This window comes from Ochotona princeps, chromosome X (assembly GCF_030435755.1).
Source record: "Ochotona princeps isolate mOchPri1 chromosome X, mOchPri1.hap1, whole genome shotgun sequence".
NCBI classification, from domain to species: domain Eukaryota; kingdom Metazoa; phylum Chordata; class Mammalia; order Lagomorpha; family Ochotonidae; genus Ochotona; species Ochotona princeps.
In genome coordinates, this window is record NC_080865.1 from 46,303,916 (window position 1) to 46,418,437 (window position 114,522).

The 114,522-nt window shown below is 41.5% G+C and overlaps 2 protein-coding genes and 1 pseudogene across 3 annotated transcripts; 1 reads left to right on the forward strand and 2 right to left on the reverse strand.

Moving 5' to 3' along the window:
- Positions 1–9,754: 9,754 nt before the first annotated feature.
- On the forward strand, positions 9,755–16,018 carry LOC131478577 (fibronectin type III domain containing protein 3C1-like). The gene is made up of 5 exons (XM_058658887.1): positions 9,755–10,023; positions 10,732–10,944; positions 12,342–12,508; positions 14,531–14,652; positions 15,620–16,018. The coding sequence occupies exons 1-5, from the start codon at positions 9,830–9,832 to the stop codon at positions 15,959–15,961; spliced, it is 1,038 nt and encodes a 345-aa protein (XP_058514870.1). The 5' UTR covers positions 9,755–9,829; the 3' UTR covers positions 15,962–16,018.
- Positions 16,019–27,961: 11,943 nt separating this feature from the next.
- LOC101524192 (fibronectin type III domain containing protein 3C1-like) lies at positions 27,962–79,155 on the reverse strand. 2 transcript variants are annotated; one of them, XM_058659021.1, is made up of 25 exons: positions 79,098–79,155; positions 67,616–67,644; positions 66,574–66,693; positions 66,086–66,161; positions 64,649–64,725; positions 58,459–58,714; positions 57,015–57,848; positions 55,348–55,400; positions 54,904–55,046; positions 51,767–51,826; positions 50,757–50,895; positions 49,796–49,849; positions 49,570–49,691; positions 49,307–49,481; positions 48,679–48,765; positions 48,325–48,463; positions 47,031–47,099; positions 46,492–46,610; positions 46,261–46,366; positions 45,776–45,879; positions 33,957–34,231; positions 33,036–33,248; positions 31,472–31,638; positions 29,328–29,449; positions 27,962–28,360 (listed from the first exon to the last, which is right to left on the reverse strand). In XM_058659021.1, exons 3-25 carry the CDS (start codon positions 66,691–66,693, stop codon positions 28,019–28,021), a joined length of 3,852 nt encoding a protein of 1,283 aa, XP_058515004.1. In that variant the 5' UTR covers positions 67,616–67,644; positions 79,098–79,155; the 3' UTR covers positions 27,962–28,018. The 2 variants fall into 2 exon arrangements, with proteins under 2 accessions (XP_058515004.1, XP_058515005.1); XM_058659022.1 differs by lacking the exon at positions 67,616–67,644 and having other exon boundaries at positions 79,098–79,150.
- Positions 79,156–85,712: 6,557 nt separating this feature from the next.
- Positions 85,713–95,375, reverse strand: LOC101524426 (breast cancer metastasis-suppressor 1-like protein; annotated as a pseudogene).
- Positions 95,376–114,522: the final 19,147 nt, after the last annotated feature.

Consider the following 114,522-nt stretch of genomic DNA (forward strand, 5'->3'; position numbering starts at 1 on the left):
AGAGGGTAGAAGAAGCAGGAAAGTCACAGCTAGTTTTGCCCACTCTGTAAATGTTCTTTACCCTGTACATCGTTGCCTTTGTTCTGGAGAAGCACTTCAGGTTGACGAAATCCCAATTGTCTGTTTTGCTTTTTTTGCTTGGCCTGGAGGGTCTGAGTCAAATACTCCTTGTCCAGTTCAGGGTACTGAAGCATCTCCTTGTGTATTCGTAGAGAAGCTTCATAGTTGCAGATATCACATTTAAGTCTTTATTTTGAGTGGATTGTGGTACACAGTAACTGACAAGGGTCTCATCGCATTCTTTTATGAATATCTTTGGCTAGTCAGTCACTTATGTTTCCTTTTGAATTTTAGGATTGTTTTTCCTAATTCTGGTTTTCTTCTTATAGGCTAAATGTGGAATATTTGTATCTGACCAATAATTGAATTAGAAAAGCTATAAAGACTCACAAAACAGTTTTCTTGTATGTACTCCTTGCCCTTTTTCATGTATTTGCTGTCAGTGTTGCAGTATGTAGTCACACACGTTAGCTTAAACATTGGGCACTGAGGCGTAGGAATCCTTCCCTACAACAGACAGTAAGGCTGACGCCTGCCGTTCCCCAAGAGGAAGCTGTTCATTTCCACGTACTTAGGAGGCTTTCACTGTTATTGATGCTTTATCACATTGTGATTTCATTGTTTCTATTTCTTCCAAGTTGTTGATGTTTCTTTTTGGACCTACCATTTGGTCAATCCTGAACATCCCGTATGTTGTTGGGAAGACTGTACATCACAGTTGTTGGACAGGATGTTCTAGAGATGTCTGTTAAGTTCAGTTGTTCTAGAGATGTGTGCTAGGTTCAATTGATCTAAGTGCAATTTAACTTTGCTGTTTGTTGATTTTCTGTCTGGATGAGCTGTTCATTTCTGAAAGTGGTATTTTAAACTCATGAATATTTTATTTTGGTGTTCCAATATTGGGTGCATTTATGATTGCTACTCCCACTCACTGAAGGGATGCTTTATTAACATATAATAACCTTCCGACAAACCAATTATTGATAAGTTCAAACTATGATATTTTAATGTGATTGATGATTTTCTGTAGCAGTTAGCCTTGACTACTTTTTACTTTCAGTGATTTGATTAGAGACTTTTGCTCAATTTTTACAAATACTGCTTTCGATGGTAACAAGCTATTTGGAAAAGATAGCAGTTTAACATGGATTATTAAGGTAGAAAAAACAAGAGTTCACACTGACACTCCATTTCTCGTGACAGTTTGAATTTGTACTGTCCCATTCTACCTCTTTATTGCCTATCTCATCATTTTTATAGCTGTTAGTTTTGTTTTGTTTTTTTTGTTTCGTCTTCATAACAAGAATGATTTGCATGTCATGTATGATATTAGAGCCTCCTGGACTTGTCCGTATAGTTACTCTTACCCGTGACTTTTCTACTTCATGCTATTCCTACTCATTAGTCTCCCTTTCTGGTGCAAGAATTCCCTCTAACATTCTGTAGATGACTGATTTGGTGGTTGTAAATGCTCTTCGCTTTACTTTGGGAAGACCTTTGTCCCTTGCATCTCAAGAACAGTTTTGATGTGCACTGTTCTCTCAGCTGGCATTTTTGTTTCCTCTTCAACACCATGACAGTCTCACCCCATGCCTTCAGGCCTGCAAGATTGTTGCAGTGAGGTCTGGAGTCCGGCAAATTGAGATTCCCTCCCCTTTATGTGTTACTTGTTCCTTTCGTCTTGGAGCTTGCAGGATTCTCTCCCTAGCCTTAGCCCTAGGTAGCTTCAGCAAGTATGTCTTGGAGTAGACTTGGCGGAATCATATCTGACTGGTGATCTCTGAATTCCTTGCAGCTGGAGAGTTGGAATTTCCTCTGGGTTTGGGAAAATTTGAAGGTGCTTTCTCCCTTTTGGCATTCTCACATCCCTCTAGAATCCGCACTGTCCCAAAGATTCCATCAGCATTCTTCATTCCACGTGGTTCTTTTCTCTCTCAACGGAATACTTTCAAACGCCCTGTTTGAAAACTCAGTCTTCAACTTGATCTACCTGCTGCTGACACTTTCTGTCACGTTAATTTGGCTTAGTGTACTTTTCAGTTGAAGATTGTCTGTTAGACTTGTTTTTAAATGCTTCCATATTTCAGTCAAGCCTCTCTGTTCGAGGGTAAGTAATTTCTTGTATTCTTTTAAGATTTGATGAGCTTCCTTAAAACATTTTGTTTGAAATTTTCATCTGAACATTTGAAATGTTCAATTCCTAGACAGTTTCTGCTGCTTTGTTCTGTTAATTAGGTGAGGTCATGATTCCCTGGAAATTCTTGTCACTTTTTGGTATATAACATCTTCTGCCATTGAAGGATCAATTACAGTAATGTGGTTTTGTTCAGGGATGTTCTTCCAAAAATCCACAGCAGTCCATTTTCTCTAAGTTTATGAGCACGTCTGACATTTAAGCACTAGATGGCGCCCTAGGTAGAGGTTTCAGATCTGCTGCTACTATTTTTTTCCTCCTTGCAATATTTCTCCAGATTAGACTTCCCAAATCTGCGGTTGTTATATTCTTCAGAACAAACTAGGGAAGTACCAAAGCAGCAGTCAGTCCCTACAAGCCTTTTCCTGGAACCGAGATAGGCCCAGATGCCTAGCCCCATGGCCACGAATACCACAATGTTAGATCACACCTAGAATACAGCCCAACGATTCTTATGCAGCCTGCAGATAGGACCAGAGCCTACAATGCTGTGGTTTGCTGTTGAGCTGGACTAACTGCCAGTGACACTTCGGCCACCCACTAGTCCTGCGGGCTGGTCTGTGACTGATCAGCTGGGGTCATGAAACTCTGTTTTGTACTATACTGGGTCCAGAGAGTGCACCTGCAAGCACTGTTCTGGGGCCAGGCTCTATTACAATCTCCTGGAGTTGGATTAGCATCTTACCACTGAATCCCAATCATGTGGCTTCTTACTGTCTGCCCCAGATTGCAGGAGTGCCAGAGGCAGCCGCTCAGCTGACTGTGTAGTCACCAGGCCCAGTGAAATCATGAGAGTCCCTCTTGGCAGTTTTCCACCTGGTACTGGGGCAAGACTAGAGTCTCCATCCTTTGCCCTTGGCCTGGAAGCCAGCACCATTAGGATCATTCCAGTGCTGGGCTTTACCAAGTTAGCACTGGATCCAGAGGCATAATCCAGTGGTTTTTACTGTATGCCCAAGGTTGGAGGCAAGTGATAAAGGCAGCCCCTTTATCCTTGCCCCTGGTCCCAAGGACCAGGCTGTGCCACCCATGCTTTTTACAGACCCTATGCCCTGTGGAGTGTCAGGGGCATAGGCCAAGCTTGCTTGAGGCTGAGTATGATATCAGAGAAAGGCGTCTAGCTAAACGAAGCACAGATCCCACCTGATACCAACGCCAGTCGGCCGTTTGCAGACACATGCCTGGTAGGAGAGGACTTAGGGCTTTATCAGGAACTCAGTCTCATGGCAGGATCTCCAGCCCTGAACTCCAAGGCAAACTTCTAAGCTCCCTCTGCTGCCCTATTCTGCATTGGCTTGAGTATGGTTCTGCTTGTTGTTGTTGTTTCCAGAGACAACCTGGCTACTGAAAGTCCAAATACTCAGTCCCAAGGCACAGGACTTGGAGTAGGGGCTATGCAGCACCGTCTGACTTTGACAAGCCTGGTGTTTACATTTAAGACTCAGGAGTGAACTTTCCCATCCTCCAAGCCAAAGGCACCTGTTTCCCGCCATCCTGATATGTTATTAGCGCATCCCAATTAGGATCTTAATCACTGTGCAAATGTCTGTCCCTGTCCGAGTGACTTTTGACAAAGGTTATAACAAATTTACAGTAGCATTTTCAACAAATCATGCTAGAGAAACTGAATTATCCATTTTTATAAGATTCCTACATTTTTTATTGGAAAGGCAGATATACAGAGACGAGGGGAGACAGACAGGAATCTTCCATCCGATGATTCACTCTCCAAACTGCAGCAATGGCCATTGCTGAACCGATCCGAAGCTAGGAGTCCAGAGCCTCTTCCAGTACTCCCGCACAGGTTCAGGGTCTCAAGGCTCTGGGCTATCCTTGACTACTTTCCCAGGCCACAATCAGGGAGCTGGATGGGAAGTGGGGCTGCCGGGATTAGAACCGGAGCCTATATGGGATCTCAGCGCACGTAAGGTGGGTCATTAGCCATTAGGCTACCATGCCAGGCCTAGTTTTTTGTTTGTTTCCTTTTTTATGATTTTAATTTTTTTTTTCATTTTGAATTTTATGGTACAATTACGTAGGGTCAGAGATTCTCCTGCCAAAATCCCACTCCCTGACTCATTTTCCCCGTATTGTTACAATAGTATAGTCCTTCTAATAAGTTATAATTCCGTCAGTCTGTTATTTAAGCGGGCCTCAACATTGCTGGTACAGACAATGTCAGACAGTCCAGCATCTCATCGTCTAGATATGCCCAACAGTTTCATTGGGAATCCATGTTTGATTTGGAAGTAGGGATGCTTATTGCACTGTATTGTCTTTTTAATCTTTATTTGTTTGTTTGTTTATTATCATTTATGATACAGTTCCATAGGCCCCTTAGATTTCTCTTATCCCCTCCCTAGGTCCCCCCTTCACTGAGTTCCCCTATATCATTGTTACACCATAGTTCTTCATACATGGTCATATGTCCATTATTGCGTGTATGGACAATGGCAGAGAGTCCAGCATCCTACTGTCAAGATATAGTAAACAGTTTCATTGGGAATCCATCTTCAGTCTGGAGGTAGAGATGCATACTGCATTGTATCCTCACATCTGGATATGTTAGTCTCTGTTTCCTCTTAAATGAAAAGCCACAATACAAAATCAACAACAACAACAACAACTGTCGGCCCAGGATAACATATCCAGCAAAGCTTCCTTTCGTCTTTGAAAATGAAATCAAATTCTTCCACAGTAAGGACAAGTTAAAAGAATTTGCCTCTTTCAAACCTGCCCTACCAATGATACGTAAAGATGTTGTCTTGACAGAGAAGAGGAATAGCACCCACCAAAACCAAAGGCAAACGGGAAGAAGATCCCAGTAAAATGACAACAGATGACTAAACCAATGAACAACCCATTCCTAAAATGACAGGACCAAAGTACCACCTATTTGTATTAACCCTGAATGGAAACGGTTTAAATTAATCAATCAAACATCATAGATTAGTAGACCGGATTAAAAAGCAAAACCCATCTGTTGCCTACAGGAGACACATTTCACCAACAAAAATCAGTGGAAAGTATATCTCATGGATTTTGATTTTTTTTGTTTCATCTCTTCAAAACACTTTCTTCTGATTCAACTCTTCAATGACTCATAGAATTATCCATTCTTAACTGACGTTTAAAAATTAACATCAATCTGCTACCTCGTGTCTACCCCAAAATTAAAATGATTGTAGAGCACTAAAAGGACTAAAAAAATGTTTAGATGAAAAATTACAGGAGAATAAGATCAAAATCTGCAAGTAGCAAAACAATTCTTAGACTTGATATCGAAAGCATAAGCCAGGGGTCATGGTGGCTCAGCAAGTTAAGCCACCACCTGCGAGGCCAGTATCCCATGAGTGCCAGTTTGAGTCCTGGCTGATCCACTTCCAACACAGCTCCCTGTCAACATACATGGCAAAGTAGAAGATAGTCCAAGTGCTTGGACTACACACAAGAGACATTGCAGGGAATCCCCTGGATTCAGTCTGGCCCAACCCTTGTCATTGCAAGCCTTTGAAGAGTGAACCAGGGGATGGAAGAAGCTCTCTTTCTCTCTTTATCTCTCACTCTTTCTCTGCACCTCTGTCTTTCAAATAAATAAATCTTTTTTTAAAAAGGAGTATTAGCCATGAAATTTAAAAATGGGTAATTTAATCCCTCTAAAGTTCAAAGTGTTTACTGTGAAAAATGTCTTTTGAAAAGGATAAAACACCAAGCAGCTTGGCCCCGGGCCGCCATGCGGCCCGGGTGTGAGGGTCCCTGCCACGATTCCAGCCTAACACAGCCAAGCTTTCCACCACCTGCGCAGGTACATGGGGTGCGAGGCTCTCGGGCGGCCAGTGCGCCATTTGGCGCCAGGCTTCGCCTGCTGGCCGCCCGGCCAGGAATTTCTGGAATTTGCTTTCTGATATGCTGCATGAGACGCTCCGTGCTGAACCCACAGTACTCTGAGAATATGTATTAGTCCTTAAGCTTTTCAAAGGCATTTAATCTTCCTCTGAAGAACCTGTAGTCACTTTATAGTGCCGATCGCCAACATCAGCTCACTTAAAAGGCAAAATTCCGGGCTTGTCCAGCAGGATGCCCCATTACCTGATAGGATGAGGGATCAGCAGATTGGACACAGAAGGCATTACTATGACACTGACTGGCATTCAAGAACCATACTCAGGGCTATAATGTGTGAGACATGCGTGGACCAATCCCCTGACACTCTGACCCCATTGGACGGTTTAGAAGGGCCGGTGGAGTCTATGCAGGAGGCATGACAGTCTATAGGACGCTCTGGGCTGACCAGAGCAACCTCTGGCATAGTTAACAGTGGCTGGCAACAGGCCTGGCTGGAGAGCGTGGTGGAGGCCTTGGCTGCGTGGAGCCTACCACTAAGGGGCACAGGAACTGGAGGGAGGCTGAGTTCTGGTCGGGTCACAGTTGTAATCCCTTGGCACAAATATCAATTCGGCTTTGACGCACCATGCCGGATTAGACCACAGCACAGTTTGGTGCTCCGGAGGACGGGCTCGGCTAGGCCTCAACCCCATCTGAGCCATATATGAGATACGCGTGGGTATGGACGAGCCGTGGCTGGGCTGAAACTCTCAACAGCAGGAACCAGAATGGATTGAAGAGCGGAGCTGGCCGAAGGACCTGCTGGAATGCGTGAAGCCCGACACCATGAAGGAGTCGGAGGGAGGAACCTGAACAGTTCCTCTGACAGGACACTGACTCTACAAATAAACGCAGGAAGCATGGAGGTAAACAACCCAGAAGAGGCTTTGGAATGTGACCCACTGGAATACACTTGGCTCGGGTTGGGGCGGACCAGGCTGAGTCAGTTCACGTCATCCACTGGCAAGCCCAAGTGCTGAAACTGTGTGGGGGCCTGGCCGGGTTTGGTTGCGATTAAAAAAAAAAAAAAAAAAAAAAAAAAAAAACTACAAAACACAAAATGCCAAGGTGAAATGGCCTGTGCTAGTAGGGAATGCAACACCCGACCAGCACTCCTCCCACTGGTTTACGTGAGGGACGAGAGTGTGATGGGCAGAGCCGGGGAGAGATGCGATACTCATTGGTTCCAATAGAGGTCGGGGCTCAGAAGAGAACCAATCCAGGGGTGAAAACCAGCAGCTGATCGGAGTGATGGACGGTGGCGGGCACTGTGCTTACTAGTAGTACATGTAGGAGCCTGGACTGGGAATGCCTCAAAGTTTTTTTTAGGGGGATTCCCCTGAACAAAATGGAGGAATCAAAGCATTAATCAAAAAAAGATGGAAAATGGAGTAGATGAATCAACCACCTCAGCTTTATGCTTGCAGCGAAAAACTGGACAAGGGGAAACCCTAAGACGGACTATGTCAATCAGTGAACTCTGCACCAGCCTCATCATACCTGGACTGTTGCTGATGATATGTTGGAGCTTCTAATTGATTGAGGTGACGCTCTGCTGGCTCTGCCTACAAACCTGAGAGGGCCTCCCTAAGAGGCCGTTGAACTTGAACTGGACAAGTGGGATGCTGGACTCTGTATGGTGTAAACTTTTAATTAGGGAATCTCAACGGAACTTGAGCTGTGGTTATGCATCAAGGTGAAGGAATTCATGATGGGGGAAGGGTTTGGGGTGAAGGGGGGGAATCCCAGTACCTATGAAATTGTGTCATGTAATGCAATGTAATTAATGAATAAATGAATATTAAAGAAAAAAAAAAAGAAAAGGATAAAACAAGCTGCAGACAAGGAGAGGATATTTCTAAATACAGTTTCTGATACAAGACTAGTATCTCCAACATACAAAGAACTCCAGAAACTAGGCAGTTAAAAGTTCAAAGAAGGCCCGGCTTGTGGTGTAGCAGCTTGTGGCCTCGCCTTGAACGCGTAGGGATCCCATATCATAGCCGGTTCTAATCCCGGCAGCTCCACTTCCCATCCAGCTCCCTGCTTGTGGCCTGTGAAACCAGTTAAGGACAGCCCAAAGCCTTGGGACCCTGCACTTGCATGGGAGACCCGCAAGAGCTCCTGCTCCTGGCTTCAGATCGGCGTAGCACTGGCCATTGCACTCACTTGGGGTGTGAATCATCGGACAGAAGGTCTTCCTCTCTGTCTCTCCTCTCTGTATATCTTATTTTCCGGAAAAAAAAAAAAAGTTGAAAGAACCTGGTTAGAAAATAGACAAAACTTGAACAGATCATTCACTAAAGATGATATGTAGGTGCCAAACAAGCATATGAAAAGGTGTTCAGCACTATTAACTTATTAGGGAATATACAGTGAGACATCATAAAGCACCTGTCGTAATGGCTAAATTACAAAACACTAATAGCATCAGGGCCCTGTGTAGTGGCCCAGCCCCTAAAGTCCTTGCCTTAAACACACCAGGATCCTATATGGGCACAAATTCTAATGCCGGCAGCTCCACTTCCCATCCAGTTTCCTGCTTGTGGCTTGGAATAGCAGTTGAGGACAGCCCAAAAGCCTTGGGACCCTGCACCTGTGCATTGAGACCTGGATGAAGTTCCTGGCTCCTGGCTTTGGATTGGCTCAGCCCCAAGCGTTGTGGCCACTTGGGAAGTGAATCAGCAGATCTTCCTCTCTGTCTCTCCTCCTCTCTCTATACATGACTGTGCAATAAAAATAAATAAATCTTTAAAAAAAGCAAAATATGCACTTTCTATATACTTAGAAATCTTGGGTACTAATCCTAGAGTAATGAAAACATGTCCACATACAAAGCTGTACATGAATGCTCACAGCATTTTTATTTGTAAAAGCCAAAATCCAGAAACAACCCAAATGTGCTTCGACAGATCCATGTCACACCATGGTGCACTACTCAACAGGAGAAAGAAACAGTCTGCTGAAAAACACCCTAACTTTGAGGGAGGTCAAGGGAATTATATTGACTAAAAGAAACATGTAATTTTTGCATACTAAATTATTCCATTTATATGACATGCCTGAAATGACAAAAGCAAAATGATGGAGAACAAGTTAGTAGCTGCTGGGAGTCAGGGAGAGGAGGAAGGGAAGGTGCTGTGGTTATTACAGAGTAACACAAGGGATTGTTCTGACAACATTTCTGCCTTAACTTTAGGGAAAGTCACATGAGCTAAACGTGTGGTACAGTTGTAGAGAAGTAAAAATATACGATGCAACCTCGGGTTCTTCTATACCGGTTTTCTGATTGTGAGAGCTTACTAGAGTTGTACAAACTAGTACTTGGAGAGGCAGGTTGGCAAAGGGGATGTATGGCGGGGCAGCTGAGGAGTTTGGCTTGGGTGTGTTTGTCCCAAAACATCCACACGAGTGCTCTTTGTTCTGTTCTCATATACACGCTCCTCATCTTCCTACACATGCAGTCCAGAAGTCTCAGCATATATTTCAGTATCTTTAAACAAAACATAGTGTTGGCGTAGGAGTTTATGAACATTCACTTTGCTAGACAACAAAACGGTCTATTCACACACATGAAGGAAAATGTCTAAGAAATCATACCTTTTCCAGGCTCTAAATACAGATGGAGTTGGCCTGTTTGGAGTAGCTGGCATAGGAACCACACCAGCAACTGCACCAGCAGTGGTCCCGATGTTACATGAAGTTGAAAAGAAAGTCTCTGCCAAATTGGCATCATCTTGCATTGCCATTCAGTGGGAAGAACCAGACGACCATGGTTCTCCAATCAGCGGATATAACATTGACTACGGAGACAGAAACATTTTGACTGTCGGTAGAGTAACACAGTATGTTCTGACAAACTTACAGCCTGACACCACATACAAGTAAGTCACTTACATATTTCTTTGAGTGGATGGAAACGTCTTTTTACGAACTTTGAGTGGAGTTCCATTTGCATTTTTACATCCTCTGCATAATATTTCCTTTGAAAGACAATTCTACAATATCAGAGAAATGGGGATATTACCAAGAACCAATTTATGTTTCTCATCCATAATAGTGAATACATAATGAAAATCATGTTTTGTTTTGAATGCTTGTCTTTGATAATTAGTATACTACTGTGGCTAATGTCCCCCACTAGGGTACGAGGAGTTTGGCTTACATGTCAAAAATGGCTTTCTTTAATAAATATAAGTTAATATATCTTAGGGTCAACACTGTGGTGTACTAGGGTGAGCCTCCAACTGTGGGGCCAGCATCGCACATGGATGCATGTTTCTGTCCTGGCTGCTCCGCTTAAGATCCAGCTCCCTGCTTAGGATCTGGAAAAGCAGCAAAGAACAGCTCAAATCCTTCCTGCCCCCATGTGGGAGACCTGGAGGAAGCTCCTGGTTCCTGGTTTCAGATCGGCTCAGCTCCAAACATTAAAGCCATTTACAGAGTAAATCAGTAGATGCAAGATCTCTCTCTCTCTCTCTATCGCTATCACTCTCTCTGTGCGTCTTTCCTTCTCTTTGTCAATCTGTCTTTCAAATAAATATAAAATTTTCAAAAATTAATACATCTTAATTTTTTCTTCTTACCGCTAGAATCAGAATTCAAGCCATCAATCAATATGGATTAAGCCCTTTTAGTCGAGCAGTAAGAGTCAGAACGAAGCCACTCCCACCTGAACCGCCACAACTTGATTGTGTAGTCTATGGACACCAGAGCCTCAGACTCAAGTGGGGCTACCCTTCAGCCAAAGGTTTACTTTCCAACCTTATAAACTACAACTTGTTCATGTGTAATCCATCTGGCAGGTGAGCTTTTTTTTTTTTTTTACTATTCAATGCATGTTATAATAAACTGGTTTAAAGCTGTATTGCTCATAACAAAATTCATTTCAGTGACTTAACATGAAAGCAAGCTGTTGACACGTTAGATATGCTGCCTTATATTCTTATTTATAATTTAACTCTATGCGTTCAGCTTGCAAAATACTTCTTCCTTTTCCTTTAGTATGTATTAAGCACCAGGGTGCAGAAACTACAAAAAAAAAGACATGAAAGTCAACATTTTGCCATCACATTATGTATTATTTTTCTCCTTGTGTTTTGATTTACTGAGGTGACATTTAGGAGGTTTTTTTAAGGTTGACTATTTTTATTTGAAAGGCAGAGTTACAGAGAGACTAGCCACTGGTTGCAATCCAAATGGCCGCATCAGCCAGAGCTAGGTGTTGCAAAGCCAGGAGCCAAGAGATCTTTTGGATCTCCCACATGGATGTAGGGTCCCAAGGACTTGAGCCACCCTCTACTGCTGCTTTCACAGGCCATCAACAGGGAGCTGGGTCAGGAGTGGGGCAACTGTCACATGAACTAATGTCCACATGTAATACTAGCTCTACAGGCAGAGGCTTAGCTGGCTATGCCACAGGGCCAGGCTCCTCCTCCGCCTTCTCCCACACACTGAGGTTTTAAATTCAGTTTTGAATCAGTTACATAAAGAGCTCTTTGGGGTTGAGTGTTGGACCAACTGGTTATGATGCCCCACATTCCGTGTGAGAGTACCCCGATTCCACACCCAGCTCTGTTTCTGCCTGCTGATTTCTGCTAATGCAGACTTGAGAATACAGCAGTATAGGGCCCAGCGCACTAGCCTGGCAACTAAAGTCCTTGTTGTGCACGCTCTGGAATTCCACATGGGTGACAGGTCGTTTCCTGGTAGCCCTGCTTCCCATCCAGCTCCCTGCTTGTGGCTTGGGAAAGCAGTCGAGGACGGCCCAAAATCTTGGGACCCTGCACCCACATGAGAGACCCGGAAGAGGACCCTGTCTTCAGACTGGCACAGCTCTGGCCATTGTAGCCACTTGGGGAGTGAATCATCAGACGGTAGATCTTCCTCTCTGTCTCTCCTCCTCTCAGTATCTCTGACTTTGCAATAAAGAATACCTCCTTTAAAATAATGAAACGGATAGGGCAGCATGCCAAAAGAGACGATGCACCCACACACACATGTGCAAGACCACCAGTACACTCCTGGCTCCCCTGGCTTCAGAGCCTGTCAGGAGCCACTGTGAGCAACTGGGGAGTGAGTGAGTACATGAGACCTTTCTCTCACCCTCTGTCTCTAGCTCTGTTTCCTTTTCAAAAAATAACATTTGTACCGGTATTACTAAAATAGATATTTACTTCCTCATCTCTCTTTCCACCCCCAGGTTCTCTGTCATTTACCATGGGCCTTCTCAGACTCACAAAGTGCAGAGATTGGTTGAATATACTCAATATAAGTTTAAAATCCAAGCATGTAATGAAGCCGGTGAGGGACCACTGTCCAGCGTCTATATTTTCAAGACAACCAAAACCCCACCAGGCACACTTAAAGGTAAAAAGTGTTCTAAGCCACGATACGAAGGTTTACAATCCTTTGGATTCCAATAGGTTCTATGGAAAAACTCAGCAGTAAGGTTCAGCTTAAATAGTCAGTTGCGTAGTATCCAGAGACTAGTCTTCATTATGGCCTCAAAGGGCAGTGCAGGAGTTCATGAGACTCTAACTCAGCCAACGACTCTACCCCAACTACCATTTTGAACATCAAGAAGTTAAGCTCCCAAAAGGCTAAGCAACTCAGCTAGTGGACACCTTGAGTCAGTGGCAGAGTTAAGGTCGGAATCAGACCTTTGCTTCCCATCACAGTGCTCCTTTGACTCTCGCGACATCCATTCCTTGCTAGACCTTTTATTTTCTGAAATGGATTATTACATAAAACATCGGTTCATAGGTGTGATTCTCATGACTAAGTAGTGTTTTTAAAAGGACCATGGAAACGTAATAAATTTAACTTCTGAGACTTGGAATTTACTCTCCTTACTCAAACAGTAAAATAAACTGCTATCTGACATAACATTGAGACCATTTATAGTCTTTGGAGCCACAGCGTCAGGGGACTTTTCCTCCCCAGTTGTGATACTTAGCTGCGTAGTCAGTCCACACACGAGGCCCATCCCTGTTATTAGACAATTTGTCATCAGTTTAAAGCAAATGAACGTATTAGAATTAAATACGACATAGGCCACAAGAACGCATTTTCTCTCTTGCTGACTAACGTCTTACATATTTGAGCCTATTTTTCTTGAGGCGTAGACAGACTGATAACATGAAACAATAAACCCTAACCTTCCTACAGTTGCTACCACTGCAAAGGAAGATTAATACATGTGAAAATGCTCCCAAATGCATCACCTACCTCTATCACCTATATAGAGATAGAGATAGCTATATAGAGAGATGACATAGATATAGGTATAGAGATATACATATAAACATAATACAAATATAGATTAGCTATGGATATGGGTATAGATATAGATATAAATGTAGATGATATAGTATACATATAGATGTACAATGTAAGAGGTTATTCCGGTAGTGATTAGGTAACAGTGATAAAAGCTGTAATAAGGGTTTGTTAGAAAATCTAAACATGTATTATTATAAGTTGATATTTTTACATTTCTTACAGTTTTCTTTTAAAAGATGTATTTATTGGTGTTGATGTGATGACATCTGATGCTAATCCTCCACCTGCTGCCCTAGCATCCCATATGGGTACTGGTTAATGTTCTGGGTGCTCCATTTCCCATCCAGCTCCCTGCCTGCATGGTGGAGAAGCAGCACATAATGAGCCAAGGCCATGGGCTCCTGTACACACATGGGGGACCCAGAGGAAACTCCTGGCTCCTGGCTTTGTGATCAACTCAACTCTGGCCATTGTGACGTTTTGGGGAGAGAAGCAGCAGATGGAAGACCTCTCTGTCCCTCCTTCTCTCTCTATAAAATTTGCCTTTCAAATAAAAATAAATCAGTCTTTAAAAGATTGATCTCTTCCTTTGAAAGTCAAAGTTATTCGGGGCAGGGGGTGTGGGGAGAAGGAGGGAGCAGGTGGGAGAGGGAGGGAAAGAGGAAAAGATCTCCCATCTGCTGGTTCACTCCCAAAATGGACATGATGGCCAAAATGGTTGGACCAGACCAAAGCCAGAAGCTGGCAGCTTCTTCTGGGTCTCCCAAATGGGTGGCAGGAACCCAAATCCTTGGGCCATCTTTCACTGCCTTTCCCAGGCCGTGAGCAGTGTGAACTCAAAACAGCCCCCGCACTGGATGCTGGCAGCACAGGTGGTGGTTTATTTTGCTACACTACACTGCCCTCCTCTTTCACAGTCTTATTACAGTCATCAAAATGCCTGGCAGTACAAGAGACCTTCCAATAAGCCCTGTAACTATATGTGTCTTAGATTAAGCCGCTACACTGCTGATATTTAATGACCATGGAATTGTATGGGGAATTTCAAGGTTCACCTAAGCGTCACTTAGGACAAAGAGTTCTCTGAACTGCAATTCTCTTTCCTAGCACCTAAATTGTATCTGCTGAATAACAATACTTGCAAGATCAAATGGGAAACTCTGAAGCCGATCAAAGGAGATCCTGTAATTTACAGTCTTCAACTTATCAACGAAAAGGGAACTGATTTGGTAAATTCTTGCAACTTTATTCTTTTAAAAATATTTATTTAACAGGAAATTCAGAATTACGGAGAAGGGGGGAGATCCAGAGAGGAAGACACTCCATCCACTGGTTCACTTCCCAAATGGTCACAATGGCCAAAGCTGAGCAGGTCCAAAACTGAGAGCCAGGAGCTTCTTCTGAGTCTCCACCTGGGTGCAGGGGCCCAAACACTTGACCCATCTTCCGGTGCTTTCCCAGGCCATAAGCAGGCAGCTGGATTGGAAATGAAGCCGCCAGGACTAGAACTGGCACCCATATAGGATGTGGTACCACAGATGGATGATTAGTATGTTACACCACCGCTCTGGCCCGACAGATTTGTTTTTTCAATGTATCTTGCTTCATACCCTGATAGACACTTAATTCCTGTCAAGGAGTATATTTTTACAGAATGCTTAACGTAACTAAATCGTATCCAAAAGTCTCATCTGGTTGCGAAAATTTATATGCATAACACATGATAGGGACAATTAAGCTTATTAAGTCAATTAGCTTGCTACTATTGCACCATGGGCATGTCTTGGTTCCTCTATTCACGGTCAACACCTTAATTCTAAATCAAATGCAATTCAACTTTAAGCCAAGTCAGAGCCAGGCCAAAGCCAGGAGCCAAGAACCTCTTCCAGGGCTCCCACTAGGGCCCCAAGTTTTCAGGCCATCTTGCACTGCCTTCCTAAACCATTTGTAGGGAGCTAGATTGGAAGTGGAGCAGGTGGATCTCCTACTGGTGCCCATATGGATCCAGTGTTGCAGGCAGTGGATTAACCAGCTACATCACAACTGACCAGCTCGTGGAGAATTTCTCAGAAAAACTTTGTTGTGAAGATGTTCATGTAATTCGTTTATTTCTGTTTTTCCTATTGCTAAAAACCACACATTATCGTTCTATGTGGTAGGGAAATATAATGTTTCTCTTCATTCCTTTTCCCTCAGATTTACAAAGGGCCGAACACGTCATTCAGGTTTTCCAACTTACTCTCAAGTTCCAATTATCGCTTCAAGGTTTGTGCTGGCCGCCAATATAAAATCTCCACTGGAATTCGAGAGATCTGGGGGCCGTACAGTCCCTGTGCGCTTCTTCCAACTCAGAAGGCTCATCCCAGGGCCGGCAAAGGTGGCAGAGGAAACAGAGGCAGTGGTCCTGGGCAAGGGAAAGGCCTCAAGGCCAAAATAGAAATAAGCGACAACACATTTGTTTTAATCCTGGTGACAGGATTTGCACTTGTTGCCATTCTGTGTGCTGTTATGATCCAGTGCCTGTTAATAAGCAGTTAGTCTATATTTCTACTTTTGCACCATACTAATTACATCAAATACAGACCTTGCTATATACCTCTCAACTGTGTAGAGTTCATTTTGTATAAATCTACGTTAATACTCAATGCACATCTTTTATATAAAAAAGAAATTCATTGTAACAGCAGTTTTTGCAGGAAATAAGTTAATTTTAATAATATTTTTAAAATTAATTAATTTATTTTTTATTAATTACATTGCATTATGTGACTCAGTTTCATAGACTCTGGGATTCCCCCACCCCTCTCCCTGTCCTCCCCCCATGGTGGATTCCTCCACCTTGTTGCAGTATTTCAGATCAAATCCAGTCAATATTCGTTGCAAACATATATCAAGCATGGAGTCCAGCATCTTATTTTCCAGATACATTAAACGGTTTCTTGGGGAGACCATCTGTGGTCTGAACGTAGAGCTGGCAGAGTATCATCCCAATCAATTGGAAGCCCCAGCACAACAACCACAACAATTTACAACATTGGAATTAATTGAAATGGTATTGAGTAACCAATCTGTTAAAAATGCAACTTTTTAACTACATCCTGTGCCTACTTCATTTACGTTTCAATTTAGTTTCTATACAACTGGCTTTTATCCACTTTAAAATGGCTATTGGGTACTATTCAGCTGTCTCATGTCTATTTTCATTTTTGTATTTAGCAGTTTATGGTGTTGAAGCATAATTTTGCTGAACTTGGTAGATTTTAGGGTAGTCTAACCTGCCTTATAACTCTAACAAGGCATATGTCAACAGTTTAGGTGCAGAACAGTTTTAGGAGGGGTGTGCAGAGAAATCTTCAATACCCTAGTGAGGAGTAACTAATCTTTGTGTCCTACCTAGTAAGGTATGTGTGAGTCCACGCTGACTGTTATCTGTCTGGTTCTAAGCTTCCCTTGTTGTTCTCTGTTGATCTATTCTAATTTTTGTTTGTTTGTTTTTTGGGGGGGAAGGGGACCTTAGGAGCGGCCCTGATGGTCATTGCAAGAGAGGGTGGGGATCCAAAGTTGGAACTAAGTAAGGACCAGAGAAAGCTCCTCTCCCTAGTCCCAAAGGGAGTGTACTGTTCTTCTGTTTCTGTAGAGCGCTTAGGGCTCCTGGCTGTTGTTCCGATGACCTTGGATCCTGCAAGGAAGGATTTGGGCTCCTTCCATCCCATGTGGGAGATCCACATGGGGATGGATGACCTCAGAGTTCTCGGCCTCTGAAGGCACTCCAATTCCCTGTGGTCTCCTTGGCAGTTGGGATGTAGTCCTTGGTGCCCGTACTGATAGTCCTTGGTGAGGAGCCGGGAGTCTCCAGGGTTGGGATACAAGCTTCCTCCTGTCCACCTGTTCTACTCTGGGGTTCCCCCTGCTCTGTGCATATGACCTCCTCTTAAGAGGTTGTCAGGATCACTCTTGATTCCCCCTGAATGTCTTTGTAGTTTTACTATTGTCTAACGCTGATTCGAGTCTGTTGTCTGTAAGTTAACATAGATTATACTACACGTCTTCCTCACACATTCTAAGGAGATGGAAGATTTCTCTGCTCTCCCGCCCCATTAATTTTATTGTGTTGTTGTTGACAATCTTTACATAGTTAATTGTGGTTAAAAAAGAAAGGTTCAGGGGGATAGGGAAGTGGGTAATACTATTATGTCCATATTGTTTCCATCGTGTATCTGAGGTAAAGGGGGATATTGAGGGAGAAGCCCCACCCGGTTTCCCGCCCACCCCAAGTCCCGGATGTGGGGCATGCTCTGAGATATTTGCTCAAGTGGTTTTAATAGTTCTCCAGTTATGAATCGCTGCCAGTTTCGCTCGATGAGGTCGTCCACTGATTGATATGGTCCATCATAAAGTCTCTGTTTGCCCCATATTTCGCTGCCAACATATAGCTGAGATGAATGATTGACCTGTTCTGTCTTCTGTCTTTTCTTGGTTAGCGTTCTGAGTCCAGCAGTTCGATTGGGGAGATCTCCAAAGAAAGCTTGAGGTATTCCCAGACCAGATTCTTGTATGTTCTAGCAAGCACAGGGCCCGGCACAGTCCATCACCCCGATCAGCTGGTGGTTGCAATTGCTGTGTTGTTTCTGTTTTCAGTCCCGAGTTGCACTGGAACCAATGGGTGTTGCAGTCCAGTCTGGTTCTGCCCAGCACATACTCGGCCCTTACATCAACCAGTGGGAGCTGCAGCCTAGTGGGGGCGACCCACAATAACCCCCAGCAGGCCCACCCCCTACGCTGGTTTGCCAGTATGTGTAGCAGTAGACCAGTCTGTCCCCCATCCCATTTGGCTCTTGTATTTGTCAATGGGTATTAAAGCTTAGTTCCATCTAACCCACTCAACCATCCAGCCCTCTCGGATGGTGTTGAGTGCCTCTCTGTCTAGCCACCCCAGCCCCTGTCCTAGTTTTCATGCCCTCCCGTGGGACTAATGACCCAGGAAGGGGGAACCCAATTTTTCCCTCCCAGGTCTCTCTCAGTCCCGGTTTATGCGCTCTTTAGGTGGTTCTGTGATTTGACTTGACAGAATTAGTCCCCAGTGCCAGCTTCTGCCAGCTGATGCTGCGGCCATGCCCAAACATCCCTCACCCGCTCTAATTTATGCTTGCACCCACAGGAATAGTCAGCCCAGCCTGGCTTTTCCCTGATCTAGTCCACATGCAGCGCACAGGTGTTGCAGCCTTGCTTAGTCTGGTCTGTCTCCATCCCAGCCCACGCTCTCCAGTGGGAGTAGCTGTCTGCCGAGGGGACCAGCCCCTTAATCCCCCTGCCAGCTCTGTCCCTCCCTTCCTGGATCTCGCTCGTGCTGGTTGGGTGCTGCAGTCAAATCCAGTACAGGCACCCTCACCCTGGCATTCTATAATGTGTACTGGTTTTGTCGCAACCAAACCCGGCTCACTCACACTCTGTTCTGGTGATCGGATTTGCCAGTGGATGACATGAACTGATTCAGCCTGGTCTGCCCCTGACCCATGCCGAATGTATGCCAGTGGGAGACTTTCCATGGCCTATTCTGGCCTGTTTCCTATCATGCTTCTTGTGTTTACCTGCAGGGACTGTGTCCTGCCAGAGGAGTTGCCCAGGCTCCTCCATCAGAACCCCTCCCAGTGCCAGATTTTGCGCATACCAGGGGGTCCTTGAGCCAGCCCTACTCAGTTCACCTCCTGTCCTAGCAGGAACAGTGGCTTTTCTTGGCTGACTTTCACCCCATTCTGGTTCTTGTTGTTGGATGTTTCAGCCCAGCCATGGCTCGTCCATACCCACATATAGCTCACACATGGTTCAGTAGGGGGTTGAGACCCAGCCTAGTCAGTCCCACATCTACCCTGGTTCTCCATGACACCAGATGGTGTTGGGGTCATATGCATCCAATCCCAGCCCACACTAGTGCCTCAGGTGACTACAACTGTTTCCTAGATAGAATACAGCCCCCATTCGAGCACACGCGCCCCTTGGTGGGAACCTCAACCCTGTTAGGGTGTCCAACCAGGGGAACTTGTATGTCCACAGGGTTGGGCCCACACAACCCCATAGAGTTTACCCCCAGACCAAGTTCTCTCGCGTGCTGGATACAGTCTTGACCCTGCCAAATGTGACCACTCCACCACTCCACCAAACAGTTGGGTAATGGTACCCATCACTGCCAAAGAGGTCCCCATCCATAGTATTGGTGTGTGCTGGTGTGTGACGATCAGTGATGTTCTAGGCAAACAGGCCATTTCTGTATTCCGAATTGGGTTGGTGTATCTGACCAACCGTAATTGTCTCCTGGGTACTTCCCTCCAAACCACCAGGTCTCAGTCCCCACACATGCCTAAAACTTCCATGACCCTGTCACTGGGAATCACCCAAGATTCACTACTCACCTGCACTAAAATTGGACTTAGTCATGGGTGTCCCCAGGCAGCAAACATATCTTAAAAAACACCAGAGCAGGCCGGCCTGGGTGAGGCCAAGGAATCGTTCACTGCCTTGTGGCAGTGTCTTTGGCCTGAGCCCCCAGCATTGGGTCCGACCCGGCAGGGGCACCCCCCACAGCCGCCACACTGTGAGGAGCGTCACTTGCCCCCAAACCCAAGGCCCGAACCCCTCCCAAATTCACCTAGCCCCAAGACATTAGCAGCTGGGCGGAGCTAGGAATTTTAACCCAGTTCCCAAGTTCCCTCGTGGCGCACTTGCCCTGAGGAAAGAGCTCTCTTGGGTCCTGGGTGAGGCCGAGGACTCGTTCACTGCCTTGCGACAGTGTCTTTGGCATGAGCTCCCAGCATTGGGTCCGACCCGGTAGGGGCACCCCCCACAGCCGCCACACTGTGAGGAGCGGCACTTGCCCCCAAACCCAAGGCCCGAACCGGGTCTTAAAAGTAGATTAGGTTTTACAATTCTTTGATGTAGAGCATAAGCAGTGTGACTCCCATTGATTGTTGGTTCATTGATTACATCACAATATCTTATTGCATGTGATACAGGCTATTTGAGGCTGAAATACAATACTACAATTTATAGAGACTATTTATCAGATTGACATAATTTCATCTTAAATTAAGGCAAACATGTGATATCTAACCTTTTGGATTGGCTCATTTCCCTTAGCATTATGGTTTCCAGTTTGGCCCATTTGGCCACAAAGAACTACATTTCCCTTTTTTTTTAATAGCTGAGTAGTATTCCATGGAGTAGATGAACCATAGCTTTCTTATCCAGTCTTCTGTTGATGAGCATTTCGGTTGCTTCCAAGTTTTTGCAATTATTGATTGTGCTGCTATGAACATAGGGGTACATGTTGGTTTCTCATGAAACAGGTGTTTGCTGCTCTCTTACTGATCTGTGTGTGTAGTGTCCTGTCTTTTGCAGGTCCCTAGCAACCATCTATAGTCCTCAGTGGCCTACTTCTGGCCTGTCTTTATTTGGTGGGAAGGCTTGGTGATGCCCCATACCTGACTGTCATGTACCATATTTCTGTATTTTCTTGAAATATTTTTCTTTATTTTTTAATGATTCATTTTATTTTTGAAGATGCTTACATAGTTGAGAGCGATGAATGCCCTTGTGGACCCCCAATTAGGGCTGAGGGGGTGTTGAGGAATGTTAGAAAGTGGATTAAACAACTGTATTCAATCTCCTTTTTTCTTCTGGTATCTGGGGAAGTGGAGAGTAGGGGAGAAGGCCACTCCCCACAACCCAACTGCCTCAGTACACAGGCTTGGGTGAAGGCCACCCAGTGTCCTCCCAGGGTCCCCAATGTGGAGCTTGTTCTGAGGACACTGCTTAAGTGGTTTTGATGGTTCTACAATGTTGTTGATTTCATAGGTCCAAGGTTGAGGAAATCCTTCCAGGGCCCATTGGCTGACATAGTCCACCTTAGCATCTCGATTTGCCCAGATACTTGTCCAGGAGAGCTGTCCAATTTGTTCTGCTTTCCATGGTGCTAGATGTCCTCGGCAGGCCTCAATAAACTGGTTGTCATGTCCCCCATGATGCCATCCACCACGCAGGCCTTAACAACCATGGCGACCCAGTTCTGACACATGTGCTCCAAGGTCAGACCAAAGATCCTGTGATTTTCACTGTGGTTGGAGTTCTGAGTCCAATGATCTAGTTGGGGGGGGGGGGACTCCTAAAGAAATCTTGTCAGAGGTGATCCAACCTGAGTCCTGTGTGTTTTAGCCCCTGTGGCTAGCACTGGCTCAGTCTGTCACCCACATCAGTCTACACACACACTGGTGGTTGCAGTCACCTGGATAGTTCTGTCTCCAGCCCCACCTCATATGCAAACCAATGGATGATGTGGTCCAGCCTAACCCTGTCCTCTGCCCACTCTGTCCTCACATACAGCAGTAGCAACTGCTGTTTAGTTGTCATAATAACCCCCATTAGGCCTACCTCCAGCCCTGGTTCCTGTGCCTGCTGGTATGTGCATCAGACTGGTCCAATCTGTCCTACATCCCATTCAGCTCTCATATACATCAATGGGCACTTGGAGTCAACCAATCCTGCTATCCAGCCCACACTCATGTCAAAACGTTTGACTACTTGTGTAGCCATACCTGCCCCCAGCCCTGGTTCTCATGCTCACCAGTGGGAGATGTAGCCCATTAGAGAGATGCTAAGTTTCCCTATTGGGCCAACTCCCAGCTCCAGATTTTGCACTTTCCAAGTGTTTCTATGTTCTAGTCTGATAGGACTTTTCCCCAATCCCAGCACATACCAGCTAATGATGCAGCAAAGCCCAACCAACCTGTATCAACTCTGGCTCATGCATGTACAGTGGAGATGGTTGCTTAGTCCAACCTGGTTCTCCTCCTGACCCAGTTCACATGCAGGTCAACAGATGTTGTAGCCCCGCCTAGCATGGTCTACTCCCAGTCCACATTCTCCTGTTCACCAGTTTGCTGCCCATCCTGGGTCTAACATGTGCTGTGGGATCTGTGGCCCAGAACGGCATGGTTCACCTCACCTTGGCATTCACCAGCAGGAGCTGTAGCCTGGCTCAGCCCAGGCTGCTCCCAGTTCCAGCTCATGCTGGCAGGTGCCGCAACCTGGCCCAGCCCAGCCAGCCATCAGTCCTGGCCCTAATATGAACTGGCTGGTGGCGTGGCCCAACCTGGCCTATCCTGCACCCCATCCTGGTTCTTGGATCTGCCAGTTGGTGCTATGAACTGGCCCAGCCTGGCCTGTCCCAGACCTTACACACACATATGCCAATGGAAACTGCAACCTTGCTTGGTCTGGGCTCCTCCCAGCCTTGGTTCTTGAGCTCACCTGCAGGGACTGTGTCCTGACAGATGACTTCCCCAATGTCCTATATCAGGTCACCTTCCAGAGCTCACACACACTGGTGGGTCCTTGGCCCAACCTGACTGGTCCATATCCATTCAGGTTGTTACTGTTGGGTACTACAGTCCAGCCTTGCCTGGTCCACCCCCAGACCCAGTTCTCCCATGCTTCAGTGGGTACAGATACCTAGCCTAGCTTGTCCTACACCTATGCCGGCTTTGTGATTACCAGTAGGTGCTGCAGTCTGTCTCAGACTGGCACATCTCTGACCCGGTCCATACTGATGCCAAGTGATGCTACAGTCATGTCCAGTCCAGTTCACCACCCCCATTCTAGTGCTCGTGTTCACTAGTGGGAACTACAGTCTAGCTGGGTGTTCCCTTAGCTCTCTGACCAAGCTCATTCCCAGCCACAGATCTTACACATGCTGGATGTTGCCACGACCTAGCATGGCATAACCCATCACCTCTCTTTGCCTTTGCCATCAGATACTACCGTGTGGCCTGGCCTGGCCCAACCCCAGTCCCAACTCCTACTGGTAGGTGCTGAAACCTAGCCCTGCCCAGCCTGCCCCATCCCTGGCTTTCATGAAAACTGGTAGATGTAATAGCCTAGCCTAGCCTAGCCTAGCATGGAGCACACCCCATTCTGTCTCCTACACATGCCAGGCTCCCACATATTCTGTCTCCCACATATGCAAGTGTGCCAGTGGCCTGGCTCTGCCAGCTACACCCCTTACAGAGACAACCCACACACCTGCCAACAAGTGAAGTAGTTCTGCCCAGTCTGACCAACACCCAGCCCTCACTCATGTGCTCACCAGCGGGAGCTAAGGCCCACCAGGGAAGTTCTCCTAACTCCCCCACCAGGTCCACTCTCAGACCCAGATCTCATGCATCAAAGCGGGTCCTAAGCCCCCAGTGTTGGCCTTTATGTGTGCTGGTGGATGTTGTGGCCCAACCTAGTCACACCCAATTCTTGGGTATGCCTGTGAGGTGCTACAGTCTGGACCAGCTTGGTCTGCTCCCAACTCCAGAATCTGTGAGTATTGTTGAGTTCCATGGTCATGCCTAGCTCAGCCCATCACCACCCCAGCCCTTGAGCAAACCAGCTGGTATGGCAGTCCCCTAGGGGTGAGCCCACGATTCCCTACAGAATCTGCTCCCAGACACAGTTCTCTCATGAGCTGGTTAGTGTCATGGCCCAGCTTATCATGGTCCACACCCTGCCCCCAACACTCCCTGGCAGCTACTGTGGTCGAGTCCTGCCAGACAGGCCCCTAAGACATGGCTTTTGTGTGCACTGGCAGGTGGTGGTTGATACCAACAATCCCAGCTCAGGTCTCCCATGCGGGAGGTTGTATTGGTGTGTCTCCGGAAGGTCCTCCAGCTTCCCTCCTTTAAACCACCCAAAGGTTAGCACCCTTGTTAACCTACAAGTGTAGTAGCCAGGTTGGTGGAAGTCCTCCAGAAGTCACGCCTCACCTGTCATGTTCTCCCTTAGCAGTCCTCCCTCCCATACATCTCCAGACCCACTTCCCTGAGCAATCCACAGCCCCCCATGCCCTGTCCTCTGCTGTCTGCCTACCCAGGACTTGGCGCAGGTTCCCAGATCCTGTCTGTTGATGTGCAGGTGTCTGCTAGCCACATATTAAAAAAATAGATGACTATACTGGCACACTGGTATAGTTAACACAAATTTGGCATTAATGAAGCCCAGGATGCCCACGAGCTATCAGCTCTTTTTCTCCCAGGAGTGTAACAGATGCCGAGGCAGAAGTCTAACTAGGCTGTTGCCTACAGCTGGGGTTCCGGAAAGTCTTGCTGAGCTTCCTAAAAATAGCAGTTTTGAATATTTTGTCAGAATCTTCATGCATATCCATTTTTTAGAAGATTTATTCATTTTATTACAGCCAGATATACACAGAGGAGGAGAGACAGAGAGGAATATCTTTCGTCCGATGATTCACTCCCCAAGTGAGCCGCAACGGGCAGGTGCGCGCCGATCTGAAGCCGGGAACCAGGAACCTCTTCCAGGTCTCCCACGCGGGTGCAGTGTCCCAGTACATTGGGCTGTCCTCAACTGCTTTCCCAGGCCACAAGCAGGGAGCTGGATGGGAAGTGGAGCTGCCGGAACTAGAACAGGCGCCCATATGGGATCCTGGTGCGTTCAAGGTGAGGAATTTAGCCGCTAGGCCATGCCGCCGAGCCCATGCATATTCATTTTTAAGGTCAGTGACTGAGACTTTATTTGTCTGTTAAGTGACCTCTGTTTCCTTGAGTAGCTTCTTAGAGAGATTATTTATCTAAAAGACAAACTGATAGAGGAGAGACAGACGAGAGAGGGAGAAGCAGATAGGTCTTCTACTGTTGGTTCACTGCTACATGTCCACAATGACTGAAGGCAAAAGACTGCATCTCCATCTCAGTCTCCCACATGGGTGGTAGGGGCCCAAGTGCTTGAGACATCTTCTGCTGTTTCCCCAGGAATAGTAGTAGCAAGCTGGATTAGAATATATAATCAGGCTGACATACAACACATACACTGCAGTGGGTTAAGCAACTAACAATAATGTGGGCAATGTCATATGAACACTAGTTCAAGTACCAGCTGGTCAACTTCTTATCCAGCTCCCTGCTAATGCACCTATGGAAACAGTGAAAGATGGGCTCCTACACCCATGTGGGAGGCCTGGAAAAAGCTCCTGCCTATGCACCACCCAATTCCAGCTGTTGTGGCTATTTGAGGAGTGATCTGCTGGATGGAAGACATATCTCTCTGGCTCTTCCTCTTCCTGTAGCTCTGATTTTTTTTAAAGAAATAGAATATCTGAGACTTACAGCATGCCTCTGATACGTCAACAATGCAAGTAGTGGCTTGTACTAATGTACCGCAGCACCAGCTCCTGCCTACTTCTTGAGTCTTACAGTTACGCCTTGATTTCTGCATATTGACAAGGTGTTTATTCTAGCCTTTGCATCTGTCTTTGTCTGGGGGATACCCTTAACAATAAGTGTCTCCAGAAAGTACTGGAAGATTTCTATTGTAATTTAAACCCAGTGCAGTGCTAGGGAGTACCCTAAACCCAAGATTGCCATGGCCAGAAAAGAGTGCCAGGCTGGAATCCTGTGATTGCCAATGCTGATGCCAAGCCTGGCTTGAATCTAAGCCTCCTGGCCATTGCAGTCAGCCCGCCATTGTGTGTGATTTTGGGCCCAAGGCCCTGAAGTCATCTTGTGGCGATGTGGATGGGAATGTGAGGAAGATGCAGAGACTCAGTCCACGAGTATCAGCCTGGATTTAAAGGCGTTGAGAGACTGTCTGGCATTGGGATATACCGTGATAGGCTCCATCAAACTACAGTGTCTTACCTCACACTCTGCTGCCTAGGATTGGAAGAGGGGTGATTTGGCTAAAGTAAATCTGTCCTCCTTGCCCTCTTTACTCTTCTGGTTCTCTCAGCTGATTTTCTTGTCCAGATAGTGGCTCAACTCAGTATTTCTGCAGAAGGATGATTATGGGAGAGTACTATTCTGCTATCTTGTGTTTCCTTTAGTTTCTAAAAAATCATTTTTTTTTATCTCAGTGTTTAGTTTCTATGGTTATGCTTTTATATTTAATAGCATTTCCCTTTGCGACATCCAATGTCATGCAAGGTTATCAAACCAGTCTGGCAAGTCCCTGTGTGGGATGCAAGTGGACAAGATCTGTTGTGTTTGGATAGAGGACTGCATAGATGCAGACCAGCTCTTGTGCTGGCAGAAACAAAGTGCCACCTGTCACATGGTGCCATTCAGGCTGTTCACAGTGGAGGAATGCTGGGCCAATGCCTATGAACATTTACCAGTACTTTTTGCCGTATTCTACATTTTATATTATGTCAGTGATGGTATAATATTCAATGAAAGGTATAATATTCAATGATGGTATAATATTCAATAATATTCAGTATTCAATATGTAAAATTATTTCTATAAGAATCAGATACTTTCATTTTGAGTTAGGGATTTTCGGTTTTAAAGTGCAAAGAGAAAATTAAAGAGTAGGAGATACTCTTCAAACATTTTCAACAAAGGTAGTAGATAGTTTCTGGCAAGGTTGCCAAAAGAGTTCCTGGAAGATAGATTTTGGGAATAGAAAATAGGTACTTCATTGTCACTAGAGATGGATGTAAGTCCAATTACGGGAAAGCAACTGATTTTAATAAGAATGAAAAAGTGTGAGCCATCATATATAGAACATTTCATTATTCTTATTAGAAGAGAACCAATACAGGATGCATTTAAAGAGTTTAGAATGCTATAAAATGGCTCCCACTCTCCTATTTCGACTTTCTCTATTTCTGTTATAGCAAGTTGCTGTAAATCAGTATTTCCTTACTATTCAAAGTGGGTAGCAGGGTACAAGTCAATGACTGAATATGTTACTTTGAAAAAGCTACAGGACAAGCACTGTAATTAACAAAGCTGCTGCCTGTGTCTCTGGCATGCCATGTGGGCACTGGTTCATGTTCCAGTTGTTCCACTTCTGATCCTGCTCCCCGGAAAAAGCCTTGGAGAAGCAGCAGTAGGTGGTCCAAGTGTTGGGGCCCCTGCCAACCACACGGGAGACTTAGAGGAAGCTCCTGGCTCCTGGCTATAGTATACCATAGTCCTGGTGATTGCATCCATTTGGGGAGGGAACCAGCGGAAGGATAATCACTCTCTGCTCTCTGTAACTCTGACTTTCAATCAATCAATCAATCAATCAATCAATATTACAGTATAGAAATTTTGTAGATACTTTTAAAAAGATTATTTAAAAGGCAGAGTGACAAAGAAACAGAGAAATATGGAGAGTTCATTCAGTCACTGGTTCAGTCTAAATATACATACAAGATTTAGGGCTGGACCAGACGGAAATAAGAGGCACACTCGCATGGTAGACCCAGAACAAGTGCCTGGCTCCTGGCTTTAGATGGGTGCAGTCTGGCCAAGGTGGCCTTTTGGGGATTGAACCAGTGCATTGAAGATCTTTCTGTCTCTGCTTCTCCCCATAAACTGATTTGCCTTTCCAATAAAAATACATCTTAAAAAAACGCTTTGTAAGAGTCCTTTGAAAAATTAAAATTAACTTATTTCCTGCAAAAAAACTGCTGTTACAATGAATTTCTTTTTTATATAAAAGATGTACATTGAATATTAACGTAGATTTATACAAAATGAACTCTACACAGTTGAGAGGTATATAGCAAGGTCTGTATTTGATGTAATTAGTATGGTGCAAAAGTAGAAATATAGACTAACTGCTTATTAACAGGCACTGGATCATAACAGCACACAGAATGGCAACAAGTGCAAATCCTGTCACCAGGATTAAAACAAATGTGTTGTCGCTTATTTCTATTTTGGCCTTGAGGCCTTTCCCTTGCCCAGGACCACTGCCTCTGTTTCCTCTGCCACCTTTGCCGGCCCTGGGATGAGCCTTCTGAGTTGGAAGAAGCGCACAGGGACTGTACGGCCCCCAGATCTCTCGAATTCCAGTGGAGATTTTATATTGGCGGCCAGCACAAACCTTGAAGCGATAATTGGAACTTGAGAGTAAGTTGGAAAACCTGAATGACGTGTTCGGCCCTTTGTAAATCTGAGGGAAAAGGAATGAAGAGAAACATTATATTTCCCTACCACATAGAACGATAATGTGTGGTTTTTAGCAATAGGAAAAACAGAAATAAACGAATTACATGAACATCTTCACAACAAAGTTTTTCTGAGAAATTCTCCACGAGCTGGTCAGTTGTGATGTAGCTGGTTAATCCACTGCCTGCAACACTGGATCCATATGGGCACCAGTAGGAGATCCACCTGCTCCACTTCCAATCTAGCTCCCTACAAATGGTTTAGGAAGGCAGTGCAAGATGGCCTGAAAACTTGGGGCCCTAGTGGGAGCCCTGGAAGAGGTTCTTGGCTCCTGGCTTTGGCCTGGCTCTGACTTGGCTTAAAGTTGAATTGCATTTGATTTAGAATTAAGGTGTTGACCGTGAATAGAGGAACCAAGACATGCCCATGGTGCAATAGTAGCAAGCTAATTGACTTAATAAGCTTAATTGTCCCTATCATGTGTTATGCATATAAATTTTCGCAACCAGATGAGACTTTTGGATACGATTTAGTTACGTTAAGCATTCTGTAAAAATATACTCCTTGACAGGAATTAAGTGTCTATCAGGGTATGAAGCAAGATACATTGAAAAAACAAATCTGTCGGGCCAGAGCGGTGGTGTAACATACTAATCATCCATCTGTGGTACCACATCCTATATGGGTGCCAGTTCTAGTCCTGGCGGCTTCATTTCCAATCCAGCTGCCTGCTTATGGCCTGGGAAAGCACCGGAAGATGGGTCAAGTGTTTGGGCCCCTGCACCCAGGTGGAGACTCAGAAGAAGCTCCTGGCTCTCAGTTTTGGACCTGCTCAGCTTTGGCCATTGTGACCATTTGGGAAGTGAACCAGTGGATGGAGTGTCTTCCTCTCTGGATCTCCCCCCTTCTCCGTAATTCTGAATTTCCTGTTAAATAAATATTTTTAAAAGAATAAAGTTGCAAGAATTTACCAAATCAGTTCCCTTTTCGTTGATAAGTTGAAGACTGTAAATTACAGGATCTCCTTTGATCGGCTTCAGAGTTTCCCATTTGATCTTGCAAGTATTGTTATTCAGCAGATACAATTTAGGTGCTAGGAAAGAGAATTGCAGTTCAGAGAACTCTTTGTCCTAAGTGACGCTTAGGTGAACCTTGAAATTCCCCATACAATTCCATGGTCATTAAATATCAGCAGTGTAGCGGCTTAATCTAAGACACATATAGTTACAGGGCTTATTGGAAGGTCTCTTGTACTGCCAGGCATTTTGATGACTGTAATAAGACTGTGAAAGAGGAGGGCAGTGTAGTGTAGCAAAATAAACCACCACCTGTGCTGCCAGCATCCAGTGCGGGGGCTGTTTTGAGTTCACACTGCTCACGGCCTGGGAAAGGCAGTGAAAGATGGCCCAAGGATTTGGGTTCCTGCCACCCATTTGGGAGACCCAGAAGAAGCTGCCAGCTTCTGGCTTTGGTCTGGTCCAACCATTTTGGCCATCATGTCCATTTTGGGAGTGAACCAGCAGATGGGAGATCTTTTCCTCTTTCCTTCCCTCTCCCATCTGCTCCCTCCTTCTCCCCACTACCCCTGCCCCGAATAACTTTGACTTTCAAAGGAAGAGATCAATCTTTTAAAGACTGATTTATTTTTATTTGAAAGGCAAATTTTATAGAGAGAGAAGGAGGGACAGAGAGGTCTTCCATCTGCTGCTTCTCTCCCCAAAACGTCACAATGGCCAGAGTTGAGTTGATCACAAAGCCAGGAGCCAGGAGTTTCCTCTGGGTCCCCCATGTGTGTACAGGGGCCCATGGCCTTGGCTCATTATGTGCTGCTTCTCCACCATGCAGGCAGGGAGCTGGATGGGAAATGGAGCACCCAGAACATTAACCAGTACCCATATGGGATGCTAGGGCAGCAGGTGGAGGATTAGCATCAGATGTCATCACATCAACACCAATAAATACATCTTTTAAAAGAAAACTGTAAGAAATGTAAAAATATCAACTTATAATAATACATGTTTAGATTTTCTAACAAACCCTTATTACAGCTTTTATCACTGTTACCTAATCACTACCGGAATAACCTCTTACATTGTACATCTATATGTATACTATATCATCTACATTTATATCTATATCTATACCCATATCCATAGCTAATCTATATTTGTATTATGTTTATATGTATATCTCTATACCTATATCTATGTCATCTCTCTATATAGCTATCTCTATCTCTATATAGGTGATAGAGGTAGGTGATGCATTTGGGAGCATTTTCACATGTATTAATCTTCTTTTGCAGTGGTAGCAACTGTAGGAAGGTTAGGGTTTATTGTTTCATGTTATCAGTCTGTCTACGCCTCAAGAAAAATAGGCTCAAATATGTAAGACGTTAGTCAGCAAGAGAGAAAATGCGTTCTTGTGGCCTATGTCGTATTTAATTCTAATACGTTCATTTGCTTTAAACTGATGACAAATTGTCTAATAACAGGGATGGGCCTCGTGTGTGGACTGACTACGCAGCTAAGTATCACAACTGGGGAGGAAAAGTCCCCTGACGCTGTGGCTCCAAAGACTATAAATGGTCTCAATGTTATGTCAGATAGCAGTTTATTTTACTGTTTGAGTAAGGAGAGTAAATTCCAAGTCTCAGAAGTTAAATTTATTACGTTTCCATGGTCCTTTTAAAAACACTACTTAGTCATGAGAATCACACCTATGAACCGATGTTTTATGTAATAATCCATTTCAGAAAATAAAAGGTCTAGCAAGGAATGGATGTCGCGAGAGTCAAAGGAGCACTGTGATGGGAAGCAAAGGTCTGATTCCGACCTTAACTCTGCCACTGACTCAAGGTGTCCACTAGCTGAGTTGCTTAGCCTTTTGGGAGCTTAACTTCTTGATGTTCAAAATGGTAGTTGGGGTAGAGTCGTTGGCTGAGTTAGAGTCTCATGAACTCCTGCACTGCCCTTTGAGGCCATAATGAAGACTAGTCTCTGGATACTACGCAACTGACTATTTAAGCTGAACCTTACTGCTGAGTTTTTCCATAGAACCTATTGGAATCCAAAGGATTGTAAACCTTCGTATCGTGGCTTAGAACACTTTTTACCTTTAAGTGTGCCTGGTGGGGTTTTGGTTGTCTTGAAAATATAGACGCTGGACAGTGGTCCCTCACCGGCTTCATTACATGCTTGGATTTTAAACTTATATTGAGTATATTCAACCAATCTCTGCACTTTGTGAGTCTGAGAAGGCCCATGGTAAATGACAGAGAACCTGGGGGTGGAAAGAGAGATGAGGAAGTAAATATCTATTTTAGTAATACCGGTACAAATGTTATTTTTTGAAAAGGAAACAGAGCTAGAGACAGAGGGTGAGAGAAAGGTCTCATGTACTCACTCACTCCCCAGTTGCTCACAGTGGCTCCTGACAGGCTCTGAAGCCAGGGGAGCCAGGAGTGTACTGGTGGTCTTGCACATGTGTGTGTGGGTGCATCGTCTCTTTTGGCATGCTGCCCTATTCGTTTCATTATTTTAAAGGAGGTATTCTTTATTGCAAAGTCAGAGATACTGAGAGGAGGAGAGACAGAGAGGAAGATCTACCGTCTGATGATTCACTCCCCAAGTGGCTACAATGGCCAGAGCTGTGCCAGTCTGAAGACAGGGTCCTCTTCCGGGTCTCTCATGTGGGTGCAGGGTCCCAAGATTTTGGGCCGTCCTCGACTGCTTTCCCAAGCCACAAGCAGGGAGCTGGATGGGAAGCAGGGCTACCAGGAAACGACCTGTCACCCATGTGGAATTCCAGAGCGTGCACAACAAGGACTTTAGTTGCCAGGCTAGTGCGCTGGGCCCTATACTGCTGTATTCTCAAGTCTGCATTAGCAGAAATCAGCAGGCAGAAACAGAGCTGGGTGTGGAATCGGGGTACTCTCACACGGAATGTGGGGCATCATAACCAGTTGGTCCAACACTCAACCCCAAAGAGCTCTTTATGTAACTGATTCAAAACTGAATTTAAAACCTCAGTGTGTGGGAGAAGGCGGAGGAGGAGCCTGGCCCTGTGGCATAGCCAGCTAAGCCTCTGCCTGTAGAGCTAGTATTACATGTGGACATTAGTTCATGTGACAGTTGCCCCACTCCTGACCCAGCTCCCTGTTGATGGCCTGTGAAAGCAGCAGTAGAGGGTGGCTCAAGTCCTTGGGACCCTACATCCATGTGGGAGATCCAAAAGATCTCTTGGCTCCTGGCTTTGCAACACCTAGCTCTGGCTGATGCGGCCATTTGGATTGCAACCAGTGGCTAGTCTCTCTGTAACTCTGCCTTTCAAATAAAAATAGTCAACCTTAAAAAAACCTCCTAAATGTCACCTCAGTAAATCAAAACACAAGGAGAAAAATAATACATAATGTGATGGCAAAATGTTGACTTTCATGTCTTTTTTTTTGTAGTTTCTGCACCCTGGTGCTTAATACATACTAAAGGAAAAGGAAGAAGTATTTTGCAAGCTGAACGCATAGAGTTAAATTATAAATAAGAATATAAGGCAGCATATCTAACGTGTCAACAGCTTGCTTTCATGTTAAGTCACTGAAATGAATTTTGTTATGAGCAATACAGCTTTAAACCAGTTTATTATAACATGCATTGAATAGTAAAAAAAAAAAAAAAGCTCACCTGCCAGATGGATTACACATGAACAAGTTGTAGTTTATAAGGTTGGAAAGTAAACCTTTGGCTGAAGGGTAGCCCCACTTGAGTCTGAGGCTCTGGTGTCCATAGACTACACAATCAAGTTGTGGCGGTTCAGGTGGGAGTGGCTTCGTTCTGACTCTTACTGCTCGACTAAAAGGGCTTAATCCATATTGATTGATGGCTTGAATTCTGATTCTAGCGGTAAGAAGAAAAAATTAAGATGTATTAATTTTTGAAAATTTTATATTTATTTGAAAGACAGATTGACAAAGAGAAGGAAAGACGCACAGAGAGAGTGATAGCGATAGAGAGAGAGAGAGAGATCTTGCATCTACTGATTTACTCTGTAAATGGCTTTAATGTTTGGAGCTGAGCCGATCTGAAACCAGGAACCAGGAGCTTCCTCCAGGTCTCCCACATGGGGGCAGGAAGGATTTGAGCTGTTCTTTGCTGCTTTTCCAGATCCTAAGCAGGGAGCTGGATCTTAAGCGGAGCAGCCAGGACAGAAACATGCATCCATGTGCGATGCTGGCCCCACAGTTGGAGGCTCACCCTAGTACACCACAGTGTTGACCCTAAGATATATTAACTTATATTTATTAAAGAAAGCCATTTTTGACATGTAAGCCAAACTCCTCGTACCCTAGTGGGGGACATTAGCCACAGTAGTATACTAATTATCAAAGACAAGCATTCAAAACAAAACATGATTTTCATTATGTATTCACTATTATGGATGAGAAACATAAATTGGTTCTTGGTAATATCCCCATTTCTCTGATATTGTAGAATTGTCTTTCAAAGGAAATATTATGCAGAGGATGTAAAAATGCAAATGGAACTCCACTCAAAGTTCGTAAAAAGACGTTTCCATCCACTCAAAGAAATATGTAAGTGACTTACTTGTATGTGGTGTCAGGCTGTAAGTTTGTCAGAACATACTGTGTTTCTCTACCGACAGTCAAAATGTTTCTGTCTCCGTAGTCAATGTTATATCCGCTGATTGGAGAACCATGGTCGTCTGGTTCTTCCCACTGAATGGCAATGCAAGATGATGCCAATTTGGCAGAGACTTTCTTTTCAACTTCATGTAACATCGGGACCACTGCTGGTGCAGTTGCTGGTGTGGTTCCTATGCCAGCTACTCCAAACAGGCCAACTCCATCTGTATTTAGAGCCTGGAAAAGGTATGATTTCTTAGACATTTTCCTTCATGTGTGTGAATAGACCTTTTTGTTGTCTAGCAAAGTGAATGTTCATAAACTCCTACGCCAACACTATGTTTTGTTTAAAGATACTGAAATATATGCTGAAACTTCTGGACTGCATGTGTAGGAAGATGAGGAGCGTGTATATGAGAACAGAACAAAGAGCACTCGTGTGGATGTTTTGGGACAAATACACCCAAGCCAAACTCCTCAGCTGCCCCGCCATACATCCCCTTTGCCAACCTGCCTCTCCAAGTACTAGTTTGTACAACTCTAGTAAGCTCTCACAATCAGAAAACCGGTATAGAAGAACCCGAGGTTGCATCGTATATTTTTACTTCTCTACAACTGTACCACACGTTTAGCTCATGTGACTTTCCCTAAAGTTAAGGCAGAAATGTTGTCAGAACAATCCCTTGTGTTACTCTGTAATAACCACAGCACCTTCCCTTCCTCCTCTCCCTGACTCCCAGCAGCTACTAACTTGTTCTCCATCATTTTGCTTTTGTCATTTCAGGCATGTCATATAAATGGAATAATTTAGTATGCAAAAATTACATGTTTCTTTTAGTCAATATAATTCCCTTGACCTCCCCCAAAGTTAGGGTGTTTTTCAGCAGATTGTTTCTTTCTCCTGTTGAGTAGTGCACCATGGTGTGACATGGATCTGTCGAAGCACATTTGGGTTGTTTCTGGATTTTGGCTTTTACAAATAAAAATGCTGTGAGCATTCATGTACAGCTTTTGTATGTGGACATGTTTTCATTACTCTAGGATTAGTACCCAAGATTTCTAAGTATATAGAAAGTGCATATTTTGCTTTTTTTAAAGATTTATTTATTTTTATTGCACAGTCATGTATAGAGAGAGGAGGAGAGACAGAGAGGAAGATCTTCCATCTGCTGATTCACTTCCCAAGTGGCCACAACGCTTGGGGCTGAGCCAATCCAAAGCCAGGAGCCAGGAACTTCATCCAGGTCTCAATGCACAGGTGCAGGGTCCCAAGGCTTTTGGGCTGTCCTCAACTGCTATTCCAAGCCACAAGCAGGAAACTGGATGGGAAGTGGAGCTGCTGGCATTAGAATTTGTGCCCATATAGGATCCTGGTGTGTTTAAGGCAAGGACTTTAGGGGCTGGGCCACTACACAGGGCCCTGATGCTATTAGTGTTTTGTAATTTAGCCATTACGACAGGTGCTTTATGATGTCTCACTGTATATTCCCTAATAAGTTAATAGTGCTGAACACCTTTTCATATGCTTGTTTGGCACCTACATATCATCTTTAGTGAATGATCTATTCAAGTTTTGTCTATTTTCTAACCAGGTTCTTTCAACTTTTTTTTTTTTCTGGAAAATAAGATATACAGAGAGGAGAGACAGAGAGGAAGACCTTCTGTCCGATGATTCACACCCCAAGTGAGTGCAATGGCCAGTGCTACGCCGATCTGAAGCCAGGAGCAGGAGCTCTTGCGGGTCTCCCATGCAAGTGCAGGGTCCCAAGGCTTTGGGCTGTCCTTAACTGGTTTCACAGGCCACAAGCAGGGAGCTGGATGGGAAGTGGAGCTGCCGGGATTAGAACCGGATATGATATGGGATCCCTGCGCATTCAAGGCGAGGCCACAAGCTGCTACACCACAAGCCGGGCCTTCTTTGAACTTTTAACTGCCTAGTTTCTGGAGTTCTTTGTATGTTGGAGATACTAGTCTTGTATCAGAAACTGTATTTAGAAATATCCTCTCCTTGTCTGCAGCTTGTTTTATCCTTTTCAAAAGACATTTTTCACAGTAAACACTTTGAACTTTAGAGGGATTAAATTACCCATTTTTAAATTTCATGGCTAATACTCCTTTTAAAAAAAAAGATTTATTTATTTGAAAGACAGAGGTGCAGAGAAAGAGTGAGAGATAAAGAGAGAAAGAGAGCTTCTTCCATCCCCTGGTTCACTCTTCAAAGGCTTGCAATGACAAGGGTTGGGCCAGACTGAATCCAGGGGATTCCCTGCAATGTCTCTTGTGTGTAGTCCAAGCACTTGGACTATCTTCTACTTTGCCATGTATGTTGACAGGGAGCTGTGTTGGAAGTGGATGAGCCAGGACTCAAACTTTCACTCATGGGATACTGGCCTCGCAGGTGGTGGCTTAACTTGCTGAGCCACCATGACCCCTGGCTTATGCTTTCGATATCAAGTCTAAGAATTGTTTTGCTACTTGCAGATTTTGATCTTATTCTCCTGTAATTTTTCATCTAAACATTTTTTTAGTCCTTTTAGTGCTCTACAATCATTTTAATTTTGGGGTAGACACGAGGTAGCAGATTGATGTTAATTTTTAAACGTCAGTTAAGAATGGATAATTCTATGAGTCATTGAAGAGTTGAATCAGAAGAAAGTGTTTTGAAGAGATGAAACAAAAAAAATCAAAATCCATGAGATATACTTTCCACTGATTTTTGTTGGTGAAATGTGTCTCCTGTAGGCAACAGATGGGTTTTGCTTTTTAATCCGGTCTACTAATCTATGATGTTTGATTGATTAATTTAAGCCGTTTCCATTCAGGGTTAATACAAATAGGTGGTACTTTGGTCCTGTCATTTTAGGAATGGGTTGTTCATTGGTTTAGTCATCTGTTGTCATTTTACTGGGATCTTCTTCCCATTTGCCTTTGGTTTTGGTGGGTGCTATTCCTCTTCTCTGTCAAGACAACATCTTTACGTATCATTGGTAGGGCAGGTTTGAAAGAGGCAAATTCTTTTAACTTGTCCTTACTGTGGAAGAATTTGATTTCATTTTCAAAGACGAAAGGAAGCTTTGCTGGATATGTTATCCTGGGCCGACAGTTGTTGTTGTTGTTGTTGATTTTGTATTGTGGCTTTTCATTTAAGAGGAAACAGAGACTAACATATCCAGATGTGAGGATACAATGCAGTATGCATCTCTACTTCCAGACTAAAGATGGATTCCCAATGAAACTGTTTACTATATCTTGACAGTAGGATGCTGGACTCTCTGCCATTGTCCATACACGCAATAATGGACATATGACCGTGTATGAAGAACTATGGTGTAACAATGATATAGGGGAACTCAGTGAAGGGGGGACCTAGGGAGGGGATAAGAGAAATCTAAGGGGCCTATGGAACTGTATCATAAATGATAATAAACAAACAAACAAATAAAGATTAAAAAAACAATACAGTGCAATAAGCATCCCTACTTCCAAATCAAACATGGATTCCCAATGAAACTGTTGGGCATATCTAGACGATGAGATGCTGGACTGTCTGACATTGTCTGTACCAGCAATGTTGAGGCCCGCTTAAATAACAGACTGATGGAATTATAACTTATTAGAAGGACTATACTATTGTAACAATATGGGGAAAATGAGTCGGGGAGTGGGATTTTGGCAGGAGAATCTCTGACCCTACGTAATTGTACCATAAAATTCAAAATGAAAAAAAAATTAAAATCATAAAAAAGGAAACAAACAAAAAACTAGGCCTGGTTTAGGAGAGCAGAGGGAGGAAGAGGGCCTGTGCAAATAGGTCACCAGAGGTGTGTGAGGGGGGAACGTTACACCAAGATAGCAGAGGAAGAGGAGGAAGAAGATGGTGGAGGGTCTGTTTAGGCCCCAGGGAAGATGGGGGTGGTTGGAGCTAGGCACCCAAAGGAAGTGGGGAGTGTTGGGCTGGAGCCCAGGAGTGGGGTGCGCTCTGAGGCAGGATGATCACGAGGCTCCCCTTCCTACTTGCCCTCCTCTGGCCCCTGACTTTCCTCCTCCTCATCACCTGGACCCCTGTGGACAGGCTGCTTGCAGATGGGGCACGTCTTCGGAGTCTGGGTGAGCCAGGGGTCCACGGAACGGCTATGATAGGCCTGGCATGGTAGCCTAATGGCTAATGACCCACCTTACATGCGCTGAGATCCCATATAGGTTCCGGTTCTAATCCCGGCAGCCCCACTTCCCATCCAGCTCCCTGATTGTGGCCTGGGAAAGTAGTCAAGGATAGCCCAAAGCCTTGAGACTCTGAACCTGTGCGGGAGTACGGGAAGAGGCTCTGGACTCCTGGCTTCGGATCGGTTCAGCAATGGCCATTGCTGCAGTTTGGAGAGTGAATCATCGGATGGAAGATTCCTGTCTGTCTCCCCTCGTCTCTGTATATCTGCCTTTCCAATAAAAAATGTAGGAATCTTATAAAAATGGATAATTCAGTTTCTCTAGCATGATTTGTTGAAAATGCTACTGTAAATTTGTTATAACCTTTGTCAAAAGTCACTCGGACAGGGACAGACATTTGCACAGTGATTAAGATCCTAATTGGGATGCGCTAATAACATATCAGGATGGCGGGAAACAGGTGCCTTTGGCTTGGAGGATGGGAAAGTTCACTCCTGAGTCTTAAATGTAAACACCAGGCTTGTCAAAGTCAGACGGTGCTGCATAGCCCCTACTCCAAGTCCTGTGCCTTGGGACTGAGTATTTGGACTTTCAGTAGCCAGGTTGTCTCTGGAAACAACAACAACAAGCAGAACCATACTCAAGCCAATGCAGAATAGGGCAGCAGAGGGAGCTTAGAAGTTTGCCTTGGAGTTCAGGGCTGGAGATCCTGCCATGAGACCGAGTTCCTGATAAAGCCCTAAGTCCTCTCCTACCAGGCATGTGTCTGCAAACGGCCGACTGGCGTTGGTATCAGGTGGGATCTGTGCTTCGTTTAGCTAGACGCCTTTCTCTGATATCATACTCAGCCTCAAGCAAGCTTGGCCTATGCCCCTGACACTCCACAGGGCATAGGGTCTGTAAAAAGCATGGGTGGCACAGCCTGGTCCTTGGGACCAGGGGCAAGGATAAAGGGGCTGCCTTTATCACTTGCCTCCAACCTTGGGCATACAGTAAAAACCACTGGATTATGCCTCTGGATCCAGTGCTAACTTGGTAAAGCCCAGCACTGGAATGATCCTAATGGTGCTGGCTTCCAGGCCAAGGGCAAAGGATGGAGACTCTAGTCTTGCCCCAGTACCAGGTGGAAAACTGCCAAGAGGGACTCTCATGATTTCACTGGGCCTGGTGACTACACAGTCAGCTGAGCGGCTGCCTCTGGCACTCCTGCAATCTGGGGCAGACAGTAAGAAGCCACATGATTGGGATTCAGTGGTAAGATGCTAATCCAACTCCAGGAGATTGTAATAGAGCCTGGCCCCAGAACAGTGCTTGCAGGTGCACTCTCTGGACCCAGTATAGTGCAAAACAGAGTTTCATGACCCCAGCTGATCAGTCACAGACCAGCCCGCAGGACTAGTGGGTGGCCGAAGTGTCACTGGCAGTTAGTCCAGCTCAACAGCAAACCACAGCATTGTAGGCTCTGGTCCTATCTGCAGGCTGCATAAGAATCGTTGGGCTGTATTCTAGGTGTGATCTAACATTGTGGTATTCGTGGCCATGGGGCTAGGCATCTGGGCCTATCTCGGTTCCAGGAAAAGGCTTGTAGGGACTGACTGCTGCTTTGGTACTTCCCTAGTTTATTCTGAAGAATATAACAACCGCAGATTTGGGAAGTCTAATCTGGAGAAATATTGCAAGGAGGAAAAAAATAGTAGCAGCAGATCTGAAACCTCTACCTAGGGCGCCATCTAGTGCTTAAATGTCAGACGTGCTCATAAACTTAGAGAAAATGGACTGCTGTGGATTTTTGGAAGAACATCCCTGAACAAAACCACATTACTGTAATTGATCCTTCAATGGCAGAAGATGTTATATACCAAAAAGTGACAAGAATTTCCAGGGAATCATGACCTCACCTAATTAACAGAACAAAGCAGCAGAAACTGTCTAGGAATTGAACATTTCAAATGTTCAGATGAAAATTTCAAACAAAATGTTTTAAGGAAGCTCATCAAATCTTAAAAGAATACAAGAAATTACTTACCCTCGAACAGAGAGGCTTGACTGAAATATGGAAGCATTTAAAAACAAGTCTAACAGACAATCTTCAACTGAAAAGTACACTAAGCCAAATTAACGTGACAGAAAGTGTCAGCAGCAGGTAGATCAAGTTGAAGACTGAGTTTTCAAACAGGGCGTTTGAAAGTATTCCGTTGAGAGAGAAAAGAACCACGTGGAATGAAGAATGCTGATGGAATCTTTGGGACAGTGCGGATTCTAGAGGGATGTGAGAATGCCAAAAGGGAGAAAGCACCTTCAAATTTTCCCAAACCCAGAGGAAATTCCAACTCTCCAGCTGCAAGGAATTCAGAGATCACCAGTCAGATATGATTCCGCCAAGTCTACTCCAAGACATACTTGCTGAAGCTACCTAGGGCTAAGGCTAGGGAGAGAATCCTGCAAGCTCCAAGACGAAAGGAACAAGTAACACATAAAGGGGAGGGAATCTCAATTTGCCGGACTCCAGACCTCACTGCAACAATCTTGCAGGCCTGAAGGCATGGGGTGAGACTGTCATGGTGTTGAAGAGGAAACAAAAATGCCAGCTGAGAGAACAGTGCACATCAAAACTGTTCTTGAGATGCAAGGGACAAAGGTCTTCCCAAAGTAAAGCGAAGAGCATTTACAACCACCAAATCAGTCATCTACAGAATGTTAGAGGGAATTCTTGCACCAGAAAGGGAGACTAATGAGTAGGAATAGCATGAAGTAGAAAAGTCACGGGTAAGAGTAACTATACGGACAAGTCCAGGAGGCTCTAATATCATACATGACATGCAAATCATTCTTGTTATGAAGACGAAACAAAAAAAACAAAACAAAACTAACAGCTATAAAAATGATGAGATAGGCAATAAAGAGGTAGAATGGGACAGTACAAATTCAAACTGTCACGAGAAATGGAGTGTCAGTGTGAACTCTTGTTTTTTCTACCTTAATAATCCATGTTAAACTGCTATCTTTTCCAAATAGCTTGTTACCATCGAAAGCAGTATTTGTAAAAATTGAGCAAAAGTCTCTAATCAAATCACTGAAAGTAAAAAGTAGTCAAGGCTAACTGCTACAGAAAATCATCAATCACATTAAAATATCATAGTTTGAACTTATCAATAATTGGTTTGTCGGAAGGTTATTATATGTTAATAAAGCATCCCTTCAGTGAGTGGGAGTAGCAATCATAAATGCACCCAATATTGGAACACCAAAATAAAATATTCATGAGTTTAAAATACCACTTTCAGAAATGAACAGCTCATCCAGACAGAAAATCAACAAACAGCAAAGTTAAATTGCACTTAGATCAATTGAACCTAGCACACATCTCTAGAACAACTGAACTTAACAGACATCTCTAGAACATCCTGTCCAACAACTGTGATGTACAGTCTTCCCAACAACATACGGGATGTTGTCCAGGATTGACCAAATGGTAGGTCCAAAAAGAAACATCAACAACTTGGAAGAAATAGAAACAATGAAATCACAATGTGATAAAGCATCAATAACGGTGAAAGCCTCCTAAGTACGTGGAAATGAACAGCTTCCTCTTGGGGAACGGCAGGCGTCAGCCTTACTGTCTGTTGTAGGGAAGGATTCCTATGCCTCAGTGCCCAATGTTTAAGCTAACGTGTGTGACTACATACTGCAACACTGACAGCAAATACATGAAAAAGGGCAAGGAGTACATACAAGAAAACTGTTTTGTGAGTCTTTATAGCTTTTCTAATTCAATTATTGGTCAGATACAAATATTCCACATTTAGCCTATAAGAAGAAAACCAGAATTAGGAAAAACAATCCTAAAATTCAAAAGGAAACATAAGTGACTGACTAGCCAAAGATATTCATAAAAGAATGCGATGAGACCCTTGTCAGTTACTGTGTACCACAATCCACTCAAAATAGATTAAAGACTTAAATGTGATATCTGCAACTATGAAGCTTCTCTACGAATACACAAGGAGATGCTTCAGTACCCTGAACTGGACAAGGAGTATTTGACTCAGACCCTCCAGGCCAAGCAAAAAAAGCAAAACAGACAATTGGGATTTCGTCAACCTGAAGTGCTTCTCCAGAACAAAGGCAACGATGTACAGGGCAAAGAACATTTACAGAGTGGGCAAAACTAGCTGTGACTTTCCTGCTTCTTCTACCCTCTAAGGAGTTTTCAGCTGTTCAGAGCATCCTGCATAGTATGTAAGGAAACCCTGGATCCTGTTTAATAAGTTCTGAGTTGGCAATCTGTCTCTGAGATGCAGCAGCGCAAGAGTTGGATGGATGTACAGTCAACTGCTCTTTAGGCTCTGCTGACACTGGCTCACCCCAAGTGGGGCAACTAGTTGCCGAGCTAATCTGAAGTCAGGAGCCAGGAAAGTCATTCAGGTCTTTCACGTGGGTGCAACGTCTAAAGACTTTACGCCATCTTCCACTGCTTTTCCAGGTCACAAAAAGCAGGGGGCTGGAGTGAAGTGGAGGTTGCCGGGACACAAGTTGTTGCCCCTATGTGATCCTAGTGCTTGGAAGTGGAGGATTAGCCATTACTCCTGCCCCCAAGTTGAATACTTCTTTTTTAAGATTTATTTTATTTTTATTACAAAGTCAGATATACTGAGAGGAGGAGAGACAGAGAAAGTGGAGCTGCCAGGACTAGAACCAGTGGCCATATGGGATCAAGGCGAGGACCCTAGCCACTAGGCCACGTCGCCGAGCCTGAATACTTTTTTTTTTATATTGTATTAATATTGTGTAATTTTTAAAAAGATTTATTGCTTTGCAAGTCAGTTATAGAGAGGTGGAGGAACAGAGAGAAACAACATTCATCTGCTACTTCACTCCTCAGATAGCCATTATGGCCATGGAGGAACCAGGCCAAAGGTCAGAGTCAGGAGCTTCTTGCTGTTCTTCCACATGTGTGGCAGGATCTCAAGAACTTGGGCCAGCTTCTGCTGCTTTTCCCAGGCCATTAGGAGGGAGATGCATCAGAAGCAGAAGAGCTGGGACTCAACCAGCACCCATATGGGATTCCAACATTTCAGGTGACCCATACTACAAGAACTGGGGGCTGGCGTGTGGCTGGCTCAACGTGCCAATCTTCTTCCTGCTATCAATGACATCCCACATGAGCACTGGTTCTAGTCCTGGCTGCTTCCTTTACAATCTTTCTGTTTACGGCCTGGGAAAGAAGCAGAGAATGGCTCAAGTCCTTGGGCCCCCAGACCCATATGGGAGATATGGAAGGGGCTTTTGGTTCCTGGCTTTAGGTCAGCTTAGCTTCGCCTTTTCGGGCCATTTGGAGAGTGAACCAGTGGAAGGAAGATCTTTCTCTCTGTTTTTCCTTCTCTTTGTAAATTTGCCTTTCAAATCAAAATAAACAACCCTCCCCAGAAGAACACTGATTTCTATTTTTTATTTATTTTTAAGATTTATTTATTTGAAAGGGAAAATAGTCACAGTGATGTAAAAAATATATATACATCTAACTTTTTTCCTATTTTATTTTTAATTTTTTGGTACAATTGCATAGGGTCTGGGATTTCACTATACCCTACCCCCAAATTCCCTCCAACTGATATCCCTATATTATTACAATAGTATAGACCTTCCTAAGCAGTCACAAGTCCATCATTCTGTTATTTAAGTGTGTCCTGACTTTGCTGGTACAGACAATGGCAGACAGTCCAGCATCCTATTGCCAGGATATAAACTGTATTTAAGAGTTCATTGTCTTGTTATCACATTTCCTGTGTGTCATATGATACCATGCATACATAGACTACTAGAGATTTTTCCCATTTATGTTTCTTTAAAAAGCTAAATTCTACAATTATATAAATGTATAATTTTATAATGTACAAAAGTATAATTTATAAATTATATAAATTCTACAATTATATAAATAAATTATATAAATAAAATATAATTTTATTATTCTTACTTTTGTTTGAAAAATTTTATTTGTTAACTATTTGTTGTCTATTTGACATTCCAAATTTATAATCCTTCTCAAAAACAACATTTGTAGTGGGGTTCAGCGCGGTGGCCCAGTGGCTAAATCCTTGTCTTGCATGCACCGGGATCCCATATGGGAGACAGTGTGTTCCTTGCAGCCCTGCTTCCCATCCAGCTTCCTGCTTGTGGCTTGGGGAAGCAATAGAGTATGGCCCAAAGCCTTGGGACCCTGTATCCACACAAGAGAACCGAAAGAAGCTTCTGGCTCCTGGCTTTGAATTGGCTTAGCTCCAGCTGTTGAGGCCATGTGGAGAGTGAAGAAGCAGATGAAAGATCTTTCTACATCTCCTTCTCTCTAATTCTGCCTTTCCAATAAAAAATTAATCTTAAAAAACAGCAACAACACAGTATTTGTAGAGTACTGGATATTGACGTAGACTTCTTAATGTGATATAGTAAACACCTGGTCTTAGGTGTGTTCTAGAATCTATGGTCCAAGATTTCTGGACCCCTAATGGTAAACTCTGACTCCACAGAGAGCCCAAGACTTTCCAAAGCATTTTTTTTTTCATTTTTGACACAGTTTCATAGGCTCTTTTCCAAAGCATTTGTAAAACAATTGCTGTTCTCTCAAAACACGAAAATTAATAAAAATAAATGGATAACATACTCCCCAACTGACAACCGCACAGATTAGCCCTTTACAGGTTATCACAGGTGTATCCCATTGAAAAGGTGGACCAGGCGCCAGTGCAGTATGACGCTTCACGGAATGAGAGCCAAGCTGCAAGTGACCAAATGAATGAAAACACGGTTTCCCTCCACCTTCTCAAGAAGCAAAAGCATATGTTCGTTTGAGGGGCAGGCGTCCACTTTATGTGTGTGCGAATCTTGGTACAGCAAGTGATGAAAGAACACATTAAAAATGGGTGAAGATGAGAGGAAAAAAGATAATTGTTCAGACATATGCGCAATGCCGCATTGGGTATAAAAGGCATTTATAAGACTGAGCTGAACTGCCATGGCCTCTTCTGGCTGCAACCAGGTCAGGCTACTTGATTCTCTTACAGAGATGACAACAAGAGCAAAGGCACCCCCTGGGGAAAGGACACTCTGATGGACTATTTGGAGAATCCTAAAGTTACATCCCTGGAAAAAGAGTTATTTTCATTGGCCGACTTAGTAGCTGATTTAAAAACACATCCATGAGTAATAGCTGGCTACTAATGTATTACAAAACAGAAATGTCTCATGACATTATTTATCTCTCCCGTAACTGAATTGACCCCGTTCATTCAGATTGTGAATGACTGGCATGGTACCTTTGGTGGACGAATTGTTTTGTATGGTTAAACAAATATGGCTAAGTTTATTACAATTTGGTGGCAATCCTGGTTCAGTAAATGCTGTCACTGCTTTCTCTTTCTGAGGATATGATTGCACTTAACAGGTTTTGTGATGGCATTCACTATCTTTCTGAAAAGTTGAACATCACTGTTTATTGGTGTTTATTATTAATTTTAAATGAAATGAGGTACAAATGGACAAAATGAACACTATATCTTCCCCAGATCTATTTGCTGCTTTTATCAGAAACCTGGATTCTACAGGAATTCATTTACTCACTGTGCATCTCACTTCAGAGCATGGGTGTCCTGGTGTATCATCTTGGTCATCTTCTGCCTTATTGACATATACAAGTGTGTCCATCACATTAGCAGGAAGATTTTCTATAAGAATGTACAAAATACAATTTCTTGTGTACTTATAGTTTTTAAAAATGGTACAAAATAGGAAGACTCTGTTCAAACACTTAAAGCAACAAGAGTCAAATATGTTGTGTCAAATCTTAGATTTATTTTATAGACATTTAAATGCTTGTGGTTTCAATTATGAAGTAGGAAACAATTTGCTAAGCAAAGTTTTATTTTGTACCAAAAACATTTGTGACACTTAAATGATGTTTGATCTATTTTTTCTATATTATCTACTAATGCTTTAATATTTCTCCTTACTGATTGCATAAATGAGTTAACTGATCTATTTAAAAATTAGAAATTAAAAGTACACAGCAGGAAATTAAATCACAGTTATTCCATGCAAATACGCACCACATTGAAGATTGCTTGCTGTGGACTCTGTTTTATCATTTAAGGGTGGAAGTTGGCAGTAGGCAGGAGAGAGAGTGGGTGTTTGAATTTTCAATACATCTGAAGGCTAAAAGACATACAAAACACTACATGACTATGCTGAATTTCAGATCAGTTTTGTAAATGATTTAGTAATATGATTTCACTTTACTTCTCAGTTTAATAAAAACTTTTCACTTTCTGTTTCCTCACCTGGCTTTGGCCTATCCGCGAAGTGCAAAAGACTCTCAGGTTATATATAGTACCAGGTTGCAGATTCTTATAGAGAAACTCCCTGGTACTGCCATTGTAGATTATTTTCCAGAGATTCACTGAAAGAATAAAAGCAAATGTGTCCAATCTGCTTCTAGATGGTACATTAGTTATATATATGGGTTCCCATGATAACTGATGTATATAATAAGATATCAACCAATTTGGAAATTAACTTTGTCCAATTATTTTTTGTAGTCCCAGTAGACTAAATCATAAAATCATAAAACATCAGTAAATAAACATGATTTATTACCCCCAACTGGGAAAATTCAAGCAAATTTTTGTATTGGGTTAACAGAATCACACCAATTCAGATTTCCTGGTTTTGAAAGTTGCACTATGGTTGCCTAAGATATTAATATTAGAAAAAGCTGAGTGAAGATTTTATGTGGAGACTCTTATTATCATTATTGCAACTTCTTTGTGAGTCAAAAATTATTTAAAAATAAAATATTGAAAAAATCATGATATCTTACCATCTGAATTTTCATTAACTTCTAAACTGTAACTTGAAATGTATGCTCCTCCATTGTCTTTGGGTGGTTCTAAAAAGAGAAATAAAATTAAAATTATTCTTAAATTAACATGTTAGTCTTTTATCTGAATGTCTTCCCACAAATTGACAATTTTTAGTGGAGGAAAGTACAAACATGATACATAATATTTTAATAATATGCAGACATTTAATAATAAAGATTATGAAAATTAATCCAAGTTGAATATAAATTGAAATAATATTTTAAAGCTCTCTGGAAGATACTGGGTACTTACATATGTGTTATGAAGTTGATTTCTATAGCTTAAAGGCGAAAGAACTTGAATGATTTCTTGCAAAATTGGCATTATTCATTGACATAGCCTTCTAACATGACCTCTATATTGCATGTCATCTTCCTCAGAATAACCCTGTGCTATGGTTTGGATGTGGTTTGTTCCCCAAGAGAACTAGATTGGACTATAAGATGTTGGACTCTATGTTTAGTTTATGCTTGCAAAGAGGGAATCTCAACTGTACTTGATCAGTAGATATGCAACAAGGTGGAATATTCCACATGGGAAAAGGGTGGGGGGAAGGGTGGGGTGATTCCCAGTTCCAACAAAACTGTATCACATAATACAATGTAATCAATGAATAAAAAAAATATATATATATAATATATATATATATATATAAAGAAAAAAAAAAGAAAAAAAAAGAGTTTATATGTAGTAGCCTTGGTCCCCCACGTGGTAATGTTCAGGTACTGCAGAATCTTTCAGACGTGAGGTCTGGTGAGAAGTAGTTAGGTCATTGTGCTTATTATAAAAGCGCAAGCTTACCCCACCTGGTCCTTTCTGGGTTCTTCTCTTACCACGTGATCTCTCCCCCTTGCTAACGCTTTGTTTGTGATGTTATCCGCCATGTTGTGACCCAACCAAGGGGACACAAAAAATAATTGGTTCCATACTTTAAAACCATGAGCTCTTAATAAATTACTAAGCCTAATGTATTTCATTATCTCATTGGGAGACAGACTAATGTATCACAGTATTTAGAAACCTGTATAAACTTCAGTAATTTGTTCATGTTTTGAATGAATGAGATAGTAACAGAAGTAATAGAAAATTCAATGGAGAGCTAGAAAAAGTACTGTGGTCATTAACTACAGTTTATGCGGCACAGTATTTCACATACAAGTGGTTAAGGGAACACTTGATAAGACTGAGGGCAATTAGAGGAAGATTTCTTCTCAATAGAGGGCAAACTTTAAATACAAAAGCATTATTTACCCCATCCAATTTTGACTTTGTGTGCATGGAGCTTTCCCTTTACATATGGCTTTTCAGGGGATCCGGGCTTATCTGGACGGGTAGTAAATTTTACTTCTCCACTGGGGTTACTTCTTCCTTCCATATTGTAGGCAAAGATCTATTTAAATAAAAGACAGTATTTTGGTAAATCACTGGAAATAAATGTATGACTTGAAACTTTATGGTTCGCACATAAAATCAAGTTGAATGAGTACTTCTAAGAAATAAACAACAGATAAGAGGTTTAATTTCAAACAGAAAAGGTATTTGGTTTTCTCTAGTGAGTGCATAATTTTATATTACAAAGATAATTTAAAAATTATAGCCACATACCCTGAACTTGTATGTAGTACTTCTCTGAAGATTTCTTACAGTACATGAGAGATCTTCCCCATTGTATTTAGGTTTAAAACCTAATCCCTGGAAATGAAACACAATAAATGTAGGAATCAGGCAGATCTGGGTAGAACATTTCTGCATGTTTCCTACTTTAACTAAAATATACATGACATCCATTTTCTGAATTGATTGATTGATTGTGCAGGCTTGAAAGTTAGAACCAAATGAAGTAGCTGTTCACCCACATCTGGAATTTAGGAAAGTGCGGGAACGGCATAGAAGAATTATATCGAGGGGCTAAATATCTGTGTGTCTACCCAAGATCTGGCCCAACGTTTCACATGCTAGCACGTTTCTCTGAGTGTCTGTTACAGCTTCAGTTACTGTTGCCTCTGTCTTGTTTGCAGGACACGGCACATTCTGTCTCTTGGTGCCGACTTGCTGAGCCCGGGCTTTGCATTGGCTCCATTCAGAACAGACTCAAGAATCAGACACTGCCTGATTAAACTTATCAAGTAGAAAGTAAATCACTTGAATCAAAAATGTTTCCAAGTGTTAAAGGCATATAAAAACATAGCTAAAGATGAGGTTGAAGATTAAAATAGAAAAAGAGAAAACTTACGGTTCCTGCTTCCTCCATTTCTAGAACATAAGTGAGACTGTAATTGGGGTTTCTGGTAGTTGGGGCACACCATTCTAGTGACAAATAACAAATTCCTGCTTCTTTTAGCTTGGGAGGTAAAGGTGCTGGAGGCATCATTCCTGAGGTATGGAAAACAGCTATTTCACTGAAATCACTGAAAAAGGGAATGAAGATAGAAAAAAATCAGTTTCATGTTCTTATTTAAGTATAGTCCTTAAAATATTGCAGATAAGTTAGTGTACCTCAAGCCAAAGTCATTTTTGGCCGCTAATCTGAATGAATATTTTGTAGAAGCCTTCAGTTTAAGGATCTTGTGCTGTTTCATAGAACCCACATAACAACTTTTGAAGTCTTCACCTTTACCCTGTTTTAGTAATATACACAACATTAGAACATCATAAAATGCTGTGATTCATCACAACATTAATAGTCATTCACAAGAGTGCTTTTAAACAAATAAAACTGTACCTCATCCCATTCCAAAAGGAAGCTGTCTATTTGGGAACCATTATCGTTGGAACCCTAAAAATAAGATAAAATTATAAGGGGCTTTTTTTATATGTTATTGAAAGTTTTATACATATATATATATACATCTATATTATATGTGTGTGTACATTTAAAATACTATAACTTACTGCAAAACAAAACTCTTGAAGACATTCGTAGCTACTGTGCTTTGTTACGTTTTTGATTGTATACATCAAAGAAAATTAGTACTTCAAAAAGTCCACGGAAAATGGAACAAAATTCTGAGTTTAGGTTGGGTATTTGGCCAAGTGCTGCCTGTTGGGATGCCCCCATCGCATACTGAACTCCTTGGGTTGGAAATCCAGTGATGTCTCCGAGTCTAGCTTCTTGCTAATGCGTACTCTTGGAGGCAGCAGGCGAAAGCTCAAGCAGCTGGGCCATTGCCACCCAGACAGGAGAACTGCATGGATGTCTCTGTTCTTGGTTTTGGTGTGGTCCAGCCCCAGCCACTGTAGGTATTTGGGAAGTGAACCAATGGGAGCTCTCTGGCTGCCCGCTCCCATCTCTCAAATAAAAAGAATTTTAAAGGTTAATTTTATTTTAGCTCAAAAGTTTCTTGAAATCCATGCAGTTTTTTTTTTTTTAATAACATACATTTTCTATGAGCTTTTTGGAAGACTTGTACTTAAATAGAGATAGATTTATTAATAACTATGATTACAAATAATTACATTTAGGTTGTAGAATTGTGGCTTCGTTTTTATTCATTTTGAATTTCTTATTTACTTGATACTTGTTAGAGATATAAAGAGAAAGATTGTCATTAAGAAGAAAAGAGTGCTGGGGAAATAGGTTCAGATGAAGCATGCGGAACTCTGCATTTTAAAATTCAGATACAAAGAAGTGTTTTTAAATCATGAAAATCAGTTGAATTGCTTTTGCCAAGTAAACTCCTTACATCCCACTGTAAGTTCAGGCTGCTCTTGGATCTGTTGACCAGTTTGGGTGGAAGTGGAGGGTCTGGTTCGCAACCTGGTGTTGTGAAGCTAACCACTTCAGACACAGTTCTGTGTTCTGGGTCTCTGATGGTAGTAACCCTAAAAATGTAAATGACAGTTGTCGTAAGCTTTCAAATATTTATCCTAACATACACACCGAACCGTAAATTTAAACTTTTAGAAGCTAATTAGAAAATATTCACTAATAGAATAAAATGGGGTCACTGAAGATAATGACATCCAAATTACCTTCTCACCTGTTCTAAATAAAAGGTATTGAACTAGTAATACTCAATTTGGAGGGGATTCAATCTTAGGCAGATAGTTCAGGGTCACGAGTTCAGAAGCCACACTTTTCCCATTTGTGTCATTCTTTCTGCCCACCTGTGCGTCCAAGGACAGGTACCCATTATTATCTGGAACCTGACGGGTGGGGGATGCAGTGTTGTGTCGTTATGTAACTACTCTCTTCTCAAGCCCCCTTTAAAGCACATGCCAGGGAGGGGCTCTCTCCCGTGGTTGTTGCATGTTTCTTCGTTTTGTCTCTCCTGCACTCTGACTCTTGACCTCTTATGTACCCGCTTGCTCTCTTGCTCCCCAAGATGGACTCTGAGGACAAAAGATAGCAATCCCTCTACCTTACCCTTTCCCATCCTGGCTCACTCTCCCTGAACCTGGCCCACGTATGTCTGTATTCCTCATCCTCTGAATAACCTTTACCACATTCTTAAGCTGTGTTGGTGTGTGTGCTTAAAATGCTTTCTAAGTAAGAGCCAAGAGCCTAGGAAATAAATGCTAGGCCCAAACCTACATCACAACAGTGGGGGTTGTTTTGAAGTTTGAAGGAAAGGTCGCTTTGCCTGCAAAATGTCTCTACTGACTGTTGAAATTCTAAGTTGTGAACATATACAGACTGGGGAGTCCAGATGGCTCTAGTGTCAGGGTAGGTTGTATAGGATGGAGTCCTTACCTTAAGAAATAGTCCATGGATGGTTGTAGATCAAGCAGGGTAAATGTAAGTTCACTTCCACTGTGAAGATAATAATTTTGTGAATAATAGATCTAAAGCATTTTCAAAAGCTAAGTAGGCAGTTCTAATCATACATATTCATTAAAGAAGTGCAATTCTCTTTACAGTTTGCATAAACTTTAGTCCATTTACATATAAAACAGTGACACTGATAGTTCAAAACACTTCATTTACCTGCCACATTAATACTACTTTAAGAAATGAAATTTTTGAGCCAGAATTGTGGCATAGTGTGTTAAGCTGCCGCTTATGATGCTGGAATCATGTATGGAAACCAGTTTGAATCCCAGATGCTATACCTACAATCCAGTTCCTTACTAATGTGCTTGGGGAAGCAGTGGAAGATTGTGCAAGTGCTTAGTACCCTGAACCCACATGGGAGAACCAGAAGCTCCTGGCACCTGGTTTTGGTCTGGTCCAGCCCTGGCTTGTGAGGAATGAACCAGTGGATGGAAAATCTCCCTCTCTCTGTAGCTCCTGCCTTTCAAACAAACAAACAATATTATGGAAAATAAATGAATTTTGCTCTTTCAACATTGCATACTCTTCATACTGTAATGGTATGAGATTAAATTTATTGGAATGAGAAAGGTGGGAATTTCTTTGAAAGTGTAGTTTTTTTAGAAAGTGAAAGATGCTTGCTTCTCCCAAAAGTAACTTAGGAATGTTAAATACCAATGCCATTCCTCAGTTTCCAGCCTTATCAGAATAGAAAGGAAGTAGTGAAGCGTCTTTGAGGGGATGTAGAATGCTTGCTTTGGCCCCAGAGCTGCCCTTGGCCAGATCAGAAGTGCTGAGCTTCATACCTCTGATTTTCCAGTCTTACCATGAGAATAGCAAAGAAATAATAGTTTGTCTATTATGAGAATATAAAGATGTTGTCTATGCCACCCTCTGAGGATTTTGTGTTTTATCTCAGGCAGGCTAGTCAGGACTGCAATTCCCACTGTTTGATGGTTTTCTGCCTCACCTCCGGTTGTTAGTAGCTATCCTACTTTTTTTCTCTTTTCTTTCCCCAAAAGTGTGCATAAAGGATTCCATTTAGACCAGGCCTTCCTTCCTTCCTCCCTTCCGCTCTTACTTAATTTTTTTTTGAAAAGGCAGATCAGATTTATGGAGACAAGGAGACAGAAACGTCTTCCACCCGCTGGCTCACTCTTCAAATGGCCACAATGGCTGGAGCTGATCTGAAGCCAGGACCTTCTTCTGGGTCTCCCACACAGGTGCAGGGTCCCAAGGCTTTGGCCCATCTCCGCTGCTTCCCAGGCCACAAACAAGGAGCTGGATGGGAAGTGGAGCATCTAGGACAGGAACTGGTACCCATATAGGATCCTGGCACTTACGAGGTGAGGATTTAGCCTCTAGGCCATTGTGCCAGGCCTGAGTCTGTCTTTCTTAAAGGACCTTCTCTTGATTTAATAAATGTTGCTTTGTTCACTGCATTGTTTGCATGGAAATTTTTTCATGTGAGACCAGAGTGCAGCCTTCATCTGTTTTTTGTAGCAATGGTACAAATTTCCTTTTAACTAAATTTGTTTAAGTAATGTAGAATGAGGAACCTCAAAGACATTATGTATTTGGTTACACTGAATTTCGCTGGGGTGAGCATCTATCTGTAATAGTAGACAGAATGATTAGGTTTCCACGCACTGTCTCCTGAGCAGTCACCTAAGGTTACTCTAACCCCCAAGGTACTCTTTCAAGCTGTAGGTTCTAAAATAACTTCCAGAAAAGCTAGAAGGTTGGTATTTCTCTCTCTCTTTTTTAAAGATTTATCTTTATTTTTATTGGAAAAGCAGATTTAGAGAGAGGAGAAGAGACAGAGATGAAGATCTTCTGTCTGCTGGTTCACTCCTCAAGCGGTTCTAATGGCTGGAGCTGCGCCAATCCGAAGCCAGGAGCCAGGAGTCTCTTCCAAGTCTCCCACGCAAGTGCAGGGTCCCAAGGACTTGGGCCGTCCTTGACTGCTTTCCCAGGCCACAAGCAGGGAGCTGGATGGAATGCGGGGCTGCCGGGATTAGAACCAGTGCCCATGTGGGATCCCAGTGCGTTTAAGGTGAGGACTTTAGTGGCTAGGCTACCGCGCCAGGCCTGAAGATTAGCATTTCGAAGCAAAGATGATTTCGGGTGATAAGAGTATAGGCAAATATATTTTTATGAAAATCAGTGATTTTTTCTAAAATGAATCATAATACCAGAAAAAAATTATGTAAATCATGGAAGTGTTAATTTTATAAGCAGCTTTTCATTTTCTCATTGTGCTATCCAACATACATGATGCTTGTTATCATTCTTATATTTAAAACATTACTTGATAATTGTAAAGAGAAATGAAATTTCAGCCAACTACATTCAAATCTTCACTTTGAGTTTCTGACTCAGGATAAAAAGTGGCAGCAAATAAAGTTTCAGGTGTGTCATGTTTTTAAAAGTACTTCACAAATAATTTCATAGTTGATTTATTAATTTTGGAGTGGGCCTGGGGAATTTTCTTTTCCCTCTACTTTGGATTTCCTTCCCACTAGGTCTCTATCAGTTTGCTCTTTACAGATGACATATTCCTCTGCAGTCCAGACGTTGTTGGAAGTGTCCCGTTGTGTCCTCCACTGTATCCACCCTAGTCCTGATTCTATCTTAGAGCATCTTCAGTTCATAGTCTCCATCTTGTAACTGGTTCCTATGACAAGAATCTTAGGACAGCCCAAGTTTTAAATTCCCATTGCAACACAAATATCTTGTTCATATACCCAGAGACACCATAAAGTGAGAGAGAATTGGAGGGTTTCTTTTATTTCCTGAGTCTAAACTTGCCTTATAGAAGTCCATAGAGTAGAGAATGGACCAGTAAATATTTAAGGTCTCACTCAAGTCTAAAAATGCTATATGTTGCAATGAGTTTTGTGGACTCACTTTACAACCTACCACAATTTAGGACATTGTTGCTATAGAAAAATGCATTCAAAACTTAGAAAAATATCATAGAAAAACTCTTAGAATGCAGCCTTTACTAGGCATCTGTGTGTTTAGACCATATACAGATTGAACTATGGGAAATAATTAAAAAGAAAAAGACTTACGTATACATGTTTTCATACTTTCCATCTTTACCAGTGTTGGAAATTGCCAACTCAAATGTTACAGGAAGTTCGGTATGATGACATTTCTCAGAGCCATGGAAATTCCAAGAAATAACTGCAGATCTTGTTTGAATATCAGAGACCTAAAAGAGCAAGAATTCAAGTAGAATACTTAAAAATTGTAATTTGTGATTTATGATACAATCTGTCCTTCAGTCTTTTCTGAGGCTATTTATTATTCTCATAGTAGGTGCTTAAATACTGTGATGTAACGGCAAGCTCTTAATGCTATTCTTTACAATTTCTGCCAAAGGAGAGTATGACATTTTGACTAGATAAAGATTGCAAATTAAAACTGGAGAAAAACACCAGTGAATTTGCATGATTTAGACTGGTGGTATAAATTAAAATAAATATTTAAATTTAAATACCCACTTTAGTTACCACAGGTTTCTCAACATTGAGACAGCATGGCTTTCCATCTTCCGTTTTGCATTCTAGAAGTAAAAACAAAACAAAACAAAACAAAAAGACAAAAGCAAGATAGAGGAGTTAGATGTCCAAATATAAGTATACCCTCATTGAGAGATGTTAAATTACATTAAGTTACATTTGCTAAGCAATTTACTTCAAAATATTTCAAAAAGAGAAGTCTAAATTTTATAATACTAAACTGATCCTAGCAAAATAGGAGCAAGCATTCTCATAGAGTAATTTGCAATGTTTCCCTGACAGGCATTTAGAAAGAATTATGTGGTATGCACATTTTATATAAGGATAATAATTTCTTCATGAGTTAAAAATGCAGTCTTACATGGCTTTGTGTACTATTCAGCCATAAAGGGCCAGCATCGTGGACGTAGCTAGTTAAGCTGCCACTTGCTTCCCATGTCCAAGTGCTTGCTTACCATCCATATCCAGGTGCTCTGCTTCTGCTTCAGCTTCCTGTATTATCACCTGGGAATGTAACAGAAGCTGGCTCAAATGCTTGAGATCCTGTCTCCCATGTTGGAGAGCAGGATGGAGTTCCTGGTTTACAACTCCAGCCTTGCCCAGCCCTGACTGTTACAGACATTTGGGGGAGTAAAGCAGCAGATGAAAAAATCTCTTCTCTCTCTCCTCCCTGTCACTCTGCCTTTCAACTAAACGAATATTTTTTTTATAAGATTTAATTTTGCTTTTTACTGGAAAGATAAATTTACATAGAGAATACAAAGAGAAAGATCATCCATCTGCTGGTTCACTTCCCAAATGGCTGTAATGGCCGGAGATGAGCCGATCCGAAGCCAGGAGCCAGGAGCTTCTACCAGTTCTCCAGGTGATTTCAGGGACCAGAGGCTTTGGCCAATCCTCTACTGCTTTCCCAGGCCACAAGCAGGAAGCTGGAAGGGAAGTGGAACAGCCAGAACACGAATTGGAGCCCATACGGGATCCTGGTGCACAGAAGGTGAGGATTTAGTCACAGAGGCATCATGCTGGGCTCCAAATAAATGAATATTTAAACTTTCTACTTTGCTACCATATGGATGAACCTGGAGAACACTATGTTAAGTAAAGAATTCACATGTACAAAGACAAATACCATATGATCTTCACCTTGTATGTATGTGAAACATAGTAATGTTGAATTAATAGAAACAGGGAGTAGAATGGTGGGGTGAGGAAGGAGACAATGGAGAGTTGTTGATCAAAGGGAACTAGGTTTCAGATAGGTAGGAGGAATAGGTTTTCAAATCAACTGTACAACAGTGACTGTAGTCAATACTAATGTGTTATGTATTTCAAAAGAGCTAAGAATAAATTTCAAATGTCTCCAAAGAAAACATAGATAAATGAGGTGATGGGCTGATGACTCAATAAATCAGCTTGATTTACCATTTCATATTGTATACATATAGCAAAACAGCAGATTGTACCCAATAAGTATACATGATTATAATTTCTCAATAAAAAATGATATCAGTGAACTAAAATAATAATTTAGAGGTAAGATTTTAAAGAAGACAAGAGGAAGTAGAAGTAGAAAATTACACCAAAGTATTTTAAATGTGCTAAGATTCCTAAATATTAGAATATTTATACATTGGCAACAAAACCGAAGTCTATTGTACCTTTGTCTTCTGCATCTGAGGACGGGCTCTGGTTTTGTGTTCCTCCTGGTTTCTGCCTGATGTCTCCGACCCCCACAGTACTCCCTTTATCTCCATGACTAATCTCAAGCTGAGCGTTGGCAGCATTGGAAATACTGGGCACATTGTCAGTAGCAGAAGTGCACAGAACATTTTCAGAGATGGAAGTGTTTGAAGCTCTGTCAGGAGAAGAGCTTGGAGTATTGTCAATAGGTGATGTTGTGGGAATTCTTTCATTTGTGCTAGTCTTGGGAACATTATTAGTGCCAGAAGGGCCCGGAACACTATCATTGGTAGCAAGGTGCAGAGTGCCATCTGAGACAGACGTGTTAGAGATGTTATCAGTGGAAAAATTGTTGGGAATTTTGTCAATGGCATAAGTGGTTGGAGGGTGGTCGATGGTGTAAGTGCTTGGAATATTACTCACAGTATAAGTGCTCAATGTGTTGTTCACAGCATAGGTGCAGGAAGTATTTTCAACAGTGTATGTGCATGGAACATTGTTCATTATGGAGGTGCTAGGAGTATTCTCACCAATGTAGGTTCTTGGATCATTGTCTACATGGTAAACTCTCAAGGGATTCTGTGCAATGTAGGTGTCTGGAGCATAGTTCGTAATGTAAGTGTTTGGAGTTTCAAAAATATTAGAAAAATCATAAGTTTTGTTCACAAGCAAAGAGGTGTTGTTAAACATATGGTTATTCTTGGGTCCACCAACTTGGTGTTGTCTTGTTTTTTTCCTCATATGTTCTCCTGATCTAATATCCCTTTCATCAAATTGGTTATAATTTCTTCTTCCCGGAGAATAGGTTGCTGCTAAAAGAGACAATGAAATACTGTTTAATAATCCTGATTATTACGGTTACATATCTGAAGTCCTTTTTAAATCTAATCTAACCAACAAAAGAGCACTGGTAAGCTATGCTTTACTTTTAAAATGTTTATCAATCTGCTTTAATAAAAATACTAGGCGTATGTATGAGTGTTTATAATATATTGGTACGTACAGAAAGAAAAGCATGAGCCAATATAGTAGTAAATCCATTTCCAAATACTGAGGTCTTAAGATGAATGTGATGCTAACCTGCCAGTGTCTTTTGTATTTCAAGTACACGGCATTAATAATAACCTAAACATCCTTTTACAGTTGTAGAATTTGATGCCATTATACCTAATTAGTAAAATTAAGCATCACAAATCACATTGCTATATCAAAGTACAACACATACATATATATGGAAAATTCTACTTTGCCTTATGCAAAACCTTATGCCTAAGGATGGTCATCCGTCTTGATATATGTGCACAAAATCCCACCATTCTTTGAAAAGTTAGCATTTTCCACCTTTTAAATATTAAAAATTATCCACAGGTGCCAGTTTTAACCAACTAAAAATATTTCCTGTTTAAGAAACTTATACGCTACCAAGATTTTGTTGGTACATAAATGCTGGTGGTGGTGGTGGCAACGGTGGCGGTGGCAGCATCAGCTGCTGGGGCACAGGCTGCTGGATATATGGTGGTGGAAATTCTCCTTGATTGGAGGGATACATCAGCTCAGGTGCTTGTGGATGCACAGGTAGTACGAACTGCGGTGCCTGCATTGGAGCAGGCAGGGGCATGTGGCAGTTAATTGTCTGAGGCACAACGATAATTTTGCGAATCCCATTTTCTTCCACTACCTAAGATGGAAGACAAAATCATACCAACATACAGGAAATCATACAAGTAAATGTTTTATGCCGATTTTTGAACTTATGTCTTGTGTTTGAATTTAGAAACCCAAAGCACTTAAAATCAATGGTTGATTTGAATTGTAACATCAGGCAGGAGGCAAGTTAATCCTTCCTTTTCCCCATGTGTGTTGACAACAGATAATATATTGATTTGTTTTGAAGCCATAAGGTATAAAACAGTACACAGTTAAATATTGCTCTCTTAACCATATCTATTCACTATCAATAGAAAACTATGCTTAGCATTTTCACGATTCTTTCCAGAATTTCTTTATGCCTATAAAACAAATAAGCATGAAGATTCCTATTTTTTACATTATACACAAAGCAGCATTTGCACTAATATATGCCTTCCTGTTAGTATTTAACATTCTTTTGAAGAGCTTTCTTCCTTTCTCTCTTCTTTTTCTTCCTTCCTTTTTTCCTTCCTTCCTTCCTTCGTTCCTTTTTTCATTCTCTCTCTCTCTCTCTCTCTTTCAACACTGTATTGTTGGACTTTCTGCCGTTCTCTATGCCTACAATGTCAAGATACACTTAAATAGAAGAATGATGGAAATGTGACTGTTTTTGAAGGACTATACAATAGGGGAAAATAGTGTGTCAGGGCAGGATGGGGAAGGTAGAAGAGGAAATCCCTAAGCCTAAGTAACTGTATCATAGAAAAAAATAAAACATCGAAAAACAAGTATACACACCAAGAAATGCACATAAATGTATAAATAAATGAGTTTCTGGTCCTCTGATTAATGCATAAATAGCATTCAAATTAAGAACAACACATTAGGCCGTCATGCTAGCAGACCGGATCTGGGGACTAGCTTGTGAGCATGCATGGGCCCCAGGCAGGCCAGGGTCTCAGGCCAACACACCGCACCACCAGAAGACCAGGTTTGTGAACCTGCCTGCTCAGCAGGAAAAGGGAGATAGGGCAGGGAGATGTGTGGCAGGGAGGACTGCTGAGGGAGAATGGCACAGGTAAGGAATGACTTGTGGGGGACTTCTACTGACCAGGTCACTGAACTTGCAGGCAAATGAGGGGGCTGAGATGGAGCAGTTTGGAGGAAGGAGACTGGAGGGCCTCTCTGGGTCAGACCAATGCACCCATGAGTTCTGAGCTTTGTTAGTTGGCATTGACCACTGTCCACTGGCACACATGAAAGCTAGGCTTTTGGGACCTGCCTGGCAGGGCTCAACCACAGTATCCACCAGTGAGTGTCAGGGCAAGAGGTGGGCCACTTTAGGCTGGGCCATGACTTGAGCTGGCAATAAGAGAACCAGGTCTGGGAAGATCCTGTGGGGTTTTTTGGGCTCATCCCCTGTGGGACTGCAAAAATCCTCTTGTTTGCTTGAGAGCTAGGGGTGGTGATGGGCCAAGTTAGTCATGACCACAGAACTCACTGACACTTATGGGAATTGGGAACTTATGGGAACAGTTCAGGCTGCAGTACCCACAGGTGAACCCAAGAATTGGCTGTAGGTTGGGCCAGGCCACAACATTCACCAGCAAGCACAAAGGCTGAGACTGGGGGTGGACTATACCAGGTAGGAGCCCAGCACCCCTGCTGCTGAGCATGAGAGTCAGGGCTGGATGTGGGCTAGATAAGGCAAGGCTGCTCCACTTGTTGGCAGGTGTGTGGATTGGCTTTAGGGACAGACTGGGCAAAGCTGGGCCAAACTATAACACACTGGCATGCACAGGAGCCAAGATGGGTATAGGTCTTGCTGGGCTAGGCTATCATACCAACTGGCTTGCATGAGAGCTGGGGCTGGGGGCAGGATGGGGCAGGCCAGGCCGTAGCATCCGATGGTAAGGGCCAAGATGTGAGGTAGGAAATACCAGGCTGGGTTGTAGCAACCATTGGTATGCACAATATCTGTGACTGGAGTGGGCCTGGTTGGGGAGCTAAGGGGACCTGCCCTGCTGGGTTGCACTTCCCACTGGTGAGCATAAGGGCCGGGAATAGCGGTAAACTGAGCTGAACATGGCTACAACATCCCTCAGCATGTATGTGGGCTGGGTCTGGGGTGTCCTGGAGTGGGCTAGGCTCCAGCACTCACTGGAGCTTGTGAGAGCCAGAGTGGATGAAGGATGGGCTGAACAAGGTCTAGACACCTGCTGGGCTGCAGCATGCTCCAGAGAGAGCTGGAACAGATGTGGACTGCTCTGTCAGGGTCAAAGTACCTTCCAGCAAATGTTGGGCCTGGAGGTGGGCCAAGTCAGGCAAAGCCAAGCACCTACCTGTGTGCAAGATCTGTGGTTTGATAGGGGAACTTGGGGAACTCCCCTGTTAAGATGCAGCCCTGCTGGTGAGCATGAGAACTGAGGCTGGCGGCTGTCCAGGCCAGGTCGGGTTTCAGTACCCATTGACATACATGTGGATCAGGTCTAGAGGGTGGGACAGCCCGGGTTAGTCTGCAACACTTGCTGGCAGGTGTGAGAATCAGGATGGGTGTAGGCCAAGCAGGGTCGGGACACAACACCTGTCAGTGCATATTAGGGCCAGGACTGGTGGCTGGCTGGATTGGGCTACACTGCAGCAGCCCCTAGCATGAGCTGGAATTAGGGGAGGGCTGGGTGGAGCCAGGCTGCAGCACTTACTGGTGCATGCCAAAGCAAGACAGGCCATACCAGACTGGGCTGCAGTATCCACTGGCACATGCAAGACCCCAGGCCAGGAGCAAACCTGATGGGGGAGCTATGGGGGCTCCCCTGCTGGGCCACTGCTCCCACTGGTGAGTGTGGGAGCTGGGATTGGAAGCAGAAGAGACTGGGCAGGGCTGCCAACAACCATTGGCCTGCATGTTAGCTGTGTTTGGGGAAAGGCTCGGCTAGGCCAGGTCACTGCATCTGCTGGCACATACAAGAGCCAGGATAAGTGCCAACTGGCTGGGCTTTGCCACAGCATCCACCAGCAAGTGCCAGGACAGGGTGAAAATTGTGTCAGACTGAACTGTAGTACTCCCTGGAAAGTGTAATATCTGGAACTGGAACTGGGCCTGGTAGGGAAACTGCGGGCACTCTTCTGATGGGCTGCAGTTCCTGCTGGTGTGCATGAGAGCCAGGTCTGGGGCGGGCCAGGCTAGACAAGGTGGCAGCACCCATTGTCATATGTGTGGACTGGATTATGGAGAGGAAAGGCCTGAGCTAAGCACCCATAGGTATACAGAAGAACCCAATTGGGATGTGGCATGGACTTCACTAGTCTGCTGCACAAACTGGCACATGCAGGAACCGGGACTGGGAGTGGGCCTACTGTGAGTTATTGGGGATTACCTCAACTAGGCTGCAGTTCCTGCTGGTATGCACAAGGGCCAGGTCTATGGCATGCTGGGTTGGGTTGGGCTGCAGCACCTGTCAGTTTGCATGGGATATGGGGCTAGGGACAGAACTGACCAGCCAGTTGCAGTCACCACTGTGTGCGTAGCTGATATGGGTGACGGATTGAACCAGACCCTGTAACTGTTTGGCACGTGCAGCAATCAGGTCTGTGATCATCTTAGGTGAGGTTTCTTGGGGGGGCTCCCCAACTGGACCACTGGGCTCAAAACAGCAACCACAGGGAAAATCATATGATTTATGATCCAACCTTGGAATGCATGTATCGGAATTGGGCCTCATTGATTGCTGATGCCTATGCAGTGAACAGCATGCCCAGGTGCTTAAGGGGAGCATGATGGACAGCTCATTTGGGCCTGCAGAGAATGTCAAGTGCCATGGAAGAAGATGGAGAGCAGAATATGTTGGACAACTTTCCTGGCCAAGCTTTGATAGCAAGTGTCTGAGTGAATGGGTGCACTAGGGTGGACTTTGTCAGCCAATGGGTCTTGGAAGGAGTTTTCTCAGTCTTGGAGCACTGAAACCAACAGCATCTAAGAACGATCAAAACCACTTAAGCAATACCTTCAGAGCATTATTCTCTACATTGGGGTTTTTAAGATGAAATTAAGTGGGTATTCTGCATATCTGGGTAGTGATTAGTTTGGCAGCTGGGAACAGTTCCTCCTCCTCTCTCCCTCCCCCTGCCAGAGGTAGGAGAAAAGGGAAGAAAAAGATTGGAAGAATTTGTCCCACTCACCTCCCTTATACCTCAACCCTCCCCACCTTAATCAGTGGTTCTCATGGGTCTTGATTCTTGTCAACTACATAAACAACATCAAAACTAATTATATATATATATTTAAAAATGAACAACACATTACTGGTACTCCAAGAGTCCTCACTATTTACCACCCTCAGTTCTTTTTCTTAATGTGGGAGAGTGTATTGTTATTTACATAGCATAATTTAGTGAAGCAATATTTAAAATATGCACACATATATATTATACATACAATTTTTATGTTTTGGGAAACCTTTCTATATCAGTGCATAAAACTTGCCAATTATTCTTTTCATAGCTGCCTCGTGCTCCATTACTATAAAGTTATCCATTTGGGAGCATATGTATTATTCCCAGTTTTTTGTGACTAAAATGTTTTGTAAAGAATACTCTTCTGCATTTATAATTGAAAATTTGTGAAAACACATCTGTAGAATAAATTCCTTTTATTGGCACTGGGCCTTTTATGTTTGTTTTATTTTGCTGGGCCAAAGAGTATATGCATTTGTATTTAAAGTAGATATTATCCAATAGATTATTCCATTTAGAAATAAACTGAAAGGACACCATAAAACATTAATGGAAAATGAACTCTGAGTCTACTCAGTGTAAATAAGCTTTATAATCCATACATAGCTTTTTTCAAAAGATATATTTCCATGAACTTGTTTTGAAGATCCCTCACATCATTTGCATATCTGTGTAGTAGACACAAATAAGCTACTAAGGCAAAAACCAAGAAGAAGCAGAAGACATATTCTCAATTATTAAAGTTCCAAGATCTTGGACTCTTTTATTCATCTGTATAGGAGCCAGAATCCCCTGCCTGTTTTAGGTGCCTGATTACTACAGAATATTCTGAAAATGCTAAGTAATTTCAGACTAAAGCACATATGCTATCTGAAGCCATTGTTATAGCAACTATAATAATTAAGATGGATGAAAGTATCCAGAAACCAAAAATAGAGGATTAATAAATACAAAGAGATCCAAATTCATTAAGTGAGTTAGGCATCTTTCATGATGCAATTTAAGTGGGAATCTAGCTAAAACTCAATTGTTTTTAATGATTACATTTAAAATGCTTTTTTAAAAGTACTATATGGAGCCAATGTTGTGGTACAGTGAGTTAAGTTGCTTACGATGCTGAAATTGCATACCAGAGCTCCGCTTCCAGTCCCAGCTACTCTGCTTATCATTTGTTATTGCTTCCTTGCAGGTACACCTGGGAAAGCAGTGGACAAGTGCACAGGCCGTTGATATCCATGTAGGAGAACCAGATTGGCATTTACAAATTTCTTTGTTTGAGAGGAGTTTCAGAGAGAGGAAGAGACAGAGAAAGAGATCTTCCATCCACTGGTGCTTTTTTTTTTTTTTTATGTCTGTAATAGCCAGGGTAGGGCCAGACTTGAAGCAGGAGCTAGGTTTTTTTTTTTTGTTTGTTTTTTGTTTTGTTTTTTTTCAGGCAGGTGGCAGGGGCCATCTTCCACTGCCTTAAAAAAGTGTGTTCGCAGGAAGCTGGATCCAAAGCTGAGCAACTGAAACTTGAACCAGTGTTCTGATAAGGGATGCTGGTCTAAGTAGCAGCTTTACTTACTGTACCACAAAGCAAGTCCTTAAAAGTTTTGTTAGAAATAATTGCTTTGAAGCAATGATGGTTAACAGCTGAGCAAATATATAAATGGTATTTCTGAAGCTCTCTTAATCATGTAATGACATAATGAAAAATGTTTAATGTTATCTTAGAGCTAAACATCAAACAAACCCAATAATTGTATACCTGAGACATGTAACCAGGCGGAACATATATAGTTGGCAAGGTACCACTTGGTGACATCAGAGGTACATCAGCAGGCCCTAAAAGATAATTATTATTAATAAATACTACAACAATTTAAAATAAAGTCCATTAAAGAACCAGTTAACTTTACACAGTGAAAACTAGAATCGTGCTTTAATAATAGCCAACCATTTTGGAAGTTGTGTGTTGTTTATTCACGAAGGTAGATGAAGCAATGAAAATTTGTCATAAACAATGGAAAATGATCAAGGCATGTACTGAGTGCTGGATAAAATTCATATTGCTAATTGGCATATTTTATTGTTAATGAAAATTGACCATTAGCATGTTGATATAATCAGACTTTTACTTACCTATTCTTTCTCATGTGTCACGGTTATACATTATATAACAAGGTTTTGCTCTACACCACAAAATACATTTTTTATAGTGATATTACCTAATAAAACTTAAGTCAGTTCTCCTTTTAAGACTTTCCACCAATAAATAAGGTAGGATAAAGGGCTCAAGGCTACTTATATGATGTCATACTTTTATGCTAAATATTGTCTTAAACATGCAGTTGCATAGAAATTAGCAATACAGCAGAGTAGAAACATTTATATGTCACCATGCTTTTGCTTATCTGAGACTACTGTAATTAGTGCTTAGTTCTAAAAACATATGCGACTTTCAGATTCTAGAATGGTAAGTTATTTTTAACAATAGGAAACATAATAAATATGAGTTCATGATGAACTTTATGTGGCAACCACATGAAATCCATTGCTGGATGATCCAGTGCTTTTCGAAATTGTGGAGACAGCTGAGAATCACTTTAGGATGCAAGACAATTGGCATAAAATCAGAAACAATCGCATCAATTTGAACTATTCCAAATTGAGATACTTATGTACATATAGTGAGATATATATGTAATATACACTTAATATATACAACTACATAATGTGTATATATATATATGTATGTATATATACACACATATTACTTTCTCCTATACCTGTTTAGTATAATGCTGGTGCAAGCCTGGCACTCGAGAAACAACTTGTTGAATATACAAGTGAAAGACGTGGCTGAAAGCCTTAGCAGTCATTTCCTACAGGGGACTAGTCTAAAACTACATATAGTTATTAATACTTCCAAAATATGACCAAAATATGGACTTTTTCAATTGGAATTGTGGAATTAATGTTTTTTAATTTTATTTGAAGTTCCATACTCTTGAAGATCAATGTTTAGCAAAATGAATCTGGCTGTTGCCTTGACTCTAGCCCCTATGAGAACTATGTGAATGTAAAAGCATTCAATGTGGCTCAACAGGAAAATATACAAGTGGTTTACTAGTAAAGTAATTTCACATTCATATTTAAATTCACTCTATCTGATATGAAATAGCATACACCTAATTACACTGACCTTGGATTTTCTGAATGTTTCCATCATTAGACTTGATAGTGAGGGTCTCCCCAGGATTAACTTGCACCAATATAATCTATAAATAAACAATTGTTTAATCGTATACTTTTCTGATGATTAAGCTATGAAAAATCATTAGTGACTTTTTGAACAATATTCACATCCACTAATACGTAAATCTCAAAATGCTCAAAGAAAATAATGAGAACAATGGACTCCTAGGAGAAATCTGGTACACCATTAGTAAGAATAAGCCCCCACCTCCAGTGAAGCTTAACCTAAGAAAGTCGTACAAAATAGGTACATTGAAGTGCAAAGACTGTCTACGGCCATACCACCCTGAACGCGCCTGGTCTCGTCTGATCTCGGAAGTGCAAAGACCACCTTTTTACCCTCACTCCCACTGCTAAACTCCCCAAACAAACAACCAACCAACCAACCAAAAAACCAGAAGACAGAATTTATTTGTGAGTAAAACTCAGACATACTTGTTGTACCCAACACTGAGGAAAAGAAGACCTTCTGGTATTTCCCTTGGGAGAAGTCATCATTTGTGAATAATTAGTAGTATACTGGGTTGCAGTGGTGGTGTTCATATAACTCTCCATCTAGTAAAGCAAAGTAAATTTTAATTTCAATGAACGTGTTTTTAATTTCAGTTCCTTTTGACATGGCATATGTCAAACAAAATTGCAAACTAGAAGTACAATCTTTGCATTTTTTCCAAACTCTAGAAAAGTTAATGATCTTTTCATGTTCCATATTGAGATAAGACTTCTCTTCAATAGAGCGAAGAAGGAACAAATGTTAAATGTGAGCTACATCCTTTCTTTCTTTATTTCTGGAAACCAATTTTATACAAAGAAGTCATTACTGTTCAAGCCCAATATTTTTAGAAAGTTGAATTACTAGGGGTTGGTGTGAGGGTTCAATGGTCTAATCTTCTACCTGCAAGCTCTGGCATCCCATGTAGGCACTGGTTTGTGTCCCAACTGCTCCACTGCTCAGCCAATCCCCAGCTATGGCCTGGGAAAGCAGTAGAGGATGGTCCATAGTCTTTGGACCCAGCAGCTGTATGGGAGACCTGGAAGAAGCTCCTAGCTCCTGGCTTCAGATCAGCACAGCTCCATCACCTTTGGCCATTGCGGCCATCTGGAGAGTGAACCAGTGGATGGAAGGTCTTTCTCTGTATCTCCTTCTCTTTATGAAAATGGATTTCCAAAAAAAAAAAAAAAAATCTCTTGGAAAAAAGTTGAGCTCATAGTTATGAATGAGTATGACGAAACTTTAGTCTGTTACATTTTTAAACTATGCATCAGAAAAAAAAAAAACTGGGGGAGCACAGTATTTAGGACAGAACCACAAGACTTGGGAGCTGATCATTGCATCTGAAACAGCAACTAGGTTAGTCTAAAAGGAGATTGTCTGTGACCTCAGTGTTAAGTAGTGAATCAATCATAAACAAATTCATACTTTCTCCCTGAATAATCTAGGACACTCTAGCCCATGTGTGTATGTTTGCTTTCTTACCTTCTAAATAAGCTTCATCATTTTGTGTGCTGAAAAAAAAATAAGTAAATAAATAACCTAATATTGAATTCAGGAAAAATTTGTCTGGATACAATTTTAAAAATTACCCTGACTCGATGCATTTAATTCCCACTGACAAATGGAGGTACAACAATTCCCATAAGAGATCAGTACATTGTTACAGTGAGTTAAGCCATTGCCTGCAATGTCGATATTCTGTATGAGAACACCAATTCAAGCCCCGGCTGCTTTGCTTCCAATCCAGCTCTCTGCTAATGTGCATGTACCATCAGCATAAGATGGCAGTTATGCCTGGGGCCCTGCCACCTATGAGGAAGACCTGGGTGGAATTCCTTTTTTTTTATTAAAGATTTATTTATTTATTTTTATTGCAAAGTCAGATATACAGAGAGGAGGAGAGACAGAGAGGAAGATCTTCCATCCAATGATTCATTCCCCAAGCGACCTCAACGGCCGGTGCTGTGCCAATCCGAAGCCAGGAGCCAGGAACTTCCTCCAGATTTCCCATGAGGGTGCAGGGTCCCAAGGCTTTGGGGCCGTCCTCAACTGCTTTCCCAGGCCACAAGCAGGGAGCTGGATGGGAAGTGGAGCTGCCGGGATTAGAATCGGCGCCCCTATGGGATCCCGGAGCATTCAAGGCGAGGACTTTAACCGCTAGGCCACCACGCCGGGCCCTGGATGGAATTCTTGGTTGCAGCCAATTGGAAAGCAAACAAGTGGATAAATAACAAATAAATAAGTAGATAAATAGATGTTTTTTTCAGAGGAAGAAATTCCAACAGCAGTACTTGAAGGCTTATGCTCATTCATGCCCAAAATACTGGTGATCAAGATAAAATGAAATCTTAGATTAACCAAATGAAAGACTGTGATTTAAAATGAGAAAATCTGACTGAATACTCTTGAGAAAATCCATCTTAATTTTATCTCCAGAAATATTCAGTAGGCTGAAATTGTTTTATGGCAACATAATAAAATAATCATTGATCATAAATGAAAGCATAACATTTATAGTCAAGAGCTTTAACTTGATTATTAACTCACATCAGGACAAATATAGATAGTTCTATTTTCCAGCATGAAAAATGCTTTAGTTACACAAGTCATTTGAGCCACTCAGATTGAGTTCAAATAATTGATTCCCAACCTATGATGTTAGCTGCCAAATAAGACGTCACATTACATAGATAGCTGTTAAGAGCTAACTAGATGCCTCTAAAATGATACAATACATTTACGTTAATTCTTCCAGATACTAAAACTGAATACTTTAAATATAAATCAAATCTTCAAGCCCGACACTTGAAACTTCAAATACCTTCCAGGCTGAAATATTTACATTTAGATGATACTAAAAGACCAGATATTTGACTATACACTTGGACAAAAACCAGAAAGAAAAATTTGACTGTTTTGGAGGTTGAAGAAAGAGGATACTCAAGAGGGAAGCTGCTAGATACAGCCATGCCCTCCAAATGAAGTGTCCTTTGTGATTCTCCAACTCCATGGTAACAGTAATAGGGAAGAATGTTCATATGTCACAGCTCTAATCACCCACCTACAACATATCTTTACCATGTATTTTGAGTGTGTGTTTGTGTAATTTTAGGAGATTTTTTTTACTTGCAAATGCAGCTTTTTATAAATTAGAGATTGTTGTCTTTTTTAAAGATTTATTTATTTTTATTCAGAAGGCAGAGTTACAGAGAGGAGAGATAGAAATATTCCTTCTGCTGGTTCATTCCTCAAATGGCTGCAATGACTGGAGCTGAGCCAGTCTGAAGCCAGGAACCAGTAGCTTCTTTCAGGTTTCCCATGTGGGTGCAGGGTCCCAAAGACTTGGACCAGTCTCTGCTACTTTCTCAGTCCATTAGCAGGGAGCTAGATCAGAAATGGAGTAGCCAGGAATCCATCTGGCATCCATATGGGAAGTCAGCACCATAAGTGGAGGCTTAGCCTGTTACGCTACTGTGCAGGCCCCAGATTGTTGATTTCTTTAAATAGAAAACTGATGGAGAATCATAAAGAAATATGATGTGTATTCTGCGTTATTCAACACATAGCAGGCACTTGAGAAATGTTGAATAAATTATAATATACCTGACAATGTAAAGCTCTAGTAGGCAATCATTTGAAAATATTATTTGTAAAGCAGTCAAAATCAAATACTCAGGCTACACGGAAGTGATAATACATTCAACAACATAATTAAATATTTGCAAGAACCATCTCAAAAATGAGATTAGTGTCATAGATGAACATCAAAGTTAAAAGTAAGTCTAATTTAGAGATACAATTAGGTTCCATAGAAATTTAGAAATTTGTAGGTGGCTTATTTCAGAAAATTTATTTTATTTGAACTAAAGTGTAGACTTACTGACTTTCATATTGTCTACTAAAAGTTTATTCCAACTAATATTTTTTATGGATGAAATGATTGGATTGGGATCACAGAAATGGGATCTGAGGGATGCAACCTCAAGAATGACACAAAAGTGTTCAATGTTTTCAGTTTTTCCAAAGGAAGATGTCAGTCAGCATTAGTGGACTTAGTCAGGTCTGACACCGAGGAATCTTTCAAGCAGGCCCCAGTCTAGGCTTCAAAAGGCCAGTTTAATTCTGAGGTTAATGCTGGTGTCTGCAGCCGCCACAAGGAAACTTCTAATTTTGTTGGCCAGTCAGGTTTTATCCTTTTTAACTGATAGGGATGTGTGCTTATTATTATTTTTTTTCAAATGATTTTTGAGGCCATTGTAAGTTTAATCATAGAAAGTAAATGAGGAAAATAGTAGTTGAAGTGATAGCTTTACCTTGCTTGGTGCTGTTCTAATTATTATTCTTGCATTAATTCATTTGATTCTTATAATAAACCTGTGAAGTGGGCATTTTATTATATATTAAGCAACAATTCATTGGCTGCTGCTTGGTATTGTGTGGGGGTATGAAACAGAGAGTTTGCACAGGAATCTACAATCCATCTACTTGCCTGCTCAGAAGTTTCAAAATTAAGGTTTTCTTTGTTAGGAATGGCATGTAGAAATAAAGTCAGGTAATACAGTCTTGGCATTGCCTGAGTTAGACTCCTGTTCCTTTCAAAGTGTATCAGGCTTTCTCTTGGGCCCAACATTCTCATACGGTTACTAAAACACAGAATTAACATCATTTCTCCCAATTTATTCCCTAAAATAAATCACCCTGCATACTATATTTTTCTATATTTTTATTAATTTCACTGTATTTAAGGTTTTCCATGTCATCTTTTAAAAATTAAATTTTTCTTAGTACTATATTTGTTCCAGTAAGTCCAAAAGTACATTTAAAAATCTGTTTAAAAATTTTTTTCATATATCATCTTAATTCTATTTTGCCGGCTCTTACATAATTTACAAGGAAAATTCCTCTCTAATCTGTAAGTTTCAAAAAGGAAGAAAAAAATCTTATTGTCATACATTAATAAAGAATAGTGCTGGTAATACATTTAAAAATATTTTAAGCTTAGAAGTGAAATTGTGTATAGCAAATATATGTTACCTATATGCTTACTCAGACCTCTCAAGAAATATTAAATCTCCAGCTACTTTTTCACTGTTTTTTTATTCCATTTACCCCTTCAAATACCAGTATTCAGTTTTCAACAGCAAAATATTTTAAGGCACTTTGATTGCTGTTTTTAATTAGTAATACGGTTAAGAACATACTATACTTATTTTTTATTAGATATACAGCATTTCAGCTACATGATGTGTTGATTAAGCTTTCTGAGAGACTTTAATCAACATTTTATAACACTATTTCTTTGAATAAATGCATGAGTGCAACAGAGTAACACAGCAGCTACAATATTATGAAATGTATCTGTTGTTAGAGATCATTCATATATATATAGAAAGCAAAATGATAAACTGAATAGAATAAAACATCAAAATATGGGAAACAGACTAAATCCCAAAATTAGTCAGGAAAAGGAGAGGCAAAATATGTGTGTGCATTAGCAAAACTCAAAGATTTCCTATGATCTTGTACATGTTTGCTTAGGTTAGGTTAGGGTATATGCTGTACATATTTTATGCAGTACATATTTTATATTATATTATATAAAAGATTTGTGATACAAACTAGGTATGTGAATATATAAACTATATACAACACAATAGATCGCAATATATAAAAATAGTAAACAATATTTTACATATTGAAGCCAAAGAATACTAGTGAGAATTCTTCAAGGTTTCAACCCTCAGCATGTGTCATATAGAGCAATTACTATAGTCCTCAATTTCAAAATTTCCTTCATAAAAATTTTCATAAAATTTCATAGCGATGCTCTCTTTAAATAAGGACCTCTGAATGCATGAAGTTACTATGCAAATATCACAGCCACCGTTGGAATTCATGTCAGCCTTGGAAGAATGTGGAAGTTAATGATACAATACCAAGCCAGACACAGGCCACATATACACGCACATGCTGATACACTATATACAGACACATGTATCTATCGTCTAGTAAGACCCAAATGCTTTTCAGAACTACTTGCTTTCAGAAATACTTACTCATAACATTTAAATAATTACAGCTTGACCAATAAATTTTTCAGAATTTTGAAAGGAAACTAAGATTATTAAAAAAAAAAATAGGCACATACAAGCTATTCTTAAGGTGTCATAATTTCAACCTGATCTTACGGAATAAATAGGATGATAATATTTTTTTAAAGATTTATTTATTTTATTGGAAAGGAAGATATACAGAGAGGAGGAGAGACAGAGAGGAAGATCTTCCGTCCGATGAGTTACTCCCAAAGTGGCCGCAACGGCTGGTGCTGTGCCGATCCGAAACCAGGAGCCAGGAACTTCCTCCAGATTTCCCATGCGGGTGCAGGGTCCCAAGGCTTTGGGCCATCCTTGCTGCTTTCCTAGGCCACAGGCAGGGAGCTGGATGGGAAGTGGAGCTGCCGGGATTAGAACCGGCGCCCGTAAGGGGTCCCAGCGCATTCAAGGCGAGGACTTTAACCATTACACTATTGCACCAGGCCTCAGGATGATGATATATTTTAAGGAAAGATAATTATAAGGAATAAATGTCATGGAAATATTTTTCCTAAAAAATGAACACAAGAGGTAATACAGGAGAGCAAAATGTAGAACACAAGTACTTCTAAATTAATACATACGATTCTAAAAAATAAAAATTTAAAAACTCAAGATTAAATATGTTCCCATTGCTTTGTATGAATGCAAATAAAGCTTTAAAGTCAAATCTCGAATAGGGGTTTGGCTAATATTTTCTTCATAGGATATATTTCAAAATATACTGAGTATAATTTTAAAAAATGTCATATAGAATTTAAATATTTTTGGAAGACTTTTCACATCAGATAATATTAAATCAAAAGACACATACAATTTGTTAACATATTATATTGCCTTTCAATGAAATTATTAGAAAAATAACACATCATTGGGGCTATAAAGATGACCTCTGATATCTAAAATAAAGCACACATATTTGAAGACTGACTTTTTACATTAGATCTTTAGTATAGAAAGATAAAGAATGATATGGAATGATTAAATTCTAAAAACATGGAAATACTGTTGTGTAAAAATGAATAAATACAAAATTGCATATAGTTGTTTATGTACACATATACATATATGCACAGGGAATAGATTGATGAAATAGAAGAGAAGTTTATTTGGGGGCATAAAATGTCAAAATCCATGCACAAGATATCTTTAAAGTTTATGGAAGCGACTAGGTTAAGATATTGACATCCCGAGTGCCAGTTTGAGTTCCACTTGTTCTGCTTCTAATCTAGGTTCCAACTAATACATTTACATGTGATGGTCAAGTACTTAGATCCCTGCCACCCGTGTTGGAGACCTGGATGGAGTTCCTGGATCCTCTTTGTCTTGGCTCAGCCTGGCCATTGCAGGCATTTTGATAGTGAACCTGAAGATGGAACATCTCTTTATTTGCCTGTCTCTCCCATTCTATCTGTCACTCAGATTTTCAAATAATGAAAACATTTAACAGAAAACATAAGCTATGAGAGGCCAAGTACGGATTTTAACTTATTTTTGTATCCAAAGTAAACTACTTCATTTAATTCAACTATCATTCCATTTCTGAAGCACCTTCATGTTAGGACTTCATTGTGACTGTCTCAGGTTGGCTGGGATTATGGGTGGCTTACACCGAACAAATCATCATTCTATGTTTTCCAAATTTCTCTATTTCAGTTTTACAATGAAAATGCACATTACTTCATAAGAAGAAATGATAGGGTAAGCTAGGACAAATTTATATTTTCACAACAAATATTGGAATATCAAGATAAAATTCTCTCTCAGTACATTTCTCCTCCCCTATCCACTTCAAGGCGGAAGAAGCGGCTTTAAAAACAAGCGTGGGAAAAAAAAAACAAGTGTGGAGGAGCCATCCTTGTGCTGTAACATGTTAAGCTTCCACCTGTGGTGCTGGCATCCAATATGGCCTTTGATTCATGTCCCAGTTGCTCCACTTCCCATCCAGCTCTTTGCTAATGACCTGGAAGATGGACACAGTTCTTGGGCTTCTGCAACTGTGAGGGAGACTTGGAAGAAATTCTGGGCTCCTGACTTCGGACCAGCCTAACTTAGGCATGGGTGCTCACACAGGAGACCTGGCAGAAGCTCTCTTTCAGAAAAACGCTCTTGGTTTCTGTCTGGCCCAGTCCCTGCAGTTGCAGCCATTTGGGAAGTGAAACAGTGATTGGAAGATCTCTCTCTCTCTCTCTCTCTCTCTCTCTCTGTCTGTCTCCTTCTTTCTATGTATTTCTCTCTGGCTTTCAAGTAAATAAAACAAATGTCGGGGAGGGGGAGACTGGTATTAGCGTGATAGCTCAATTGATTAATCCTCCTGCTGCAAGCTCCAGGATCCCATATGGGTGCCAGTTCATGTCCTGGCTGCTCCACTTCTTGTCCAGCACCCTACTTGTGGCCTGGGAAAGCAGTGGAGGATGGTCCAAAGTCTTGGGACCCTGCATCCAAATGGGAGACCTGGAAGAAGCTCATGGCTCTTGGCTTCGGATACACTCAGCTTCAGTTGCTATGTCCATTTGGGAGTGAATCAGCAAATGGAAGATCTTTTTCTCTGTCTCTCCTTCTTTTGGTAAATCTGCTTTTCCAATAAAAATAAATCTTAAAGGGGGAGGGGTAGCACTGTGGTGTAATAAGCCGCCACCTGCAGGGCCTGCATCCTATATGGATATTGATTTTTGTCCTTACTGCTCAATTTCCAATGCAGCTCCCTGCTAATGGGCTATGAAAGCAGCACAGGATGGCCCAAGTCCTTGGGCCCCTGCATCCATATGGGAGACCCAAAATAAGCTCCAGGGTCCTAGTTTTTGACTGGCACATCCCCAGTGATTGTGCCTGTTTGGGGGAATGAACCAGAGAATGGAAACACTCTCATTTTGTCTCTCCTTTCTCTATAACTCTGCCTTTCAAATAAATAAAAGAATCTTACAATAAAAGATGTGTGGACAAGAACTAGAAAGAGACAAATCACTCAAATAATACCATTAACTGAGATTAAATACAGGGTTTGTGATAGCAAATATATATAAGCATATAGTACATAAATAGATTTCAGAAGGGGCTAGAAAAAAAAAATCCCAAGCTATTTCGTCAGTTTTGAGTTATCAACACAAGTTGAGGATGTATGTGATCTTGTATAGTCTTTGAGACTGATGTTATAAAAGGCAATTATTTTCCTTATGAATTGTCTTTTGGTGTCAACACAAGATATACTCTGCAGGAAGGAGCGATCACCTGACTTCAGGGTATTGCTAATCCTAAGGTGTCTCCGTTAAGAAATAGTGAGGGGCCAGAGCCACCTGTGGCACCGGCATCCTGTATGGATACTGGTTCTAGTCCTGGCTGCTCCACTTTCAATCCAGCTCCGTGTTTACGGCCTAGGGTAACAGAAGAGGATGGCTCAAGTCCTTGGGTTCCTGCATCCATATGTCAGACCCTGGCTCCCAGCTTCAGATGGGCTCAGCTCTGGCTATTACGGTTGTTTGGGGAGTGAAGTAATAGATGGAAGATCTCTCTGTCTCTGTCTCTCTATCAATCTGCCTTTCAAATAAAAATAAATGTCTTAAAAATGAAAGTATTATGTTGAATTAATATGCGTATGTACACATATGTAATGCATTCCTTGTACCGGTATCATATAATCACAACTCCTTTAATATCCCAAAATTACTTGATTTTCTATGTTTAGTAGCATAGCATTTCTGTAATAGAGGAATAGGATATTAATATGAGAAAGGTTGATTTTTACTTTAATTTATTTTCTTTTATATTTTTAAAGATTTGTTCTATTTATTTGAGAAGTGTAGTTACAGAGAGAGATAGAGAGAGCTCTTCCATCAGCTGGTCTGCTCCTTAAATGGATACCCAGAGCTGAGCCAAACTCAGGGTAGAAGCCTGGAACTTTATGTGGGTCTCCCATGTGGGTGCAGGTGTCAAGTACCTGGGTAATCATCTGTTGCTTTCCCTGGTACGTTAGTAATGAGCTGGATCAGAAATGGGGCAGCTGGGATTTGAACCGGTGCTCATAGGCAATGTTAGAATTCCAGCAGATGATTTAACCTACTGTGCCACAATACTCAAGACTGATCCTCCCCCTCCCCCAGGGGAAAGTGAGAATGTCCTTCCTCACTACCACAAAATATGCAGTTTCATTTCCCACATTTGGGAACATCATAGGGGTCAGCCCGAGAATGATAATAAGTCTCATTTGTCCTTGAAATTTTACAAAGGTTACTGATTCTGTTATCAGATTATTACAAGTCAAATTGTGCTGAACTGCAAAAGGCGTAATTTTAGTAGAATAGAGAAAAATAAAAATAGAGAGAAGTTGTATATTTCAGTCATTCCAAAAATAAAAATTTTAGCCTGAGTGAATTTGTTTCAATTGTTGAGACAGTTCCGCAAAACAACTTGCTTTTGGAAAACAGCCAATAAGCAAAGTGAATATATTTGATTAAGTTTAAACTTGTTATTCATTTTTAATTCATTTGGCAGTTTAATTAAAGCAGAATGAGTTTGTGAACAATTTTATTTCCAGTTAGAGAATAAAATATTGTTGATCACGCCAAACACAAATTGCAAATTGTAAAGCCAAATGAGAACATCAAAACCTGAACACACACAAGCAGCAAAGCTCTGCTTAGATTTTAGAGATCTCGAAAGCTGATGATTTCAAATGGCAGCTCATTATTTTTCCCGAATAAATTACATTGTGAGCTGAAATTCCAATGTATATCATGTTTAAAGCAGAAAGGAACCCAAAATTTGATTTTCTTCGTCAATCTAATTCTGCTGGAATAAAGCATAATTACTTTTTTTCCTAGGGCTTAAAACTGAATTTGGGAGCGGAAGATACATGGAGGAACTAACGTAGGAGCTAAAGCCAGTTTTTAAAATAAATCCTTTAAAGGTTTTAACAAAAGAAACCAGGAGGACAAAAGGTATTCTGCTAAAATCTGGTGCTCAGCGGTGATAAGCTGCGTTGAACCAATGGGGTCTGCAAAGATTTCACCAGACTAGCTCTAAGACAAAAACAAAACAAAACAAAACAAAACAAACAAACAAAAAAACCCCCAAACAAAAAAGCAGGTGGGAAAATTAACAGCAACAACAAAAGTGCCATTCTTTTTTTAATGCTAGCACCTCAGGTTTCTGTTTAGCGTTAAAGGAAACATCCTTAGGAACTTTCCAAAAGCCATCTATTTGTACTTGAAAGCAGTATCTAGTAAGACTTTAAATGATTATGGAGTTGTTCAAAAGCATGATCAAGATGCAGATTAAGTGTTTTTCGTTAGTTTCCTCTACTAACATTTTTTTTCTTCTGTGACTTAAAATAATCAGTATAATCATTTTTGGAGGAAAGTGAAAAAGAAAAATTACCAAGAATAATTTTTCCATTCTCTGCCTTTTTTTTTTTTGAGGTAATAAAGTATTCCATTCTATGCTACATTTTAAGATAAGAAAAAAGTACAGTTAAAAAAGTGTGATCACTTACAAAAATAATGGATGACTTCTAAGGGTTTTTTTTTCAGATTCTTTATGTCACAGATATTACTTTAGGAATTGCATTTCGCGTATATTCATTATACTTTCAACCTTTTCAGATAGTGGCCTGTCAAATGAGTGATAGTGATAGCTAGCGCAGGAGCGGGGCGGGGCGGAGCAGGGGGTGGTGCGTGTAGACTCCAGAGAGCAAAACGTTGGTTTCTCCCTTTAAGGTGTTTTAAGTTGGGAGTTAGTCTTCAAGGTCCTTGGACCCTTGGAAATTTTGTTAGAATGTTGATAAAACAGTTACTTCTTGAAAGAATTTGACATCAGCAAAGCTCCTTGAAAACAGTTTGTCCTATTGTCAAGTGATTGGTTATATAAAGACAAATTTGAGAAAGAAAAACTTAGGACTATCCACTTTGAACAAGGCAGATAATTTGGTTCGAATGATTTCACCCATTTAAGTAAAGGTCAGCAATAATCATATTATGCCCTTATACGAAGAAAAAGCCAGGTCATCATCAGTTTTCTTTTTAACTCCAGAAAAGACAACGGTTCAGACACAGTGGCAGGTATCTCCAAGGCGCGATGAAAAGGTAAAGGAAAAAGCAAAAGCAACAAACAAACAAAAACCCCAAACTCACTGATTTCCAAACAAATCAGCTCTCTCCCCCTAAACCGCAAATATTCATCTCTTAGGTAGTTAAATAAAAGATACTTCTCGCTGGGCAACAAACGCTCTTGTTAGTAAACGCTACCTTTAGTAAAACAAGCACCTGGTTCACTTACCAATCAATGTCTATGGAAAAGAAGGAAAAAAAAAAGGAAGAAGAAGAAGAAAAAGAAGAGATGATATTAAAGCCCGCACGGGGCAGTAGTATAGAAGACTTCCTGTAAACCATCCTGCGACCCCCGGAACTTCAAATTGTTTAATTAACTGCACCAACAACTACAGTAGCTTGCAAAGTCAAGGAACACAGCAAGTAGACATAAAGATGATTCTCCAAAAGCGAGTCACTCTTCAGCGATTTCCCAGTTGGGACGGTGCCTTTCAAATAGCAAGAGACCAAGTAATAGTGACCCATCCAGGAAGACGAAAAGATAACACGGTTCAGGAAAAGCAGGCACCACATACAAAGACAAGCGGAGAAACGAAGCAAAAGGAAGAAAGAGGGAGAGCAAGCGGGACCTACGTGGCCCAAGCGGCGGACAGGCGGCTCTAGGGGCTGTGGAAGCCAGGTCCTTCCACGCGGCACCCAACGGCTGGAGAGGAGCGCGCCTGTCCCACAGCCTAAACGAGGCTCTAGATGTAAAAGGAGCCCTTGGTCTCCCCTCGTCCTCCTCCCCCACCCCAAACTCGGAAAGTCTTCCCTCCAAAAATATCCCCTCACCTCCTCGAGCGGGCCCCAGCAGCCGTGTAACCCTATCCATCAGCATCCCAGCAACAGGCGAACTCAGCCCCTGGCCTGGTGGCCCCGCCCCGCCCCGCCCCTCGCCCCCCTCCCTGGCCGGGCGCTCCTTTGCGCTCCTTCCCTGAGGTTCCCGCATCATCAGTGTCCCCTCCCCGCGCCAAAGTCCCCGCGGAGTCTGCTCACGCCCCCTTGGCGGAGTTACCCGCTCGATTCCGAGCGGGCCAACAGCCATTGGGGGCAGAAGAAAGGCACAAAGTTAGGAGCTACAGCAGCAGCTGTTCCAAGCCCAAGGACCGGGAGGGGAGGGGCAAGAAGGAAAAGTGACAGGGAAAGAAAAACAAGAGTAGCCTGCGGACCTGCGCTGCCCCCTCCCCGCCCCCTCTACGGGGTCACAGGCCTGCAGCCCTGGGCGGGCACTGATAGACTAACCAGGCCACCAGGTCAGGGGAAGGGGGAGGGCAGGGCAGTTTGGGCCAGTCTTGGCTCCTTGGCTGCCTCTTTTCACAAGATGCTAACAGAGCCCCCATTCTTTCCCATCTTCCCTTCCTCCGTGATCGGTTATCTTTGTACTTCAAACATTTAAGTGTCCCCTGCTGCCGCAGTTGGACATCACCTCTCTGATGTATAGGCAGTCAGTGACATCAGGAAGGATTGACGGTGGTGGAGGGAGCGGGGCCCCTAGACTTCAAGGTCAGTAATGGGCTGGGGATATCTTCCACAACTCAGGACTGAGCTTCTGAGCCCTGGGCAGGGCCAAGTGAGCCTCTCTGTGTGCCAGACTTGCCACCTTGGACAACCTAGTTTCCAGAGCAGGTTATAGAAGGGACGGATTTTTTTTTTTTTTCTGTGTGCCCCTCTGTAGCCCTCTTTGGCATTCTTCTCTAAGTTCTCCTAGCCAAGCTGGGAACTCAGGAGTCTCTATGGAGTAGCACTGTTTCTCGTGGCCAAGGCCTGCCGAGGTTCAGATTCCCAAATCTCCATGGGTCAGGGCAAACTGGAACGCAGCAGGTGGCCTCTACTCCTTCCCAGAGCTGTCCTGCACAGCTGCCAGCCACTGCAGCCTCACTCTCTGAAAAGAGGAAGAACTCGAGGAGGGACATCAAAGGACATTGACTCAGTGTGTGCCTCCCCAGGTCCGGGACTGGAGAGCCATTGCCCTGGAGCGCTTTGACAGGAGAGCCGTTACCTCATTGTATACCAGGCTATTCACTCTTTTGCGCAGTCGTGGGACGGGCCAACCTTTTCTTCCGTTCTCTTGAGATTAGCGCTCCCAATTTGCAAACCTATCTCCTTGGCCAGTTCATTGTGTAGATTTTGTTTCATAAGGGTCTGCGGCAGCTGGGCCCCAAAGTGAAAGGGGTCCAGAAGAGGAAATTGCTGAATCGTCGGATTGGACACAAGTGTTCTCTAACAAAAGGATTTGTGAGGGGAAAGGGCAGGGGCACTTAAAAATACTATAACTCACAATGACCCATGTGGCCAGGCTCCCTCTTCCCTGCCAGTAGCCTATCCTCTCCAATAAGTGGATTTGAGAGTCTCCCCAGCCTGACTGGGGCCAGAGTAAACAAACTGTCCCTAAGAGTTGTAGAGATGCTAATGTTTGACAGGAGACAAGTGCCAGGAGCTGAGATTGGGAAAGGGCCTTTCTAGGGACAGGGGAGGGGGTGGGAGTTCAGTCTGTTCTGTTCAATGCAGCTGCCTTTATCGAGAGCCTCCTGCTGCTGCATCACACAGAGAAGCACGGTTCTAAGGGAGATAGGATGCTTTCTCAACTGCCGAAACAGAGGTAGCCTTTGCTGGGATTGGGGAGTACACACGGGTGCTGCAAGGTCAGAAGATATCAAGCAGGCGGGGACAGCTCTAGAGAATGAAGCAGGGCACTGTCTGTCCCAGACAGGCTGAGGTAAGACCATTATCAAGAGATACTTACTGCAGGCTGGGCCAAGTACAAGGTGAGCTCACAGAGAGCTACACTGAAGAGGTGGGAATTAGGAAGGAGGAGGCAATAAGGAAATCAGGGAACCCTAGGACGAGGATTGCCATATAGGTGAGAACTTCTATGATCTGGGGCCAGACAATAGACAAGAAAGTTCTGGAAGTAGCTGAGCCCAATAATTCAAAGTGAAATGAACATACAGGAGCTGTCTTTACAATTTATGGGGTTGAGTGTATAAAAACTATTGAAATAGAAGCTGTTTGGGACTGGTGCTGTGCTGGAGTGGGTAAAGCTGCTAGCATTTTGTGTGGGTGTCAGTTCATGTCTTGGCTGCTCTACTTGTGATCTAGCTCCCGGCTAACAACTTGGGAAAGCAACGGAGGATGGCCCAAAGCCTTGGGCTCCTGTACCAATGTAGGAGACCCAAAAGAAGCTCCTGGTAAACAGTGGATGAAAGACCTCACTGTCTCCTTTCCCCACCCACACCATTCTGTCTTTCAAATAAATAAAATAAATTCTTAAAAAAAAAAAGTAAGGAGAGGGAAAGGGACAGAGAAAGGAGAGAGGGCGGGAGGGAGGGAAGGAGAGCCAGTGCAACAAAAGTGGTTCAGATGCTTCATTGAAAGTGTAAATGAAGCCCAGTAGAGAAAAAGGATTTAGTGGCAAGAGCAGTCTTAATTTTACTTTCAATATTGTTTACATAGTCAAGAGGCATGCATGCCCATTTGGGCCTCTGATTATGGTGGGGTCAGGATCAAGGTATGCAGGAAGGTGGGTGGGAGAAATACTTCACTTTTTCTCTCCTGTGATTTTAGGAGGGGAAGGACTGTCATACTATGTTAGTACCTGGAGATGGGGGACGGTCATTTGATGATGGCTTAGAGACTTTAATGTGCAGAAAAATGTTCCAGGGGTGTTACTTGAGTGATTTTGATAGTTCTGAGATGTTGTCGGGTTCATTGCACCAGGGTTGAAAACAAATCTTTTCAAGGACTATTGGTTGACCAAGTCTACTTTAGTGCATTGCATCTACAGCTCCATGGAACACGCTGCAAAGCTTGACCAGAGAGTTATCCAGTCTATTCTGCTTTCCATCCTCTGATGAGGCAGTCTATGTCCTCTGCTGGCCTAGATGAGCTGGCTGTCATCTGGGCACCTGTGTGCATTCTGTGCATGCATCAGAACCCAAGGAGGTCCAGTCCTCACTCCTTCTAATTCTATGCTTTCCTTTCACCACCTGCACGTTCAAAGTCTAAATCAAAGAGGTATGTATTGTAATTTGCTGCACTGCAGTTTGTCCAGACAAGGGGAGATTCTGGAATTAAGGAGGACTGCCACAGTTGGAAAAAGATATTTTGAGGGTCAGGGACAAGTGTTACAACTCGATCCCTTTTGTAACATCCTGGTTTAAATGACTCAAGAAATGGCAAGATTAAAAAAGAGAGGATGCTTCTGTACTCCCTGTTAGTGCTTTTAGTCCTGAGGGTATGTCTTACGTGACCTCAGACAAAGTTGTTTCTTCTTCCTTTTTTTAAAAAATCAATTTAATTTGCATTTAAAAGGCAGAGTTACAGAGAGCAGGGAGACTGAGAGAAAGCTCTGGGCTCCTCTGAACCCAAGAGAGTGGAGTTTCTTCCTAGCCTCCCACGTGAGTACAGGATCCCAAGGACTTGGGCCCTCCTTTGCTTTCCCAGGGAGCAGGGAGCTGGATCAGAAGTGGAGTATCTGGGACATGAACTGGCACCCATTTGAGATGCCAACCCCACAGTAGGCTTATCTTACTCTGCCATGGTGCCAGCTCCCAGATTATATTTCTTTGTGGGAGCATTTGAAAATGCATACAAAGAAAATGTATTTGCCACAGTGGACAAGCAATTTACAGGGATTTGCCACCAAATGAATTTAGTCTAACTCTTTTTATTTTGTTTTATTTTTTTTTTATTTGAGAGGCAGATTTACAAAGAGAGAAGGAGAGATGCAAAGAGATCTTTCATCCACTGGCTCACTCCCCAAATGGTCGCAATGACCAGAGCTGAGCTGGACTGAAGCCAGGATCTAGAAACTTCTGGCTCTGCCATGCAGGTGCAGGATCTTAAGGCACTGGATCCCAGCACATAAGGATCCCAGCACATAAGCAGGGAGCTGGATGGGAAGTAGAGCAGCTGGGACATGAACCAGCACCCATATGGTGTGCCACCACTTTGCACTGGTCCAAGCCTAACTCTTTATATCCATGAAAACTGAGAGAATTTGGAAAAGTGGAATGTGGATGGAGATCTTATAATGAAAACATCCTCTGTGAAGCTGAGTGACCAAGCTGGGGACGAGTAACTCAACAGTGAATAGCTCTCAGAAGCCACCAGTGCTCTCTGCCAGCGAATAGTGAGATCCTACAAATGGATGATGCACATATGCCGCTTTAATAAGACTTGGGTTAGGCTCTTGGAAATGTAAACCTTATTCAAAACAATTGTGTAAACAGCAACATTACCCATAGGAGTAAATTATGAGGTTGAAATTCTAAAGAAATCTCCCTCCAGCTGACCTCTCAAGTCACCAAAGAATCACCAAGTGAAGATAGGCTGGGAAATTAAGTGTGCATCTAAAAAACAATGAAAGGCAACAAAACCAATTGCAGACATGTACAGAAAAATTTGAGTGCGATTTCCTCATTAGCAGACTCAGGCTAACCCATGAATTGCAGAGAACTCAATTGTACTTATTTTATAAATGTTTAAAAGTACTGCTTCTATTAAAAGTTATATTCTAAAAATATTCTAACATAATAATAAGCAATTTGTATGCATATGATTTTGTAATCATTTACACGTTTTGTAATTACCTGGACTTATTTTCTGCCTGGGGACAAATAGTATTTATTTTTTTCAAGTTTTATTGAGGCAGAACTGACAAAAATTATATATGTGTTTAAGGTATATATCATGACATTTTGATATACACATACCTTGTGAAACAAAAGTCATTATCAGGCTCTACCACCTTATGTGGTCACCTTTTATTTTGTATGGGTGACAACATTTAGGTTTTACTCTAACACATTTCAGGTATGCAAAAATTTTTAATTATACTCACCATGCTGTATATAAGGTTCTTAGAACTTGTCCATTTTATAAATGAAAAATGTGTATCCTCTGACCAATAGCTCCTAATTTCTTTATTTCCCAGCCTCTGTTATGCACCATTCTACTCTCTGCTTCTACGAATTTGCCCTGTTCATATTCTGCATACAAGTGAAATCATGGAGAATTTGCCTTTCTGACTTGTTTTACATAATATAATGGCCTTTATAGCAGATATTGTATGATTTCTATTCATTTAAATTTGTTTGGTATGTGCTTTATGGCCCAAATGTAGTGCATCTTGCTGAGTGTTACACATGACTTGAGAAGAATGTGTATTCTGTTGTACTTGGTTGAAGTACTATATGGATGTCCGCTACATTCCAGCTGAATGAATGATGGTGTTGTTGAGTTAATAATGTCCTGCTGATTTTCTTCCTTCTTGATCCATCCATTCCTGGTAGTGGGGTGTTAAAATCTTTACATATAATTGTGGATTAGATAAATAGATATAAAAAAATAGAAAATGTCTCTTTGGCGTTTTATCAGTGTTTTCCTGAGATGTTTTTTGACACTTCAACACATCTTTTTATATACTAAATTTAAAAATGCAAATCTTATCAAAAATGCTTATCAAACATTGTATACATAAGTACTGTCAAAAACTATCGGATTATGACATTCTGTACATTTGCTAAGGTCAATTAGGAAGAGAATGAGGTAGCATAACTTAGCTGATGTTGAATTTCAGCAGTCAAATGTTTTCAAATTTGGAAACTGGGAAGTAGTGATCTGCACCTGAGGTTTGCAGAGGTAAACGGTAAGAAAACAAACGGAATCATGCAGCTCTTCCTGTGCTAAGTGTTCACAGGTGTATTTCTCCCTTGGCTTCTTAAGTCTCACTGTAATGGGAATTAAAGTGCATAAGGCCACCAGGAATACTTGGCTTGCTTGCACCCTGAACGCATGCTACAGCCCACAGTGCTGCCGTAATCAAGGTCTCAATGCTTCGTGCGGTTCCTGAGGCTCTGGAAGTTGATGTTGAATGTGATTAGGGGACGGGAGGACATTTTCCAAATTGCACCAAAGGGCCTTAATATATAGAAACACCAAAGATAAAAAATAATATAGTTGGGAACAGATTCAAGGAGACTACCTCTGTCTGTTTGGCCATAGGAATCAAATCAGATAAGGACCAAGTTTCACCTCTGGAGAACACTTCCTAAAAATCTGTTTCCAAAAAATCAGACATGTACAGCAAGCACCACAATACTGTCAGTTAATGTCCACTTACACACTGCATCATAAATACCAGGTATAAAGACCTACCCTCTACGGGGTCACAGGAAACACGGGTCAAAGTATGTTATCACGTGACACTGACTTTACTAATGAAGTACAACTTGTAAAAAGTAGGTTACGACCATACACTCAAGGAAGAGGAAAAGGAAAACCTCTAAGCTACAAAAGAGCCCCTTTTAGCTCTCAAACCCGAGTTTCAAGATTGTAAAACAAGATTGTAACGTAAGGCCCTCAGTTCTAAATAAGCTGTGATCACATATGTACATGCTCATATATGTTTCAATCTCAATTTTGATTCAACACTAATCTACTAACACAAAACATTTATAGGAATCATTTTATCACTTATTTACAAAGAATGACAAAGATATGGAAAAAATCTGAACACAGATAATCATAGTGCACTAAAGATAAGACATATTTGTGTAACCTTTAAAAAAATTTAGAAAGAAATCCCTACCTATACTGTTCATGAGACCTAAGAGCAAACAAATGCAGTGATCATGATTAACCTTTTATTACTGTTTCTTCTAATAGCATTGATATGAGGTTTACTTAAAATACTGCCTACAAATACAAATTCTGTCTTGGTACAATGAGAATGTGAAGTTATTGAATAGAGTTTTTTACTCCCATGGCACATCACACTTTATAACACTAATAAGGTAGGTTTAGATAACACTTAAATCATGATTATGAATGCTTAATTGAATATTTTCCTTTCTGTAGCTGTGAAATGTAAAGCATAGATTTGCTTCCATCAGGCCTCTTAAACCAAACTTCATCATGGTTAACTGTTGTAATTATGGCACTGGTAGGACATTCATCTTTTTTATCAACACATATGGTCTCTCCGCGTATGTATCATTCACCATCATAATACAGTCTTCCCTCTTCAGATCTGGTACTGTGCAGATGCTCCTCCAGCTTCACAGGAGGTTCTGTTTTCACTCTGTGTGGACCCAGCATAGCCATTGCTTTCCTGATTGTTGTCCAGTCTTCCAGAATGTCAAGATCTTGTAGCATATACACTATACATGGGCCCGAAACAACAACGGGCTTCTTGTAGGGACTGAATGGGTCTTTCCTCTTCTTTCTTTTTTTTTTTTTTAAAGATTTATTTTATTTTCATTACAAAGTCAGATATACTGAGAGGAGGAGAGACAGAGAGGAAGTGGAGAAGCCGGGATTAGAACCAGCGGCCATATGGGATCAAGGCGAGGACCTTAGCCACCAGGCCACGCTGCCAAGCCCTCCTCTTCTTTCTTGACTGCAGCTCATCATTCCACAGCTCTGAGGTAATGTCGATGCTGTGCCTGTCCTCTTCAAGCCTTCGTATCTTCTTCAGCTCACTCTGGACTGTATCCTATAACAAAAACTTCTCACTCTCACAATGCTGGCAAGAAGCTTGAATTTCACATTCATATTTGTTCTTTACTGAACAAACTAAGCAGAGCTCCCTATAGATTCCTGCTACCTTTGTATGAATTTGCATATTTTCTTGTAGAGTTGCCAGTGGTTCCAAATATTCTGGTGCTTTCCCAGCTATGCCATCTTGTAGTTTTGCATTCACCTGACTTAATCGCTCTTTATAAAATTGATCTCTGAGGTCGGTAAACTGTTTTTCAAGATTGGACATTTCATCTGAACATTCCATTCTTCTTCTTTCACAGTCTTCATCATCTATTTCTGAGCTGTCGCCATCCTCCGAGACTGACGAGCTCTCGGTGTCCTACTCCTCGGAGCTACTCCCTTCATTCTCAGAGTGGTTCACCTCCATCTCATTGGTGATCGTTTGTCTCCTTCTTATCCCCCCCCCCCACCGGGGGAATGCACCGGCATTTTCCAGCCGAGCAATTTCTTTCCACTCCCGCCGCCCACCCCGGCCACCGCTGCTTCGAGGAAGGGAGTGCCGAGTGCTGGGACCCACCCTGCGGCCGAGCTCACTCCGAACCCCCCGGCTCCTCCTCCGATATGGTTTTTCATTTTTGATTTCAGGCATGTGGAGGTTAAGGATTCTTGGGGAATTGATCTCTTCATCATTATTTGATGTTCGTTGTTAACTTTCCTCTGTTGAAGTCAGCTCCTCTGAAATTAATATCACACTAATCTTTCTTTGTCTGTGTTTCCACTTACCTGCAGTTTTAGTTCCTTACGGCTAAGCTTGATCCAAAAGTTCAATGGAAATAATATTAATAGAAATAAATATTTTCGAAACTTTAAGCTATACATCATTTTCAGTATCTTTTTTTTTTAAAAAAGATTTATTTTTGTTACAAAGTCAGATATACAGAGAGGAGGAGAGACAGAGAGGAAGATCTTCCGTCCAATGATTCACTCCCCAAGTGAGCCGCAACGGCCGGTGCTGTGCCGATCTGAAGCCGGGAACCAGGAACCTCTTCCAGGTCTCCCACGCGGGTGCAGTGTCCCAGTACATTGGGCCGTCCTCAACTGCTTTCCCAGGCCACAAGCAGGGAGCTGGTTGGGAAGTGGAGCTGCCTGGATTAGAACTGGCGCCCATATGGTATCCCGGGGCGTTCAAGGCCAGGACTTTAGCCACTAGGCCACGCCACCGGGCCCCATTTTCAGTATTTTGATAAAACCTTGCATTATGCATTTCACTCTCATCTGGAATATAATTTTTTCCTAACTTATTCATGCTAAATATGTTACCCACCTGCTAGTCACTTAGTAGCCATCCTAGTTTCAGATTCATTGTCACAGTGCTGCATTGGCTGTGTTCTAATAGCCCTTGTTTTACTTAATAATGACATCAAAATGCAATAATATTTATGCTGGCAATTTGAATATGCCAAAGAGAAGTCACAAAGTGCTTTCTTTCTTTAATTGAAAAAATATAAGCTCTTGATTGGAGACAATAAAAATATGGGATGCTGAGATTACCAAAGTCTATGTTGTTGTTGTTAATTTCTTATTGTACTTAATTCATGCGTAAAATTTAATTATATGTTTGTGAGTGTAGGAAAATACATGTGTATAGAGTTCAGTGCTCTCATGAGTTTCAGGCATCCATTGGGACTCTTCAGTAAGGACATACTACTGTACTTCTAGTTTCTTTTGATTAGTATTAGGACAGTGTATCTTTTGCTGTTAGTTTATTTTTAATCTTTATGTATTTTATGTAAAATGGATTTCTTATAGACAATATATTGTAGGGTCTTCTTGTTTGATCCCTTATGGTATCCATCTTTTGGTGCTGTAGATCATTGATGTTTCCCGTTCATGAATTATTGATATAGCTGGTTTAGTATCTACTATAGTTGTTGCTGTTTTTGTCCTTTTTTCTTTGTTCATATATTTTTTAGAAAAAAGTATTTATGTATTTGAAGGTCAGAAGTAGAGAGGGAGAAAGAGAGGGAGAGAGAAAGATTTGCTCATTTCCAGATGTTAACACTGGCCAGGGCTGGGTCAGACCAAAGCCAGGAGACTGGAACTCAATCTGGGTCATCTGTGTGGGTGCGAGAGCCCAGGCACTTGAGTCATCCTCTGCTACTTTCCCCAGGTGCATTAACAGGGAGCTGGATCGTAAGTGGAGCCTCTGGAACTTGAATGAGTGTCCAAATGAGATATCCACGTCACAGGAGTTGACATGATCTTACACCGCAACCCCAGTCCCTCTAAGTTTTTAAAATAGAGAAACACACAGTGTGCTAACATCATCTCTAATCACCCTACTGCACAATAGAATCCAAAAGCATCTTACTATTATGTATCCCTGATGCAGTATCCCCCATCGTACTCTCTTCACTTTCCTCTCCAATGTCTGGTCATACCATTACATTTTTAACCTCCACGAGATCACCTTTTTCTTTTTTAAGGCTCCACATAGGCATGAGATAATGTTTCACTTGTCTTTCTGTGCTTGGTTTATTTCAGTTAGTATAAATACCTCTTTTCCCATTCAGGCTGTTGCAAATGATGAGACTGTACTCTTTTCATGGTTGCATAATATTCCATTGTGTATGTGTACCACATTAAAAAATTTATTCTTTGGTGGATTGGCACCTATAATGTTTACACTGCATGGATATTGTGAGTAGTTCAGCAATAAACATGGAAGTATACACGTTTATTCAATAGATGGGTTGCATTTCCTTTGGAATATGCCTAGTGCCTAGTGATAGAACTACTAGATCAGTAATGGATTTTTATAAGATCCACTTTTACTTTTTTCAGAACCTCCACAATGTTTTTCATAATGACTGCACTAATTTAATTCCCAACAGCAGTGTAAAAAGACTTCCTTTTCGTGTTTTTGATAATAGTCAATCTTATTGAGGGTGAGGTGATATGTGATTTAGTTTGAATTTCTCTGAGAAATTAGTGATGTTAAGCATTTTTAATGTACCTGTTAGAAATTTAGGTGTCTTCTTTTGAAAATGTCTGTTTTTATGTACTGTATATTTAAAAAATTGGATCTTTCATGATATTTTATTTTGCTGTTGGATTGTTTGAGTTCCTTATGTGTTCTGGATATGAATCTCTTGTTAGATGTACAGCTTGTAAATAGTTTCCCATTATGTATATCACTTCTGTTGACCGCTTCTTCTTTTGTGCAAAAGCTCTTTATTTCAGTGAAGTCTCATTTGCTTATTCTTGTGCTTATTTCATGTGCCTTTGGGGTCTGATCTAGAAAATCCTTGCACATTTCAATGTGCTAAAGTGGTTCTCTTATGCTTTCTTTGAACAGTTTCAAAGACTCAGGCCTCATACCTTAGCATTTAATCCATCTTGGTTTGATTTGACTTTTGTATGTGGTGATAGTGCCTGATTTCATTCTTCTGTATGTAGCTATACAATTTTCCCGTCATTGTTTATTAATTCCCAATGCAATTTTAGCAACTTTGTTAAAGATCAGTAGGTTGTAGGGGGTTTACTGCTAGCATCTCTATTGTGTTTCATTGGTCTATAAATCTGTGTTTATGTTGAAATCATGCTGTTCTAATTATGGAAATTTTGTAACATCTTTTAGAATTAGTGTAAATCTGCTTGCTTTGTTCTTTTTGCTCAAGATTGTTTTGGATGTTTGGGGTCTTTTGTGGTTCCACATATTTTTTGAAGATTTATTTATTTTTATTGGTAAGAAATACAGAGAGAAGGAGATAAAGAGAGAAAGAACTTCCTTCTGCTTATTCACTCCCCAGGTGGCTGTAATGGCCGGAATTAAGCTGATCCAAAGCCAGGAGCCAGAAACCTCCTTTGGGTCTCCCATGTGGATGCAGGGTCTCAAGGCTTTGGAAAGTCCTCCACTGCTTTCCCAGGCCACAAGCAGGGAGTTGGATGGAAAGCAGAGCAGCTACAGGAACCGGCGCCCATATTGGATCCTAGTGTGGATGCAAGGTGAAGATTTTAGCCATTATGTTATCACACCTGGCCTGTTCCACCTAAGTTTTACTAGTGATTTTTTTTCTCTATTTCTCTGAAAAATGTTGTTCGGATTTTGGTAGGGATTGTGTAGAGTCTGCATGTATCGTTGGGTGGTACACAAATTTTAATGATACTGGTTCTTCTAATCCAGGAACCTAGATTGGGGCTTGGCGTACAATGGCTCAGTGGCTAAATCCTCACCTTGCATGTGCCAGGTTCATATACGGACACTAGTTTGTGTCCCGGCTGCTCCACTTCCCATCCAGCTCCCTGCTTGTGGCCTTGGAAAGCAGTCGAGAACAGCCCAAAGCTTTGGACCCCTGCATCTACGTGGGAGAGCTGGAAGAAGCTCCTGGCTCCCGACTTTGGATTGGCTCAGTTCCAGCCTTTATGGCTATATGGTGAGTGAATCAGCAGATGAAAAATTTTTTTGCTGTCTCTCCTTCTTTCTGTAAATCTGCCTTTCCAATAAAAATATGTAAATCTTTTTTTTTTTAAAGAATCCAGGACATCTTTCCATTTATTTGTGCTTCCTTTGACTTCAGTCAACAAGGATGTGTAGTTTTCATAGTAGAGATGTTAAATTTATTTTCAGCTATTTCATCTTTTTTTTTGTAATTACTGGAAGTGAGAGAAATTTCTTGACTTTCTTTTTGAAACAATTCACCATTCACATATAATAATGCTATCATTTTTGTGTTTTGACTTTGTATCTTGCAACTATGTCAAATTTGTTTATTATTTCTAACAGCTTTTTGGTGGAATCTGCAGTTTTCCACACATAAGATCATGTCATTTGCAAAAAGTGAAATTTTGACTTCCTCCTTTGTGAATTGGATGCTCTTTATTTCTTTCTTGCCTATTTGCTCTGCTTGTGACTTCTAGTATTATGTTGAACAGAATTGGTAAATGGGTACGCTGGTCTTAACCTAGATCTTATACAGAAAACCTCCAGTTTTCCCCTACTCAGTATGATGTTACATGTTGAGTTGTTATATATAGTCTTTTTTATGTTAAAGGTATGTTTCTTCTTTATTAAATTTGTTCAGTTTTTTACGAAGGAATGTTGAATTATATCAAATGCTTCCCCCCTTTTTTTTTTTACATCCACTGAGATGATTAAACAAATTTTGTTCTATTGATGAGATATCTTACATCCTTGGGATGAATCACAGTTGATAGGAAAGGATTTTTAAAATATGCGGTTGGATTCTATTTGCTAATATTTTGCTGAGAATGTTTGCATTAATTTGCAACAAGGATATTGGTCTATTGATTTGGTTGGTTGTTTTTTTTTCTTGTCATTGTTTTGTTTTGTTGTTAATGTAATGCTAGCCTTGAAATTAATTTGAAATAATTGTGCTCTCTTCCATTTTTTAAAAGTAAATTAAGAAGCATTGGTGTTAATTGTTCTTTAAAAGTTTGGTAGGATTAAGTAGTGAAGCTATCTTGTCCTGGATTTCTGTTTGATTAAAGTTTTATTTTGTTTTGTTTTGACTGAGTTAATGTTGCTACCTGTTATTGGTCTGCTTAGGCATGCTATTTCATCATGATTAAATCTTAGTAAGGTATATTTATCCAAGAATTTGTTCATTTCTCTAGGTCATGAAATTTGTTTCCATATAATTGTTCATAGTTATCACTAGCAATCATTTCTACTTTGGTAGTGTCAGTTGTAATGTCTCCATTTTCATTCCTAATTCTACGTAATTTGAATCTCCTCTCTTTCTTCCTTGGTTAGTCTAGCAAATGGTTGAGGGATTTTATTTTTTTCTAAGAAAAAGTTCCTTGTTTCATTGATTTTTTGGTAGTCTGTGTCATTCATTTATTATATTTTCCTTATTCCTCTTTTGGGTTTATTTTGTTCTTTTCTCCAGTTCTTTGAGATACAATAGTAAATGGTTTCTTTGAGATAATTCTGTCTTTTTTGGATGTGTATATTGATTATTGTAAAATGTATTTCCGTTTTCGTTCATTTTAAGATATTTTAAATTTCTTTCCTTGATTTCTTCCTCTATTCATTGATGTTTGAGATGTAAATTATTTAATTTTAATATTTGTATAGTTCAAAAGTTTTTACTATTATTGATTTCTAGTACTATTGCATTGTTGTCAGAAATGGCACTTGGAATGATTTCTAATATCTTAATTTTGTAGAGTCTTATTTTGTGACCTACCATATGATCTCTCTTGGAAAATGTTCCATGTGTTGTTGAGAAGAATGTCTTATGTGGATGTCTGTTAGATCCAAACAATTCAGGGTGCAATTTAACTCTATTGTTTCCTTGTTATTTTTTTTTTCTTTATTATCAGTCAATTTATGAAACTGGAGAGTTCAAGTTCCCTACTGTCATTGTATCAGAGTTTATTTCTACATTTAGATCCTTTAGGGTTTACTTTATGTATTTGAGTGTTCCAATATTAAGTGCATAAAATTTACAATTGTTATATCCTCCTGCTGGTTTGAGCCCTTTATCATTATACAATAATCCCCCCCAAAATCTCTATCTCCCCCAACTTCCCCCATGTCATTACAATAGTATAGTCCTTCATAAACAGTCATAAGCCTATCATCCTGCTATTTAAGTGTATCCTGATATTGTAGGCATGGACCCTGGCAACAAGTGCAGCATCCTATTGTCAAGATATGTTCAACAGTTTCATTGGGAGTCCATCTTGGATTTATAAATAGAGATTCACGTTGCATTGTATCTTCACATCTGTATGTGATAGTCTCTACTACACAGTTACAATACATCCGCTTAATTGAAAAGTCATAAAATAAAATCAACATCAGGAATAAAAATTTAAAAATTACAACAACGTGAAGTTAAATATCATGCTACTGAATGACTAATGTGTTGCTGAAGAAATGAAAAAGAAAACCAAATACCTTCCTCAAGCACACAATGCTGTTGTGTGAACTATGAGTCAGTGAGGAAATTAATAAGAAAAACGAAAACTTTTTGAATGAATGAAAATAAAAACAAACTTATCAACCTCCCTGAGATGCAGTAAAAATGGTATTGAAAGGTGTGTCGCATTTCAGAGAGAACATGTGATATTGTCCTTTTGGGATTGAATTGTTGCACTGAGCATAACAGCCTCTAGTTGGGACCATTTGGTTGTAAATGGTAGAATTTCATTCTTTTTTAGTGATTGAGTAGTATTCCATGGAGTAGATGTATTATAGTTTCTTTATCCACTTCTCTTTTGACAGGTTTCTGCATTGTTTCCATGTCTTTGCTATTGTAGATTGTGTTGTGAATATAGAACTATAAATCCCTTCCTCATATGCAAATTTCATTTCCTTTGGATATATTCCCAGAAGTGGAATAGCTGGGTCATACAGAAATTAATTTTCAGTTTTCTTAGTACTCTCCATACTGACTTCCTTGGTGGTTGTACTAGCCTACACTCCCACCAACAGTGAGGATTTATTATTAAGATTTATTTATTTCACTTGGAAAGTTAGAGTTACAGAGAGAGGGGGTGAGAGAGAGAGAGAGAGAGAGATCTTGCATAGTTTGAGTCACTCCCCAAATGGCTGCATGTTCTGAAGCTGAGCCTGTCTAAAGCCAGAAGCTAGGAGCTTCTCCCATATATGTGGGTACAGGGGCTCAAGGTTTTAGGCCATCTGCTGCTTTCCCAGACCATAAACAGAGATGGATTCTTTTGAAAAGAAATAGCCATTTAGTTACCCTTTTAATTTGATGATATTTTATTAACATTTAAGTAATCATCAGTAGTTAAGTTTTTATAGCTGACATTTTTAAAATGACATTTTAAAAAGTATTTTATTTTTCATGTTTATTATATAAAGTTGAGAGTGATGCATACCCATGTTGTTCTCCAATTATGATGTGGAGGTTTGAGGTGTGAAGGGGGTGAGTGGGATAAATATTTGAGTTCTTTTTTCTTTCTCCTATAACTGTGGAGGCTGCAGGGTAAGGGAGTGGCCTGCTCCTTGCTGTCAAGCTACATTAGTGCCTGGGGATGGAGATGGTCACCAGATGTCAGCATAGTTACCCCGGTGTAGGGAATAATGTTTTGAGAGTGCTGCTTGAGTGGTCTTGATGGTTCTGAGGCAACGTTGGCATCACTATACCAGAGCTGAGAAAATATTTCCAAGGTCTAATGGCTGAAGAGGTCTATTTCAGTGTATCCACAGACCTAGACATTTGTTGGAAAGCTTGGTCAGGAGAGTTGTTTAACCTGTTCTGTTTTCTATCCTTTGGTGAGGCACTCGATGTTCTCTGCTGGCCTAGGTGATATGGCTGTTTGTTCCCTGTGTGCATTTGGTATGCTGGCCACTGCACAGGCACCTATGCTCTAAGGTCAGATCACATACATTGTAATTTTCCCTGTGGCCAGGGTTTGAGTTCAGCAGTCTAGTTGGGGCGTTCCCCAAGAAACCGCACCTAGGATGACCTCAGACTTGACTTGTGTGTGCACCAGCTAATGCAGGATCAGATTTGCTCTACCTCTTGCATCAGTTAATACACTTACTGATGGATGCAGCTGGCTGGTCAGTTCTGCCCCCAACCCCATCTCTGAGGGAAACTGGCGGGTGCTGCAGCCTAGTCCAGCCCAGCCTACCAGAAGCCCATCTCTCATGTATACGGGCAGGTGCTGTAGTCTAGTTGAGGTGATGCTAAATAACTCCCACCAGATCCACCCTCAGTCTCTATTTTTTGTATGTGTTGGCAGGTGCAGTGGCCAAGCCCGGCTGGGCCCACATCCTGCTTTAGTTCCCTTGCATACCAGCAGGTATTTGGTTTTTTATTTGAAAAGCAGAGTTACAGAGAGAAGCAGAGGCAGAGAAAAATCTTCCATCCGCTGGTTCACTCCCCAAATGGCTGCAATGGCCAGAGATGAGCCTAGCTGAAGCCTGTAGCCAGGAACTTCTTCCAGGTCTCTCACAGGAGTGCAGGGGTCCAGGGACTTGGGCGATTCTTCACTTCTTTCCCAGGTCATAAGCACAGAACCAGAGCATAAGTGGAACAGTGATGATAAAACCAACACCCATATAGGATGTTGGCGCTGCAGACAGACAATTAGTTTGCTAATGCCACTGCATCAGCCGCAATAACTAATATTTTCATACTTTTAAAAAAATGGTAGTTCCTTTGTTTTTGCCTCTTGCAATCTTTATTTGTCCCTTGCTGATTCTCTTTGGCAACTCTATTATAAGTTAGTGATTCGTGTTTATCATTCAGCTTACAAAAAACTTTTTGCTGTAACAAGCAAAAAGTTGAAATACAAGTTAAAATTGAATACAAGTTGAAGCACAAGTTAACATTAATTATAAAGATAAGGAAAGAAACAAAGAGAGATAGGATGTGTGAATAAAGAATCCTACATTTGTGCTTTACTCTGCACATTTTGAACTTTTGTTATTACATTTAACAGCTTTCAATGTAGCTCATTTCTTAACATTTTAGTATAGTTATTATAATATTTGAAGTATTTACAGTGAAGATGTAAATGGTTTTATATGATGTTTACAATTTTAGAGCATTCTGAATTTGTTGGTACAGTTATTCTTACCAGTGAGGTTTTGTTTTGTTTTAGGATTTTTTTTTTAATTTGAAAGGCAGAGTTATATATAGAGAAGGAGACAGAAAGATCTTCTGTCTGCTGGTTTCTTCCCCAAATGGCTGCAAAAGCTGGAGTGGGGCTGGTCAGATGCCAGGAACTAGGAGCTTCTTCCAGGTCTCCCACACAGGTATAGGGGCCAAGGACTTGAGTCTTTTCCCACTATTTTCCCAGCCCATTAGCAAGAATTTGGTTTGGAGCTGGAGCAGCTGGGACTCGAATGGAGCCCATATGAGATGTTTGTGCATCAAGAGGAGACTTAACTTGCTAGGCCAATTGGCCCCACCAGTGAGGTTTTGTTTAAAGAAAAAAAAAAATCACCTATTTTAAAGTCAGAGTTACCATGAGAAAGAGAGAGAGAGAGAGAGAGAGAGAGAGAGAGAGAGAGAGAGAGAGAGAGAGAAAATATTTCATTCATTTCTTCATTCACTTCCTAAATGCCCAAATGGCCACAACAGGCAGTACTGGGCCAGGCTTAAGTTAGGAGCCTGAAACTCTCTTTCTCCCACGTGGAAGGTAAGAGCCAAAGTCATCTTCTGCTGTCTTCCCAGGTTTGTTAGCAGGGCATTGGGTCAAAAATGAAGCAACTAGAACTGGAGCCAGCATTCTAGTGTGGAATGCTGCTGCTGCAGGTGGCTCTACCACACCGGCCCTCAGCAGTAGGTTTTCAGAGCCATGTGTTATTTTCTTCTTTCTCACTAGCATCTCTTCCAGCTTGAAGAACTCCCTTTCTTAGCTTTTTGTAACAGATCCATTGGTAGCAAACTCTCTTAGCTTTGGTTTGGGAATGCCTATCTCTCCCTCATATCTGAAGAATGGTTTTGTTGGATACATTATTCTTAGCTGTAAAAGTCTTATTCAATTTTTTTTTCTGACTTGCAAAGTTTCTGCCTTTTTTTTTTTTATTGCAGAAAAAAGAGATCTGTGGTCAGGCAAATTATGGTCTCTTAATGTGTTATTCCTTCTTTTCTCTTGCAGTGTTGAGAGTTCTTCCTTTGTGTTTCAACTTGGAGAGCTTGTCTAAAATGCACCTTATGGTGGAATGGGTAGATTTGAATTTGATTGGTGACCTCTGGTTTTCCTATTCCTGGATAGCTAGAGCTTTCTCTAGGGTTGGGAAGTTTTCTGTTTGTTACCTCTTTAATATGCTTTTTATTCTTTTGGCTTTCTAAAGTGTCTCTTGATTCCTAATCATCTGAATGTTGCTGATGTTATGGGGTCTCAAACTTCCATTAAGTTTTCTTTATTTCTCTTGATTCTTTTTTTTTCTCCTTTGGCTGTGTGTTTTCAAATGATCTATCTTTATGCTCCCCAATTCTTTTTTTGTTTGTTTGATATATTCTGACTTGTATCATGTTGTTTATTTCACTTAGTGTACTTTTTCAGGTGAGGGATTTCTGCCTGATTTTGCTTAGTTACTGTTATCTCACTATCAATTCTCTATGTTAAAATATTGCATTGTTTGTGCTCTCTTCAGTTCCTTGAAGTTTAGTAAAACAGCTATTTGGAAATGTTTATCTGAGCATAACAATTTTAATTTCTGGTTTCTGGTACAGCATTTTGTTCTTTAGGTGAAGTCATGGCGTTTTGGAAGTTCTTAAGCCTTATTTGCATATACCATTATCTGTGCATTGCAAGAGTAGTTACAGTAATCTGGTTTTCTTTGTGGCTGTCCTTGTAGAAATTCTAAGCAGTGTGTTTATTTTCTCTGATTCGGTTTTAATATGTGAGTGCATTCCAAGTCAATGTCCCATAGACATTCTGTTGATAATGTTTTTACTCGTTCAGTCTTATAATACTCCCTAGCTCCAGTTTGTCCCAAATGTACAGCTGAGGTGCTGTGAGAATGAACTGGGTAACTACCTAAAATGTGATAGTTCACCCTTACATTGCCTCTTCCTGGGCTTGTGTTGGGGTCAGCCCTATTGTTCTGTGTCCACCAATGCCAAGATGCTTTGTGATATCTGGAGTCTTCATTCAACCAAGACCAGCCCGTTCTGGGGGGGAGGGGCTAGGACCAAAGCTTACACCACCATGGCCTGTCTATTCTTTAGGCAGGGATGTTCAGTGCGATAGTGTCATAATTTGTTCAACTTCTAGTAAAGCTCATGTTTTATATCTTGGCAGGGAACCAGAAGGGGCAGTTGCCATATGCAGAAGGGGACAACAAGTGAAGTGGCCTGCCTTTAGGACAACCTGCTCTCAGAAGAACTAATCCATTCAGATGAGGATAAGTACTCAGCCATTTACTTCCACCTGCTTCCATGAGAAAGTCATCAGTTCGTTTTAATGACTAAATCGCCTCTTCCAGGCCCAGCCTCAACTCAGCACAGTAACATTGGTGATTACATGCCACCATGATTTTGGTGGTAAAAAATGACATCCAAATCATAGCAATTTTCTGCCTATGTTTTCCTGTAACTCACCGATTTTCTTTAAGACGATTAATTAAAGTCTTCAGGAAATGTGTAGATTTCTATTTCTTTCATTTTGATTACTGAGGATTTGTCTTGTTCTTTTCTTTCTTTTTTTTTCATTTATTTCATGTTCCTTTCAGCTCTGCATTGTAATGTACATATGATGAAACCACCACTTCTCACAGACTGCATGGCCCCCCTTCACCTATCATCGTGCCTAGCAATTATGGATTCCTATTTCTGTGCCAAGTGCACCTTATTTTTTTTTCTTATGGGAATCCAAAATATCTCGCTTCACTTGGAGTGTAACTTTGTCACATTCCTCAGAATTCTGCGTGAGGTAGGGCAGAAACCAGCCCTTTGATAGCATTCTACAAGGCCAGGGATGTTAGAAGAAGGGGAGGTTTCTTGTCCTTTTTAGATCTAGAATTTTCATTTGGTTACTTTTTTTTTTTTTATCATTTCTTCTCTTTAAACTTGCTTGTGTTTAAAAAATAAAATTTGTATGTATTTATGTACATCATGCTATTGAAATATGCTTACCTTGTTGAATTACTACATTGAGGTTATGAACAATCACATTACTTCCTGTTTTTTTTTTTGTGAAAAGAACATTTAAAATCTGCTCTTTTAGCAGTCCTCACAGTACAGTATCTCCTTGCTAATTAAAATCTCCATAATGGGAGGGCTGCGGGAGAGGACGTCTAGCTCGGATCCCGAACCCAGTCCGCCATGTGCCCATGGCTCATGGCGGGCTGGGCCCGGGCGGCCAGTGCGCCATTTGGCGCCAGGCTGTGCCTGCTGGCCGCCCGGCCGGGGAGCTCTGGGGTATTGGACGTCTGAATCGCTGCTGAGATAGCTCTAGAGTGACCCCACTGTTTCTGGGATCTGAGTCAATCCTAAAGATTCCCAATGCCAGTAACTCTTCCTTTGAAGAACTTCCAATCCCTTAATAATGCTGAGCTTTGAACACCTATCAAGTAAAAGATAAGCTCCGGCTTGTCTAGCAGGCTGGCACCTAATGGTCCTCGGAGCAACCACGGGCAGGTGCGTGATTTACGGCTAGGAACGGTCCCAATCTGGGATGCCACAGCTGGGATGAGGTTCCCACCAAGGGGTGTATGTGCTGGAATGGGGGCTGTGTTCTATCTAGGAAACAGTTGTAGTCACCCGAGGCACTAGTGTGGGCTGGGATTGGATGCACCAGGCCGGTTCAGATCCCAGCACCATCTGGTGTTATGGAGAACCAGGGTAGATGTGGGACTGACTAGGCTGGGTCTCAATCCCCTTCTGAGCCATGTGTGAGCTGTATGTGGGTATGGACGAGCCATGGCTGGGCTGAAACATCCAACAACAAGAGTCAGAATGGGGTGAAAGACAGCCAGGAAAAGCCACTGTTCCTGCTAGGACAGGAGGTGAACTGAGTAGGGTTGGCTCATGGACCCCCTGGCAAGCGCAAAATCTGGCATTGGGAGGGGTTCTGATGGAGGAGCCTGGGCAACTCCTCTGGCAGGACACAGTCCCTGCAGGTAAGCGCAAGAAGCATGATTGGAAACAGCCCAGAATAGGCCATGGAAAGTTTTCCACTGGCATGCATTCAGCATGGGTCAGGAGCAGACCAGGCTGAATCAGTTCATGTCATCCTCTGGCAAATCTGATCACCAGAACAGAGTGTGGAATGGGCCGGGTTTGGTTGCGACAAAACCAGTACACATTATGGAACGCCAGGGCGTGGTTGCCTGTACTGGATATGAATGCAGCACCCATCCAGCACACGTGAGATCCAGGAAGGGAGGGGCACAGCTGGCAGGGGGGTTAAGGGGCTGGTCCCCTCGCTGGACAGCCACTCCCACTGGAGAGCGTGGGCTGGGATAGAGACAGACTAGACTATGCAAGGCTACAACACCTGTGCGCTGCATGTGGACTAGATCAGGGCCACAGCATCAGCTGGCAGAAGCTGGCACTGGGGACTAATTCTGTCGAGTCAAATCACAGGACCACCCGAAGAGTGCATCAACCGGGATTGAGAGAGACCTGGGAGGGAAAAAGTGGGTTCCCCCTTCTTGGGTCACTATTCCCGTGGGAGGGCATGAAAACTAGGACGGGGGCTGGGATGGCTAGATAGAGAGGTACTCAACAATATCTGTGAGGGCTGGATGGTTGAGTCGGTTAGATAAAACTAAGCTTTAATACCCATTGACAAGTACCAGAACCAAATGGGATGGGGGACAGATTGGTCTTCTGCTACACATACTGGCAAACCAGGGTAGGGGGCGGTCTGGTGGGGGTTATTGTGGGTCGCCCCAACTAGGCTGCAGCTCCCACTGGTTGATGTAAGGGCCAAACCAGACTGGACTGCAACACCCATTGGTTCCAGTGCAACTCTGGACTGAAAACAGAACCAACACAGCAATTGCAACCACCAGCTGATCAGGGTGATGGACTGTGCCGGGCCCTGTGCTTGCTAGAACATACAAGAAACTAATCTGGGAATACCTCAAAGTATCTTTGGAGATCTCCCCACTTGAACTGCTGGACTCAGAATTCTAACCAAGAAAAGACAGAAGACAGAATAGGACAATCATTCATCTCAGCTACATGTTGGCAGCGAAATATGGGACAAATGGAGACTTCATGATGGACCATATCAATCAGTGGACCACCTCATCGAGCGAAACTGGCAGTGACTCATAACTGGAGAACTATTAACACCACTTGAGCACATATCTCAGAGCATGCCCCACATCCGGGACTTGGGGTGGGCGGGAAACCAGGTGGGGCTTCTCCCTCAGTGTCCCACTCTACCTCAGATACATGATGGAAACAATATTGACATAATAGCATTGCCCACCTCCCTATCCCCCTGAACCTTTTTTTTCTTTTTCTTGTTTTTCCTTCAACTATAGTTAACTATGTAAAGATTGTCAACAACAATACAATAAAATGGATAAAAAAATCTCCATAATGTACAATATATCTCTTACATTTATTCCTATGTAATAGAGACTTTATATCTTTGGATTAACATCTTTCTGATTGCTCCTCCTTCCTGACTTCTAGTAAGCATTCTATACTACAACTATGAGCTCCATTTTTCAAGAGTCGACATAGAGGTGAGATCATAGAGGTGTTCTATGCTTATCTTTTTTTTTATTAATTATTTTGCATTATGTGACAGTTTCATAGGCTTTGGGAATCCCCCTCCCCCCTGGTGGATTCCTCCACCTTGATGCAGTATTACAGTTCAAATTCAATCAAGATTCTTTCCTTGCAAACGTATACCAAGCATAGAGTCCAGCTACCCGTTGTCCAGATGGGTTGAACAGTTTCTTGGGGAGACCATTTCTGGTCCGAAGTTAGAGCTGGTAGAATATCATCACAGTCAATTAAGAGTCCCAATATAACATCAACAGCAATTTGCAACATTATGGAATTGACATGGTTTTGAGTAACCAGTATGTTAAAAAAAAAAAAAAAAGCAAGTTCTTAACCACAACCTATGATTAGCTCATTGACATTTCAATTTTAGTTTATATACAGGACCGGCTGCTATATTCCTTAAAATGGCTTAAAGGTACCATTCAGCTGTCTCGTGTCTATTTCATTTTAGTATTTAACCATTTGTTGTGTTGAAGTATAATTTTGCTGATCTTGGCAGATTTTAGGATAATCTAGACTGGCTTGTAACTCTAACAAGACATTTGTCGACAATTAAGGTGCAGAACATTTTTTCTTGGGGGGGAGTGTGCAGGAAAATCCTCAACACCACGGTGAGGAGTAACTAATCTTTGTGTCCCACCCAGCGAGGCATGAGCCAATCCGTGCGAGCTCTTTCCTGTCAGATTCAAAGCTCTACTTTTTGTTGTTTGTCTATTTATTTTAGGTTTTTTTAGTTTGTATGATTGTTTGTTTGCTGTGAGGGGTTTTCGGAGCCATCCCGATGGTCATTGTGAGGGAGGGTGGGGGTCCAGAGGTGGAGCCAGGCTCGGACCAGAGAAAGCTCTCCTCCCTGGTCCTGAAGGACGTTTATTGTTCTTCTGTTTCTGCGGACCACTCAGGGCTTCTGGTTGTCTTTCCGATGACGTTGGTTTCTGCACGGTAGTGTTTGGACTTCTTCCATGCCCTGCGGAAGCTCCGGTTGGGGGTGGGTGACCTCAGAGTACTTGGCCTCCGAGGGCATCCAATTCCCTGTGGCCTCCTTGGCAGTTGGGATATAGCCCTTGTTGCTCGTATTAATAGTTTGTGGTGAAGGTCTGGGAGTCTTCATGGTTGGGATCCAAGCTTCCTCCTTACCACCTGCTCCACTCTGTAGTGTCCCCCTGCTCCACGCACATGACCTCCTGTTAAGAGGTTGTCAGGATCTCTATGCTTATCTTACTTATCTTAACACCAAACAGTGCTATCCATTTAGTTGCAAATGACTAAGTATATGTACTGTTAAAGGTTAATTGGCATTCCAGTTTTATGTGTGTGTTTACACACACTCGTTTGTGGTGGATATTTAGGTTGGTTTCATATGTTGACTGTTGCGAATATTGTTACAATAAACCAAAGAGTGCAGCTATAGTCTCAACATACTGCTTTTATTTCCTTTGAATGGATACACAGCTGTGCTACTCAGCCACAGGGTGATTATATTTTTGATTTTTTTGAGAAACCTTTATACTGCTTTCTATAATGAGAGTACTGATTTCCATTCACACCAACAGCATGAAATGGCTCTTTATTCTCCATGTCCTCTCCAGCAGTTGTTTATAATTGTTATGTGCCCTTGATGAAGTTCCTCATTTATCATTATATAATGTCTTTTCAAATTTTGTTTTACAGTATTTGAGTGAAAGTCTATTTTACTCAATGTAAGTATTTCTGTCTCTGCTGTCTTTCAATTTTTATTGGGAGGGAATGTCTTCTATCGAATCACTTTAAATATGTGTTTATGCTTGTAGCGACCCTCTTACAGGTTGGTTGGATAGTCTTTGTTTTATCCATTCATCAAATCCATGTCTTTTTAACATTGGAAAATGTAAACTATTTACATTGAAGATGGCTATTGCTAAGAGTTAAATGCTACCATTTCATGAATTGCTTTTTGTTGTGTTGTGTATACTTTCTGTGTGTTGTATATACTTTAGTACTTTCTCAATGTCTTTTGTGATTACATGATTTTCCCTAGTGGGAGAATCCTTTTGATTCCTTATTTTTTTTAAAGATTTATTTATTTTATTATAAAGTCAGATATACAGAGAGGAGGAGAGACAGAGAGGAAGATCTTCCGTCTGATGATTTACTCCCCAAGTGAGCCACAACGGCCGGTGCTGTGCCGATCCGAAGCTGGGAACCTGGAACCTCTTCCGGGTCTCCCACGTGGGTGCAGGGTCCCAATGCATTGGGCCGTCCTCTCCTGCTTTTCCCAGGCCACAAGCAGGGAGCTGGATGGGAAGTGGAGCAGCCGGGATTAGAACCGGCGCCCATATGGTATCCCGGGGCGTTCAAGGCGAGGACTTTAGCCGCTAGGCCACGCCACCGGGTCCATTCCTTAATTTTTTTAAAGAGGTATTCATTTATTTGAAAGACAGAGCTAGAGAGGAGGATGCACGCGCACACACACACACACACACACACACACACACACACACACAGGGAGAGAGAGAGAGAAGGAGAGAGAGAGAGATAAACCTTCCATCTGTTGGTTTGCTCCATAAATGACTGGAAATGCTGAAGCTGGCCTGATCTGAAGCCAGGAGTCAGGAGTTTCCCCTAGGTCTCTAATGTGGGTGCAGGAGTCCAAGTACTTAAGCCATTTTCACTGCATTTGTAGGTGCATTAACATGGAGCTGGATCAGAACTGAAGCGGCTGGGACATGAACTGGTGACCATAAGGGATGCCAGCACTGCAGGCTGGTACTTAACTTGCTATGCCACAATGCTAACACTTGGTTCCTTAATTTTTTAAAAAATGATTTCTACATTTTATTGTATGCAAATTTACATCAAATAAAAGCAAGGTATAACCAAATTTAAATCATAATTGAAGATATCTATGCTGAAGCATTTTTCCCCCAAAATTCAGTGTTTCCCCTTATACAGTAAGTGTTAAATTAATCACAGGTAATTTAGACTATAGTAGTACAACATTCTTTCCTTAAAAATTTATCTTTATCTGAAAGGCAGATTTTATAGAGAAATTAGGAGAGACCGAGAGAAGTTTTCTGTCTGCTGGCTCACGGCCCAAATATCCTCAACGGTTGAAGCTGAGTCAATCTGAAGCCAGGAGCCAGCAGTCTCTTCTGGGTCTCCCACGTGGGTATAAGGCTCCAAAGGCTTTTCTAGGCACATTCACAGGGAATTTGATCAGAAGTGGATTAACTGGCACTTGAACTGGTGCCCATATGGAATGCCAGTGCCGCAGTAGAGGCTTAGTCTACTAGTGCCACGGCACTAGTCTCATTTCTGGTTTGACAAAGGTATACAAAATACAGAATCCCATACTTTTTGTTCTTTGTGCCTCTCTTATAGTTTCTTTTTTGAACCATAAAGCAAAAAAATCTTACTGTGGTAGCAAGCTATTTTTACTTTATTTTAAAATTTATTTTTAAACAAAAATTTATTTATTTTTATTGGAAAGGCAGATATACAGAGAGAAAGATCTTCCATCTACTGATTCACTCCTCAGGTGGCTACAACTGCCTGAGCTGAGCTGGTCCAAACCAGGAGCCAGGAGCTTCTTCTGGGTCTCCCATATGGGTGCAGGATCCCCAAATTTTTTGGCCATCCTTGACTGCTTCCCTAGACTGTTAGCGAGGAGCTGGATGAGAAGTAGAGCAGCCAGGATTAGAACTGGCACCCATATGGGATCCCGGCATGTGCAAGTCGAGGACTTTAGCCACTAGGCTATCATTCCAGGCTCCAATAAGTTATGTTTAAACTGATCACAGCACTGATGACATAAAATCTGAACCTTTACTCCATTGCCCTGACTTAGTGCTTAATGTCACAATTTGCATAATTTTTAGAGTGTATATCTTACTACAATATTATACCATTGCTTTTAACCCTTTATTTGTTAAACTTCATGGTAAAGATATAAATGATTTACCACAATCACATAGTATGTTTTTGTTTGATGCTAGACCATGGACTTGATCTTAGCAGTGAATTTTATACTTCCACGTGTTATGTTTTGGTGCTATGAATTAGCAAGCTTTTAGTTTGAAGAACTCACTTTATCTCATAAGAAATAATGGTAGTGGTTAGCTAAGTCAGCTTATTTGTCTTGTGAAATTCTTATATTGCCTTCATCTCTGATGGACTGCTTTTCTGGTTATAGTATCCTTGGTTCATAGGTTTTCCTTCAGGGCTTTGGATATACCCTCCCACTCTGTCCTGGCTTGTAAAGTAGCTGTTGATAAATGTGCTGCTAGCATTCCACTGTTTGTGTTGTTTTCTTTGATTCCTTTCCTGGTCTTAGTATCTCGTTTTATTATCATGTGCCTTAGTGTAGTTTTGCTGGTTTTGAATCTTTTTGGAGACATTTGGCTTTCTTGTAGCTGGATATTTATGTCTTTATTCTTCTGCTAATTTTCAAATAAACTTTATAGTTTTATCTTTCATTTCTTCTTTTGGCACCCCTATCACTCTTTTTATGTTATCCAATAAATTTGTTATGTTTTCTTAATTTTTGTTCACGTTTCCCCTCTGATTCTATTGTAAATGACCTGAATACAAGTTCACAGATTATTCTACTCATCATATTGGTTGCTAATCCTCTTCAAATTTTCATTTCATTGGTTGCATTTGTAGTTCCAAAATTTTTTTGATATTTAAAATAATCTCAACATATTATCATTTTATTTTTTATTGATTTCATCATTTCCTTGCCTCTATGCATACAAAATATTTTAAAAACATGTTTAAGAAGCTATGTAATATTCTACATATTTATTGGGTGCATAGTATATAAAACATTAAAAATACATGTGTGTGCTGTGTAATGTCTGATCAGAATAAATATATGTATATCTGCTCAAACATATAACATTTGTGGTGAAAACATTCAAATCCCAATCTTCTAGGTTTCTTAAGTAGAAAAATATGCAATAAGGAAACAGTCACTGTACTGTTTTCAAAGATTTATTTACTTGAAAGTGTTAGAGCAAGGGAGAAACAAAAGAGAGGTCTTCCATCTGCTGGTTTGTTCCCCAAGAGATTACAACAGCCAGGGCTGGGCCAGGCTTAAGCCAGGAGCCAGGACCTTTATATGGGTCTCCCATGTGGGTGGCAGGGCCCAAGAACTTGGGCCATTTTCTGCAACATTTTGCAGGCTAGTAGCAGGGAATTGGATTGGAAGTGGAGAAGCTGGTATTGAAACAGGTGCCCCAATCAGCTTGAACTCACATGTACCTTACTAGGTAGGAGACAAAAATAAGTTATTCCTCACTAAGGTATTGAAGATTTCTCTGCACACCCCTCCTAAAACTGTTCTGTGCCTCAACTGTTGACATATGCTTGTTAGAGTTATAAGCCAGTTTAGACTACCCTAAAATCTGCTAAGTTCAGTAAAAATTATGCTTCAACACTATAAGCTGCTAAATATACAAATGAAAATAGACACGAGACAGCTGAATAGTACCCTATAGACATTTTAAGGTGTATAGCAGCCGGTTGTGTATAAACTAAATTGAAATGTCAATGAAGTAGTCACAGGATGTGGTTAAGAACTTGCATTTTCTAACATATTCATCACTCAATAACATGCCAATTAATTCCATAATGTTGTAAACTGCTGTTGATGTTATGTTGTGGCTTTTCATTGGTCGGGATGATATTCTGCCAGCTCTGCCTTCAGACCAGAGATGGTCTCCCCAAGAAACTGTTGAACTTATCTGGACAATAAGATGCTGGATTTTGTGCATGATACATGCTTGCAATGAGAGAATCTCAACTGAATATGATCTGTAACACTGCAATAAGGTGGAGCAATCTACCATTGGGGGAGGGCCCTGGGAGGGGTTGGGGGAATCCCAGAGCCTATGAAACTGTGTCACAAAATGAAAAAAAAAATCCATTTGGTCATTCCATATTTTAGTTGGAGCTCTAATTTGTGCACATTTAAGGTGATTATCGATAGAATCTTACTACTACCACTTGGACTCTTGTATTTCTTTTTTTCTTTCCTTTTAAAATTTTTACTTCTTTTCATTATTATCATTTTGTGATACAGTTCTATAGGTCATGCGATTTTCCTTATTCCTTCCCCAATTCCCTCCCCCCTCACTGAGTTCCCCTATATCATTACTATAGTATAGTTATTCATACACAGTCATATGTCCATTATTGCTGGCATGAACAATGGCAGAGAGTCCAGCATCTTGTTGTCAAGATACAGTAAACAGTTTCATTGGGATTCCATCTTTGTCTGGAAGTAGAAATGCATACTGCATTGTATCCTCACATCTGGATATGTTAGTCTCCACTACACAGTCACTTTACATCCCCTTAAATGAAAAGCCACAATGCAAAATCAACAACAGGAAGAAAAATAGAAATTTGCAATGCCATCAAGTTAAATAACATGCTATTAAACATGATAGTCTCCATTACAGTTATTGTACACACCCTTAAATGAAAAGCCACAAAACAGAATCACCAACAGGAAGAAAAAAAGAAATTAACAACATCATGAAGTTAACAACATACTACTGAGTGACTAATGTGTCGCTGAAGAAATGAAAAAGAAAATCAAGAACCTTCTTGAAGAAGATGATGCTACTATATGATGTATGACTCATTGAAGAATTTAATAAGAAAACATATTGAAGTGATGAAACTAACAAAAAAAAATCAAAATCCATGAGATACAGGTTCTGCTGATCTTTGTTGGCAAGATGTGTCTCCTGTAAGCAACAAAGAGATGGGCTTTGTTTTTTAATCCAGTCTACTAAACCATGACGTTTGATTGATGAGTTTAAGCCATTTACATTCAGGGTTAATATGTATGGGTGGTAATTTGGTCCTGTCATTTTAGCAATGGGTTGTTCAATGATTTAGTCTTCTGTTGTTATTTTACTGGGGTATTCTTCTCATTTGCCTTTGGTTTGGTTGGCAGTATTCCTTTTCTCTGTCAAGAGAACATCTTGAAGTATCATTTCTAGGGCAGGTTTGGAAGAGGCAAATTCTTTTAACTTTTCTTGACTGTGGAAGAATTTTATTTCATTTTCAAAGATGAAAGAAAGCTTTGCTGGATATATTATCCTGGGCTGACAATTTTTTGCTTTTAGAATCTGGAATATATCACTCCATTCTCTTCTTGCCTGTAGAGTTTCCTGTGAGAGATCTCCTCTGAGTTTAATTGGCATTCCTTTATATGTCAGTTGATTTTTTTTCACCTGCAGATTTAAGGATCTTTTCTTTATGTTTGATTGAAGAGAGCTTGATTATCATGTTTCGTGATGAAGATTACTTTTGATCAACCCTTTTGGGAGTTCTGTGCCCCTCCTGGATGTTGTTTCCCAATTCTTCGTCCATATTAGGGAACTTTTCTCTTATTATTTCATTAAATGCATGTTTATTTTATTTTTTTGGCGTGGAGTGGATTATTTATTATTATTATTATTATTATTATTATTATTATCATTTTATGATACAGTTCCATAGGTTCCTGGGATTTCCCTTAACCCCTCCCCAGTCCCTCCCCCCACACCTAGTTCTTCTGTATCATTATTAAAGTATACTTCTTCATAAACAGTCATATGTCCACCATGCCTGCAATGGGAGTCCATCTTTGAAAGTAGAAATGCATACTACCTTGTATCTTCACATCTGGATATGTTAGGCTCCATTGTAAATTTCTATTTTTCTTTCTATTGTTGATTTAGTATTATGACTTTTCATTTGAGGGGATGTACAATAGCTGTAAATACATGTTTGAACTCAAGAACCTTCTTGAAGAAGATGATGCTACTATATGATGTATGACTCATTGAAGAATTTAATAAGAAAGCATATTGAAGTGATGAAACTAACAAAAAAAAATCAAAATCCATGAGATACAGGTTCTGCTGATCTTTGTTGGCAAGATGTGTCTCCTGTAAGCAACAATTAGATGGGTTTTGTTTTATAATCTATCAATCTATGCCATTTGGTTGATGAGTTTAAGCCATTTACATTCAGGGTTAATATGTATGGGTGGCTCATTTTCCTTAGCATAATGGTCTCTAGTTTGGCCCATTTGGCCACAAACAAGTGTTTTTCATTTTTCACGTGTTTGCTCTAATATAAGATATTATGATGTCAAATCTAGAGATATTATATGTGAATCTTACTCTATTTCACTTCATACTTACCTGTACCTCTGTAACAAGAACTTGTGATGTAATTCATTAATCAAACATCCATGAGAGACTGATTGTTTATAATCATCTGAGATGATCCATGTCCCCTTTACACTGTTACTGCTACTGCCCATATATAACAAAGATCTAATCCTCATTGTACCTTCATTAGGGCCCCAGGATGCAAGAATGAACCCACAACAAAATGACAGTCTCCTACATGGTTGGGAGACTCCAGTGTCAGCATCATAAACTTGGGAAAATGCACGAGACATTGTGAGACTGGTGGGGAGAACACAGGGCAGGGGAGGGAACTTGGGGAAGGGAAAATGGAGAGACCAGCACCAACTAAATTGTATCAAAAAACAATTAATAAAAAAGGAAAGAAACATATTTAATTATATATATGTGTATTTATATATGAGTGGTAATTTGGTCCTATCATTTAACAATGTGTTGTTCATTGTCTGACACCTGCTGGTTTCCATGAGTCAGGGGTAAAAGCAGGCTAGGAATGGCCAAGCTATAGCACTTGCCAGCAAGTGTTGGGACTGGGGGCAGGCCGGGGCAGGCCAGACTGCAACATCCGAGGACAAAGGTCAAGACAGGGAAGGAGCTTTGCAGAGCTGGGTTGGAACAACCCATGTGCAATATCTGGGACTGGGAATAGGCCTGGTTGGGGAGCTAAGGGGATGCTCCAACCAGGCTGTGGCTCCCACTGGTGAGCTTGAGAGCCGGAATAGGAGTGGTGGCCTGGGTCGGACATGGCTTCAGTGTCCCTTGGCATGAGTGTGGACAGGGTCTGGGATGCACCAGACTGGGCTAGACTCCACCATCCAGCAGTGCTCGTGAGAGCCAGAATGGGTGTATGACAGCCTGCGTTAGGTTTCCACTCTCACTGGGCCACGTAAGAGCTGCATCAGGACGTGGACCAGGCATGGTGGGGCTGTAACACCCAACAGTAAGAACCAGGTTGGATAAGGGCCAGTTGGGCAAGAGTACTGTTCCTGCCAGGAGAGGAGATGGACTAAGTCAGCCGGGGCCAAGGACTCTCCCGTGTGTGAGAGATCTGCCACTGAGTGGAGACATGATAGAGGAGCTTGAGGAACTCCTTTGTCAGGGCACAGTCCCTGCATGTGAGCACAAGAACCAAACCAAGGAGCAGCCCAGAGCAAACCAGGTTACAGTACCTGCCAATATAAGTGTGGTCCAGGTATGGGGGTGAGCCAGTCTAGGCCAGTTCATAACACCTGCAGGCAGACATGAGAATCTGGATGGGGTGCAAGACAAATTGAATTTGGCTGCACCACCAGCAATACACATTAGGGCCAGGACTGGGGGCTGAATATGCCAGGTTGGGCAGCAGCTCCAACCAGCGTGAGCCAGAATAGGGAGTAGACAGGGCCAGGCCAGATTACAGCACCCACTGGCAAATGCTGAAGTGAGATGGGCCATGCCAGACTGGGTCGCAGCACCCATTAGCACATGTGAGACCAAAGTGTGGGTGGGTGAACATGATAGGCGACTCCACTGCTGGGCCACTACTCATGTTGGCAAACATGAGAACTGGAACTGGGGGCAGACCAGGCTGGGCAGGGCTATAATACCTGTTGGCCTACATGTGAACTGGGTTGGGGGAGAGCCAGGCTGTGTTTAACCAATTGTATCCACTGGTACAGTCATGAGGCAGAATAAGTGAGTTGATCTTTGCTGCAGCATCATCTGGCAAGTGCTGGGACTGGGGGCAGGTCCTGTCAAGCTACCCTAAAGAACTACCTGGATAATGTAAGATCTGGGGTAGGGAGTTGGTCCAGTGGGGAGATAGTGAGCTTCTCTCTGAGAGGCAGTAACTCCCACTGGTGAACATGAGAACCAGGGCTAGGGGTGGGCCTGGGTAGACTGGAGGTGGCACCTGCTGGCATGAGTGTGTGCTGGAGGGTGGAGTTGGTTGGGTTGATTTAGGCTTCAGTGACCAGTGATGTATATGAGAGCTGAATGGGATGTAGGGCAGACCACACCAATCCACTACACTTGCGGTCAGGCACAGGAGCCGTCCCAGTGCGGGTTGTTTGGGGTCGCTCTGACTAGGCTGGAGCTCCCCCTGCTGTATGTGAGGGCCAAGCCAGTGTTGGGCCACAGCACCCATTGGTTTGCTGAAGGTAGAGGGTAGAAAAAACTGATCAACTACCCCAATGAATCTTGACAGCAAATTTCTGGGCCAATGGAGACCTGGAGGTGGACTATGTCAGCCAGTCGACCTTGGAAAGATTGCCTCATCCTTGGAGCAGTGATATCAACAGCATCTCACAACTATCAAAACCACATGAGTGGAACCCTCAGAAAATGCTCCACAATGGGGACCCTGGGTTGATATTGGATGGCAGTTACCCATTCCCAGGGTAATGTGGAGATTGGGAGACTGGACGTGGTCTCTCCTATCCCCCTTCCCCCATACACAGGAAAAAGAAAAAGAAAATGTATAAACTTACTCACTATCCCCCAATCCTCGATCCTTCCCTTCCCATCCTGATCAACTTTTGATAATGCAGACATCATCAAAAATAAATTAAAGAAAGATAAAAAGGAGTATAACCTGTAGCTTAGAGCATATTAAATGTTAGATAATACTATTTAGAAACATCGCTGATGTTCTTAAGAAATCGGTAATTCCATACCTCTCCACTTTGGAAGATAATGTTCACACAGATGGTGAAACTGGAAAAAGTACTAAGCAGTGTGGCATAGATTATAAATATGCAAGACATAAAAGAATAAATTCATGCTGGGCCTGCAGGTAATTTAAGGTTTTATGATATGTTTCTATATGACAGGAAATGGAACTATAAGTGAAAAATCAGGAAAGGGACAAAAACCTTGAAGTAAGAATTAGCAACAAAACTCTTCACATGAAGAAATTCTGTTCTATTTTTTTTGAATACGAAAATATGAAAAAATTCGAGTAACATAGTTATCTTTAAGTATTTAAAATTATATAAAAAATTCTATTTATATATTTGAAAGGAAGAGAGATTGCTATTTCCCATCTGCTGGTTCACTTTTCAAATGCCTTCAACAACTGAAGATGAACCAGGCTGAAGCCAAGAGCCAGGAACTCAATCCATGTCTCACATGAGTGGAAGGGACTAACTCCTTGAGCCATCACAGGTTGTCTCCCCTAGTCAGCATTATCAAGCTAGAATTGGGAGCAGAGCCAGGGCTTGTGACCAGACACTCCTTGATGGGCTGTGGGTGTAACAAGTGGCGTCTTGACTGTTGTGCCAAGTGTCTGCTCCGCGAGTATATATTTTTAAGGCAGAACTTTAACATACTTGGTGTTGGTTGAGTTTCACAAATGCCCTATGAAAAAGGCAGAACAAATAAGCTGAGGACCACAGCTTATGTCACAACTAGTTAAGTAGTAAGACACCAGGTTAGCATCCAGATCTTCTACCTTTTCTAGTGCTTTTTTTTTTTTTTACCATACTATATTGTTTGCTGAAGAACAGAAGGCTTAGTAAATGAAAAATAAGGCCTAACCTTTATGATAAATATTATGAATATTCTCATCTTTGTCTCACACAAGTGAAAAATGTATAAAGTAAAAGTATAGGTACTTCTAAGTCTCAAGTACATTAACCAAAAAATATATGTACACCAGTCTTTACTATGCATTTCAGGTCATTTTTCTTGGTATTTTGTGATTTTTTTCTGAGGGACTATAACATTAGAAATGAAATAGAAATAGTATATACACATGGCAGATTCAGATATTAACTTTTTCTTTCATAGTTTTCCCTTTCCTCAACATTATTCTGATGTAATCAGGTTTTTGACATGCAAAGGAACAGACTAATCTTCAGCAAAACCTTCACATGAATATTATATTTAAGCCATAATCAAATTGTTGCTGCTGTTTTAAGGACAAAGCTGCCACTTTAATCTAAAAACTGGAGTAAACACAGCCTTGATGTTCCTGCCAGTATGCCAAGAAAAAAAGTAGAAACAATAATAAAATAATTAACTATCACTCATAAATGCACACATATAGCAAAACTGCTTACATGCAGTTAGTTGTACACATATACATAAACACTTGGATGTCTTAAAAAATTATAACATGGAAGTTCAAAATTTGCCTGCAAAGTCAATTCTAGTTAATGTTTTGATTACAGTACTAGGCATGTAAAACGTAGATTCTTTTTTATTTTTCATCACATAAAATTCTAATAGCTTTTGTTCATATGTGGGAGTGCCAGTTGTCTGGCTTCTTAGAGGAAGGATTATATGTAGCATAGGGAGAGAATTCCCTATAGGAACTTTAGCAACCACAAAAGCTCCACCAGTTTTTTTTTT

Coding starts and splice junctions, on each gene's coding strand:
- LOC101524192 (XM_058659021.1), bottom strand. CDS start 66,693: ATGGAGAGTTATATGAACACCACCACTGCAACCCAGTATACTACTAAT. Junction 66,162..66,573: donor CTCAGTGTTGGGTACAACAA/GTATGTCTGAGT, acceptor GTTTATTTATAG/ATTATATTGGTGCAAGTTAA. Junction 34,232..45,775: donor GCTCTGAAGTGAGATGCACA/GTGAGTAAATGA, acceptor TACCTTTTCCAG/GCTCTAAATACAGATGGAGT.
- LOC131478577 (XM_058658887.1), top strand. CDS start 9,830: ATGTTACATGAAGTTGAAAAGAAAGTCTCTGCCAAATTGGCATCATCT. Junction 10,024..10,731: donor CAGCCTGACACCACATACAA/GTAAGTCACTTA, acceptor TCTTACCGCTAG/AATCAGAATTCAAGCCATCA. Junction 14,653..15,619: donor ACGAAAAGGGAACTGATTTG/GTAAATTCTTGC, acceptor CTTTTCCCTCAG/ATTTACAAAGGGCCGAACAC.